The sequence below is a fragment of the Aptenodytes patagonicus genome, chromosome 12, assembly GCF_965638725.1.
Source record: "Aptenodytes patagonicus chromosome 12, bAptPat1.pri.cur, whole genome shotgun sequence".
NCBI lineage: Eukaryota > Metazoa > Chordata > Aves > Sphenisciformes > Spheniscidae > Aptenodytes > Aptenodytes patagonicus.
Window position 1 is genome coordinate 1,363,779 of NC_134960.1, and position 123,903 is coordinate 1,487,681.

General features: G+C 42.5%; 1 protein-coding gene across 2 annotated transcripts; it reads left to right on the forward strand.

The window, feature by feature from the left end:
• Window positions 1–38,760: 38,760 nt before the first annotated feature.
• NR3C1 (nuclear receptor subfamily 3 group C member 1) lies at window positions 38,761–113,843 on the forward strand. Of its 2 annotated transcripts, none has more exons than XM_076350306.1 (9): window positions 38,761–38,821; window positions 41,170–42,358; window positions 82,681–82,844; window positions 86,932–87,048; window positions 92,428–92,706; window positions 95,654–95,798; window positions 105,149–105,279; window positions 108,352–108,509; window positions 109,451–113,843. In XM_076350306.1, the coding sequence occupies exons 2-9, from the start codon at window positions 41,184–41,186 to the stop codon at window positions 109,601–109,603; spliced, it is 2,322 nt and encodes a 773-aa protein (XP_076206421.1). In that variant the 5' UTR covers window positions 38,761–38,821; window positions 41,170–41,183; the 3' UTR covers window positions 109,604–113,843. The 2 variants fall into 2 exon arrangements, with proteins under 2 accessions (XP_076206421.1, XP_076206422.1); XM_076350307.1 differs by lacking the exon at window positions 38,761–38,821 and adding an exon at window positions 39,030–39,069.
• The last annotated feature ends 10,060 nt before the right edge of the window (window positions 113,844–123,903 follow it).

The following is a 123,903-nucleotide window of genomic DNA, read 5'->3' on the forward strand; positions in this document are numbered from 1 at the left end:
GCACTGAAAAGAAATTGCAGCCTCCTGCTGAGCTGAGAACTGGAGTCTTCAACACGGGACTTTATCTCCTTATTTTAGAGAAAGGATTTGTTGCTGCCACCAGAATGGTGATACAGTAAAAGCCTTTTGTGTGTAGGAAAACCGAAGAAATACTTGCAAAGCTCTTTAGAATTTTCACATGTGGCCCAGAGCTTGCTTTGTCAAAGAATTTAAACATGTAATCTTGACATGTAAATATTTCCAGAAATATTTCCTGAATAAATAAAATTCCTTCCAAAATGACCTCACCCTTTGGCAAACGCGAGCATGTATACTGTACATCTTCCAGAAAGATTCATCTGCGCTGTGCTCAGGGCTGTGTGCTGTGGAGCCCCTGGAGATCCTGCAAGCTTTGCAGGCATGCAAAGTCTGGCAGGATCGGGCACAGGGGAGTCTGGAGTACGTCACGAATGCCAAGTTCACTACGCTCGGCTGTAAAGTCTCTTTTCCTATCTTAATCCCACTCTCCTTCAGGTCTGCACTGCCTCTAATCCAAACCATGTATAGTCAAATATGAGGAAGCAGGAACTGAGCATCACTGATTTTTGTGAACCATAAAAGCAATTAGATTTTATAACTTTAACTTATCTTGTGTTCCAGATAACTGGAATAACTTAACAGATAAGGCTGGAATCAGATTTGACCCTAGTTTCTGGAGTAGGCTGTTATCGGGGTGCTATGTGGAGTTATTCCCACTGATCTGGCCTTCCAAACCTCACGTGGGGTTTTCCCTATGTTAATTTTTTGGATTGTGCCTTCAGAGCAAGCGCCTGTCTCTGCAGTGTCTGCCAGCTCCCAGAGAGCACCTTGCTCACCTCGGCCTCCTGGGCAATGCTGGCGTACACCTACGGGGACAGGGAAAGGGAAAATATTTCCCCCTCTGTGTTTGAGGCAGATAATCACTTGCAGGAGATCTCTCCCCACACAGTAGGCAATAAATAAATGTTACTCAGTAACCTTCTCTTACTGCTTAAAAACGTATTTTCCAGTTCTGGATCTGAGAACTCTTACCCTGAGCCCTCCCTCTGGCCAGTTCACTTCCTCCCCCCATCTTAATTTTTCTTTCTTGCCACCCCAGCTCTGGGGTGTTAACAGTGTGGCTTTACTAGGTCACCTTGCTTACCAGTTGTTACACCTGGTATCTGCGACCAATTTTTAAGTTGAAACTTTGAAAGCCGTGCTGCGCAAAGCACGGACTACTTCTGTCAATTTTTTTTCCAATTACCTTCAGTTAAATTTTTGTTGCACAGAGAAAGATGGGGGAGCCTGGGTGAGGTGTTGCAAAGCCTCTGCTCCCCCCTCCCGTGAGAAGGTTAGTGAATGTGCTTTTTGGCGTGCACTTCCATCAAGGTGATCACCTTTGCCTTCATAAAAGACTAGTTTTCTCTCTGCTTGTCTAAAGTTATAAAAGTGATAAGAAAGTCAAGTAATTTCTTCAAGTTTGAGAAGAACATAAGGAGTTTCTTCAAAGGGTATCTCTTCTGAAAGGGAGATTTTAAAATCAGTTTCATTTCTTGGCCAATTTGTTACTCATCCAACCATGCTAAGTCCTAACCATGTTATCAAAATACTGTATTTCCTAGAATCAAGTAGGGCTGGCTAGAACACAAGAATGTAATTTTTCTGGAAAACTTTAAGACTTTGAAATTTGTTTTCAACGCACATTGAACATGATTGAGTGCATTTAAAAAAAAAAAAAGATGAAAAATGTGACTCATGGATGTGCCTACACATCCCAAACAACAGAGCATCACAGGTCTGTGCCACATCTCCACAGCCCAGGAATCCCGAGTTCTGCTGGACGTGAGCAGGAATGTCTGTCCTCTGGGGCAGAGCTGATTCCCCTGCCCCCCATCCTTTGGAAACATGAAGAAGAAGAAATAGCTGTGAAGCTAGGCAGGCTGACCTCATAGCTTGGCGTGGAGTCAAGCAACTGATGCTGAAGGGGGTCTTGAGCCCTGAGCTGCCCGATGTCAGGCAAGGGCTGTAAACTGGGGAATAAGGGGGGCTATGTCAGAAACCCCACTCTGCACCCACTGCGCTTCTTCACAGGACTCGTAGATACCCACGCGTGCCTCAACATCTCTGTAGGGGAAACTCTGGTTGGGGGGTGGGGGGGGTGGGTGTGTACTTTTTTTTTTTTGAAAGCTTGGTTTATTCCAACAGAAAATCGTTTCACTGTAAAATCCTCAGGCAGTTCTGCACGCTCGCACTTGCCTTTCTTCCAGTACGGAAAGGGGCAATGCTGGAAGGAAACCCCTTTTGTCAGTGACTGCATCTGCTTGTGAGTCAGTATAGCTCTTTATCTGCAGGAATACTCAGGCATTTGAAATAATGTACTATACTCTCTTTTAATTGTTTGCCAGAGCAGCTTGTGCTCTGTAAACCAGAGTAGTTACCTAATTGCCAGGAGGAATTGGCTCGCTCCCCGGAGTGATGGGTGGAGGACTTTCCCAAGCAATAGGGAAGAGCGTGCTGGGTTCCAGTCCACCCAGCTGCCCGGTGGCCTCGTCCAACGCCCCTTGTTGAAGGGCTAAAAGCTGGAGGGAAAGCCCTGCCAGCCGCGGGAGGATGGAGGCCTGCGGCAGGGCTGACGTAGGGTCGGTGAGCTGGAAGGGAGGCAGCTGTCCGGAGTCCGTACGTCTGCGATCTGGATCTAGCCCTGCACCCCTAGAAAAGAGAAACCGAGGCTCAGCCGAGGGGGTGAAGACAACCCCGACAGAGGCGATGCTGTTCCCTGCGGGTCAGGTCTGCCAAGAAAAGCTGCCTTTTGCTCTCCCGGAGGGGAGAGGAGGAGCAAAGATATTGTATTTTTAAAAATGACCTGTGTGTTTTAATACTAAAATCCAAGCTTATGGAGATCTAAGAATGACGCTAATGAGGGCTCCAGTGACCTGAACGGGTTGGTAATGGAGGCCAGTGAGGCTGCCCAGTGCCCGGTCCTACCAGCCCGGGCTGCCTGCGCACGCTCACAGGGAGAGGATTGACGTGGAGGCCACCCCAAAAATCATAGAATCGTTAAGGTTGGAAAAGACCTCTAAGATCATCGAGTCCAACTGTCAACCCACCACCACCATGCCCACTAAACCATGTCCCTGAGCACCTCATCTACACGTCTTTTAAATACCTCCAGGGATGGGGACTCCACCACTTCCCTGGGCAGCCTCTTCCAATGTTTCACCACTCTTTCAGTAAAGAAATTTTTCCTCATGTCCAATCTAAACCTCCCCTGGCGCAACTTGAGGCCGTTTCCTCTCGTCCTGTCGCTTGTTACTTGGGAGAAGAGACCGACCCCACCTCGCTACAACCTCCTTTCAGGTAGTTGTAGAGAGCGATGAGGTCTCCCCTCAGCCTCCTTTTCTCCAGGCTAAACAACCCCAAATGGCCGTGTGCTCCCCAGGCTTGTCCCGGGGCTGAGCCCATGTTTTCTGTTCTCTCTCTGGCACCTGGGATTGATTCCCTTAACCCCTCTCTTCTTAAACCTGGTAGGATCAACCACAAATGCAAAGATGTTTGGTAATCTATATATATGTGTGTGTGTGTGTGTGCGCATTTATATACACATGTATAAAACCCTAAAAGAAAGAGAAGCTGACTCATTTCACCGTTGGAAGGTAGAAGTAAGATAGTTTGAAAGGAGATGAGTCTCCTCATCTGTATGAAGTTCACTCCTACTACTCAGGTAACTACTCTGATATTTATTTATTTTTCCTGCTCTGATGACCAGATACAACAGGCAGAAGAAATGCAAGCGGCAGATTTGGTAACAGGACAGGCTGGGTGCTCTTTGCAGAGCTGGTGCCAAGGGAGGCAGGGGATCGTGCAGAAAACTCCCAGGTCTTATGAATAAGCAAAGGAGCCCCGAGAGCTGATTAGGCAGGGATTTGCAAACTGCTTGAGTTGGGCTATCGTTTTCGCAATGTGGTAAAACTGCTTTTAGAGCACCGAATGAGGAACGCTTCAGCTGTACGGCAGAAAATTCTGAAACGAGTACCAGGTACTAACCAGCTTAACCGACCCCTTGCTGGTCTCGAGGAGGCAGGACCCTCCTGCAGGCACCTGCTGCGGCGTGGGCAGGATGGCACCAGGCGCCTGAAACACAAACCCTCGCCCTGCCGGTCCCACGATCCTGGCGCCGCTCGCTTTTCCCCTGGAAGCAAATTCACATTCTTTTCTTCAGCTGCCCCAGATCGAGGAAGCTCTTGCAATCAAAGGACCGGCTAAGCTGACGTTGCTCAACGCGTCTCACTTCACTGCATTGCTAGAAACAATTGCACAATTGCACTGCTCGAGTGACTTAGCTCATTCACTCGCTCCTTGTCTGTTTGAACTGTGAAGTATTCACTTCTGCTACACGATTCAAGCCTCATTTGAGAAAAATAGGAAACGGCATGCCATATGTGAAACATTTAGGACAATAAAATGTTTATTCCCCCTTGGCCAGTTAAAAGTATTAGAAATGAGGCCAGTCGATAACTTTTTATCTATTTTTTTAATGTTTAAAAAAAAATTGTGCTTGCTTTTCTTTTTATGAGACAGCCCTTTTTGCTGTGAGTAGGTACTTCCAACGTGTTCCTCAAAAACTGAATTTCCAGTTTTGTTTGTACAAAAGCAGTAATACATTCACTAATTGAGTAGAAAAGTTCTCCTGGATTACCAACAAGGTCTACGTTGGTAGATTCTTGAGAATCTACACTCAAACACTGCAAAGCCCTCTGTGCTCAGAGACCGTGTTCTCGTCCTCCGAAACTCCATATTAAACAGCCGGCCTCCCTAATTCTAGCAAGCAGCTCCTTCAGGCACCTGACACTTGTAAGGCAACAGAAACAGTTCAATTTAGGAACAAGTAAAATCCGTGTTAAAGGATTCCTGGGAGCCTTGGCTAGAACGTGGTGAGAGACAAGGGTGCAAATGGAGACAGGTCTGAGCTTCGCTTGGCTGTTACCGATACTCGGGGGAAGGAATGGCGAGTACGTGCTGGTGCCTGGAGGAGACGTATTAGCAAAAAGCAGTCTGTGATGGCCAGGACGCCCAAACACCTCGCAGCTCCAAATACGAAGCTTTTCTGTTGGAAAGGGCTTGTGTGGTTAGATCGCTCCTATCTGCATTAACTAATTACCAATATTAGCTTAGGGAAAGTCCTCAATTACTTAAAAAAAAAAAAAAGCAGCCACACACCAAAAAAATCCAAACAAACCCCCCCTCATTATTAATTGTCATTTTTGCACCGTAATTTCACATTTTTATATGATGAATGCTTCATTGGGTGATCCATGTGCTATACCAATAGTTTCTCAAGAAGTACTTGGAGTAGTAAAGATAACACCTGCCGAGAAGAGCATCTCTGCTTCATCGGCCTCACCCTCGCATCAATAGTTTGCTGCAAGCAGCTTTGGTGCTGGACCTTTATTTTACTAAGCGGGATAGCGGGGAGCGCCGGCTGCCGGCTGCCCTGCGCTGGGTGCCCGTCCCGCCGCAGGAGCTGCAGCTGAAGCAGGAGCTCGTGCTCTCAGGCAGTATCTCGCAGATCAGATGCTGCCGTATGAGTCAGGCCTGCGTTTTGGCGGCTGCGATGACCTGTTTTTTCCTGCAGCGAGGCTCTGACAAGGAAAGTGCCTGCCAGCATTTTCCCTCATGACCAATCGTCCCTTGAGCTGTGAAGCGGATGCTAAGGATAGAGCTGAAGTTTCAGGTAGCTATTGATAATGTCTTTTGTTGTTTTCCCTTTTTGTAACTTTATTTCCAGTATATTTAGGCTTGATTTTGGACCGAATAAAACAGATTAATTTTTTCTGCTTATCTGCCTTGTCGCGGAAACTGATTGTTAAGCTGATTTTTTTTTTTAAGATGTGCTCGTGCTATGAAAAATGCCTACAGGCTGACGGGCCAGGCTGGTACCAACGCCTGCCGCGCAGGACTGGGCTGCTATTAATTTCTGTTGCAGGGAGAAGCCCCTTTTGGCAGCCGCTGCCGCTGTCTCCTGGCGGGAGGGCTGGGGGAGGTGGCACCTTCAGAGCTACGGGCTGAGCTGTGACACCGAGCAGCAGACTTGACGTTGGGAGGGAACTTCTGCAAAGCTGTTTAAGTATAGTCTATTAATCTTCGGTCACTACATAGACATACTTAATCATATTTAAGTCCATTCATATGTGAATGTTTGCTTAAATATTCCTCGATGTTCCTTAAAATACTAACTCATGCTCCTGCAGAAAAGACAAACCTTGATTTCTTTAGGCCCTTCCAACGACACGGGCTCTGGCATTCGTTTTCCAGCTATTGTCCTGCAACTTTTCCCCTCAGCTAATTATTGCAGTTCTTTTTAAGTGACGCATTTAGTATTGAATTATGTATTTTTTAAAAGTTCTTATGCTTGTCTTAGCTGGAAATATGTTCTGGCCTGACTTGTAATTCCCTCTGCAGCCTCACTGGAGTCAGGTAATATATACAAAAATATTAAGTCAATAAAATTGTACTGTAAGTCACTGCAGATTTAAAGATATTTTATTTTTTTTAATTAATAAATATCCCAGGCAGCCAGAAATAATTTCAAAAAATTCCAAGCCCTAATTGAGGAAATCATTTAAGGATATCCTGGGATTTAAACGTGTGCCAAGGGCTTTGCCTGCACGGAGCTGAAATAAGCAGGTACCTGAGTGCACCCCCGCGAGGGGTCCGGGAGCCTGACCCTCCCCTTGTCTCTTGCTGTGGGAGCAGGAGCGAGGTCAGTGGTGCAATAACTCTGGTCGATGTTAATTGAGTGAAATGGATTTTCCTGCCAGCACGAAAGCAGACGGGGAATACGTATCCCTCTGGCTGCAGGGCAGCCCTCCGCAGTAATTAGATATGACTGGGAAACATTGCATCCCTCCCATGTGCAGTCTCAGCAACGGACCGGGGCTTCCCACAGCAGCTGCATCGCTGTGCAGGTTTTTCAAACTGCAGCCAAAATAGAAAAATGGTCAAAATGGAAACAAAAAATCACCCAAGCGAGTCTAAATTAGAGCAATTCCTGATTCAGTTTGCAGTCGGGTTTCCTGTTATGATGAAAGTTTCCCATTTAAACATTTTAATGCCCTCGATCTTTTCACAAGCTACCAGTAAACTATTGCAACAAATCTGTGACCATGTAGTAACCTCCAAGTTTCACCTCAGCTGTGCAGTAAGGTACAGGGCAGCAGCCAAACTCCAAATGTTTGGTGCTAAAAGCAGAGGATGCTACAGTCGGAGCCAATGCTGCGAACTGCTGGCAACGCAGAGCTCGCTGACCTCAACTGGCAGAACGAGAATTGACGATTATAAGCAAACACCCGCATCCAGTTTTGGTTTTTAGGACTCGGATCACTTCCTGCTTGATAGAAGGATGTTGTGACAGAGAAATGCAACGACTGCAGGAGGAGGTTTCTCCAGCCCAGGGGCGGGAGGGGGGCGGCTGCCAGCCCAGGGTCAGAGCCAGGGCCAGAGCTGAAATCCAAGGGCATTTCTTCATAGATTTCCCCAAAACTACAGTGCAATCAACAGAGGCTTGAGGGCAACCAAGCCGTGCCGGGTGCAGGGAAGAGGGGCTGTCCCCGGCCGGAGCTGGGAGCGGGGTCCCACGGCGGGTCCAGCCTGAGCACAGCCCCAGCTGCCGGAGCCGGACCCTGGGAGCGGGGTGTCGGGGATAACCTCCTCCTGCAGCACTGACAGGGATTAGGATCCGCGTGCGTGGGAGGGATCCTGTTTCATTTAGCAAACAGCAGTTTTCACTCGGGTGGATCCGGTTCGGATGACCCTAGTTAAGTTACATTTATAGAACGTGCCTTCTGTCTGATTTTATTTTCGTCTGCTCAGATTTCTTCTGCTGGTCCTGTCAGCGTGATCCTCTTGGCTGTAGGTACCGAAAGCACATTCTCCGATCCAGTGGGGACTGGCTCTCTCAGTGCTAGCGAACTGGAGGCAAACACCCTGATTGCCGAGCTTGAGTCTTCCCCTATTTGCAGCTAATGTCTTTATGCTGAATGAGTAAATAAAATGTATTTCAGAATTCCGACCTTCCCGTGGGTTTTTACCTCTGAGAATTCATGGAAGGTAATTCTATGGGAGGGTCGTTTGCACTCGGATCTTAGCGTGGTTATTTATAAAGCCAAAAACCAAATACACCTCTAGACCAGCGTGTACAGCTTTTCTTTTTCTTTTTCTTTTTTTTTTTTTTTTTTGGCCTGCTTCTTGCAGCTCCAGGCAGCACGAGCTACGCCTGGTATAGTGGTTGGATCCTGAAAGGTGGCACTTTCTACAGCATTACTCTAGAGATGGGCTTATCCGAAAAACAGTGGTGGGACACTTTAGAAATAATATTTTTGTTTAAACAACTAATTCTACCTAATTCAGTGTCCCACTGACTTCAAACACAGGTAAATCCTTCTTAAGGAATGTAAGACATTGTTCGGAACATCAGTGTTTGGAAGCATCTGTTATGTTATTCTTAACCTAAAAGTATTTATTTTTGGACATAATTTGAAATAATGTATTTTGGTTCACGTCTAACCTGAAAAGAATAATTCCGGTAAATGAATCTGTGATAAATAGTTTCTCCCAGTGCCAGTGTTGTTTCTTCAGTGCTGATAATGCTGATAGAGCCAAAGCTTATTCAATCTCATAAACCAAATGCATGATTCACAGGCTCTGTCTCTACACAGAAACTCTATTTATATGATACGAGAATATTATATAAATACCATGTCTTCTTAATCATACATCTGTATTCATTTTGATGGGAAGGCAATTATTTCTCTCAGCACAGTTTCATTTAGTGACTTCCTAATGTGCCATAGATTAATTATTCCTGAAAGAAATGTTAAAATACACTTTCAATGGACAACAACATATTGCACCGCACCGTCCCCATCGACCCCCAGCAGAAACTGGACGTGTCCCTACAGCTCGGCGCTGGGGAGGTGCACCAGGGTGTGAGCACGGGTGGGCACCTCCATCCTCTGGCACTGCAGTGGTGTCATACGACGGGGATATCGCATCAAATAATCTCTTTTAGAATAGGAAAGGCTCACAGGCGGGTTTCTATAATAGACCTGGGGGAAGAGACCAACAAGTTCAGGAAAAACTTGCATCATCCTCTGCAAAGCCCTGTCATACCAAGAGGTACCCAGGGCGGGGGACCCGAGGGTGGCAGGGTGCTGTGTCCTGAGCTGGGGCACCGGGGCCCGGGCTTTCATGGGTTCTGCCATCACTGTATAAACTGCTCCTCGCCACAACAGATGCAGAGAAAAGCAGTGTCTGGTAAACGCTTAAGCCAGTAACGCATGCCTCAGAGTAAACGAGTGCTCCTATAGCTGGGCTTTTGGCTATTCGAGTTAAAGCATCTCTGTGTATTCTGGAGCCATTACACTTGTATAAACAAATATTCAGAGGCAGAGAGAGATGATCCTGACTGATGAGGAGCCCAGGCTTGGCTCGTGGCCCAAACTATGCATAGTACTAAATGGACAGGCTGAAAGAGGTGCTGGTGACATGCACAAGCTAGCGTCTGAGTTTTCTCCCACATTCTTCTATAATTGTGCCATCTGCTGAGGCACCCGGAGCCGATCCCTGGGCAATTTCGCCATTTCACAGTTCCCTGCAGGAGAACAGAGTCCCGCCCCTGTGCTCACTTGCCCCAAGTGCTGGACCCTGAACGGGACAAACAGTAACTGCAGCCCGGGTCGTATGTGGTTGTACCTACCCTGAATGCACCCACCGCCACACGCTGATGTCTCAGCAGGGGACGGCATCCGTGCCGCCGGTTGCTCCTCTGTCCAGAATGCATGCGATGCGCTAGAAGGACCAGTGCAAGAACAAACCAGCCTGTTTGCAGTTAGTTGTCTCTATTCTCAGCAACTTCAGAGAGAAGCAAAAAAAGATCAAACCCGTGTAGTTTGTATTTGTCTGTTCTGGGGCTGATGCACAAAATGTTCTCAAAGTTATTTCTACCCTAAGTAGTGGTGAGGAGAGTTATTTCTCTGTTTGAGAATCACCAGCAAATGTCAAGAGCATTGTTCTTGTGGTGCACCCACTCCGGTGAAATGCAGGAGCTCGTCCCCTTGCAGCAACGGCTCCTTGTGTGCAGCTCTGGCTGGAGGGGGAGCCCGGGGGGAGTCCTGCCCCCCCGGAGCCACGGCCTCAAGTGCTCCCTGTCTCAGCCCTTTAGTTTCTGTTATGTGCTTGCCTGCTCTCTTCTTTTTTTAAGTAGGATTGGAAAAGGGAAAATGAAACTTCGTAATTGTGTGGGCTCAGGGAACAAAGTCAGGATCAGTGAGTATGCTCTATCATTGATTTTTTTTTTAAAGCAGCTCTGAACAGAGGCGTGAGTTTGCAACATGGAGTCAGATTTCATTTTAAAATATTTTTTTTTCAATATACTAGAATTAATGTTAGTCTAAGGCTAGTGACAGATGTTATTTAAAAATACTTGGGTTTGTTTTCTGAAGACCAAATTGTAGATACTCTAGATTTAAAAGATGTTTTATCCCAGAGTCCTTGTAAAAAAAAAAACCTAAAGACATGTTCTGGGCCAGTTTCCTGGTTCCCGTAAGTGCAATTCCATAATTACAAACTAACCTGTAAGTGCAAAAGAAACAGAAATACAAAATAGATTCAGCTTTAACAGCTGAAGGAGACCAGGGGGGTGAAAGGAAACATGCAACGCTTCAAATAAATAGTAAAAAATAGACCAAGGTCTCTAAGAGCTTGCAAGAAACTCTTCACCGGTCACGTTGCCTGTCTGCAGCCACGCAGAAGGCTCCTCTTTTTTTTTGTGGTACTCGGGAGATTGGCACGCGTTTTCTCTTTATGTTTCTTGCTGTCCTGTAACTCCCGAGCCATCCTCAGTGTGCAGACAAATACCTGTCTGGCAGACCCGTGGGACGCGCCGGGCAGTGAGCGCTGGGACGGCAGCTCGCCAGCGCGGACACGGCTGCCCACCCGTCCGAGCCGCGGCGGTGTCAAACGGGAACCCAGAGGTGCCAAGAGCACCTTTCTGGGTGCTCTGGGTCACCTTCAGGTGACACCTCAAACAAAGCAGTCTGGCAGCTGTGAAAAATTTTCTCAGCTTAACCCTTATGGATGCATTTCTGATTTTTTTATTTTTTCAATGGTATATATACTTGCCAAAGCAAATGTTTATGGAGTGTGCTTTACAGCCCTCCATCAACAGAACAGTAATCCTTTGCTGTGCAAGCATTCCCCCGAGAGCTGGAGCACTGCCTCTTCAACATCATCGCCAAAGGCCATGCACTCAAGCCCACTCTCTTCCGAAGGCAAATTACTCCTGTTGATTGATCTCGCGTGTGGGTAAGGAGTTAATTTTGCTTTGTTTCAGGTTACATGTCATCTGAAACCACAAATACAGATTTAACGCCCAATTTAACATCCAAGCAAGGTTCTCGTTGAAGTTTATCAGACTAGAGTTTGGTCTGGGAAAGCCCTGTACCTCGAGCACCTGAATGCTGTGGAACGTCTCACAGTGAAAATACTGCTGTAATGATGCTCTCAGGCGTTGTCATTTCCATCCCTGAAACTTCTTCTTAAGCACTGAGACCTGTCATAATTCTGTTTACTCTTTTCATTACCCGACAATATTGTTTTCAGATCTGAAACACCCTACAGCGTGCACCTGCCTCACCTCCTCCTGAGAGCGATGCTGGCAGGCACCGTGCACTGAGTGCTCTCCCATTTTGTGCAGAGCTGTCTGCCTCTTTTCGGCAGCAGAGCATGATCACACCGACACACAGGTTCTTTTTTTTAAAGATGAAAAGAGCAGTTTCTTTAGAAGTTTCTTATTAAATGCATAATCTCATTGAGCAAAACCATCTTTCTTTTAACTTGTTTAGCCTTTCATCGCACATTTGTTCATGCTTGATCTACAAAGTGTTTTAACTTTTGCAAAATTTGGTGAGTGTCGTAGGTTGTTTTCTCTTGGTTTTTGGCTTGGGGAAGTTAGAAAGTGATTTATTGCAAAGACAAAGTAAATGACACGAAGCCAGGCTTGTTCTTCAGGCATTTGTTGCCTCAGACTTTGTCGTGTTTCCTTCTCATAGTAAATGGACCAGGGCAGTAATCAAAAACCAGGGTAAAGACCAGAAAACTCCTGTTCTAGACAGCAGGCAGTGAGGAAGATGGAGCTAGTTTCCAGCCTCCGTTTTATTGTAGACTGTAAAATCTGGGACCTAGAAAATTCAGGATGCCAAGCTGTTAGGATTGCTCCTACGGTCGCTCAGGCAGATAATTAGCTCACTCATTCATGACATTAACAGTAGTCAGAAAATTTGCATGACTTAGTAATTGCAGGTTGAATGTCTCTGTTTCTACAAGGCAGGGGTTGTCTGGAGTCTCTGAGTATCCTGGATGGAGCTCAGCACAGAGCCAGGGTGCAGCGAGGGGCTGCCCTTTGCTGCCTGTGTGTATTCTGCGGTGGCCGGGACATCGCTGCGACTTGCTGAGGTGCTGTCTGGACTCGGATGTGAGCTGGTTTTTACCTAAGGAAAACAGATTGTCAAAACAGACTGGGCACATAAGGGAAAAACAGATGGGTTGTGTAGCTGCCTAGCCGCCTTTCCCAAGCACTGCCCAGCGAGAGAAGTGTATGTAGGGAATCACAATATAGTGGCAAGCTATGATAACCAGCTAATATTCCTTCTTCCGAAGATATTGTCTTCCCGAATGGATACACAACACTCCCTAAACAGCTTGGCCACCAAGGCAATCAGTAAAACTAAGTGACAAAATTGTGTCAATAACGTGCTTGCCATTTCAGTGTTTCTATGTCCCTCTATTTAAAATATTTAACAACCCAATGGATGCTGCATTTTAGTGTATGTGGACTTAATACATACTCTTCTGGTGGCCAGACCTTCTGAGGAACAAAGCGACAGATGCTCTCAATGTGAGGAGAGTTCTCGCTGCTTAAGCCTGTGCCCCTGAAGAGAGAGGCAGCATCAAGGAAACACCCTAGTGCCATACTGCTGCCTCACCAAACGCAAAAGTGACTGAATTGCCCAGCGGAGAGGCTATTTGATTGCAAGACATTTGGCTGGGACACACCATCATTTCACAGTTCTGCCTGCTGGGCTGCAGCGAGGGAACCAAACTGTTCCCCAGAGCAGCTGCAGTAAATGTCTTTTTGTTTCTGACACAGACCTTTTCCACTTGAAAACACCGTGCCCATCTGAGCCCTGATCTGGAGAGCGCAACGCAATGCCTTTTCCTCTGTGTCGGCCAGCACTGCCATCGGTTACTGTCATTATGGGCTTGTTAACAGGCAAACTCCCTGGTGTTAATGGCAGTGGATCTGCACCCGCGGTGCCCCGAGCATGCCTCCACCCAGCGCTGCCTCTGCACCCCACAGAAAGGACATTTCACCAAAAAAAAGCTCTTCTCAGGCAGCAAAGCTCAGCAGTGCCCAGAAATGTGGTGGTTGCATGAGAGGAGTCGTGTTCTCTGTACCGGTGGTCGCGCGTGAGTAATGCGCTGCCAGTGTCAGCTCAACCTTCGTACCAGCGGGTGCAGCTTTGGCCAGGGCTGTTGGTGGTTTGGGGCAATCCTACAGCTGCTCTGCACGACCTGTCATCTCCTAACCCGCTCAGCCCTTCGTTGGACCTGTTTGTGACCCCCGCAATACCCTACCTCAGTGAGCTCCACTTCTTTAGGTTAGGTGAAAACTCATTTTGTTGTTGTCCCTCTAGCCGTCTATATTCTAGAACTATCTAATTGTATAGCAATTAAATATGCCCTGTAGAAGAGCTATTTCAGTTGCAGAGTTAAGTCTCCTCTCGCTTATCGTGTTGGGCTATTGCCCATTGACAGGCTATTACCGTGATTCATCATAACTTCATTTCCTGGAAGAGATCTTTGCAGAAGTAGGAGTTGTGCATCAAGCCAGGTTCAGGCTCCCCAGTCACGGATGATTTGCTGACAACATCCTGATCTGGCAAATATGAATTTCAATTACTGTAGCTCCTTAAAGAAAAAACAAATCTGACACCTAGATCAAATATCTAGATTCTATCAAATATTCCCACCATAAATTAAGGTTGTTAAGGTACTCATTTAAATGACCTGTTCTTTTCTTCTTTTTTTATTTTTCCCAGCAGTTATTAATATCTCTCTAAACCCTTGGAACACATACCATTTCATCAATATTTTAGCCAGGCAAGAGCCTTTACAAATATTCTCCTACTGTGTTTGGGGGAAAAAAAAAAAAAGAAGAAAAAGGAAGAATTTTGGTATATCGCTGTTGCAGCGAGAGACCATATTGCTTTTAAAATATATCAAAAAGTCCCTCTCTCAGTGAATTGTGTACATTCTGTCCCTGAAAGCTTTTAGTGCAGCAGTGACCTTAGAGGGTCTTTGGAAGAGAAGCCCTTTATATTTGAATTGGTATCCTGACATGTAACGAAGAGGTTGCCATGGCAAATATGCATTTTTTATGTAATCAGAGAAAATAAGTGAATAAACCACGTAAGTCTGATTCATAAGTCACTGCTGCTCAAGGCAGTAGTAACCCCTCTCTACCAATACACAGTCAAAGCTTTTTCGGTTTAGGGGGGGGAAAAAAAAAAAAGATGTATTAGACTGTTAAATTTAAATAAGGCCATTTGAATCCAGTTTTGCTTCCTTTGCCTTGCAGGTTTAGAAATGTTCAATTACTGTAAAAAACAACCAAACCCCAAAGAGCTTCCCGTGTAGCTTCACAGAGCATGTACAAGCATTAGCACCAACAGGTCTTTTGTATTATTCTACCTCCCTTCACAGGGGAAGAAAAAATCCACATTGTATACACAAATAGCCTGAGAGCACCTTACATTTGGCACTATTAGCTGATTATATACACATAAATCTGCTTATATAATTCAGCTTGAACAGCAGTGAATTGTTTTGCCAGCAATTTACACTCTCGTAGCTGAGCGCTTGCAGACCTACTTTAAAAACTGACTTAACTCTTTGAACCCTCAGTTGCATCCGGCTGAAAGTATCCTCATTTTTTTATCTAAAATGTTGGAGTGTTATTTCATTCAAAATGGTCCAGTCATAGAAAATGTTTCATTTTTAGTGCAAACTGTAAAGGAAACTTAATTTCCGATTCCGTCACCGTGCTTCCTTTTTTCATTGTAACATGGCTGATGTGTGACTCTCAGTTAATGAGGTCCCATGGCACAGGATCGTTGAAAGTAAAACGTTTCAGGCCTTAGTGGCAGAGTAGCCTGAGACCCGCCTCCACAAGGAGAAAAACCATGATCTGGCCTTAAGCTGGGAGGTTTTCAGTCTATAATTGGTAAAGTGAAGAAAGTTTTGATAAATAAAACGGGACAAGAAAATACCTTTTTTTTGGTGGAAATTTTAAACTTTTTCAAAACACCAACATTTCACGTGGAAACACGAATCCTTCTGACAAACGGCTTGCAAGGGATATTTTTCATCTAATTTGGGGTAGAAATAAGAAATGCCAAAAGAGGAGCCGGGGTGCCCGAGGTCCCGGGGCAGAGCTGCCACCGTGGGAGAGGCCCCAGCGCCACGGGTGGGCTGGGGGGGTCAGGTCCCCTGTGCCAGCTGGGTCACTTAGACAGGCGCATCGCCTACATCTGTTGCTAGCTGCAGTCACCTGGTGCGTATAAACGTATGGATGCGTGTGTGTGTGCGTGGCTTAGTCTGCTTTTCCAGTTGCTCCTTCCCTAAGTAGTTTGCACGTTTTCCAAAAGGTCACTTAGGCAATTAACTTAATAGTCCACGATGTCATTCAGCAACTATTTAAACTCCCATAAATGAAATGACTGGAGCCCAACCGTTCCTTCCCCTTTGTACTTTCACTTCGTTGACTCTTTTCACCACTCAGTAAACACTCTAGGTGCCGAGAAGTGTTGCACGGCCAGGAGAAGGCACCGCTGTTCACACCTTGACTGCAGACCTTGTGCAGCCCCGTGCTGCCTTTAATTCCTGCGGTCGCTTCTGTTTCGGGGGTGCTTCGTGGCTGTGCCTCGTGTGACTGTTGGGTGTCTGTTATTTCACTTTGCACGTGGATCCCGCAGCACGGAGTCTGGGCCAAGGTCACGCAGCGAGACGGGGACCGAGGAGAGAGCTCAGGTTTCTCTGGCGGCTGTTCCTGCCCTCGGTGTGTCCTCCTCTGGTCTAACAGTCTCGTAGGACTGGAAGGGGGGGGTCCTCGTTTGTCGTCTTCATTAGATGACTAAGATCCACTTTGAGAGCACTGGCCCTGTAAGGTCCTTACACCGCCGCTGAAAGGCCGGCAGACCCCCCCTGTAATGTGATTTTTCAGCCAAAGGCATCTATCGCCAGGTTATAACAACCGGGTTCTCGGCTGGCCTTGGGAGCATGGCACCGGGCATCGCATCCTACGGCTTCTGCGGAGAAATGCTGCCCGGAAAATTGTGCTGGGGGAAGAGGAGTTTCAGTTCTGCTTCCTCTGCTTGACCTAATCCTTGTTGAAAAGGGCCTGATCCTGCAAAGCTATACACTCAGGAGTATGTGTTTTCTCTAGACAGAGGAAAAAGTCTGGAATCTGAAAAATCCTGACCATGTTCCCATCTCAACCCCTGAGGCTTCTTCGTGATCTCCTTGCCTTGTCACATCTCTTCTGAGTGCTTTACACTCAGCCCAGGTAAAACCGAGACGAGGTCTCAGCTGCTCTCCACGTGCATGCGAGCGTCTTCAGATAAAGCGGTGTAATTAGTGCAGCCCTTGTCAGACACATTGCTGACTAAACTCAACTTTCTCTTAATTCATAATGTTCTGTCTAGTACGAAGTGGGTTAAATAGCAAAAGGAGAAAGGAAGGTAAGAGAAGGTAAAACACTTTATCTTTTTTTAAGGCAGGAGACTTCATCTAGAAAAGACCCAAATAATCCCACTCAATAGGGAATTTAGCACCATATTTGGTACAGAAAGTTTTCAAATAATATATAAGCTTGCTTTGAAAATATCCAGTGCCAAAGCTCCTGTTGACTTCCACAGGGCAGTAATTTATCCCGACAGTGGAAATTTACTTGTTATTATGTAATTTACATGGACCAAACTAGGCTGCAGGTGAGGAACCAATTGTTGTGGTTTGCCGGGCTGGCCAGTAAAGAGAACTATTTACAAAACCCTCTGCCCCAAGAAAAACAGTAACAAAACAAGTATTTACACGTTCAACACCTTTTGTGTTCACAAGAACAGGCTGGTTCGCAAAAATCTGCTTTGTGCTAGAGAGAGAAATGTTTTCATGCTTGGAAGGGGCCGCTGTGAGCGCAGAGATCTTCGCGCTGTCGGTGCGCACATCGCTACCGCCGGCGGTCAGTGGGAGATGACTCCGGGCGGCAGGGAAAGGGCAGCGGCACGGCGAAGCTCCGGCACTTGCTGAGCTGGCAGAGGATGGAGAGGGGTGGTGGCGGGGAGCGCAGGCGGGTGCTGCCAGCTCTGCCCTTGGCGGTGGGAGGGGAAAGCTGAGCCCAGAAGAGCCCGCGAGCGCGGGTTCGGGGTGACCAGCCCGGGGGGCTCGGGCCCCCGCAGCAGCCGGTGGCAGGGGCTCGGCGCCCGCGACGCGCAGGAGGATGGACGGGTGCCCAGCGGGGATGGAGGCCAAACGTCTGGGCAGGGACACTGGAAATGAGGGACGGTCGGGATGGCAGGGAGGCGGTGGGGCTGGTCACCTACGCCGGCTGAAGTACCCGGGCCAGCAGTCCGATGCAAACTGTTTACTAGATTGCTGCTTCTTCCAAGCTGTGTGCAGTTTTAAACCATGCCCATTAAGAATATTAATCCCTATGTAATTAGCCGCACGGTCTATAATTTCCTCATAGAAGGAGGTAATGCCTTTGCCCTTGTCTCTAACCTGTTCTGGGAGGCAGACACTTCAAAACTGAATTTGATCTTTTTAAGCCTTTTTTTCCTTTTCCGAGCGATGCCGTGAGTTTTGCTGAGGATGCCGCCCTGGGGTGAGGGCAGGGCTGCCCGCGGGGGTGCAGGCAGCGCAGGGCTCGGGCGGGCGTCTGTGATCGGGGACGGTGTCTCGGTGAAATCGGGAATGGAAACCACGAAGGTGGTGGGGCCAGACTCATAGCTTTAACCCTCTCCTGCGTGGAAGCGCAGAGTGCTGCTCACAACCAGAATGGAGATTTAAAGGATGCGGGTGATTTGGAGGGGAACTGGTTGAGGTCTGCGAGGTTAAAAGGAGGCGTTTAACCTCATTAAGTAGATTCATTATAAAGGGAAGGGCGAACGTCTCAGCTGTTACAAACATTACCCAGTTAGAAGGCAAAAGTGACAACCCAGCAGAATTATTAAAAAGACTGTTATCGTGTTAGTGGCAGATTGTTTCTGGAAACGGAGAAATGGCTGTGTAATGGGAACTGCAGGTTTTCCTGGAATTCTGGATGTTGTACAAAACCAGCTCTTTTCAGACACAGCAGACACAAGCAAAGTAAAATAGGTTTTTCGAGTGGAAAACTGCCAATTATTCCAGATTGTTGTGATAGTTTAGTGATTCACACAAGACTTTAGTAGACGGTTAGTGAGAACTTCTTTTTAAAATGCACTACGGGTTACAAAGCATATTTGTGAATAAGGCATTCACATTTTAAAATAAGTCTTCTGTGCAGTTTTTTCTGCTTCCTGAGGCCTTTCAGCGGCCGAACAGAGCCTCCTGCCTGGAGGCTGGGTATCGGCATGGCGGGCAGAGGTGGCACGGGCAGCCCCGGGGAGCACAGGACCAAGTCCCAGACAGGTGGGTTTGTGGACAGCCCACATATGCTACTAAAACACAAGGCAGGGTGGGAAGTGTTTTACCTACTGCTCTGCAGCAGCAAGATCCTTATTTAAAAAAACAAAAAAAAACAAAAAAACCCAAAAAAACCCCCCAAAACAAACAAACAAACAAACAAATCACCTCCCCAAAAAAAACCAAAAAACCCCCAAAGCAAAAAAACCCTGGACACTATTTTATAAAAGTTTGTGATCTATGTAATTTAGACAGAAAGACAATGAAGTTTCTTTTTTATTCTGCTGAAACCCTGCTCGCGCAGGCTGCAAGGCCCTGTGTTTTCCAGCTAGGTGCTTTATTTAAAGGTCTGGCTTCACACCCTCTAGGCAGAGTAAAAGAAAATTTACCCCAAGTGTTTGCAATTAGGAAGAACAAAATTATGCTTAAAAAAGAGGGAATTAGGCTGAGGTAGGTTACCATGTATCGTCATCTGATATAATATTTAATAAGGGATTCTGCTTGTTGAGCAAGTCTTTTTGAAGGCGTTTAAGACAACGCTTAGGCTGCAGGATCACCAGGTGGCAACCAAGGAAGATGCGTCCTGTCTTTGGTCCCTCTTTTTCCCCTTCTGTTGGAAGAGCTGCACTGGTCAATAAGCACTATTGTCTGTCTGAAACGCACAGCATAGTACTTTAGAGGTATATAAAAGAAAGCATCTAAAGCAAATGACTATGATAGGAACGCAGAAAATATGGCAGCACTAGTGGATAAAGATGTCCATCGACCTGGGAGTTCAGGCATGATTCATAAATGCAAAACATAAAAGAACATATTTAATTATTCTGCGATGGCATATTAATTACCTTTCTGTGGCATGTGCACCCAGGATGAATAAAAGGTCTCTAAGCAGAGTGAGTCTATTTCCTTTAAGGAAACAAAACTCAAAAAAAGACAGATATGTGCCAGAGGAAGCTGATAGGGTTTGCTCTATCTCGTTACATTTTCTCAAATACTCTTTTGCAAAAAATTACCCAGTGCATAAAAAAACTTTTTGTTTAAGTCCTTGTGAGTTAAGATCAAAGGCAGAATGGAAAATTGATCTTGTGACTTAACAGCAAGAGAAAGAACGAGAAATGTATTCACTTTCAGTTTGGAAAGACTAAAGCAGTCTGGTTCTTCAAAACTGGATTGAAAACTGGGGTTTTACATCTTCTTTTATTGGTACTCATTTTTCCCTAATGTGACTTCTTGATGTTTAAATAATCGATCTAGCTTGTACCTGGTTATCTCTATTTCCTAACAAATAGCAAGAAACAAGGCAAACTTTTTTTAACAGTACCTACCCCTGTTCTACACGTGCACTGCCGTTCTGGGAACTAATGTCTTGTTAAAGTAGCAACAGGAGAGCTGAGGGACTACAGCTAATATATTTTGCAAGGTTTGTACATTAGGATACAGCAACGTGTAGGTCACAAGTGCTTTCCAGGCCTTTCAGAGCAGGAGCAGATTTAATGCATCAACCACCACTTTAAATGCATCAAACTTATTCCAGAACTCGCACTATTCATTCCAAGTGATTAGATCTACATTATTCACAATTAAATGTGTAGCCCTTGGAGCAGTACATGGATTTACCATCAGATTATTAAATTGATGGCCTTCTGTCTTGAAACCAAAGGCGCAATGAGACCCAATGCCTACAAGTGAGAGTTAGACTAATTCTGAGACAGGCCAATACTTTTAATTTTGAAGGAAGCTTGCCACAGCAGACGCTAAAATGCCTGCGCAGAAGTCTCTGCCACTGAAAAAAAACCAACTTTAAATTAGACGTTTTTACATGTAGATATGTTGTTACTGTGTATTACACACACACACACATACACACCCCAACAAAATTAATCGCACTGCCTTTGGTCTTTCGGTGACCATTTTGGATGATCACAAGTGGCTCTATAGGCAATGAATTGCATAGCCCTAATTGTTCGCTGTGTCCTTTGTAAATTATCCCTTCAGCACATATATTATACTGTGAGCTATTTTTAGCATTCCTATAAACATTCATTCCTATTAACAGTCAGCCCTTAAACTGAACTGGTCCTTTTATTTAAGCAAGGCTCTCAGGAGTAACAGCTCCAGATTTCTTTTATCCTTGCCCTGGCTGGGAATGCGCTGCCTCTCCAGCTGTCCTAGACGCCATCCTGCTCAGGGATTTTCATGCTTGCATCTTAACCCCTCCTCGTACCTAGAAGGAGATCTGTGTTTTGTGAAACTTGCATAATAAGAAAAATACCATCTTAAAGGAACTTTGAAAATAAAGACGACTGTGTTTCTCCCTGTCTAAGGCAGAAAGTTGTCAGGGAAGCAGAGGAACTTCACCCAATTCTCAGTGACTGAAAGCTTTGTTTAAAAATCTTAATCTAAATTAATACGAATTTAAAGACGGGAAGTAAAGAGCTTCACAGTAATGTCCTCTCTTTTCTGTGTGCTTCCCCAGCACCTCTTCCAGTTTGCCTCTCTCCACAGTGCACAGCTATGAAAAGTGTTCAGTGCTGAGGGGAAAAAATTACCTCTTTTTAGAAGCAATGTATGATGTGTGTAGCTGCGTCATCTGTTCCAATTGCGCTTGTCAAACAGTGTTGGTTAAGGTAAGTGGCAGACTGCAATGCGCGCGAGGTGTTTCATCTGGAAAGCAGCGTTGCTTTAGTCAGATACGTAACAGAACATATTCTCTTTACCACTAAACACATTCCAGCTTCGTTTCTGTCCACTGCGCAGTGCCCGTGGAGGCTCTGCCAGCTCCAGCACAGCCGCCGCCGCGAGGGCACCGCAGCCTGTCCTGGCAAACATGGAAAGGGAAGGAAACGCAACCGCTGTGAGTTGCACCACAGCTGTAACGCTGCTCCGTGCAGGACGGGGTAGGAGGGACAGCAAAGGGGAAATATCTGTAGGAGAGAAGAAATCCCCCGGGACACTGAAGCCGTGGGCTAGGCAGCACCCGAGAGGGCTGGGCTCCAGCAGCCCCTTCCCAAGCTCGGGGCCTGGGAATTGCTCTTACTGCAGCATCGTTACTGTAGAATAGATTGAGAACGCGTTCGCCAAAGAGGCTGCCAATAAAACAAGTGTGTCCTGAGGCATGCTGCCTAATAACATCAGTATTGTGACTTGTATCCTCTATGCCTCCAAAATATGAATAAAGTGAGTGTAAAGGGGCCTCTTTAAAAAATCCAAATGTCCTGAATAGAGTTGTCCCTGTGGTTAAAATGAAGGTGGTAGGAAAAAAAGAAGTGCTATAGTCACTTCTTTTTTACCTTACTTAAGCTTCTCACTAATATAACATCATCAGATGCAAGTGATAGAATGTACATGTGACATCAATTTTGTTATAAACGCCAAAAAATTTCTATGCAGTTGATTGATAGAAACCATGACAGATCTTTAAAACAAATGCTTTTCTTTTTTGCCCTTTTTTTTTTTTTATGACTTTTCAGTGTTGGCAGTTTAAGGAATCTGAAAATTGAATCCATCCATCTGGCACTGGGAAAACAAACAACATATTTGTCTCTGTATTCTCTCTTCACTCTGATGCTTAAAGATCCTGAACACAACTAGGTAAATGTGAAATGGTAGGGGAAGAGAAGGTTAAAATCACTTACCCCGCAGTCTATTAGCTTGGTCATGTTCTAAAGAGATGATCTGAATTATTTACCAAAATTTCTCCTGTAGTCTTGAGCATTCAAAAAATTATAGAACATCTGAAAAATGCAGTTGGTAAAATAATAGGAAGTAGTCTGAAAATGCAGGGGTCAGTCTTGGTCTCACATGCAAGGCTGCGTTTCTTGACATGAAGTCATCGGAGCCATAGAGATCTCCAAGGCTTTTGCCTGTGCACGTATCTAAGTGTATCATGAGATGCTTTTTCAAGAGAGGATAAGAAGTAGCAGTTCTGTTCCAAGTTAATTATTTAAACCATGGTAATCTGATGATGCTCGCTAAGGACTCCTTAGATGTTCAGACACGATACTATCGTTCTCTGCATTTCACCGATCTCCTTCATCATGATTCCTCCACCATTTCATGGGTTGATGAAGATTTTTTACCATCACTTTTTTGTTCTTTTAGACTGGGGAGGAATACCAGGAAATACATGATGGTGTCTCACCGGTGAGCCCAACTTGCCCCTCTATGAGTTGTGCTTAGTAAAATGCAACAATCCACAAAGTCTCCTCTTCCACGTGCAGAATGAAGTAGTTTCAGAAATTCAATTATCTCTGGGCCTCCATTTTGAAGTGACAGTTCCAGATCCCCTCAAGGCTTCGTGCACTCTGCTGTATGTGGTTTTATATAAGATTTCTTTAATTTTTCCTTCCTGGAATAATAACAGATACTTCATCAAGAAAGCTTTGGTTGCAGAGAGCAGGTCCTGACGCCATGTGTGTGTGTGTGCGCGCGCTCCCTGAGCCTCTGAGCTGAAAACTTCATATGCTCCATGTGTGCAGCTCTATGTCAGGAAAATGCAATGATTAATGCTGTCTAAGGATCTGGCCCGTATTTTCTCCCTTTCTTTTGCCTTTTACGTGGCAGTGAGTTGCTTTACTGGCCATCTAAGAAACATGCAGGTCTTCATGTACAGTTTTGAAGATTTAGCATCCTCCCATATTGAAGGATAACCCTGGTATTGCTTCCCCCTAGAGAAGTTTTGTCCTTCAACAGAACGAAATCACATCATTCAGATACTGATTAAATTTTGAGGAGAGCAGTAGGAAATTGAGGTTGTCAATTTTTATATCTGTGTTCAGATCAATTGGGGATTGATCACTCTTCACCTTGCTAAATGAGAGAAAGCTGTAAAGTGTTAATCTTTATCAGAAAAGCTATAAGCATACTACCCAAATTATTTTCATTAAACTCCCTCCCCCAGTCTATAACCTTGGTCACATAATCAGGAATGAAAATCATTATCTATTTCATTCACATCTGTGATTAATTTTTTTGAAGCCTCCTTTAAATCTGATTAGAACTTCTCATCTAAACCAAACAAACCCTGAACTCAAGGCTAAAATGTATCAGGTTAGCTTAGTAATTCACATAATATTTTTATTTTCTCTTCCTAATTGAATTTGTACATTGATTTGTGTTACTGTTCTCCTGACCAGTTATTATCAACTGTTTATAAAATGCCAAGGGTATACAACGCACTGTGAAGACACTGACAGCAAATTGCTTTTCCAGTTAATATAGCCCATCATTTCTGTCCCTTGCCCAGGCAATTTGCCGTGCGCATACTCCAGCTCTTCCTTGCCATTCAGCTCTAATAAGGGTATTTCGTTATGACTTAATGGGAACGTTCTCTGAACTGTTAACTCTTGACGACTGTCCTGTATGAGTATCATGAATTTTGAGGGAACGTCCCACTCGGCCAGTGGCAGTACAGGTAAAAAGATAAGACAATTTAATACGTTTACTTCATCTCCTCGCGAGCATCCCCATTAGTTTCCATTGCCTCGGGGTCACCAGAGCAGTACAACAGCATCTAGAAAGAGCAGATGCATGGGAACGCGCCAGGCTCCGCTCCACAGCGCTGTGGTTTCCTGTTTTCTTTGTCAGTTATTTAGAAAGGTCTCTCAACAAAAATAGCCACCGGTCCCTGCGGGGAGATGCCTTCTCATGCAGTCCAGCATCCTAGAGAGAACCCCGCTGCCGACAGCAGCTCCCTGCACCGATGCAAGGGCTGGGGCTGTGCGTCCCCCCCATACGGAGGCACAGCAGGGTGGCTTGTCACGCTGCTGGGTTTAGAGGGAGGACAAAAATAACCCTTCAAGTCTCACTTTCATTCTGGGTGACAAGAGGGATAGACGCTTTGTAGAAATGTCTTAATAAAGCCACTAAAACTCATGTATGAGTTGATTTACCACTTTACGAAGGGCTGTCCCGGAGGAGCCAGTGGCATGGCTGCGGCGGAGGCAGCTCGGAGGCAGAAAGCCCCGAGCCTCGAGTCAGCTCTGAGTCAGGCTGATCGGAGCGATGATGGCATTTGCTGTCATCCGGCCTCTAATTTTCTTGTCTCTTTATCTCAGCTCTTTGAGGGCTACAGGCGTAACAGTGTTTTGGCAAGGAGAAAATACTGTAATGCCTTTTTTTTTTCCTTTTGCAATTGTTTCAAGTCTTGTGCCTTGTTATGCAGTAATGGAAAAAGTCAAATACTGACCTTTTGTATAAGCACAAAAGAGCCTTTTGGGGCAATATATTAACCTCTGACGATTCCTGTAGTTTCTGCAGAAGTCTGTATATAAGTTACAGTTCATAATCCACTCTTTCCTTCTTCTTTGGGGGTGACTGAAGGTCATTCTAAAATTAGTATTTATTGTTTTATTAATAAATATTTCTCTACTCTCTACCTTCTGCGGCTCACAAAGAGCTTCACAATTACAAGCTATTATAAATCTTCTATTAGTCTTGTGAAGCAATGCAGGTTTAAAGGGAGAGCTGAGGCATCAAGCCTCTCTGCCTTCAGCCTTAATCATTCAAGGTATTCCTCTCACTTTTAAATTCTGTAACAGAGATGTGACCAACACAGCAATTCCCGAGTTGTGAATCTGAAGTGAGAAGATAGGGGGTAAATTTCTCACTGTGTGCTTTCCTGGGTTGTGTTAGTTGTTCACATGTTTTTCTGTCGAGGCAGACATACTCGCTGTGGGTTACCCCGCTGGTACCTCTGGGGACCACCCTGCGGGTTCCTGGGCAGTGGTACCCTCTTTGCAGCAAGCAGAACTGCTCAGCTGCCTGCTGTTCCCACCCCGCTTCTCCGCATTTCCAAAAGGAATGCTTTGGGAGAGAAGGGATTTAATATTTCTCAGTCACATGCATTCACTTGGTAGCATCCTCTTAAACTGCTCATTTTCTCTTTCCCTTTTTCACTTCTCTGTAGCACTTTATCTTGTATGACACCAACTGCTCTCCAGTGACCTGGTCTGGAGGAGAAAGGCATCAAGCCCCGCTATAACCTGCAGCAGAATTACTGCTGCCTCAGCTACGCCTGCTGCCCAGCTGGCCCTGCGACCAACTGCACAAAATCGCTGTAAAATCCTGCGAGGCTCACGCAGCTGCAGGAAAAGCCGAGGCTCCTCCTACACACACACATATGCACAGTCTGTGTCTAATAATAGTGTGCTGTAGGGGCCAAGTATGTTTAGGTTTAAGAAAACAGTTTGATAGTTATGCCATACTTTGATCCTACTGTCCTGCAGTCCCCTGGAAGCTCTCTTTTGGAAACACGGTTGATTGTATCCATTTTGATTTTCTGTTTTTGGGGTTTTTTCTCTGTTGTTATTCGCTCTCTGGTTTGTTTTACTTTGCACTCCAGAAATTTGTCACATCCCAAATGGCCTTGATCAGAACCATAAGGCAGTTAACATCTCCCTTGGCTTTCCCAGACGAGCCAAACGCACACTGAGAGCACTCTGAACACTTTGAAGAGGCTGTGCCCATGGATGCAGGTGATGCTGTACGGCTGCTAACTAACGCACCGCAAAAAACAAGCGATGTTAACGTTTGGTTGGCATCAGACCATCTCTCATAGACAAACGATGTAGCAAGGCTTAATATCTGACCGTTCAAAGCACCTAGTGGGCTTCAGCTCCTAAGGGGTGCAGCGGCTTTCCAAAATACAGGAGGTGGAGAGCTGGAGCTGCCAGGCTCCGATGTGCATCTCCTCCGTGAGCTGGCTGGGAGCTGCGCGCACCGTGCTGAGCGCATGGGGGAAGCATCTGCAGCCTCACCAACTCTGAGAGAAATGTTTGTAATAATTCATAGTGAGTACTAAGCCCCGACTTCTCTTCGTCTGTGGTAAGCCCCATAAATCTTCACGCTTGCAGGGCTTCGACCATCACGTAACCACTTCTGTTGTGACAGCATGGGTGTGTCTGGCTGTTACACGCAAATTAATGAGTAGTTTCACACCATACCTGAAAAAACAGAGAAAACTTTTTTCGTAGGAGAAACATTTTTTTTTTAGAAAGTTTTGCATTGATCCAGGAGAGTCAAAGTCTACGGCTTTATTAGTGTTTGAACCCAGTTAACCTCACTAACGTACTCTTGCGCAGAAGTTTGCAAATTCAGGAGTTTAAATCCTGCGAGCGAATCTGTGCTCGGGCAAAACATCCGATTCGTCCTAATTAGCCAGGAGCTGAGAAGTGCTGTCACTGGTCTGCAGGGGTAAGTCAGGCTCTTGTTCATCTCAGCATGACTCTGGTGATTTCCTTGACGTTACTCCAGCTTCGTACTGACACTCCAAACAGCAGAACTGGGCCTATCGTCTGTCTTCGCTAGTTTTTTTAATAAAAGGTCAGATTTGTTCCTATACTTTCTATTTCTTGCTACTTCAATACAGCATTCATTTAAGAGCAATTGAGCTATTCGGGGAAAGTGAAAAGATTCTTTAAAGGGTCAAAAAGTGGTTAAAGTATAGAAGCAAAAGGCAGGAAGAAATAGATCATTTCACAGCAAAAGGAGATTATCAGTGGAGTCCCACAGGGATCTGTAAAGGGACCTGTGCCATTCAAAATATTCATAAATGACTTGGAAAAGGGGAGGAGGTGGCAGGAGGTGACTGCTGCAAATGAATGATTCAAAGTAATAAAAACAAAATCTAACTGTAAAGAGTTGCAGAAGTATCTCACCATACTGAGTGACCAGGTGATAAAATGCCAGGCTGAATTTACTGCCGGTAAATTATAATACACACAAGGAAAAGCAAAATGCACAAAGTATATGAAGGTGGGCAATGACAAGCTTTAAATTAGGTATTACCACCACGGAAAAAAGAGTTACTGGAGATACGTAATTCTATGGAAACATAAACTCACTGCTGGCTGTCAGAAAAATCAACTGGAATGTTAGGAATTATGAGGGAAGGAAGAGAGAACAAAACAGAGAACACCATTGTGTTACCACATCTTGTGTATTGTATGTACTTCTGGTCGCCCATCTCAGCAAGCATATGCTAGAACGAAAAAAGGTATAGAAAAGGTCAAGGAATATAATTAAAGCAAAAGAACAGCTTCTGGGAGTCTGAAAAGAAGGGAAGCCTCAGAGGAGAAAAGGGGTGGCAGTGGGAGGTCTCTAAGATAAGAGACCTCTGAGACAGATCTGTCAGGAGGACAGGGAACAATTATCTGCTCCTAATGGACAAGCAAGAGCTAGCAGCATTATCATTTGCAGCATAAGCAAACAAAAGGGTGCATTTTTTTCACCCAGTGTTTAATTAAACTGTGGAACTTGCTGCTGCAGGATGTAGTAAATATCAAAGTATAAAAAATTTTAGAAAGAGAAATTGAAGAAAGAAAAATCCGTCAGTGATTACTACCCCCAACTACACAGACTGTACCTCAAGAAGCCCTGACGCTGCCTCTCCAGGCTGCAGAGGGCTGGAAGATGCACCCCTAGAAGTGATGCTGTATGAGGGCCTTTGAGCTTTGCCAACACAAAGAAATGGCCCAGCTGCCTACTAGTTTTGTCTCCTCGTTCCCTCTCCTGACTTTCCCCTTGTGCCAGTGCAGCTGCTTGGGTGACTGCCTGGCTGAAAATAAGCGTTTAACTTGCTGGGAGGGGACAGAGCCTGGATGAGGACTGGGCCCTGTGGCACCAGTGCCAGCTCGTGCCATCAGAAGTGTCCACTGACGGACAGCCCCGCGCTCTCTCTGTGGGCATCTGCTGCTGTTGCGGGCTGCTTTCAGAGGTAGGCTCCGAGCCTCGGCAGACGCTTGGTCTGATCCAGTTTAACCACTACATTCCTGCGTGGTTCTGTGCTCCCTGGTGTTGGAAGTACGGGGGGAGGCTCCCTTCTACTGCGCATCTGCCTCACGTGAACTTTGTGACATGTCGCACGACATAACACCCACAGAGGTGAGAGCGTGCCTGCAAGGGTGCCATTGTTCCCACATCCTTCGATAAAACGTAAAATAAAAAGACAGATGCCCAGGCTGAACCAAGGCACAGCTGTGTAGCGCGTCGTAAACCACAAGCTGCACGCCAAGATGTTCTTATTACATCACCCAGCCCCGCCGCTGTCATGTGTTTGGAGGAGGAAAAGATGAGCCGATGGCGGCTGGTTTCAGGCTATTTCTGAACGAAAAGTAGGAGAGGCACTACTCTTTAAAATATGTTAAGTGAAACTGCTTCTGATAGAGTTGTCTGTTTATTATGCCGACGTGTTTAGGATCTGCTTACGAGCCTGGGTCTCGGTGCTCCTGGCAATGTAGAAACTCTCAGGTGGCAAAATAAACACCAGTTTTAAAGGGCTTTGCATTTCCATAATGTTTAGGTTGTCTTTAAAGTTACCTTACTGCTAAATATGAGACAATAGGATTTTCTTTTTATTTGTCTTTATTTTTGGCACTGCCATTCCAGCACCAATTTCTGTGACATCAGACTGATGCCAGGTATAATCTTACCAAGCAAATAACTTCTTAAGTCTTTAGGTTTTTTATTAGATCTCCCAACTAAAATCACAGAAGAAGCCTGTTTAAAACTGAAGTCCTTTAAAAGTTATATTCATGTAAATACCATAACAGGGAGTAAGTAAGATGGAACGCAAAGCATAAGGACAATTGTCTACAAGCACTTTTTCCGTAAGAACTTAAAAGATCGAGACCTTGCATCAAATTAATTTATACTGTGTTCTTTTCCTGTTTCAAGAAAAAGCATTTTAATTTTCATGTCCCATCTCCTTACTTAACTCCCTATGAATTCTTCCATTTCAGGTGTGTGATATTTAAGAAAAGATTTGAAAATCCTTTCTTCATCTGTAGCACCTACTGCAATTCAAAGAATCCTTCCCTTTGGCTCCTGGGTTTGGCTCAGACTCTAAATTAGGACCCATCTGTGGTACTAAATGTGGCAGAGTTTGAAATTACATTTTCAATTTAAAGAGGTGTCATATCTCTTGCAATAAAGACAGATGTTTTAAAAGGTATATGACATTTCATAAAACACATTTTTAGTGGTAACATTTCTCTTTTGCATATACCTTTACTTACATATTTACTCAGGAGTCTGAGCCTAAAACTTGCACAGTGTCAAATCCTGAATTCCTTTTCATTAGTGAACCCAGTTGCATATAATTCTGTTTTATTGCTGACAAGCCCTAAATTTATAGAACGTGATTTGAAATCACTAACATGGGAAAGTATGACTTGCTTTAAAACAAAATAAGTATAAGCCAACTGTGTTCTCTACTCCTGAAATATATCTGTCACGTCAGAATCACACAGTAATACACAGGTCCATTCATTCAGACTCCCAGCATGTTGGTGCTGCGGCTGCCTTGGAATTGTGTGTTAATTTGCCCCTTTACAGCACCATTACCACTGAAGCATTCCAGAGTAAACAAAGGAACATCAAATCCTATTTTTTATCATTTCCACTTGACTAGCTCTTAACACATGGCAATTCACGGACCTCTCACAAAAACTGGTAAGCAAGGTCAGGCCTTCATCCCGCGGTAAGATTGCCTGTCTAGATAATTTCTACCTGTATGAAAGTGCAGTTGAGCCAAGAAGACTCCACGGCAGCCCAGGGAGTTCCCACACTGATTTCTTTGCTGCATACAGGTGCTAGACATGCACCAACGTTGCGGAGCAAGGTACTGACTGCCCCACGCCTTCAGCAGTAGCAAGGCAATGCTCCTGGCCCTGCGCTCCCTGCTGCCAATGTCAGTATTTTTGCCATGTGGGATCATGAGCACACAGGGGGGTGCAAACCTCTATGCACAGACACTGCTCCCTGCCATAGAGAGCAGCGGTCGGGCTTCTATAACACGAGGAGCCCGTACAACCTTCCTGTCTGGTGGAGGAGATGCATTGATAATGCCACATATCCCAGACTGCATTAGAATCTGCGTGTCACTGGCTACTGATTTTTATTAGGCATTGTGTTGCAGGAAAAAATACTGGTGAAATCAAAGGTGGTTCTTTTCTTGCAGGCATCCTGTAATTAGCTAAAGTTTTCTTTTCTTCATAGAGAGGTCTTGATGCATAAAACAAAAGTTTCCTCTTCCTTGCATGTTGTTGCCAGATGTTTCTGCAAAACTTAAAAACAACGAAGTTATTTGTGTGTACTTACATATGACTTCACCCCAATGCCTGTCTCAAAGTGCTCCTCCTCCTCCTCAATTAACCCAATTAATTCTCCCCCCATTTCTGAACAGTGCATTTCCATTGTTTGTCACAGCATTTTAGAATTTCAGCCATTTGTTACAGATCTATGTCCTAGCATTCAGAAAGGCTCAATAGGACCATAACCTCCTCAGATTAATTTCCAGTTGCAGTTGTGATTTCTTTTTTACACAAAACAGCTGCAGAATAAAGCAGCCCTCAATGTTTTGTCAATATAGACCCAGAGACGGGTGGATTCAGCGCTCACAATTGTTCTTATGGCTTCAATAAACACCGAGGGCCAAACTCTCCACTGATGGAACTCGAAGGAGTTGATATCACATTATGCCAGAAAGAGATTTAACCCCATGTGGTGCTTTATCAATTGGATACAGGCCTCAGCTTTTTTCCAGTTTGTGATGAAGCTTGGAGGTGTGTTTTACTCAGGCTTTTGCCATGAGTTCTATTTCACTGTATTGTTACACAGAAAGTTTCCCTCTCCACTCTTTTCTCTTTTAAGATTTTGCTCTATTCAGGCATGAGCCTGCGAAGGGCCAACAGACTTCACTTGCCCTGTTACAGTTCTGTACTCCTCCGAATTGAGTGCTTAACACCACCATACTGCACCTGGCAATGCGCACAGAGTCTTTCAGTCTTCACTCTTCCTAATTAGCAGGTTAACATGTTTGCTAGCCTCAACCTAATCACAGCCCATGTAAGCTAATGCAAGCCTTGAGAAGCTGGCAGAGCTCAGTGCCCCAAGACGTCTCCGTTAAAGGCAGTGAAGGTGGAAGATGGCTGTGCTTTGGGGAAGGGTGTGTCAGACTCCAACTCTGGGAGAGGGAAGAAGAAGGACTCCAGAGTGGATGTATTCTGTTCTCTAAGTGCTACGCGGAGAATGAAAACTTTGGGAGAGAAGGGGAAGAAATAAAGGCGTTCAAGATGAGGCAGATCAACACACGTAAAAAGGAAGGATCCGGAGGGAGAATGGCTTGGTGGAAGAACTAAAACAGTGCTTCAAGTAGAAGTGAAGGACCTGATGGGAAATTAAGTATAAAATGTATCCGTAGAGCAGAACAGAAGAAGGACTAGCACAGGAAATACAGACAGGAAAAAACACGAAGAAAGTGGAAAAAATACAAAGAGTTATTAACCTAAAGAGGATGAAGGAGGGCATGGCACAGACCCTCTGTGCCTCAGTCTGTGACCTGCTAAAGTTAATAGCAAAAGCATACTTAGATTGAGTTTGGACCCAGGAGTCCCCTCTGACAAATAGATTTGCAGTCATGAGGATGCTGCTCATCGCATGCTCGTAAGGAAGCGTGCTCCTGTGCCTGTGGAAACAGCAGCTGGGGAACATTGTTTTTCCATTCTGGCTTAGCTGCAAAACTATTGACAGGCTGCAGTCACTGGCTGAATGACTTTGATGTATATTCAAGAATTAAACAAAATGACTTACAAGCTGATAGGAAAGAAAACTGACCTCCTTACAAGACAACCAAGATCTTAAAAGATTTGTGTTTGTGAAGAGCATTAGACACTGGGCATGTCACTGCCTTTTTGTAGCGAGACAACAGATTGCAAAGGGGGGAAGAGTCCTTCCTACAAAATTGTAGCTTTACATGCGCTGTCTTTGATGCACAGCTACAGAATTAGCATTTCATGGGAAAAGGCAATGCAAGCCTTATTTTTGGAAGTACTTCCAAGTAGGCTGAAGGGCTTTATGATTTGTTATTTGTGGACTTCATATAGTATTTATTCCAAAAGTGGAAATTCTTTGTTCTGTATAGTTCTGAACAACCATCTTCCAATTCCTGGTGTCTCTGCAAATATTTATTTAGTAAGATTTTATTTCATTGACGTGACGTTTGGTCACTGGTGCTACCATGTCCTTGGTTTGACTAAATTCTTTCCACTCCTCTTTGTCTTTGATTTGTAGCTCTTGTTCTTCAGCATCTGTTTTTTTCCTTTAGCTTATCTTTATTAATTGCTTCAGAGATCAAAGACGTCATTTGTGTCCATTTCAGTACTTTGAGTGAAACACTGGTAAATCAGTCCCTTAGCTTGCAAACTTCTCTGTCCTACCAAGGTAAAGTAGATCCAACCAATTGAACCTGATCTCCATTAATTGCTAGCACCGTTTCATACACTAATTTCTTGAAGGTTACAGAGAAAGTTGTTGCTATTCTATTTCACGAGCACATCGCTTCATCTGGAAAAACTTGAATCGTTTTTTTTCTAGCCTGCTTCTAGCACTAAAAATGATTTAGTACAGATCCACAGTGGCCTATACACGTTTGCCAACAGGGACCCATGTGTCAGTTCTATTCTTACTGGGCCTGTCAGCAGTTCGTAACCGAAGAAATTTCCCCATATTGTAAACTGCGTTGTGTATGATCATTTTACAGTTATTTGTTTCCTTGAGTCTAGAGGGGGTTATTTTTTTTTCCCAGTGTGACTCCAGACCATTTTTATACCTAGATGCTTCCTGTGGATTACGTTATGCATGCTCACTTCAAAGTCATATGTGGCGTGATCTGCTTATCTTCGGGTTCTCTGTATTGTCCACGCTAACCCCCAGACAGACGGATCTATGTCTGCGTCTGGCAGCCGCGAGGGTTCCCTACGGTGCTTCAGGTGTGTGTTTCTGACATTTGGTTTGGAATGCTGTACATAAATCTGAAGTCGGTTCTCGGTTTCCATGAATTGCCCGATCTCCTCTATGAGAGTCATAATTATATTTTAACGATTTAATAATGTTCTCCACTTAGATATATATTTTAATGTCTATGTTTAGTGTTTGTTAAGGTTGAGGCTCATTATCTTTGCGATATTACTACATTTTGGCATAGGAATGTGCAGTCATTTATATATTTTTCAAATCTATTGTATGACAATTCATACCACTGTTCTCTTCCTGTGGCTCCACAGAACTACTGGGTAAGCTGGATACTCACCAGACCTGCAGTCCTACTTGCTGAAATTCTCTTTCAAAATTCGGCACTGATCTACAGCCAAAATTTTCATTGCCAATACAATGTGGTAGCTGAAACCATATTTCAGTCCTCCTGTGAAACACTGTGTTTATAAACAGATGTTCTCATCTAAATGTCATAGAAATAAACAGAAATATCCTGTTTTTTCAGGATATTTATTAGTTCTTCCTCAAATTCAAATTTCTTAGCTTGTGGAAATAATTCTTCCCTCTATTGTCCAAATATATTTTATTCTTTACACAGAATATTAATACGTATGCCATTTGTAGACATTTTGAGATGGACAAACACTCCTGTATTTGAAGTCTTTAGTTAATTAACTATTCATCTGTAAAATAGCCGCAGTATTTTTATGATGATTGTTATAGTGCATAACTTGTGTATTTAGAAGAGAACTAGTGGAATTTCTGCAAAAACAAAACCCCAAACCTTCACCTCTAAATTTTAAGAAAGAATATACAAATTTTACCAAATTACCGTTCTGCTCAGGTTAGCAGAAAATAATTGAACAACACTGACATTTTGTGGAAGACATGGTCTCCTTAAGATTTGTATCAAACAGGAGTCAAAGCCATGAAAACTGTTACCCCAAACAAAACTTATTACCTATGTTGACACTTTCAGCAGGATGGAGAAATCCTGTGCTGGACTGACACAGGATAAGGTGAACCACATATTCTGAGGTTGCAGAAAGAATTTTCTTAATATTTTTCTTCCGGGGACTAGGGAGGTTCCTGTGGTAAGAGACAGAGCAGCTGGGCTACTGCCGGCTGTGCTCTGGGGAGGGATGAGGTACGCTTTCTGATCAGGGTCGATATCTTGATATCAGGGTTGGGAAATTTATTAACAGAGGATTTTGATGACACTGTTTGTCACAACAGTGCACTCACGTCTAAAACCCAACAACGCCTTCATTTTCATCTGACCGTAGGCATTTATGTATTTTAAATGTGAATATAAAATAAAACAGGTTGAACTCAAGAAATAGAAAACTCATACTTGGTAATTAAAATATTTTGAAGGTTGGTTATGTTCCAAAAAGAGTTATCAATGCCAGTCGTTTAAGAAATTCATAGATTTTTAGGGAACGAAATAATCAGCAGCATAACGCAAGCCACAGACTTTCAGCCAGTCAGCTTCATCACCGTCTAAACATTTAGTTGAACAGGAACAAAAATCACAAGCCTTTTAAAGCCTAACTTATTTCATACATTTTTTATAAACTAGAAAACACGGGTTTTATTTAACTCTGACCATCACCATATAACATTACATTTATTTTTACACTGTAGCAGTGCCCTAGGGAACATTTCTGTCTGAAGGAGAACGAAGGGAGATGGTATGTTCGGGTTGTTCAGTCACACAGGACAACTCGCGTGAGGCCAGAAAGATTTGTCCAAACCCAGGTGAGCAGCCCGCAGCAGAGTTACTCCTCTGTCACCGCCGTGCGCGATTCTGCGGGCTTTGCGCTCGCTCTGTTTCAGCAGCACTTGTAGCTGAAAGAAGTGAGAATCAGCAGAAGTAGAGAATCAGTAGAAGCAGAAAATATCCGAGGTTTTTCATCTGCTCAATTCAGTATGAAACATTTAAAAGGGAACAAATCTAAGAGACAGAATTCATGTCTATTGTAGCAACTTGAAGACAACGAACAAATCTAACTTCGTATTTGAACATGACCGGTGCTATACAGTTTACCGACAAATCCTGAGTTCTACCAACGATGACCTCGCAACGAATGCTGCTGCGCTTAGCAACAAGTGAAAAACATCCTTCAGGAGGGTAAGACTGTGAATCGTTCTGCCCTGGCCAGATCTCACTTGTGCACGTATTGCGCCCTGGCCTGCCTCAGTATTCCCGGCACCAAAAGCCTGTAAGATGTCCTCTGCTCGCTGTTTTGCACTGTTGTACGATGTCCCTGGCTGATGCTGGTGAATAACTTCTGTAGAGCAATCTAAAATCGGGTCCTTTGGGATAAAAGATGATCTTAAGATATGGAATTATTCATTAGAAAAGGAATGTCCTACCCATTACTGCGCAAAACCAGCTGTAATTAAGCATCTGAGTGTGTGTTTATAAACAGATGTTCTCATCTAAATGTCGTAGAAATAAACAGCTTTGTTACACAAGCTCTCTCAGACTACAGAAAGTTAAGTGAAGGTAACATTCCGTGGCGGTACAGCTCTCCTCCGCAGGCTGATGTCCTCCCATACATCCCCTATATCTGAGTTTCCCAAATTTCAAGTGGCAGGAGACATCCCCAAATGCAAGACGGTTTCTGTGGTAGAATATTCACAGAGAATAAAGTGCAGTAAATTTTCCAGGTATAGTCCCAGAAGCACATTAGGATTCCACGCTTCGAGAGACATTTTTGCCTTTATATAATACCGAGGACCTCTGCAACATTCCTGTATCTGGTAACAAAGATTTCATGGTATTTGTGAATAGTCTAACTTCTGCTATTCTATTTCCCTCGTATGGGAAGAAGTGTTTCCTGTTAGCTGTAAATTCATTGCATCATTCAAAAAGCACCAGAAGACAGTTTTGAGTGCTATTTTAAATACATCTTTCAAAAATGCGTTAGATTAAGGGAGATTGCAGAGGAATATCTAAAATTTTTAGAACCATTTTTCGTAATTTGTGAAACAAATGAATATTAAGCTAACATTGCATGCATTTATTTTGCATTTTTAAACATAAATCCGTATCTTCCAAAAGTTAGTGGCATGTAAAAAACATTACTTAAAAAAAAAATAAGGGCAGATTAATTGTACTTTAAAGTCTGTGCTTTTACTTGGCCTTTCCTTCCTTCTTTGTAGAATGCGCAAATCTGCATTTAAACAGCTGCAAAGACAAAAACATATTTTATTGATGTAACGTGTATTACATAAAGTAATTTATCGGGTGCCATAATAACCATTTCTAGATACTAACCGCTTGTCAACACAGTCCCAGTGCGAGCATTATCTGGTCATTATCGCCAAGTTCATTATCGCCAAGTTCATTTAATTGTCCCAAATCAGAACGACGGGTATCTTCATAACCGGGCAATCGCCAGTTCGCTTCCCCCCATCACCGGAATTTCTGTCAGTGCCAGGGAAAGCCAAAGCCAAGAGGATCGCTTGTTCTGCACTGGAGGGGCAACCTCTTCCCCCTCGGCTCTTTCTCCACTTCTCCAAGACAGCAGAATTTTCTACTTTGCTGGTTTACTTCATTGGTATTTTTAACTCCTGGTCTGCTTCCGTACTGACAATTTCTGGCCGTTTCTTGCCCAGAAATGTGTCCCACAGGAGCGGCTGGTGAAGCAGGGCTGTCCCAGGAGCGGGCAGACCGAGCTGCTGGGGATGTCCCGCCACCAGCGCTTCGTTCTTCGATGCCTCTGCGGTCTAAATCCAACTTCAGACCAGCGCACTACCTGGTTGCTTTTTTTATTTAAAAAATGCCAAAATCTGTTAACTTCTCAGTGAAATGCTACCATAATTTGTGGAGTTTACTCATATTTCTCAATGAAAACATCTATACTTCCAGTGCTTGCCAGGGGACTAAACGTGTCTCTCTCTCCCTGCCCCCTCGGTGCCTCTTCTCGTTCCCTCAGCTATTTTGAGGAGGGTTTTTTGGTCTCTTTTCACGGATTTGCCCCCAAGCCGTCCGTCCCAGCTTACACCCGCCTCTAGAGCTGTCCAGCAAGCTCCAAGGTGGCTTCCCTTGGAGCTTTTGCCTCTCTCCATGGCTTTTTGCCTTTCTCCAGCGCGCCCCCCCCCCCCCGCTCCCGCAACTTCGCTTCGCGGAGAGGCGCTGCCCACGGGGAAGCGGGCTGCCCCCGTGGGGCCTATTCCCTTCCCCCGTGGCGGGGACAGCCCGGGCAGACGCTGCCCAGCCATCACGGCACAGGTGGAAGGCGTGCGCTGGCCGGGACGGGCCAGGGGCGAGATCCGCGGGGCGGCCGCTGAGGCACGGTGGAAGCGGCCGGGGCGCTCCCCCCTCGGTAGGAAGTTGAGGAAGTGAAAGAGGAAAGAAGCGGGGCGGCCTCGCGGCTTCCGCGGCGCGGTCACCCCGGGCTGGCGCCCGCCGGCTCCCCGCGCCCCGCGGGCGGGCCCTCAGCCCCGCGCTGCCCCTCGGCGGCACCGCCGCGTCGGGGGGGGGGGAGCCGGGGCCGTCGGAGAGGGGGCGAGAGCCGCCTGGCAGGCGAGGCGGCGGGCGGCCCCTCCGCGGCCGAGCGCAGGCTGCAGTTGCCCGCCTCAGCCAACAGGTTGCACCGTTCCCCCTCGCTTGGGCCCGGCGGGCGCTGCCCCGCGGTGCTGAGCGAGGGGCGGCGAGCGCCGGCGGGCTGCGCTGTGCCGAGCCCAGCCGAGCCGTGCCGAGGCGAGGCGAGGCGTGTGGCCGGGCGCGGAGCGGCGGGAGCGGGCGCGCTGCTGCCGCCCCTCTCCGCGCCGGCTGTCTCCACTCCCTCTCCACGTCGGGGAGGCGGGGGGAGGGAGGGGGAAGGGGAGGAGGCGGCCGACGCCGCCGTCCTCCATTTTGTGGCGGGGGCAGAGCACTGCTGAGCGCGGCGCTGACCGGCGGAGGGACGGGACGGGGCGGGGAGGTGAAGCGCGGAGGGCGCGAGGGGAAGGCAGGACCGGGGGGACGAAGTCTGCGGAGGCAATTAGGGCTAATTAACGGAGGGGGCGCCGCAGTGGTGGCGGGCGGGGCGGGGACTAGGTCAGGGTCTCGGGCCGGCGGGAGGAGGAGGAGGAGCACCAGCAGCAGCAGCAGCAGCGGCAGCGGGGGGAGCGGTGCTGGCCGCCGCCGCCGCGGCCCCCAGAGGGGCGGCTGTTGATTTCCTCCCGCCCGCTCCCTCGCCCCTTCCAGCCGGCTGCCGCCCCCCGCCGCGATGGCAGTTGGCGGCTGAAGGAGCCCCAGCGCCCCCCCCTGGACGAGGTAAGGGAGGCGGGGGTCCCGTGGGGGGCAGAGGCCGAGCCGCGCTGCGGGCCGGCGCCGCGGGCTTCGCGCCGGGAAGTTCCCGGGAGGCGGGGAGGGGGCGGCGGCGGCGCCCCCGCAGGAATGCCCCGAGGGCGGGGGGGAGGGGGGGGGGAGCCGAGCCGCCCCCGGAAGGATCCCGGGGTGGGACGGGAAGGGGCACGGTGGTGCCGGCGGCGGAGCTCGGAGCTGCGCGGCGTCCCCCCGAGGTGGGTACCCAGGGCGGCGGGTCCGCGGAGGGCCCGGCAAGCGGGAGGCGGGGACCCCCCCCCCCCGGGCCGCGGGGTGTCCGCCGCCGGCCCGGCAGCCTGCCCGCCCCTGTCCTTCGTCCGCCCCTCGGCTGGCCGGGGTGTTTGTTGTTTGTTTGTTGTTTGGGGAAAGCGGCGCGGGGTCTGCTCGTCCGGGGGGGGGGGGGCGAGGGGCGAGGAGGGGAGCCGAGCCCGGAGTGCAGCCTTGCAGCCATGGGCTGGTCTTATTTTGCAGAAGTGGGTGTGCCAAGGAGACAGCTCAACAGGTCTCGACACATTTCTCTGAAAACTATACTTTGCAAAGGAGAATTTGTTGTAATCCGGCAGTTTTAAGTATTCGCAGCTTTTTCCTCCTTTGGGCAGACTCTTGCATCTGATTTTTGACACGTTTCCTACGCTGGATGGTTCGCTGCTTTTTTTGACGTTGGGGAAATTGTCAAATGGAATAACTACATTTTTCCTCCCCTTCGTGTTTAAAAAAAAAAAAAAAAAAAGGGCAAAACTGGGGGTAGATAGATACAATTTTTTTTCCAGTCACTGTTGCGGTGTCCACCTTAAACGGCCCAGCAATATTTCTGTGCCGTTCGCAGTCCGTGAGATTTCGGGGGGCTGCCCCGTTCCCGTTTTGTGCCGCGTGCCGTGGTCCCGGCTGGCAGGCGGCTGGCGGGCGCACGGCTCCCCAGGCGTGACCCAGGAGACCCGGCACCTCGGCAGGCACGGGTAAGGGACCCTCTGCTTGGGCACACAGAAAGGCTGTACAAAGTGGTGTTGAAGGACCAAGGGTTTTTGTGTTGAGCTTCTCCCGCTTGGGACGCTTTCACCTGCGCCAGAGCTTAAAATTTTTACTCGTGGGGACTTTTTGTGGATCGCAGTCTTAACTTTGGCATACAGAAAGCAAGCAGCGTTCGTCAGCAGTCTGGAGAAAATGGGCGGCAGAGGTGACGGGTTTATAATTAAGATGACCGTAAACTTGTTGTGAGCGCTCTTGGGTCGCTCTGCTTAATGGATAATTCCGTGGCCAGGCTTTAACTTGGGCATTGCCTCCTCTTACGGACTGGGGGGGAGTGCGAGCTGATCGCTGTTGGCTGTTTGCTGTTAGTGTTAGGCCATAGACAAACAGTATAGAAAGTTTGCCTAAGAATTTACAGTTATTCTCCAAATATTTATGCTCTGTGCTGAAAATAAATGTAGTAAATACAAACAGATGAAACTTAGGAGATTTGTTTTCAGTGTTAGATGTGTTTGGAGAATAGCTGTGAGCTGTTAAAGTGTTGGAAGCTAATAAAAATTCTACTTTATTTTTAGTTAGCTTTTATTTATAAATTTGAGATTTATTTAAAGAATTGAGTTTATTTCAAGATTCACGTGTTGTATTTTAAGCTGAACCTTTGCAAAGATAGCAAACTTTGTGTTTTGTGATGGAGAGGTGGTGTAGCTCCTGGACAATAACAAGCCACTTAGATTTTTTTTTTTTTTTTTTTTTTTTTTTTCTGGCTGGTAGGTACTGTGTTTGAGAGCTGGCTCGGGAGGTTTCGGTGCCTGTTGTGGGTGATGCAGCTGAACCTGCAGGGAGAGAGAGAACTGACTCGGGAAGGGTGGTGAATGTCCTTCTCCCCTGCCCTGCTCAAGATGTAATTAAATACCAGGGGAAGTTACCTTCCAAAATTTGTAAATTGGGTACTTTAACAATTCTTATGCTTCCTTACTTGCCAGGATGGGTAACAGAGCTAGAGAGTGTGTTCATAAATACGTCTTATGCTGTAGCCTGATTCTGAGTTGCATGCAGGCAGACTTACCGCTTCATCCTGGTTTAGCAAAGCTTTAAAAAAATACACTTCCTTGTTACCAGTCAGAAATAAAAAAAACCCAAACAAACAAAGAACCAAAAACAAAACCAGTGGGTTTGAGAAAGATGTGGCACATGTCAGTTTGTAGCTTGATTCACTGTGCTTTCATTCTCGGAGTAGCTAAACCAGGTTTGCCAGGTTAATGATTTAGACTTTTTTTTTTTAAGCTGTTATTAAAATATCCTTGCTTTGAATGTTTCTGATCTTTTTATAGGTAATGTTAAAGTAATGGAGTCCAAAGAACTGCTGAACTCGTCGGATCAAGACGAAACGAGGAAAAATGCGCTCATCAGTACCAAAGGAGGGATCGTGATGGACTTTCATCCACCCTTCAGGGGTGGAGCTACTGTACAAGCCCCTGTGTCTACATCTCCTCTCCCCGCATCTTCTCAGACAGATTCCAATCAGCAACCTGCTTTGGCTGACTTTTCAAAAGGATTAGTAAACAATGTGCCTCAGCCAGACCTTTCCAAGGCAGTATCGCTCTCGATGGGACTGTACATGGGTGAAACAGACGCAAAAGTGATGGGAAACGACCTTGGATTTTCGCAGCAGGGCCAAATCGGCATCTCTTCTGGAGAAACGGACTTCAGGCTCCTGGAAGAAAGTATTGCGAGCTTGAACAAGTCCTCAAGCCTGGCCGAGGACGCAAAGGGAGCAGTATCTTCTGAGGTGCCGCTTGAGCCAGATTTCCCAGGCATGGCTGGCCGCAACGCCCCTTTAGAGTCGGGAACTGCAGTCCAAAGCCAGGTTGGCTCGAATGGTGGCAACTTGAAGTTATTTTCTGAAGACCAAAGCACCCTGGATATTCTCCAGGATTTAGAATTGCCGCCGGTATCGCCTGGCAAAGAGCCTAATGGAAGCCCGTGGAGGCTTGACCCATTGCTAGATGACGGTGGCTTGCTGTCCCCTATATCTGCAGATGATGCATTTCTCCTGGAAGGAAATCTCGGTGAAGACTGCAAGCCTCCTATTTTATCTGACACTAAACCTAAAATTAATGACCGTGGTGACCTTTTACCCAGTTCCAAAATGCCAATGCCTCAAGTGAAAACAGAAAAGGAAGACTTCATTGAACTCTGTACTCCTGGCATAAAGCAAGAAAACATGGGCCCAATTTATTGTCAGGCAAATTTCTCTGGGTCTAGTTTGCTGGGTACTAAAGCCTCTGCCATATCTATCCATGGTGTCAGTACCTCTGGGGGACAAATGTATCACTATGATTTAAATACTGCATCGCTCTCTCAGCAGCAGGATCAGAAACCAATTTTTAATATCATTCCATCTCTTCCTGCCGGTTCAGAAAATTGGAATAGGTGCCAGGGATCAGGGGATGAGACGTTAGCTCCTTTGGGAACGCTCAACCTTTCTGGCAGACCTGCTTTCTCTAATGGCTATTCAAGGTAATTAGTTTTTGTTGCTCTTTATTAAAATACTACAAGTATGTTTAGCACAACTGCATGCATGCTGGTTTGTGGTTTGGTTTTTTTTTCCCCCTTTCAAAGTCAGTCATCCCTTTTTCATTTGTTATGTATGGCTGGCTGATCAGACATCACTGGTGTATATTATTCCATAGCACGATAGTAGCTTTAACCAAGTACTCAACTATTGGTATTAAAGGGAAGAAAAGAGGAGGGGAGCTGCTTTAAAAAAAAAAAAATAAATAAAATTCTAAGATACAGTCTAGAGGGAAAATTGAGTACATGGTAGAAGAATTCATACACAAGGCAGTATAGAAGGAAGTATGTAAGTGTATACAAAAGCGACTTCATTCTCAAGGGTTAGAGGATCAACGACTGTGTGGTTTGTGTTTTTGGCTTTTTTTCTTCCTAGTGTTACTTAAATGTTCTGCACAAAAATAACTTGGTTGCTGGGTAAATTTCTAGAATTACATTTAAGCTGGACTAGAGTTTTAGCTTTGCTTGGTATTGTATTTACCTTACATGGACAAGATGATTCCAAGTAGGAAATACTCAGCGGTTTGTTTAATAACTGCATTTAAAGAGATAAAAATATTTGCAGTAAGATTTAAGCATACCTGGAATTTAACTCTTAAATAGAACTGGAGGAGGGCTTGCTTATAGGTGTTTTTTTGAGAGCAGAGTATTTTAGGGGAGCTGGTTAGTACGTATTTCAAGTGACTTGTGTTTTCTACAAGTAATTCAATAGTGCAGATATTCAAGTAAAAGACTTTTCCTCTGCCTGTTAAGAGTAAGCGCGATGGTGGCAGCTTTCTCAATGGGTAGCTGTGTACGTCTCCTCTCGCAGCCGGGGACGGGTTCTGATTTCAGTATGAACACCTAGTTGTATGTTTTCCTCAGCTTTTCTTTAACATGTATTTGCGCAAGCACAGTGTTTGGTCTTGATGGAGGAAGAGGTTTTTGCTGTGTTTCTGTGGAGTCTTAGCTAGAAAATGGCTCTTCAAGTCTATATATGTAAAACCAGTAATTGTAGGCTTTTAATGAAGTATCTGTTTTAACTTTCCTTTTTTTTTTATTGCCCCACTGACAATTGATCCCCAGAGTGTCAGCCGCCAGTCCTGGGGCTCTCCCTACGCATTATTTGCTCCCTTTTCCCACGGTTGGAATGAGATGTGTGAGCATTTCTTCTTTGTTTCAGGAAGGCAACTTTTAACTTGCTTTCATTCTAGATTTCTGTCATAGTTTTTGATTTTTGTAGTGAAGATGTGTTTGGTTTTTTTTTTTTTCTTTGAAGTGTTTAAAGCAATTTGTAATGTAAGGAATCCAGAAAGGAAAATCAGAATTTGTGGATAAATTCCACTTTGATATATGAATATTGAATGTGCCTTATCATTTATTTTGACAGTAGAAATCCTTTGTACTAACCTTTCGCATAATCAGTCCAACTTCCATGTTGTTTTTAGTTTGTTTCATGGGGTTTTTTTGGTAGGTCTTTTTTATTTTGATCTTGCTGTATCTTTAATGGCAATCGTTACAAAATCTGTATCAAAGCAAGAATAACTATTTCTTGGATTGGGAGGTGAATTTCAGTGACTGTTTAAGTAAGCAGATTCCTCATAGATAATGAAAACACCACTTTTGAGACTACTTCTTCTAAAGTTCATGGATTGTTTCTGTTTTACAGAACTATTTAGATAGAACCACACGCATTCATAGGTGAATGGTTTACACGCAGATGTTTGTCAGGCTTTTGGGGAATTTCATAAACACCAATTTTACATACTATGTTTCTGATAATGTTGTGATGAAAAGCCCACTCAAGCTACTAATGTGTACAGAATACATCTCATCCTAGAGTAAAAAGGACAGCAGTGCTAGATGTTATCGTTGCTTTTATGAAGCAATTTTGAGGAGTGTGCTTAGTGTGTTTGTGTTGGAGCCGAGCAGGCAGCGATAGGCAGGCGTGCTGCGGAGCGCTGGCAGAAGCCCTCGGCGGAGCTCCTGTTGTAGGCGAGGGAGCATCCTCAGCATCGTAGGCAAAAGTCTGCCTCCACCACTGGATGCTATTAACAACGCTGTGCTGCAAGTGTTTACATTCTTGCTTCCTGCAAGGTTGACTTATATTTTATTGCTTTCTTTTGCCTTAAGAGAATGGATTTTTTTTTTTTCTTAATTTAAGGAATGTGTAAAAAATTTTGGGGTGGCTCCTGGTTGAGTTTTGCATAAAAATTCATTATTTCTAGCCCTTATGGAAGCTGTTCTTACTTCCCAAGGATTTTTACACACTAAAACTACCAAGTCCAATTCTAAAAACGACATTGGGTTTGCTTTATTTCTTTTTTTTCCCCATAAAATAGAGGCAACTCCATCTTCTTTTTAAAATGTTTGAGATATTAATGAACCCTGGGTTTGAAGCAGGAATTCTCTTTCTTCCTGAGCCTTGTCAGAAATTTTTGGTCTAAACTGGGTTAGTTTAAGGTGTTGTATTGTGGGTTTGTTTGTTTATCTTACAGAAGACTTAACAAAATTGGCATTTGTTTCAGAAACAAAGGAAGGACTATCTTGCCAGGTTCCTGTGGTCTTTTTTTTTTTTTTTTTTTTTTCCTTTTAGGTACTGATTATGCAAGGTGAAGGCTGGGATTTTGAGAATTCATAATTGCTAAACTTCAGTTTCCAATAGGAAATATTTCTTGGGGCTGGCAGAATTATTTGACTGTTCATAACATATTAATTATATACTAAACATAAGGGAAGAAAAGCTGCGGTTCTGTCCTGGTGTTCAGGTAGTATTTAATCTGACTGTTTTAATGGAAAGCATGTAATGTCTTTTTATAGACACGCAGTCTTGAATTGGTGTCATGCAATTTTTGTGTGATTTTGCTTCTAAGGATAGCACAGCATGCTGTCTTTAATGAGACAAGTGGTAATCAGGACTGAGAAAGCTGATCGATTTTCCTATGAACAGTAGGTGATATTCTGAAGTTAACAAGCAGAATACGAACTTCAGAAATTTGTTCGATGTGAATGAATCGGCAATAGTCAAAAAATTGCTGTTTGTATCTCAGGGTTGTAGAAGAGTCTGCCAGTGCTTGTGCTGATGTGCAAAACTTGGAGCTGCAGCTCAGTGTTTCAGCAGCTAATACTCAAAATCTTCTTAAGCAGCAGCGAAACTCCAGACGGCAGGACAGCTTCATTCTGGGGTTGCCTTGGCAAGGTCTCCCATCTGAGCGAGCGAGCTGCCAATCGATTGCAGTGGAGCAAACTGAGGAGAAGGTAGATAGAAGGGGGGGGGGGGGGGAAGTAGGCTAACTGAGACAATTTGCCTTGGATTTTCTGTAATGGAAGGAGTGAGACAGCATCTGGAAGAGGAGTAAAACAGGCTGAAAGCATTTGGTAAATGCTTCACTGAAGAATTAGAGGGTTTGATGGTGTCTGTCTCTGATGGGATAGTATTTGTGATTTATTACATAAATGCCAGTGAAAACTGTTAAATTCAAGGAAATTATTTTAGCAACACACACTCGTAGGACTCTTGCGTGGTATATACATTAAATCCATCGCTCAACTTTTTCATTCCTCTGACTTCCTGGAGATGTGGCTCATTGTGGGGGGAGTGAAGGACAATGAGAAAACAACACAGAGACGCAGGGGTTTCTGTGTGCTTTTTCTCTTAGCCTACAGCCAGGATTTACAAAGACGGGGCCCCGTTGGCAGTGTTACGGCTTCTCCTATTACATTTGAAATCATTCCTAGTACTTAAGCTTGTGGGGGATAAGGATCATTAAGGAAGTTTAAGAAAGGGCAAGAGCTGAGAGAAGCCATGAAAGAGGAGGAGAATCTGGAAGGGGGAAAAAGTCTTGCTGGTCAGTCGCAGTCCAAAGCCTTGCTTCCAGTCGAAGTTACCTTTCTGCAGTCACTCTTTAACTGGGATTCTTCTTGGTCTCGGATGCTTTACTAGAAGGAAGGGGAAAAACATGATCGTTTGCTAGAAATGGTAAAGGTCAGTTGTCCGTTTGTCTTACCGCATTGTTTCAGTTTGGCTTTTGGCCAAGGTTGGTGGCTTGGCACGGTTGGATGTACTACTTTAAATGTCATCTGACTCAGCAGTATATAATGTATGGTACATGTGGAAATATGTCTTAATCATTCTATTTTGATACAAAAAACAGACTTGTTATTTGGAGGGAGTGCTCAGGGTTTCAATAGTCTGTGTTGTGATTTGTCAGCTTAATGTAATACTGTACTTGGGTTTTGAGTCTTGGAAATACACAGCAAAAAATCTAATTGTTTTGGCAGGAAGGGATGAATCGGGAATGTTCTGCAGAATGTGCTATAAGGCGCTATGAAAAGGTAGCTAGGTAAATGATAGGTCGTGTAAGATGTAATCCACTGTTTCCAGTTTTAGCTGATCCATTCAGCTAACTGACAGCTGAGTAAATTTTTATAAGTCCAACCCAAATTGTTAATTTCTGCTAATTTATTTCTCCCTATAATGACCTCACTTTAAGCCTAGTTCTAGCTTATAAAACACAAGTTGATTTTTGTCACCCATTGCGGTTTTTTTATCCATCTTAAGTAATGGTTTAACCACATTGTAATCTTCTGCTGGCAATGAAAGCAAAACTATAGTTGAGCCAGCTCTACTCACGAATCTTCTCATAGATGTGAAATACATGCATTACACAACTCCTACGTCATACATTTATTGTGTTAAAGATGACTTTTACACAGTGAGAGCAAATTGTCTTGGAGATGCAGATGTCCCTTCTTACCTTGACTATTACTGCTCATTCTGGAAATGAACAAGTGGTAACTACTCTATGCGTATATGTAACTGTAAACTGGAATTATTTCTACATTTTAAAAGGTTACCAAGTCCTTTTCTCGTCCTAGGCCCCCTTTTATAGCCACCACCTAGCAGGTGGGCCTTTGGGGGCTTCCTCTGTTTTTTGATTTTTTTTTTTTTTTTTAAATGTTGCTTGACCTCAAGTAGTGAAAATCATAGAGGAAGAACCTGGCACTGCTGTCTTGGATGTAGTGCTTGTACCAAAGTTTGACTTTTTACATTTGTTACACTTTGCAAAATTAGATTATGTTGTTTCTCTTATTTCCATACCTGATTCAATATCTCTGTCCATGAGTACTGTTCACCAGTGGATATGCTTAACCTAGTTGAGCTTCCAAGGTAGATACTGTTGTTCTAGCAATCAAAATTCTGCAGTTAATCAGAAGTGTGATGGGAAAGGTGGTGCTCCTACTAGCATGTGTTTGGGCTTGTGTAAGGATACTTTCACAACTCTTCGCTGCCTCGTTTGTAAGATGTAGTTCAGTGGAACAGATGCTGTACTGACTACTTAGACTCCTCAGATATGTTGGCTGCAAAAATTTCAGCCGCGCTCCTTTATATTTTCTTTTTTTATTGATGTACAGTATTCAATCAAGAAAGAAAACTTTTTACTCATTATCCTCTTACCTATTGTAAGCTGGTCATAAACAGAAGCTAATAGATATTTTTTTTTTTTTTAGTAGCCTGTGGCTTCTGGGTCTCTTCAGAGTGCTGCTTCTTGGAGGAAATGAGGGATCCAGTGTTGGCACTTTAGTGAAAAATGTAATTTGGAGCCTTTTTCTTAGACATTTTGTTAAATCTCTTTTACCACTGGCCTGAGAAACATCCGTTCCCGCACCATTGGATGTTATGATCAGTGTCTTCTCCACAGGCTTTACAAGAGGAGAGCAAGTACTCAGAAATTTGCCTGGGAGAAAATGAACATGTGTTTCTTGGTAGTAACTTTTCTCCTCACAAAACCCTTGCCTGTGGAATATTGCAAGACACGATTATATCTACGTTCATTTTCTGGGGTAGATGAAGACTGCCTAAGCCCATATCCTACCACTGATGTGCTGGTATAGCATAACGTATGCATTCTGCAAACGGTTCCAATGTCATTATTCTTGAGATAAATAACATACCAATACAATCCTCTTTTCAATCCAAGTTATAAGCAATGGGAAAAGCTTTGTAAAGCTGTAGTTACACTTATTTTGGCTTTGTGTTATTAAAATAATTGAAAGTGTGTCGCCTCTGGCATACAGAAATGAACTTTAAAATGCATTCATAAAATTATCAACTTCTAACTGTTCTGAGAAACACAGAAACAAGTGTGTGTGCAATAAGGTAGTTTCTGGGAAGAATATTTAACTGTACAGCACACCGTGCAACAGACCCAGGGAGCTTGTTGAGTTAAGCTCTTTGTGGTTTTATAGTCTTTGTCTCCCAGAGTCTGGCAGTATACACAAATTTTAATCTTATTTACTGAAGTATTAGTGCATTGCATTGTTGCATGTACAGATTATTCGTGGTGTTCTCATGACAGCAGTTTTCTGACTGATTCACTATAGTATGATATCCTTTATATCATATCATTTATAATACAGCCTTTGCTTAAATGACCAAGACACTTGTAGACCAGGAGTTAATTCTGTACTCAATGCTGGTTTCTGGAAATACTAGGCAGATACTGTCAGTGGACAGCCTCATCCCCATGGGACAGAAATGAACCAATACAGCTGGAATAGATGACACAAAAAAAGAAAAAAATTATTTCAGCTCATTGTCTTGGCACTGACTTCCCATCAACTAGTTTCAAGTATCTGTAGGAAAAAAATTAAATGCAAAAATTACAGTTACTTTGTCCATATGCGAGGGTGAGAGAAATTGTGACCATGGGATCGCTGGTCACCTGCAAAGGAATCTAAGCAGAGAGTAATCTGCACAGAGCGTACTCCATCCATGTGTTGGAGCACTTGGGTATCGCAGACTTTAATTAAAAGGAAACTGAAAGACTGAGGACGTGCAACTCTTGCTGCCTTTCCGCAGGAGTACAAGAAGGTGCAGATTGTCCCCCATGCATAACAAGTCCAGCATCTTGAATTATGGTAGTTACTGGAAGGGTGAGTAATTGTGCTTCCAGAAGTAGTGTGTTGGGTTGGGAAAACAACTTAGTGCAATTACTCTCTCTCTCCTGGAAGTTTTTCTTCTTACTTCATCTTCACTACAAAGAAGGTATAATGTTGTGCACATACCTCCTACGTCCTTACCTGACTTGGCTTATGCTAACCTCTACCGTGAAGTTTTCTGCCAAAGTTCTTTTCCTGGCTGAAACGATGTCTTCCTGTGTGCGAGCTATGTGCTGTATTGCTTGAAATATAACTGTATGGACTGTGACAAAAGCACATCCTTTCTAGTTTTGTGGTCTCCACTGCTGGGTTTATCACCTGGCCGCTTCACGTGTCCCAGAGGTGTGTTTTGGCAGCACCTGTAACTGCAGCTTCACGAGCTCTTGCTCAGGGAGAGGTAATGCTGGCTAGCACATGGAGTTCAATTTTGTAATGTAGATGATGTCAGTTTTTCTTGCTGCTCTTATGTGAGACTGCAATTTAGATTCCAGGACACAGTGTTACTTATCCAGGATATCATGTAGAGTTTTATAATAATGGTTCCTTAAATCAATAATCACTACAATTGTGTGGATTTCTGGAGGAAATTATGCTCTTCAGAAGTCGTCTTGACATCTTCTGTAGAGTATATTTCTGTACCGGCCAACTGCATTCTTAGTATAGACTGCATCAGTTGGTTATAATTAAAACTCCATATTCCATCTGTACCTATGGAGCTCTCAGTCCATGTTAAGTCTTCCTAGAAAATTATACTTCTGATGCAATTTGAAAATTAATATCCAACAAGTTGCTAATATTTTGTTGTGGAGATGCAATATTATATGCAACTTCCCCTTTTTGATCGAAGATCTCAACCATCCTGAGATCGCAAAGGCAAAACTGCTGTTGGGGAAGGATTTCCAAAATAATAATAATGTCTGTCTTGACATTAGCAGTTCACTGCCACTGTAATTTAGTTAAGAAACTGAGTTCCACATTAGATTTTACAGTAATACATTCTTCATACTGTTTGTAATAGGTTTGTACAGTTACTGTGTGTCAGAAAACAGCTGGGGGTCATGATCATATTTATGCGCCACAGTCACACAAGATTTAATATGAAACTTCTGAACAGCAGGGCACAATTTACTCTTCTATTGCTTTATTCAGCTATTTCATATTTCTGGTTGCTTTCATTTGTATAACAATAAGTTTTAAGTAAGTAAATACTGCTCAGGATTCTAGTTTTCTTTTAGAAAAGAAATCAGGTCACAAATTAGTAGTTTGCCTCAAAATATTGCCTGGGAAACTTGGGAAACTTGCTGTACTGTCAGGTAAGAGCGCATAATTGAGTATTGATGAAGTATGTAGTTTATTCAAATAAGCAAATAATGGAATTGATTTTATAGCTTTGTGGCTTGGTTTTCTTTTTTGTTTTGGTTTTGTTTTGGAGGATCTGTGATCTGATGCTTTGGTTATCAGCCTCTCAAGAAAACTGGGAAAAGTTCTGTAATTGTCCTTTCCTAAAAGATCTATTCTGGTGGGCTCCTGGCTGCGTCATGGACTTTGGTCTTGTCTTGTATTAGAAACTTGGAGTGTGGGGTGGAGTGTGTTGGGGTTTTTTATGTGTGTGTTCCTGCCTCTGAATATTTGAATACCTGCTTCTCCTGGAAGTACTCATTGAGAAGAGGGCTTTGAAGGTGGATAACCTCTTTGTTCACAAGTAGGCAGTAGCTTGGCTGCATCTCTCTGGTGGGGTGAGAGGGGCATGAAAACGGGACGTCTGTAGTTGGAAATTCTGTGAAATTTTTAGAAAATTAGGTTTTGGTCTTGGATGAGAATCCTCCAGCCGCTATACGGCTCCTTTCCAACTGTGTGAATTGTGTGTGACGGGAGAGGGGTTCGTTCGCTCGCTTCTTTCCCAGCTGGACATTTAGAAAGGACGCTGCTGCTTGGGGTATGTGGGCGTCTGGCCTTGCTTTTGGCTTCAGCGCGTCTGTGAGTTCTCTAAACCTTGCATGGTGTGTCTCTAAACCATGCTTTCCCATGCTGTCATAAGCTGCTTTTGAGAGCACAAGTGTGAAGTTCTGGGGTTCTTCGTGATTTTTGTTGCCGAGCTTTGGAAGGGCTGCTCTGCTGCATGCTAGTCTCTCCTGAGCTGAGAGTCTGGTATCTGTGACAGAAAAGAGCAGCTGATGCAGTTTATTTTTGTTGTCATCGCTTGGAGAACCTGCTCGCCTGGTCTGTATGTGATCGTATGTAATAATGTGGTGATAGGGTCTGGTACGGCTTCAGTACGACTTCATGTGGAAGGGGAGCTCTGCCAGGATAGTGCTGCCAGAACACGGCAAACGCTGCAAATGACAATTGCTTCGTGGTGGAGCATCTCCATGAAAACAGGAGTCGCGCTTGGGGTGTCTGTCATGGTAAATTGAATGTGGTGTGCCACCGGACTTCAATTGTCTGTGTTGGAACTTGCTTCTATACTGCTCTCCTAAGCAGTTTTTAACTACTTTGAATTCATTCACTGACACTTTTAAGAGATGAGGACACATGGTATGGCTTTGAAGGAGGTTGACTGTCAAATCAATGCGTTGTCGGGAAAGGATTGTGTGATCTCTCATATCACTTAAAAATGAGGTTTGTATGAATACAGTTGTAATGTGCCATCGTAAATATAATGTATAGTTTTTCTGTAGCTTTTCATTTGTTCAGATGATGTAAATTGGTAACATATTTTAAATCAACACATCTACTCCATAGGCACGTTATGTATTGCTGTGTACCCGTGTATTTTTTCCTCTTGCTTATTTTTGTTTCTTTCTAAGAGTTTTCTGTTACCTTTCTGAAGCAATAACTGACTAAAGCCATCAGCTAAAGGTTTTTAATAAATCAGTGCTGAAAACATGCATGTGCTGCATGCACATGTGGATTTGTTATGCAAGAATGCGGTCCATGCATGTTAACTTAAAAAAATACTTACTTGCAGACTTCGTAGTTTCATGTCCTGATTTCAGTTTACATATTACCTAGCTGTTCTTTTATCTCTCATATTTTTTTCATGGGTTACTTTTGCTGCCAGGTAAACCACAGATGGTTTGTTTTGCCTGTTGAATTTCTGTTAATCTTGTGTTATGTATGAATTGCTCCAAAATTAATTGCATCATCCCAGTATGAGGTTGATGTACTTGTAGATATAATTAGATTTTTTTTTTTAAGAACTCTGCATCTTGGTTCTTTTAAAACATGGAGTAGACTAGAATATAAGCCAATATAAAATATTTAAGAAAAACAGTCTTATCTGAGAACAGGCATTTAAAAAAGCTTTAAAAATTAGAGACCCTGAACTTGGTATCCAGAAAAGCTTTTGGATGCTGGGGATGAGTCAAGGAGTATGGAATTTCACTTCACAGTTTAATTTTAATAAGATAATAAATGTTGATTGAAATAACAGCAGACTGCATATGAAATTATAGAATTCCTTATAAATAGGTCTTTAATCAGTGGGAAAAACTTTGCTTAAAAGGAAGTTTAAGTCAACAGGTGAGTTGGGTGAAATCAATGAGCGTGGGTTGCGGGAGAAGAGGGAGCTGGGAGCAGGCGAAGGAGCCCTCTCCTTTGGGCAGGGTGTTGGTGTCTCAGGCAAGGATCAGCAGTTTGTGGAAACCAGCTAGTGTGAACACTGAGTAAGTAAGTTAATAACTAGAGGAGGAGGAGGGGGGGAAATATATTGCCTGTTTGTAAGCAGTTGCAGTAATGCAAATGATGGGTTTGGGAGGGACCTTTGGGTCCATTCTGTGATCGTACCTTTGTAACAAATGCAACTTACAAACCCTACAGATGTGTTTTGTGTTGACAAGTGGTGGCACAGAACTTGCACCAAATTGAAATCTTCTGCCCAGTATAGGTGCCTCACTTGTCTGTAGGCTCTTAAAATTACTGCAGACTTCAGTATCGTGGCCTTACAGAGAAGCCGTGTACAGGTTGACGGGTTGCTGGTGAGACTCGTGTGAGTAGGTGTTACAGCCAACGCTCACCAGCGAGGTGCTTGCATTTAAGTACAGCTCATATCAAAATGCAAGTCTGAACCACTTGTAAATACAGAAGTTTCTGGGGTAGATATGCTGTCCTTCTGTAACACAAGTGAAAATCAAATATGGAGGGTAACTGAATTATGTAATATATGGGGCTGTACCTCATGTATTTGAAGAGAAACTAAAAGTGGGAAGAACAGACGTATGCTATTAGGACTTTCTTTTTAAAGATTTAGAGCCTCACATGCCTATATAGCCTTTTACCGATGTGGGAAGGACGAGGGTCGCAGCCCTGTGCAGTACATGATGCGCAGCCCTGCCTGGAGGGCATGGGGGTCAGGGAAACAACAGTGTTTGTGGAGAAGGGGGGCTGAGGTTAAGGGGGTGTGCTCAAAAAGCAGAAGGTAGAGGAGTTCTCAGTGGTAAGAGGTTGAGTTAGATTGTCCTGAGTGATATCTGAAAGCTGTGGGGGTCATTTAAAATAGCCTAAAGAAATTAGCTTTTTTTACCATAAGTACCATTAGAAACAGATTCACTTCTGTGTAACAATTTTCTCATGAATGCAAGAAACTGTTCTGTTATCAAATTTTAACTTTTAAAATATTTTAAGATCTTGATAAGGAAACTCCAAAGAGATATTAGTGAATTATTTTTAGTATGCTGTTTCCATTTATTTATTTCAATGATCATCTCTGATAGATTCCAGAGGAAAACAACGATGATGAGGCTGAAGGGTTGTACCACCTTTTCTTAATTCTTTGATTTCAGTAAAAGAAATTACTGTGTTTTCATTTAGCTCAGTAGGATTAGGTCTTATGAATATGCTAAATTACTGTATTATCATAGAATCATAGAAGAGTTTGGGTTGGAAGGGACCTCTAAAGGTCATCTAGCCCAACCCCCCTGCCCTGGGCAGGGGCATCTTCAACTAGATCAGGTTGCTCAGAGCCCCGTCCAACCTGACCTGGAATGTCTCCAGGGATGGGGCATCCACCACCTCTCTGGGCAACCTGTGCCAGTGCTTCACCACCCTCAGCGTAAAACATTTCTTCCTCATATCTAGTCTCAATCTACCCCCCCCTTTAGTTTAAAGCCATTCCCCCTTGTCCTGTCGCAACAGGCCCTGCTGAAAAGTCTGTCCCCATCTTTCTTATAAGCCCCCTTTAAGTACTGACAGGCTGCAATAAGGTCTTCCCAAAGCCTTCTCTTCGTATTTATATAATACATACATAATTATATATAATTATTATATATAATATAATAATTCTAAAATTATTATTGTAATAAGTATATGCTTATTATAATATTCTATATTATTTATATGTATTATATTTATAATATTCAAGTATTGAAGAGATACTTGCTGTGAAAAGAGTGGTTTAAAATGGAATAAAATATAAAGAAAGAAAAAGTGAAAGGTCATGAGTTATACCTACTTGAAAATAAATTAAGCAAGTTTGTTTTCACTACCTTACTCAGATTTCCAAACAAAAATAGATTAAAATTGAATTTGTAAAGAATGATAGTATGTCCTTTTTGCTCATTAATTTTATAAATTATGTAATCCCTTTTTGGAGGAAAGGGGAGACTTGTAATGCTCTTTGTGTTATGTGCTTTGACCAAATGATACTGATAAGCTTAAGGTTTAAAAGAAAAATGAACATTAAATTGTATGTTCGCTCTCTATTATTTGAAGTAGCACAAAGTATGGAAGCGATCCTATATCACAAATATAGTCTCCCTTGGTGCTGTCTATAGACAAAAGAGCTGCTACTTTAATACATATTTCAGAAAAAGCATTTTCTCTAACCTGTTCTACTTTGTTACAGCCCAAACCAGGCTTCTTAAAGGTCATTTGGCCACATTGATTTCAGTGGGAGGTAATCTTTTTTAAAAGCTGAGTCCTGGTCTGTTGTAAAGTCCCTTGGTTTCATTTTCACAGTTTTATGAATTCTGCCCTTCCTGAAGATGTATTTCTACTAAGCCTCACACATCTGCTGTTTTCTAAACTGACAAGGAAGCTATTCCGACACCTTCATTTTTAACAAAACCAATCTAACAAGTTTTGTAATGAATTAGCTTTCCATGGTTAGAGAAGACAAGTCTGTTCAAATGAAGTGCCAGGTAATTTGCAAGTTATGTGTATGATTTAATAAAAATGAAATTTAGTGCTAAAACTCCTCGTATAAAATATAAATGTTGTAAAGAATCTGAATGCTCAGAGTTCTTTATTTTGAGTAGCAGAGCATTTTTTTTTTTTTTTTTAAGTGAGCATTTAATATTGGGATGCCTGCAAGATTACATTCTTAGTCACAGTAGATATTTGTTAGCTACTTCCCAACCAGAGCAACTGGTTTGACAAATGAGCTTGGACATATTTTATCACTTTAAAGATTCTTCTCTAAAGATTCTTTTAACACGTTAAGGGATGGAACATCTGATTCTTTATTAAAAAACAATCAGGAGCTTGGAATATTGCTAATAGTCCACTTGTTTTTGTGACGTAGTTTGTTCCAACTTGCAGATCAAAACTATATGGTTAAGTTGCACAGCATACCATTGGGGAGGGAGGAAGTGACTTATGTTTCTATTCCTGGCTGGCCCCAGCCTATAAACCGAGGAAGGGCTTTAAAGGAAATGCAACATTTAGCTCTTTGAATCTTTCCAAGCATTCATAAGTGCTACCAACTCTGTCTTCCTGTATGCCACATTTCAAGATGTGGATGTCTTAAAATCACCGTCCTAATTTAAAAACAAAACAGAACGCATACCTAACAAGGGAAGCCCTAAAACTTCATGGAAATAGATGGCAAAACTACAATTCCAAATTTTATCAAAACCATCTAAAACATCTCTGTTACTGTTGAAAGAGAATGTTTATTTCCCAAACTGTTACTGCTGGTGTCTTGAGGGAGATGTGTATTCGTTTGGCCTGTTCCTTGTTTAGGAACAAACTTGAGTTTCCTTTTTGGATCAGGGAGTCTCTTTCTAGGTTCTAAGAAAGGGAAATAAGTTCAACAAAGTTTTTTCTTCACTTGTGTTTTTCCTACTCGAAGCTATTTGTAATGGTTCTGCTTTTGTGAAAATGGTGTAACTCCTTGTCCGTGCATTGGAAGTTGAAATACTGTCTTTGAAAACGTGGTCTGAGCATTACAGTGCGTGTCCCCACTGATAGAAGCCACTGTCGTGGGACGACGTTCTTCTGTGGGATGGGATCAGATTTTTGGATTTGGTTTGGTTGTGTATTCAGAAGATCTGCAGAGTTTTAAAAACCCTCAAAGATGCAAAAGGTGGTTGGGTGCCATGTAAGACTACTTGTGACTTTGGAGTATCCCTTCTAAACAGACGTAACTCACTAAATTATGCCTGACGGTTGGGTGCTAATTGCAAGGTCGATTTTTCCAGATTGTGTTTAAAATCTCAGTGGTGGTTTAGCAATGGTGATTCTCCACCGTATTGTAAGAAACTCCATAACTAAACACTAAGCTGTGTCAGGATATTTATGGGGTTAGGAAGTTAACAACCTTCCACAGACTATGGAAGGGTCCACAGACACGTCGGTTGCTTTGTATTTCTGGGAAGTCTCCATTTGTGGTACGGATACATCTATCTTACCCTGTTACTGTGTCACCAGCTGCATCAAACTCTCCTCGCTGGAACTGGCATGGCCTCGTTTGGTGCAGCTTGCTTGAGAGGTACTGAAAGTCCATATGTAGCGCAACAAGGAAAGCTGAGCTTCCAGATTTGGTTTCAAGTGATGCCGTGAGCTGGCTAAAGAGGGTCCTGGTGGGGGAGCTGCTTTGCCATAGCCATCACAAGACTGCGGAGTTAGGCACTGTTGATGGAGAGAGCAAGCCAAGTTTAGTGTGCAGACAACTGTAAAAGAGGGAACTACATGTAAATGAGGCAATTGGCTTAAAAAACAATACCCCCAAAAGCCAAAACCTAAAGAAGCAGCACCAACACCGAGAAACGCCTAAACAGCTCGGAGATTGACTAAAAATACTGTAGTATCACTTTGTGATACACTGATAGCTCCAAGTAGCTCAATTTAATTAAAACAAACAAACAAAAAGTCAGCATTTTAAAATGGGGAAAAGCTTGCGCAAATGTGAACAAAAATCCCATGAAAGATGTAAGGTCAAATGTAAATAGGAAATGGAGAGGGATTAAAAAAAGGAGTTTGCCAAGTGCCTTGCGAAAGGTGCTCAACCTGGCAGGCAGCTCTGCAAACCCACCCGGCGCAGGGGCCGGGGCGGGAAGCGGTGGATGGACATGGGGCTGCAGGCGTGCGAGGGATGCCTGGAGCCCGGCCGTCGCTCAGCCGGGCCGCTGGGCACGTGCTCTGCCCCTGGCTGCGCTGGGCCCCTTCGGCATGGGCATGAGGAGCTCCGTCGGGCTGAGGGACGTGCGTGTGAGGGGTTTGGCCGGGCAGATCAATGCAGTGTTAATGAACCACTGGGCCTGGGTGGCATTCGCCCAGGAGCTTGAAGGACCTGCCGGCCAGCAAAGATGGCCTCTCCGACAAACCAGCCACTGTGACGGGGCTGCCGGTGTGCCTTCTGTTAAAAATGTGGCTCCACGGGACCTGGAGCACTGTGGGTTTGTGAGTCTGACTTCTGCCCTTGGCAAGGTGGCAGATTGTAAAGCTGTAAGGTCACTGAGCACGTGAGTCTCTTGGAAAAGAGCTGTCCTTGCTCCTGGAAGGAAAACACCACCTCGTCTAATGTGCTGGGTTTCTCTGAGGTTGTCCGTGAGCCTGTGGACAGGGGAAATCCAATTGACCTGAATATATTTGATTTTTTTTTTTCTTTTAAGTCTTTGACATGTGTCCTTGCCAGAGGCCATTTAAAAAAGAAACCAGCAAAAAACCCCAAGTTGTCATGGAACTGGAAGAGTGGTTCTTTTGTGAGCTTGAGAGCTGGTTAGAGAATAGGAAGCGAAGGGTAGGATTTAGTGGTTGCTTTTCAGGATGAGAAGTCGACTGCCTGGTTCCCTGCGGGTCAGTGCTGAGACGGGGCCTGCAAAGGGAGCGTGTGGGGAGGTTTCTGGGTTAGCTGATACGAAGCTATTTTGGGTAGTCGAGTGCCAGGCTAGAAAGCTCTCTGAAAGCATAGTGAGCACACGGAGAAGCCGACGGGGGAGCCTCCAGCTAAAAAATGTAAGGTCGTGTGTCTAGGGAAAATCATGTTGCTTGTACAGTACGGAGCTCGGAGCTGGCAGCTGGGACTTGGGAAGGGGTTCTGGGTTGTCACTGGTGGTTTTGTGAAATCTTTAGCTCTGTGTGCAACAGCCCATAAGGTAAACGAGGGTTTGTGTTACCAAGAAGGATGAAGCGAATGGCCTCTGGCTTGTGCTTTGTGAGCCTTGGTGCGCTCGCATCCCCAGGTGCTGTGCTCATCTGTTTCATACTGCCTGTTCTTGAGGGGGGTCGGATAAGTGTTTAATTTACTACCAGAACACTTTTGTCGGATGTGTTTGTCTCCAGTGCTTAAGAAATTGTCCCCAAATGTCAGCAAGCTAAGCAGACAAAATGGAGGGGAAAAGTCTCAGCAAAGAGAATGCAATGTATGATAGTTTTAAACATTAGTGAAATCTGTGGTTGTAAGGGTGTCTTCCCACACATGTTTCTTTTCTCATTGTTAATATTAGTATATTCACGTATTCCCCCCACCCCATGTGTTAAATTCCATACTTCATTTTGTCTTCAAAATTGCAAATAAATCAAGGTAATTATAGGAAGCAGGCTGTTCAAACTGCTGCCTGGGGAAATTCCTACATGCTTGAAAGCTATCCTTCACTTTTTTCATACGGTAGTCATGGTTCCAAAGACATGTAAGAAATTAAAATCTTCTGTTATAAAGATAGGTTACTCTGTCTTAATCTGTTATCTTCAATAATTTTCCCCAGCTGTCCCTGTTGTCCCCCATACACACACACACTTCAGATTGCTGTAGCAGCACTGAAGAACGTTATTTTGACTCCTGTGCTGCTGCCACAGGCGCACCATCAAAAGCAGTCAGGCCCCTATTTTTGCAAAAATCGAAATTCTTTTCACTTACATCACTGCTTTCTCTTCAACCTAACTGCAATGCATTTATAGTAGTAGAATAAATATAAATTTAATAGAAGTAATACAATTTTTTACAAATTTAAATGTAATATTTAGAAGTATTTTCTACAAATACAGCATATATTGTGATTCAAGAAAAATTAGAAATTGATAATTTTTTAGCCATTCCAATAACTTACTTATATTTATTTTCTAATAGCAAAGGATAGAATTCAGTGCTCTTATAATCACCCTTTTCTAGGGAACATGATTGTTTGTTGTTCCTTTATTAGCAATGCTTCCCGGTACCTCTAAACTCCTAGTTTCAAAGATGCATTAAATCTGCAGGTTCTTGCGAGGTGAGGAAATTGGCTATTGGGAAAGAGCTTGTACTCAAATATTTCAGTTGTACAGTTGTGTGTGTTTGGAAAACGGTTTGGTTTGGGTCTGGAGGTGCAGACAGTGCTGTCAGGCAGATCAACAGCAGCCTGTTGCTGTGGGATCCCGACTGTCGTCCTTTCCCGGTGTTGATCCGAGAGGACTGGCCAGATCCCTCTTCATACGTTCTCCTTGTGTGGAGTACCTTGTGTTACTTCTGTACATTCCCCGATAATGAATCTGTAATGGTTTTCCCAGAATCGTAATTTTAGTGAGTAAAGCTGTTCTTCATGCATAAGCAGGGAATGGCGTTGGGAATCCTTCGTGTATTTCTTCCCTGAGGGTTTTTCCTAATTCTTTCTAAGCGGAAAGAGTCATCGTGCAGATACTGCAAAGTATTAATTGCTTGGACTTACCCTTACACAACGTGTGAAAAGTTAAGAGTAATACAAACAAGCTGATGACTAGACGTTGCTGTCAAAATGAGAATTATTAGCTTCTCCAGCTTGTATTTTGAAGAACTTTTCATGCTTGTAAATGAGACCGGGCTGTGAGTAGCTAATGGCACCATCTTTGCTGGATGTTGCTTCACTCCAGTGTGTATTGCTTTGCTCTCTTGCTCTTATTTCTGGAGCTCAGTCAAGTAGTGTTTTCAGATAATTTCAAAAGAAATATTTTTTTGTTTAAGTTAGTCTTTGAGCAGTCATGTCCTTACTGTAATATGTCACAGTTTGTTCACAGAAATGTAAAAACAAAGCTGCGCATTGTACAGCAGTTTCTCGAGGAAGAGCTGTTTTACCTTTCTCACTGCCCTGGCCTACCTGAGATCCTTCTTTTCACAGCCTTGTCTCTTGGTCTGTGCATTTGAATTTCTTCTGACTTCTTCAGCAGTAGGTGTTCATGTCAGTCTGTCTCCATTATTTTCCGTTTACATTGCTGAGTGAGATGATTGTGAACTGGAGAACATTATTACTTTCCTCTTTCTGCAGGTGTCTGTGTTGTCATCTGCTTTTACTAATACTTTTGTAGCATCACGCTCACCAAACTGTTGACATTTGGAGGGAGTCACTATAGTTATTACCATCCTGCATTTCAAAAATCTGAATCAAATATTTGATTATAATTTTGTAACGCTCATTAACATTGACACATTCACCTTTTATTTTGGATCTCTGAGTTAGTCAAGTCGCTACTTCCTTTTTTCTATTATTGGCAGCACAGTGAAGACAAGATCACTCTCAATGTATACACTATGTACCTTTCGCAAATGGGGGGATGCTTTATTTAGTTCAGTGCTGGTTTTTTGTTGGTTTTTTTTTAATCCTTCTGGAAGCTATTGACATAAAAATAGTTCATATGACTAAACAAAGGTACAGAAAAATGTAAACATTTGTACATATACATGCAAAAGGATATTGCTGTTCCTTACAGATGGTGATATCTTAGACCTCTTTACTGTTGATGAGTTCAGCCACATTTAAAAGCTAACTAAAGTTTTGTATTTTTCATCCTCATGGTATTGCTGAGAAAGACAAATGGAAATTGAGATTAATTGTATCTCCTTTTATGTACTCAGGAAAACTATATAAAAATATTTCTAATAAATCCTTTCTTTCACTCGCCTTCAGAAGGTCTTTGAAAACTAAGCAGTGTGTGTTTGGTACGGGGCATGTGTGTTTCTTGATCTGAATTTGCCTATTGGTAGAAGCACAGATAATGGGGGGCGGGGAAACATTGTTAGGAGGTAGGAGCCAGGTGTATATCAGCCAGTATTGTAAAATCAAGACAAAACACAATGATTTGGAGGAGCAGGAGAGCAGAAAGCTGAAATGGAGAAAGAGGGCAAGAGAAAGGGGAGAAGAAGATAAGTTGGTAACTGGGGGGAGATGGACCCAAAACATGAGTAGCGCGTGATTTCTGTTCTGCCAGGCATGCACAGGCAGGTGAATCCTCAGTGGGGTGCAGGGAATTCTCAGTGTAGACCAACCTTAAATTTTTAAAAATTATGGCGATCATTAATTCAGAAAGTTAGAGCTCTATTGAGCATTCAGACAACATAACTTTTGCATATGCAACTTCCTCTGTCTCTTATTTATGCATAAATGCAAATAATAAGTAACCAAACAGCCCTCCGCTGTATAAGCTCTTCAGTTCTGTTACTGCCCTGCGTCTCTGCATGCACTGCTGATCAATCACCCAGCCCCTGTGGGAAGACAGCCTGCTCGTGGGATCACCTCCTGGGCTTCCACACAGCCATCTGAGCACAGAGACGATGTCTTCTGCTTCCTCCTCTTCTACTGAACTTGAACTGAAACTTTTCTGCTCCCCATACTTCTGGATTTAATATCTCTTTTTCTGAGCTGGAGCATATTGAGGCATCCTGCTCGACCACTTCCCCTTGTCTTGACATCTTCTTTGTTACCTGTGCCTTTTGTCTCCTTACATGTAACCTTTGCTAGTCCAAATTTCAGCTTTCTGCAAGCAAATCGGTCTAGATTGTACTATTGCATACGATAAGCAATTTCTAGGTTTGCAATTGACAGGATAGGCATGTTGGAATTCACTTGATGAAGCATTTTGGCCGATGAAAACTAATTTTGTTCCCACCCCAGTGATACTTGTTTCCATTATATCACCAGCTGGCAATTACTGAAACCAGACACAAGTATATTTTAAAATTTTCAGAATGAAACATATTTAATTAGATTAGAAGGTACATATAGAAGGGCAATAGTTGATACTTAGTATTATTTAAAGAAGTAACATGCCAGTTTTGTCTCAGTGTAGACATGCAAATGTAAGACAAACATTTTGAGTCATGAGTTTGAAGTCCGTTGGTCAGTTCCAGCATGTGGGACACGATTAGTGACTTGTTATGAAAGATGGCTTAGAATAAAGTCTTTTTCTTCAGCAAACTACGATTTTTGTAACTGTCCATCTGAAGCAAAAGGAGAACTAAGTGGATGTCACCTGTCAGCTACTGATCACCTCTCCACCAAGACGTGGTCTCTGGCTGTAATCACAGGAGTGGGATTAGTGCATGCTGACTGACATCAAATGGAGATGCGAGTTCAACACAGCAGCACCTGCTGTTCTGTGAATGAGTAACAGAATAAGAATCAAACGTCTTCTCGCTGTCTCTTTACATCTGTGATGCCTTTTAGGCTTATTAACAGAATATCCATGTGTTATTAATATTTTTTTGAATCTGCGGTGTTTTTATACAGTAGCTTTATGTTTGGCTTCAAAATGCCGGGATGTGGTTGCTGATTTACAGCAGTCTCTGCTGTCGGTCGCCATGGACCAGCAGGCAGGCAGTCCCCAGGACGGTTCCACGGCTGCTCTTCCCAAAAGAGTCCTTCAGGCATGTTTGAGCAGCAGCCTCTACCCCAGAGCCTACAGTGTCAGTGAGTGGCTCAGACCCCGACGCTTTATCCGCTTTATACTAGTAGAAGGGAGAAGGAGCTGCTTGGAAAACCCTTGAACTGCTGCTGCCCGTTTGGGAGGGACAGAGGCGCTTCCCGTGGTTCCTGCAGTCGTCCCAAGGCTGCAGCCCTCCTCGGCAGGACAGCGCGCACCGTCCGGTGAAGCTGGTACCTGGGCAACAGGACTGCGACTCCGAAACTTCATGTTCAATAAAACTGCCGTGAAAGCATTATATCGTATGGTCAGTTTTACTTGCCTTTCAGCATTTGGAATATTTACAAGCACCCATCAGCAGGTTTTTTTCTCTTGAGTCACAAGGTTAAACTTAGTCTTAAATAACTGAGAGCTCTTAGAAGGTATTAAGAAGATACACGTCACAGACATTTCAGTTTTGCACATGCTTTGTACTTGTACTTGCTCGAGGAGCACAGAGCCCTGAAAGCTAGAGTTTTAAATGGGGGACGTGTACATAGCAGCAAGTTCCTGCTTGTATCTAAATGTTTTTGCCTTGTTCGATACATAAGGGGTTTATTTTTATATTAAAATTTTTTAATCATCTTTTTTTTTAAAAAAAAAAAGCTGTACTGATTCAGAAGTGAGGGTAGTAACCATCAGTGGTGAATATTTTTATCGTTGTCTGCTTTGTTCTTCCTTCCTCTCCGAACAGAAAACTTAGTTCTTTTTTGGATTCATGGATCCACTCTCTATAGTTATCAGTGGTTAGACAACAAGTAAACAGCTTACTGTAAATGGGCTGCGTGCCAGCTGGCCTCCAGCTATCCTGCAACTTGTGACTTGCATTCAGGCTCAGAAGAATGCCTTTTTACTTGGTCATTTCCTTTCCTTTCAAATACAAAAAACAAATCTTTTTTTCCCCTCCAATTAAATAGCTTTCCTGGCCTAAATATTAAAATTAGGGAAAGATAGTAGAGCTACTCAGATATTGGGTCTTATGCATTTTGGAAGGAAGCTTTTGACCTTTGCTTAGAAGCCTTCAAGAAACAGTATTGCAAATGGTGGGTCGAGAAGTGCCTGGTCTTGAAATTAATCTTTTTTTTTTCTTTTTTTTTTTCCCAATTGTGGAGCAGTTTTACACTGATTTTCTTTCTCTAGTTGAGACATTCATTGTTTGTGAAAGCTGTGCTTGCCCCAGAGGAAGGTATTCAGGGCACATAAAGACTCTTGGCTAGCCCTCTGTATGTAAAAGATGCTGGGGGAGCACATGGCCAAACCGGCACTCGGCCGCTTGTCCACAGCTTTGAAAATTATCTTTCACAATAGTATTTTCTGTGTATTTTGAACTACAAGATAGGGGAAAATGACTCAAAACGTTACATGAAGCACTTCAGGTACCAGGACACATATGGCCAGAATACTGTGTGGCTAGATTTCTTCCAATATTTGAGTGATCAAATTTATGTAATGTTAAGTTAAATATGTCTACACTGTAAGCTGGAGAATAATTAGACTGAATGAATGCCTGTAATTGATCTTTTTGCCTGTGTAATTATGCTAAAGATCTGCCAGGAAACTTGCTTCCTTTCCCGCGTCCCTTTCCTTCCCCCCTCAAAATATGTTCACATATTGCAAAACAAAATACTTATGCTAGGAAAGCTTCAGCATGTAGACTGAGGTTCGTGGTTGTGGCTCCCTTCTTTGCACAGGGAAGGATTTTTTCAAAGGCACCAACACAATGTGTATATTACTCATTCTAGTTCATGAATTCTTCAGTCTGGGGTAAATATACGGGCAGGTTATTTTGATGGCATCCTTTCACCTAATGTTACATATGCCAAGGAATTATGATGACTGTTTGGATGTTAAAGCAAATCTACTTTTACAGGGACTTTTACAGTAATTATTTCTTAAAAAGGAGTCTTAGATATAATCTCTCTTCTTGGCCTTTACTTTGAGGTCAAAAAGAAGTCAGAGGATGCCTTGGCAATACAATTGAAACAGCAACACAGGTATTGTGGTTAATTTACTTATTCTATAGAACCCTACTTCCAACTTAATTTTATCTCTTTCTGTGATCTGCATAGGTGTATATCTATTTAAAAAAAGACTATCTTCATCCAAGTAATGCTGATTTGTAATAGCAGTTGCACTTCTGGCAACTGCTGGGTTGGTTTTGCCTTCTTGGGGGTAACAGAGCTGACTACGAACGCAGGCAGTCGTGCTAGTTTGCGGTGATGATGGTGAGGGAGTGAAAGTCTGAGTATTAACAAATGGGTGCGTTTTCTGAGTTTCTTGCAAGGGCTTTAGAAAGTCTAAGGAAGAGACCCAACATTCTGTATCTTGGAAAATCAAAATAGCGGAGATTTTTAGAAGAGTGAAGATCGGTTATAGGAGCCGCCTTCTTTTCCAGTTACCTCAAATAAATGTGAAGTAAAATGCTTGTTTTACGTGAGAAGGGTGTGAGGAAGCTCTCCTTTAAACTTGTGTGTGAGAACTTTCTTTTCATGTTGTAATTCAGGACTGAATTTAAAGGCTGTTTTTAAAAGCAATAATACTTAGTAGAAACTGTTCTTGAGTATTTTGAATGGTTTTCTTCATTACTAATTTTCCATTTTAACACTTCAACACTTTAAAGCATATCCAGTCCATTTCCTGTCTCTGCGATCAAGTTAGGATTACTTAGTGGTTTCTCTGGTCTTTTCAAGCCCTTGGTTTGTGTAAATGACAGTCCCTGTAAACTATGGTTTTTGCTTGGTGGCTTTATTAAAAAATGTTGAACAGAAAAAGTCAGTCTGAAAAGAATGAATTCCATTATTTCTGACTTTACAGTGCTCTCAAGTGACTGTCAGCTAGGGTAAGAAAGCTACTGGTGCTGCAGTAGAAGAGCAGTAAAGATCAGTTTATTCCGTGTCTTTAGAGGTTTTAGGGGAAGAAAGCTAAAGATGAGCACGCACATTACTGGATGCAGTTAAGGCTGTAATTAGTCCTCTGCCAGGCTCTGCAATACGTAATCTCTGTAGGGCTTCAGGCATCTGAACGTATTATATTCCCATAATACACAGAGTTTGGAAAATACCTGCATGTATATCTAGGTTGCGTGCACGTGTACACAGCCACATGTACATGCCCTCAAGTCTGGTCATTAACCTCTTGCAGTCCGTTAACAAGGTACTCGGTCAGTCCGGAGCTGGAATTTCTTGCATGGTGTTAGCAGTGAGCCGTGGACTTTGTTTCCTCCTTCATCAAAGTCCTTAAAATACTTCAAGTTTTTCTTTTAAAGCTTAAAAACACTACCAGCACCATGGTTTGAGGCTCGACTTAATCATGAGATGCTGAAAAATAGTCAAGTGGATGTGCTGCTTTGCCTTTTTAACCCTTCAGTGCATATGTTTTTCAGCTCAGTACAGATTTTCTGAGAAAAGAAAGATTCTCACAATTGTAAGCCCTTAAGCGGAGCTAAAGGAAAAATGCCAGATGCTGCAAGACTTGTGATTAAAATTGCAAGAATAAGCAATACAGGGAAACACTTATCGTTCTCTCCTTGAAAAGACTGGCCTGCTTATCTCCAGTTCTTGGCCTCACTCAAGCCATCTACAACTAAGATGAAAAACTACAGACCTTTGGCTCTGTTTGTTATTTCTTTATGGATTGTTGCAGTGGAAAAATGGTTTAAGTTGTGACCGTTCCAAGCTTTTTGAAACACCACAGCTTCCAAAATACAGAGAAGTAGCATAAATAATGGAAGTTGGTGGTTTTGTTATTTTAGAGTTATCAGTTAGAGACAATTATTATATTTCTCTCATGGTGCTTGCTTTGTTTTTCTTCCGGAACTAGGGAGTCCTCAGCGTCCATAGCTTTAGAAGCCACTGGGAAGTGACAATAGGTCAACAACTTGGAGAATCAGTTCTTATGTCTTGAACAACAGAATAGGGGTTAACAGGGAAATCTATATTACAGGTAGGAAAAACTATATATAATGATTATGCATTCAGCATCAGAAATAAGAAAATACGAAACAAGAAAATAATTCCTTCATATCAATTTGAGTATAATTTATATTCAGGCCTTCGTTAATCTCATCTAAATTTAGGTGTGCTGAGGTCTCCAACTTCAAAGCATAATTATCCAAAGTTCCATTTTCTACGTGAGGCAGTAGGGGGGGAGAAACAGTCTTGAATTATTCTTTGCTGTTAAGTGTTTCTCTGTATTGACTAGGTAAGTGTTCATCGTAGCGATGCTTCTAAAATTAGTACTGCCTTTGGTTCCTGAAGTCAGGTGAAATTAATTTGGACCGTAAGTCTGACCCTAAATTTCAATTTTTTAAAATTTTATTCTTAGGATGTGTTAGTTCTTAATTATTTTTATTTTTCATTTTCTGTGGTGGTGGTTTATTTGTTGATACCATCTCAGTTATATTTTAAAAATCAACCATTTGAGACACTGAAACATTAAGACTGTGTCCATTTTGCATGAATCAGGTATTATGAATCAGACTTTTTAAATGTGGTTTGTCTCTCTCGGCTAGATCCCATTATTATATTGTCATGAGTATATTAGATTGAGGAAACTTCCCTAGGCAAGGTGAAAACTAAAAACACTGCATGTGCTGTGGGATGATTCATAACTTAACACCTCGTTGTGTAATGACAGTGGCACTGCACGTACAACCATAAACTTGTGCAAAGCTAATTCCTTTTTAAACATGGGCTTAACCACAGGCTCTTAGAAGAGCTTACTGAAACAAAGAGTTAAGTGTGCAATCAATGTTCAGTTTGTTCCTATTAGCAAACTTTCTTGTTTGTCAATTTGACCTTTGTTTAATGTTTCTCAGGTGAAACATGTAAGTGATACAACAGAAATGTTGGACTTGGTTGTTACTGCAAAGACTATAGTGTCTAACATTTTAGCACAAACTGGAAATAATGTGAGTCTTTGATCATACAGTTATTTATTTCACCTTAAAAATAGTCCTGCGATAATTACATGTTATCAGGGGCTATTGAGAATCTGAATTGAGAGCGCGCAATGCTCTGGAGGAACCAGGCTGATCCCAGCTGCCCTCTAGTTTTGGAACCCTGTTTTGTGTTGACATGTCTGGAAGCTTATGTGCAGCTTCGGTCTCAACCGCCGTTGAAAATAAGCAAAGATTAACCACTTTCCTGTTTCATAAAGATTTTTTGTTATTGAATTAATGTCTCTGAAGCTCCATGAATCTGCGAAAAGCTTTACAAGGGTAAAAAAGCTTTTGTATGAGAGAGAATTTCATACAGGATAGAAGTTTGCTGAACCATTTGACCAATGCAGTAACAGTACAAGTTATTGTTACTGCAATATGAAAAATGCTTATTTAAAATCAGAATGTTGTGTTTTAGATAAAAGAAAAGCACCATAATGTGCTTTTTATTTGAAAAATTAAGACTTTCTGAATGTCAGCATCTCTTCTCTGTTAAACTTGGTTTGTATGTTTAGGTATCAGTTACTGACTTGACTTACAAACCAAAGCCAGACTCAGACCAACTGATGCTGAGGGGCAGCAAGAGGTGCAGTATTTAAAACAATTAGAGGTTTGGACGCTACCATTGTGAAAATAATTTCCTTTTTACACAGTCTGTAAATCGTGATTTACAGATATGGACATAGTTTCTTGAGTTTCAAGTTTTTTGCTTTTGGTTTCTTTTCCATGCTAAGCTTCAGCTATTAATAAAGAAAGGGATTTGATCTTCGCTGTAGGGAGTACTCTCTCTTGATCATTGCACAAGGGTCTTGATGCATCTCTCTTCAGTGTACCTAGGAATAGGGCGTGCACTGCCTGCCGCCAGTGTCCATCGGAGCAGGAAATGTTTGTGTGTCCATTGACTTTGTCTTAGAAGGTGTGCTCAACTATCTAAAACCGTAACAGTAAATTATTTGGAGTAAAAAGCTTGTTCCTGTCTGCATGACTGTCTGCACTTCTATGGGGTCTGCGCCATGGGAATTTGAATGCTGGTTTGTTTTGTTTCTGTAGTACTCGCTACTGAAAAAGCTGATTATGAAGCTAGGACTTACGTAGATGAAAGTTGTACCACAGTGGGGTCTTCTCAATAATGTCTGGTTGACATGGATCTTCCCACCCACACCCCCCCCCCTTTGCTTTATGTAAATATTTTTAAAAGGTAGGATTGATTGATTGACTGTTCAGCTGACAGGTACCAGAAATGTTTGAAGGAATAGGCAGATAAACTTTCATTTTTTTCCTCCCTATCCTATGTCTTTGGCTTTGCAAGATTTTTGTCTCTTGTATGCTTTTTCCAGGTCTTATAGCACCTTCTGTGCTTTGAAACCCTTCCTAGCTGCAGCTCAAAAAGCAGTATTTTTGTATTTTTATATTGCTTGGTTTCATGAAAAATACGAGAAACTGATGAAATACCCGTTTTATCAGTAGCCTTTATAATTATACTTCTGTAAGGAAGTAGGGACTTAGTGGCTAATACATAGTCTTTAAAAGTTGAATTAGACACCTGTTTTCTTCAGGTGGTGAGTAGAATGATCTCTAGACTGTTCTAAAATCATCATGCAGTGAATTCTGCCTTATTTCATATTTCATTTACTGCTATTTCAGTAGTAAACAGCTTTGCATTTTTCCGTAAGGAATACTACAACTCTCTTACTGGAACAGACTTTGTAAACTAAACAGCAACGACTTAAAAACTTACTGCAGATGTGAATGCAATATATACTACATTAAGTAAATCTTGAACAATGACGATAGGTAATCACCATCAGTTAAAATTTTCTATTTGAGATGTCATGACCTATTCTACTAGCAAATCTGAGTGACCAAATTGTTAGTGAAAGATACTGAAAGATAATGATAGATAGTGATGGGTTGTAAAAGATTTGTAGTGGCCATCAGGACCTTTATAAGAGTGCATCTAGTTGTAATGAACACTGAAATCCAGGAAAGCAAAACAGAGTTTCCCACCAGGAAAGTTTTTAATACTTTTCTGAAAGAATGTTGGAGTTCCCACTGTTTCAAACTTGAAGTAACTGCCCAATGCGCAGAGCAGTCCGTAAGACACACAAGACGCTCTCGGAGAAAAGAGGTGGTGTGGAGATAGGTGTGTACAGACTCTCTTCGTGATAGTTATGTGAGAGAGGTAAACAGCCTGTTAATGAAGTTTACAGATGGAGTTTAAATTGGGAGGGGTTCCCAGTGCTGCTCAGGAAGAGAAAATATACAAAGAGGCAGAGATGAACAATGTGGCCAGGAAACTGTGTGAGGTTCAGCAAGGAAGGAATAGAGCTTCCTTCATCTGACAGGGAGGGGTAGAGGAAGAGAACAGAGGAAAGTGGATAAAATAATGTGAGAAATCCAGGAGAGAGAAAGAAGGCAAGACCTAAAAGTATCGGGGGAGGACACAAGGCATGAAGTGCTTGTAAAGTCCAGGGGTATGCAACAAGAGGGATGTGATGAAACATCTTGATAGTCTTGAGTGTGTGACATGGGTGCCAGGTGGACATAAAAGCAGATAATAACCTACTGCGTATGCATGTTATAGCAGAAATTGTATCTGTAATTGCTTAACAGTGTTGACAAAAGTAATTATAGCACTCTACTAGATAATTCAATAAAGTTGACTTAAAAGTGCCATGAAAATTACATACAATAGCTATACACATCTTACAGGTCTATGGTAGTACTTGTTGCTTGTCCTTCTGAAAAATATTACACAAGTTTAGATGGCTGATTTGGTGTCAATAAACAAACTTATTACATGCTTTTCTTCCTGTCCATGTGGGGAAGGGTGGTTTTGTATATATTTTTTTGCATTAAATGTGTCAGGGGCCAGTTGAAATGAAATGAAATTGTGTTATTAAGGGCATTAAAAGTGTTTGTAAGACTTCGGAGAATACCTTTTAGACAGGTTTGCTCGGTTTTGAGCTGTGTCGTGTACACACACGGGTCTGGATATGAAGGATGAAATGCACCAAAAACTAAACGTAAAACATGAAAGAAAACCTTTTGGTAGCATTCAGAGTGGGAGGTCTCAGCCGTTCCCTTGGGGAACTTAGCAGTGTGCCATCACGGTGTTTTGTCCTTCAGCTGCTTTCTGATTTTTTAAGTCACCAAGAATTTTGAATTTGCTCCTTATCTTTCCTGCAAGAATTACTGTTCTCTCTCTATTGTGGTAAAAAAGAATCTTTACCCTTTCAAATGAAGTTATATGCTCATGACTAAGTGTGGAATGTAATCCACACGCATCGGGGGTAGCACCTTACACATTTCTTAATACTAAGTTGGCACTGAACCTCAATTCTGGCCTTTAGCACTGAGAAGAACATCTTGCAGTCATCCTCCTCTGTAACTAAAATCTCAAAAGCATCAGAAGTATTTTTGTCTTCCAGCAAAGTACCCAAGATATGATGTTTTTATTGGTTTTTGTTTGTTTTTCGTGCTCTTGGAAGTTGTTATGAAAGCTGATTCCTTCCTTGCTAGATTATTGTAACAAAGCCCAGTCTCCCTTCGCACTGCATTTCTCTTATTAAAGATAGCTCAAGTTCTTCCTCTGCTTGTTTCTTTTGCTGCTGATCGGTTTTCTGAAAAGAAGTGGATATAACATTGAATTTCCCTCACAGGCCATCAAAACCTACTGAAAAAATACCTACTATCTGAAATTGGGATAAAATGGAGCAGGGAAAAAAATGAGTCGAGTGGACATGTTGAAAATAAGAGGAATCGGCCTTCAGTAAAAATTTCTGTTGTTAAATGCAATGCATCTGTATAACAAGTTCGTTTCTGAAACACACCTATGTTTTTAAAACATAATCCAATAGTATTTATGGGCTTCTCTTACGCCAAATAGAAGCTTACCTTCAGTACAGAAACAGTAACTTTTTGGTTTTTAAATTTTTTTTATTTTCAGTTTTAGATTTGAGTATTGGCTGAAGGAAATTAACAGCATGCACATTGACTGTCTAATATTTCAGGAATATTTTACTGTTATATCTGTTAAAAACACAGTAGTCATTTAGGGATTTATTTATTTTGGAGGGGAAAAGGTTTGCTTCTCCTTCCCACCTTTATTTTAATGGGGGGAGGAGGATATCTCGGAACTTCTTCAGTAATTTTGAACAACTATTGAGTGTTACAGATATTTGGTAATATAACAGAAATTTTTTAAATTGTGAGGTAGGTTTTGGTTTTTTAGCCATCTCTGCTAAAAGTAGGTGTCATTTAAGGAGAGTATTTTTCTTGCTTAAGAATCTTGTTTAAATTCTGCTTTGGCCCCTTTCTTTTTGGTTCACTGGTGATTTTTGAGCTTCTGGACTCCTGTTCAAAGTTTAAAGAACAATAACTAGTCAAATGTAAAATAACGTCGATTGAACCAACCTATGACTCAACAGTCAACCAAGTCATCCTGGATCTGCATCAAATGGACTGAGGCCAAAGCCTAAAATTGGCACACATCCCATCCCTCTTCTCCATATATTTCCACTGAAGCAGAGCCCAGAATGCAACACGTTGGTTAATATTCCATAATAAACTACTCCGCATGTAAATGTATTCTTTTCATTGACAAAAAAGTGTGAAAGCCTATGCCAAGGGTAAAGCCACATTGTGCAAGGCTTCATACAGACCGACAAGGAAATGGAGTTTGTGCGCTGAAGAAGTTACCGTCTTGACTTTCTTTCAGTATCAGTTCCACCTTTAAACAGAGCTTCCTTGAAGGTCTGTAGAGAGAATTAAGGAAGAAACATTCCTTTCTGCTTCTCTTGCCCTGCTTCCATCTTCCCTCCTCAGAAGAAGAAGAATTAAGGTTTTGTTTCTACTTTCTTATTTGCATTTGTTGATTTTATTTTGTTTCTTTAATTGTTATTTTTTTCGGCAAAGCAGAAAATAGTTACGCAGTGCTGATAAAAGCACAAACTGTGTTGAATAAGACTGTGCGCACACATTCATAAAAATCAGAGTCAGGATTACTGTTAGAGGATTACACTGGCAGCAGAAGAGTCTTTATTTTTTTCAAAATAGCAGAAATGAACTTTCTAATTACCAGTCTAAATTTATTTATAGCTCTATGACTCAATTTGACTATGCAAGTATTATCCTGCAGCTTTTAAAATAGCTGTTCTGTGACTACTGCAGTTTAGTTCAATCTCTTACTGCATTTCTTACAGTACCATTAATATTTTTCCATGTACGTTAAAGTCAGCTTTCCAGATGTCTCTTGCCTTCTTTCCTAGCAACATCATTTTGGCAGCCTGCAACTGCAGTCCTGTGAGTGACACAAGCATTCATGTTAAGACAACCAGAGCAATGTACATAGCTCATGCTGAGGTCATTAATGGAACATATCCTGTTTAATATTTTAAGTTCAGTTCCTCTGGTACCACATTAATAAGGGTGCTGTTATAAGGAGTAAAATACTTTTCCGATACGTGCTGACTATGTAGGATAAGCTAAAATGCTGTGACTGATCTAAGCGCATGGGTCTGTTCTAATAACGACAGAATATCTCTGTGCAAGAGTTCTGCTGTCCTGTTGAATTCAGTGTGCTAGCAAATGAAATTAGTATGTTAAGGGACCTATGTTAAGATAATAAATTTTTGGTGGGTACATTGGCTCTTAGTTAGTTTGCAAGGTTCAGAAAACTAAGAAACTGCTTCCAAGAAAGTGTCACACAGGTTAAAAACATACCTCTGTAGCCGCTGCGATCGGAAACAGCGCTTGCTGCATTCAGAGATTGAATGGACTAGGAACAATTTCATGTGTTGTGCTTAAAATGAAGAAAAAAAAAATCATCTAATTCTGTTTAGATTTTTGAGCTTTCTTCTACTGAGTGCGTATTAGTCTTGCAGCCTTCCTAATTCGGGTCTCTTTTTGCAGAGACACCTGCTTGCACCTTAGTTTGTAAACGCAGAGTGCATACGTATGCATATAAAGCTGGATCTATCTGCAAGATTGAGTTCTTGAAAGTCAAGTTTTCAGATGATCCACAACCTGTGTGTAAATATGTGTAGATCAAATGCATATTTTGTTATCCAGCAAAGCATAAAGAATTAGGATGGCCCAGGATGATTTGATTCCATATTTTTATGTAAAGTTTTTATTTAAGTATAAAGGTACTGGCTTCCGTCTTACTCTTTCTTTTGCTGCCTCTTTATTTAAGGAAGCAAGGGTGCACAATGAAATTTAAAAAAAAAAAAAAACCACCTTTGGAAAAATATGCATAAATTGATTCATATAGAAATTAAGTCCTACCCTTGAAGGTAAGACTTTTTTGGCTGCTTTACTGGAGCACTGTAATAAATGTAAAAGTTTAGAACATATAATTTAATTATCATATTCTGGTCATAAATACTTTAGGGCTGTAGTACATTTGAAATCCCAAGAGCTCTAGCTAAGGTTGCAGCTGCAACATCAATTACCATTTATCCATTCCAAGAAAGCTTTGCCTGTGCCCTTGAAACCTTTACGTTCTGGAGAGTATCCAAAAGGGGAAAAAAAAACGTCGCGTTGCTCACTTGCGTTAGTGTTTCTTTCTCACTCCTGTGCGAGCTCTAAAATGGTAGCGGACGCCATTTCGGAGCGGGGAGAAGGGGTGTCTTTGGTGCCAGTGGCTCTGGAGCTGCCGGAGGCTCCTCCGAGCCCTCCCGGTACTGGCGTGGTGATTAAAGAGAGCGCCGAGTCACCTGCGGTAGGACGCGCCTCCTCAGGTTTTGGAATAAATATCGTGCAGACTTTGAGAGAGAGATAAAAGGGCCCGATGCCCATAGGGAACCCGCGCTATTTAATGTGGTGGTTTTACTTCCCTTGCGCTATATCAGGAATCTCTGAAAATTATTATTCTGTTAACACGCTATTGGTATTTGCCTGTGCTCTCAGGGTTTTTTTTATTTAATAGAGTATAATTTATGAGAAATGAAACAACAGCGCTTCGAATGATGGTCCCTGCTGCCTCTGCCTAGCGTTAGAAAGACACAAGCTCCCTGTGAAGCCTATTCTTAACGACGCGTGTTTGTCATGTAATTCTACGTGTTTAGTAGAGCTTCATATATCCGTTTCTCCAGAGTGACAGATCGTGTCAGCCAGCGCGTGGTGTTGGGGGGTGTGTGTACTGTTCCCGTGTCGGGGTGTGCGCGTGTCCCTTCTCCAGCAGCCGCAGCCTGCTGTGATGCTCGTGCTGCCCTTGCCGGTACTCGTGTGTGCTTCCAGGAGAGCGCTTGGGTGTTGAGGCATGTGCTTGGGACAGACGAGGAGAAGGCAGGACTTTCTGCACGTTCAAAGCTTATATGTATTGGGTTTTCTGATTAAATACTATTTCTCCATATACTTATGGAGAATAGAGCTTAGGTTTGCAACTCAGGTTCTTTAAGACCTCTGGCCTGATCAAAACCTCACCAGCATCAAGGTTTGACTGGTTCTGTACAACCATACTTAAAGGAAAGGTATTAATTCCAATTTATTTTGTTTGCCAATAGTAAATGTTTTTTTATACATAAAATCTTTCATAACAGATGTATGTAAAGTCTTCGTGTGAACTGAAGTCACTTTTTTGTTCTGAACTCTGTCTTGGTACTTTGGTCAATGTCCTTGTTATGATGTACCTGAGTTGTTGGAAACATAAGCAAAAATGTTTACGGTGTTTGAGGCAACTTTATACAAAGCAATGAATCCTACAGTCTGCTTTAGTTGTATTAAAGGGGTGGTAAAATGTATGTTGTTCTGCAGATGGAGAGGTTAATTATGAGACTTTGCTGCTTTAGGTATGTCTCATATTTTAAATTTTTCTGTGAATTAGAATCCCAGTACTCCATTGTAAGTTAGCAGTAAAATTTATCCTGATGTAGAGACAATGTCAGGAGGAGGCACCATGGTACCTGCCAATCTGATTGTAAAATAACATGTTTCTCTGCCACGAGTTTCTGTATCCAGCAACAAAGCAAATCTGGCCATGGCCTTTCTGGGTGACCCATTCCTCATGTTGGTGTTATCTTGGTTGTGTTATAGGCACGTGCACAAAACTAGGCTGTTAGTTCAAAATCTGGTTTCCTGGTTTATCAAGTCATGATATGGCATTTATCTGGGTGCGTGATAAAGGAAATGGTGTTAATCATCTTGGCTTTCAAATGGGCTGTAAAACAGTAATACTGGATGCTTTTAATCGCAGGCTTTGATTAAATACTGTAATCCGTAGTAGATTTTTAATTTATTATGGTATCACTGGGGACGTGCTTGTAATCAAGAACAGTGCTTTAACCAAAGCAATTCAGTTCTCCGTTTTAAGTACAAAACGGGAGAGAAAACTTTTACACAGAACCTACCTATTCTTCAGTTATTTGGAGGACTTTTTTGTTTGTATTGTGGGTTTGTGGGTGTTTTGTATATTCAGGCAGTCAGTAGGAATGTTTGGGTCAGAACCCCAAGACACCTTTGACTTTGGGTAAATCGCCGTGTGTTCAGTGCCCGGTGACAATAGTTGAGCTGTGCGCGCCCTCGGCGGCGGGCAGACAAACCAAAGGCAGTGTGTGTATCTGCATAGAGTTTGCAGACAGCCTGGGAGGAAAATGTTGGTTCTTACCAGCTCGTACCAATTTTCAGTCTCTTTAAACTTAACTTGAGTAAGTTACAAGAGATAGAAGAGACCATTGTAACCAGTGGTTCAGGTTCTCGGCAAAATGCATTTTTGAAATTATTTTCAATTGGCAAATACACTTTTATTTTAATATTGTAATGACAAGTATAATGTCAATAGCCTTGTTGTAAAAATTTTTCCTGCTTGAACTGAAAACTACTTTCCTGCCTAGGAGGGTATAAAAAATAATTAGTAGTTTCTCTAGTTAATAAGGAAATAAGTAAGCAATTCAAAAAATGTAATCAGTTGGTGTATGCAGCCGAGTGTTTACATTGTTCTCATTGCTAGAAGATAAGAGTGAGGCCCAGATGGCAATGACATTGAAAATCGTTTCTTTACTGTTAGTTTGGTGGTACTCCTTATACAGATAAGTAACTCGCTTTTAAGAATATGTTAGTTCAATACTAAGGTGACCTGTGCTGGAGAACCAGGACTGATGGTGTGCAGTATATTGTGGTCTGGATGTATCATGAGTGAATGCAACTCATATGTGTGAAGCATTATATTAGAGGTAGGAGCAAAATGAATAGTCTATCAAAAGACTAGTCAAAATAAATATAGTCAAATTCTGTGCTGTTTCTTCCAACCCTAGACATACTGCATCCATTTCTTTCCTCAGAGTTGGCAGTTGGACATGAATAACATTTTGTTACAGGTTTTTAGGAGCCAGTTGCAAATGTTCTGGTTTTGTAATTTATAATAGCACCAAGGAATAACTTAGTTGTCTGTATGTCTGAAAAAAACTTGTATTATGCGTTTCCCCTGAACTTTTTTCTTCAGGGTAGATTTTTTTTTTAAAAGGTGAAAATTGTGAAGGTGACAGCTGCCTCTTTGCCTAGCAGCCTCACAGATTTCCCGAGTTGCTGCTTCTCCTGTTCTGTAGCTTGCAGCCGTTTTCCTTAAATGCAGTTAGTTTTTAAACTGTTAACCAAGTTCTATTCTCATTGCACGTGTGTAAGTTGCTATTGGTGCTAATTTAATTTGCATTTTAGAAAAGAATTTACCCTTCAGCAGAAGAGCACTAGGGCTGGGCATGGTCTTGGACAAAATCAATTGAGGCTGATCGTCCTAAGCTTTCATTCGCTGATAAAGAGTTGTCAGTTGTAGACTATAAATGACTAATAATTTTAGTTGCTGAAAGTATTTGTCTCTTCATTATCTTACTGGAGATTTTTTTGTTTAATGATGCAAAGTAACAGGAAGGTAGTGTATTTTTAAAATAATGTTATAATGTTAGTAAGTTCAACATGTGGGAGTGTGCGTGTTCTGTGTTGTGTCGTGGAGGTTTTATGTTCTTCACAGTAAAGAGAGAAGAAAGCAGAAAGAGGAACAAGCAAATGTTTTCTTCAGTAACGAACAACTATGCTGGAGGAAGGCTTCTTCAGAAGAGCGAATAACTATCTGCCGCATCTTTCTGCTGAAGTGTTTATAGCTGATTGCAGGGCTGTGAGTTTGGTCACCCGCATCTGATATCCCGGCTTTAATAGCCTCGCTGGAGGAGCGTGGTGCTGGTGTGGCTGACTCACCCGGCCCCCCCGTGAGCGTGTGTCCCCCTCCCCGGGCCCTGGCCACTGGCCTCCGCGGGAGGACGACGTGACCCGCAGTGGACGGGGACCCTGAGAAAGGAAAACTTCACACCACCGTAAACGTTACCACACCTGACTTTATTAAAGTTTGAACCTTGAGCCTGGTTCAAAAATCTCTGGTAAATGATTAACACAGAAATGGCTTTGTTTAAACAACTTGATTTCTACAGAGCTCGTTACTGTAGCTGCATCTTCTTTTCTTTAAGTCTTTCTATTTTACCCCCATATGTTTCCTTGACTGGAAACAATAAATGTATCTACACGAACGAATAAAATTAGTTTATATATAAATAGTTTCTGAAAGTACATGGGAATGGAGATCAGTACCCTTAAACAAGTAACAACTTGCCTCCCAAAATAAAATTTAATTAAAGTTTTTACAAATTTGGAACCCTTAAAATTTGGAATCTTTTTCCCCTCTCATCTGTGCTTCTTGACGTTTTATTTAGATAAGAAACATAGTTTATTAGGTTTTTGTTGAGTTTAAAAACATTTCTGCAAATAACTGAAAGGTAACTTTTTTATTATTATATGATCTCGGAGTGTAACTTCCCTCCCTTACCTCTTCCTTGGGAAGTGGTTGTTTGTCTTTTACTACGTATAACTTTATAGGTAAAAGATTTATATTAAACCTGCAGCCAGCTTGTTGTAGCTCTTGCAGGAGTTCTTATGCACTATAATCCCTCCTGTTCTCCATGTTCCAGGCAAGCAAAATTGTGTTTTGCACAACCAGAGGACTGTCAGTGTCTGGCAGCTCTCCACACAGTTAGTAAATATTGGCCTTATCTGATATAGCCAGGCTTGAAAAGATATGCCAGAAGCCCAGATTAGATTGCTGGCTACTGCTTTATTAATCAATGTAATAATTTATTTTTAGTTTTGTAAGTCATATCATCTGTTTTCTTTCTCATATTACATTTTCTATGGTACTGGTACAGAAAAGGAGCCCTGTTTAAAAATTAAAGGTGATTGAAAAGCTTCAGTTGAATATGTTTGGTACTACCATAGTTTCTATGACAGTTGATGAATGTTTCCTTAAAAACACTTTTGTCAGAAATCTGTAAGGTATAGAGAGTTTAATTTTTGTATCTAAATTAGCTGTCTTCAAAACTATGCATGGAAAGATGTTTCCATCTTTTTCTGGTTTTAATCATTTTAATGAAATGAAGTTCTCAAGTTATATATTCCTTATTTAAAATCATAGGCTCCCAGCCTATATTTCAATGTTTAAACTGAGATTTTTAGTATAAGAAAAGGAGCTACTGGGCCTAAAACTTTAGAGAAAATAAGGCAACTTACAGTAGCTTTTGACTGGCCAGTGATTACTGTTTTTAATAGGGGGGGTTGTTTGTTTTTGAAGTAAGTGTTGATGATTGATTTATTTTTTATTTTGCATATGACAGTACAAAGCAGCGAAACAATTTAATTCCTTTTTCCAAATGGATCAGTAAGCTGGGGGGGGGGCATGGGGGGGTGGAACCCACAGCAAACCAAACAGAAGAAAGTAATATATTTATCGCATGAAAGGAAGCAAAGCTTTGTAGTCAAAATTACTTGTCTAATTAGACAGGAAAGCCGTGAGGGAGCAAAGAACCACGTACGGGTTCTCAAGCCTGAGGTTGTCCTCTCGTCTCTGGATTCCTTCTGAAATCTTCGTGGAACAGCAGACCTGCCCCAAAGCGGAGGAGATGTGCACGCTGCAGCCCAGCACCCGGGGGCAACGTGAGGTCCCGCAGCAGGCTGTGGTGCTCAGTGAACTGCTCTGGCAGCGGCGGGGGTCTGCCCTGTACTTCCTGAGGCACCCCAAAGGGCGCGGAGACCTTACCTCTCTGAATACGGAGTAAAGCTGAGACCTGCTGGGAAAGGCAGGAGCACCCAAAATGTGCAATACGTGTATGGTCCATATTGAGCATATGCACCGGTTCCAGTTGAGTGACGGGGAAGGGTCTCTTCAACCAGAGGAGCTGGGCATCGCTCAGCTCAAAGCACAGCTCCGTTGACTTGAGGTTGTGGTGTGCCTTTCTTCAAAGTATGTGCCAGATCTCAAGCTGCGTGTTAAGAAGGCAGGATTTCTGAAAAGGCTGGTTTGCATTAACCAAATACCATCACGCACAGCTTTGTGATAAGAGGCAGAAGTAGACTGGAATCCTCAGCTTCCTTAACCATGAGGTTTCTTTTCCTGCAAACCCATAGCCATTGGCTTCTCTCAGCCGATTTCTTCATCAGAGGAGATGGGGCCATGCAAATGGCAGCTTCCATCGTTACAGTATTCATTCCTAGAGCGCCTCTGCACTGAGGAAGGCAGACATGCTTTGTAGAAATTAGGATGAGCATGTAATTAAAGATGTGTGTTTGTAAGGACATCAAATAAATGTAACTGGGTTGAATTACGTTCTGCCAGTACTTGGATGTTGAGTGCTGGATTGTGCAAAAGCTTTCTGCTCTTTAAAAGAAGACAAATTAACTAGAAAACACAGAAAAGCCATCATACGGATCGTAAACAGGATTGCAGTCTATGGGTGACTGCCACTTTAGTTGACAGACTAGCTAATGATGGTTGTCAGCCTCTTTGTAGAGTAATAGAGTAGAAGTAGTCTTGCAGCATTTCACAAATATTTTCTGAATACAAAGGAGCGATGTGATGGATTTTAGTTCTTTTCCAAGTTCTGGAAAGAAGCATTCTTTCCTGGGTGGGCTTTTTTCTTCCCTTTTTCCTCAAGGTTGATTCATTCTGCTTCATTCCTATTGAAGCCTTCGCACCACCCTTGTTCTGGTCTTGCTCTTCTCTCCTTCTTCCCACAGCTATTCCAGCATGTTTGAGCTGTTGCTGTGTTCTTGTCTGTTTTTTACTTTTCTGCTCAGCCCTCTCTGCTCTAGCTTAGATACAGGTCACCTTCTCGCCTAGCTCATATCAGACTCATTTTTTTCCCTAACACAAGTCGTTTTCACTGTTCTCTGCCCTCTGGTTCCATATTTGTCGAAGTGTGGACTTCACTGACATGTTTATTCTGGTTTGACTTTTATCCCTCTGCATTTGAGTGGTAGGATTCCCGCTCCTTGTGTCTGCTTTTATTATCTAACTCCCTCCCGGTATGAGCAAATGCAACAGCAAAAGTCCTTGGAATCACCGGACGGGCCATTTCTCAATTGCTCTCTGGGGATGGGGCGTATGGAGGCAACCTGTTCAAAAGTAAAGCCTCCCAGGTGTTGGGGTGTTTTAATTTGGGCTGGAATTTTAAGGGTTTTGTGAATGTTTGAGAACTATGGTTTTTTTTAAAATGTGTGACCAAATCTGGTCAGACTTTCTTGAGGAGAGGAAAAGGAATTTTCCATGCAAAAGCCAGCCCACATATAAATGTTAAGCCCACATTAGGGAGCGTGGATGTTCTGGAGAGTTTCCGAGTAAAGGCTTAAAAAAAGTGTTATTTTCTAGCTTCATCTGGAAAGTGGCTGGAACCCTGTTGGACAAAATTTTCTGTGAAAATAACTAAGTTAAGCATACGGTATAGAAACTCCATTTTAAAAGTTCAAAACTGTGAAATAAAACTCAACAACGTGCCTTATAACAGGAGGTGTCGAGGCAGCCTTCAACAGGTAACGCGTCAGGTTTTGGCTATGTTGTTTGCACGTGCTAAGTAAGATTAGCCTCTCAACTTTGGCACAACCACTGTTGGTTCAGCCCTGATGATTAGAAGCAGCTCGAAGGTGATTACGATACATTGTTTATTGTTCTAACAATGATTTTTTTTTTTTGTTAAAGAACTAACCCTTCATTTGTAGATGGCATGTATGTTTACATAGGAAAACCAGATCCTGAAATGAGGAATAGATATTCTTTTCCTAAAATGCTGGGGTGAAATGATCATTTATTACTGTAAATATGTATCGATATATGGCTTAATTTGCACAGCTTCTTGCATAATAGTATCCCAGGAGAAAACTCTGATGATACTGGAAAAAGAGGTTTTTGTAGGACTCAGTGCAGGCTGCAGGGAATGTGACAGTAATGAAAACAATATGGAATAAGAGCATTTTTTAAGAGTCAATTTTAAAGGCTAGGATAATTATGCAAGAAACTTGGCTTCAGAGATGTGTCAGGGAAGTAATCTTGACCTAGTCAAATAGGCCGTGAAAAATCCATACAGCTTTACTTATGTTTTACAAAATTAATTGGTTAACTGTTTCAGAGCCCAGTGAACTTGGTGTGCAGAACTGTAATGTTTGAGGATAAGGGCAGTCTGTTTCTTGCAGTTATGAATATTATGTTTGCCAGTATCCCATAGATCTTAATTAAAAGTATTTTTATGCTTTTTTTTAGCCCTGGAATGAGATCAGATGTAAGCTCCTCTCCATCCACAACCTCAGCAACTACGGGACCACCTCCCAAGCTTTGTCTTGTTTGCTCTGATGAGGCCTCTGGGTGTCATTACGGTGTTCTTACTTGTGGCAGCTGCAAAGTGTTCTTCAAAAGAGCTGTGGAAGGTAAGACATGTTTTGATGAATTTGCTGTTTAAAAATATAAAACCCATGTACATGTCATCCACACTCAAAACCAGTCTGTTTAATCTTGCTGGAATCCATGGTTTTGCTAGGAACCTAGTGGAAAATCCCATCCATTCTATCACTGATCTTTTCATAGTAAGTAACATTGATAATGGTGTGATTATCTGAAGCATAGATTCCATTTACATTTATAAAATGCTCCCATTCATTCACAGTGTAAAAGGATGTATTGTTGTCTTGGCTTTTTGTTTCTTTCGTTTTCTTTCACTGTTGTTTTTGTTTATTTGTCCTATTTATATACAGATATTTGTGTGCGTTAGATTTGTAAAGTTTGTGATTTTTATGTTTAATGTTAGCTGGTTTTGTGTACAAAACTGTACGTGAAACTTGATAAATCTCTTCTATGCAAGATTATATAGTTTTACAATTTTTCCTATAAGCAATACTGATTATATTAAATATATGTCCATGTGTGATATTTGCAGGGGTAGCTAGATAACAGGAACATGTGTGTAGTTTTGGATCATCGAGATTTCTCTCTAATCACAGGAAGAAAATCGTTCTAGAAAATAGAGATGATGGAAAACTAAATGTGAGTCTGTAGTGCGTATAGCAGAATAAGCAATCTGTGATTTTGAGGCTGCATAAGCAGCCATTATGTAATGAACTCGGTTGTACCTCAATGTCTGACTCTTCGCTTCAGTATCAGAGAGATGCAGAAAAGTTGGAGTATATTCTCAGTGTCTCTGAAAGGATAGCAATTCCTCTATTCTGAAATTACTTTGTTCTTAGTTACAGCCTTACAGGGTTTCCTGTCTCATGCAGCCATTCCTGGGTATTTTGAAGTGAGTCAGACTGTCAATTTTTGCTAACATTTTTGCAAGTTGGTTTTCACTGGGGAAGAGGGAAGGCTGTTTTGACAATGATGAGCCACCATTCAGCCTTTCAGAAGGAGCACCTTCTCCCAGTTCCCAGCTCACTGGATGCAATAGGGAGCTCCGTGGAAACGCAGAGCCTCTCGGAGTGATCGGAAAAGTCAAGTTCGTATCACAGTTTCTGCTAGTCACAAGGGGAAAGGATGTCAGTTCTGTGGGAAGCTGAACCTGTATCTGAAGTATAACAAGAGACGATATGAGCTCAAGTGCAAAGCACTGAGCTGCTTGTGCTCTCCGTGACTCCCAACTGGTCCTGTCTGGAGTTGCGCTCCCATTTAGAGCCAGGCTCTTTATTTGAAGCAAATAATCACCTGTATCTTCAATTAAAATAAGGTCACTGGATATCCCTCAGAAGTAGTATTATATGGCAGCTTAACATATGTCATAGCGATGGTTTTGCCTGTCCTCAAGCTTAAACAAATCATGAAAGTATTGATACGTGAAGAAGTCAATCCAGTAATTCCTTTTGATCAGTGATGCGACTTGCCGCATCTTATATCAACTGTATTAATGTTAAAAATGTAAGCAGGCTTATAGCTGAAAAATTGCAATAAATTTCTCAAGGCTTACCTCCACTTTCATTTTTATTGTTCCACAGATTATCCCAAGCTTAATCCTTCTGATTTAGATATTGTGGATGTTTTCAGGAGCTCTTCCAGGATCTGTTAGTTCTAGTATGCACTTTAAGGAACAAATAATTTGCTTTTGTCTCTTACAGGCATTTTTCTTATTAGGAACATATGTAAAAAGAATTTGTTTCTTTAATATCCTTTTTATTAATAGCTGCCAGGCACCTGTTAGTATACAGATCAAGCTGACTCTGCACATTGGTTATCCAGCCTTTAGCCTGAAACCCTTTTTCTATAGCTTTGTCTACACACATGTATACTGTGATGGAAATAGTCACAAAAACTGAAAGTATCAGTATGTAGAAAATCAATATAAAGTGTATTTCTTTCAGCCGAGAGTAGAACTAGAGGAGAAGAGGAAGGATGAAGGTGGAACAGCAGCTGTATATTTACACACAGTTCTTCACACAAACAGGCCTTTCTTCAGGAACCCAGGATGGCCAAAGCCATCTTGTTCTAGTTCTTTCTTTCACCATGCTTCAGAGCCCAGAGCCCTCGCGATTAATTTTCTCTGGTTCCAGAACCAACCCCGTTCACCTCCCAGCATGTTACCCCCACCCTGCTGCCAACCCAGATCTTCACCACTCCTCCCCACCTCCGCTTCCTCACCTTGCTTCAGGTCCTCACACCTCCCCTCTGTTCCAGGTTCCCCCGACACCTCTGCCTCCTGCTGTGCTCCACATTGTCCTTGTTCTTCAGCATTTTTAATTCCATCTCCCAAAATCCTTTGTCTGTAATTTCTAACCTTTTTATATGCCGGTGTGCTCAAATGAGCAAAGACTCATTCAGTCTCATAGTGCTTCAGAGCCCCAGGCGCCGACTTGTGCTATGGGCACTGCAACGTTGAAGAGTGTCTGGCCTCTCTGTAAAATGCCCCTATCTGCTGTAAATTCCCTTGGAAATATCTCCATTTGCTCACTACCAATTTTTACCAGTATTTTGTTTGTGAAGTATATTTGTCTGTTTTTTGAAATGCATTCCTTTGTGCAACTGGCATGTCCTCTGGGCAGCAGTCAGACGGCATGAAGCAGAAGGTGGAATCAACTTCCCTTCATTTTTCCACAAAATGTTCATGTGACAAGAAGGCTTTAATATAATGTAATACAAAGAAGTAGCGTAGCTTTCACCTAAAAAAGGCAAGAATAGGTAAGCAGTAAATACAAGAAATCAAACTACTTTCATGGAGATGAAGCTTTTTGTTAGGAAAAAAAATGGAACAGCTCAGGAAGATCTACACCTGAAGCATCCGTATTGACTGTGTGAAACCATGGTCTCAGTTGAACACCTTTGCAAGACATGAAATTATAGCCTCTGTTCTGCTACAGTGATGACAACTATTCATCGGTGCATATTTCATGTGTGTGCATGTATATTTGTTCTATGCATGTTAGTATGCTAATGGTAAACAGAATTGTGAATCATGGATCTATTTTTTAAGTTATCTTAAACACAAGGATGAAACAAGGGTTAGTAAGGCTTCCTCTTCTTCAAAAGAAATAGAAAGGGGGGCTCATTCAGAAAAATGTTCAGGGCTTCCTTGGAATATCAAGGAACTTGAAACACTTCACTGGAGAAGTTTGACTAAAACCATAGTAGTGGACTCTGCTTACCCATAATTTTCACAGCTGACTTGAAACAAATTCCTTAACCATGCTCTTTTTCTGTGAGAAGACTCTTAGGCTCCATTGTTAATAACTCAGTACTTGGAAAATATGTTTGTTTCTCTCACTGTTATACTATCTGGGCTTTGAAATATAGTGTAAAAGCCTAGGTAGCAGCTTTCTCCCAACTAAAGAAACATCTGGGTTTTGATACCGATCTGAGAGAAGGATATATCTTTTAGTAATAAGTTTCTCTAAAGTTATCTTGAGACAATTATTAATATCATTCAGATCATTAAGAATAGATACTACTCTTCTGTTGTTCTGCTCTTAACAGCTAAGGAAAACAGTTATTTTTTATATGTAGCTCAAGTTGCCATATTTCTAGGGTCAGTTTTGCTCTGAATCCGTAAAAATGTCAGAGAACTTAGCTTGTCCAGTTCAGACTCTAAGTTAAACCAGAGGAGGTTTCGTGACTTTCAAAATGGTGAAAGCTATGTCTATATATCTGTAGAAATGTTGACATGTATACTTTCAAAATGTGTTTATGAATGTTGTTTACATCTCTTGTGAAACTATTTAGGGAAATTGGAAACATGCTGTAGAAGATAGTTTTGAGGAATGTGAGAGAAAAATAGTTCTAAAAATGGAATTTGCCTGATGTTAACAGAGAATAGGATTTCTTCCTAAATTTATTGGCTTTGGTGTCATATTAGAAATCTGTTCGGTGTATAGATATATGAAATCATATGGATACTGATCTTATTTTTTGCAAGAAATTAAGTACAGTAAGTAAAGACATTACATAGTCCCCAGATCCTTAATGTTACTGAATGAACGACTTCATCTACTACTCTAATTGTAGAGCTTATGGTGATTTTGTTTGTCTTCGTGAATACAGGGCAGCACAACTATCTGTGTGCTGGGAGAAATGATTGCATTATTGACAAAATTCGGAGGAAAAACTGTCCAGCGTGCCGCTACCGGAAATGTCTTCAAGCTGGCATGAACCTCGAAGGTAACTTAAAATGCTCAAATCCCTTTTTTATTTTTGAGTCCTAGACAATAAAGGTCATGCTGCTTATGAAGCTAAAGCAATTATTTGAGCAGCACTTTAATATGTTAAAAATAAGTACTGCATTTTATGGCGTGTGTGAGCATTTTAATGAAAAGCAAGATTTTTTTTTACGCTAAGATTTCTCCTATACTTTCCTATCCGTACTCAATTGCTCTGTCTCTCAGTATGTTCAGCAGAAGTGAGTCATACGCACAAACCAGAGTTATACGTGCTGACAAGAATAAAAAATATCTTGTTGCTTTTTCACTGAATCTGAGACAGCAGAACTCTAGGAGAACTCTCGTAGGGAAGTGTGACGCCTGCCCGTCCTTACTTAGGAGAGTGACCTGACACTGAAACCACAGATGAGAGGGAAAGCCCAGAGGCACAGATCTAAGGTTGGAGTGGAGCTTATATCTTCAAACTGAAGAAAAGGAAATTACTTTTGTTCATGCTGTGGATTCTTCTTAAATGTCTGTCAGAATCTCTCTAGAAAAGATCGGTTAAATAAATAAATTTAAATGTACCAGTACATATTTATTCTCCGCTAAGTCCTGGATGGCTTATGAGAAACTGAAGAACATATCAACTAGAGATTTAGCAGCAGTTGTAAAATGGCATAAAACATTTTTATTAGTGTCAGCTGCGTTTTGTGCTTGATATTTTTTCCTTGAGCTGTAGAGATTAATACAGTACTTACTAGCATAGTTATCATGGTGATACTTGTATAATCAAAATTGTCAGATAAAATAAAAATGTCAAAAATGTATTTGTCAGATACAAATATGAACAGAGTTTCATTTCAGTCAGTGAAAATATCCTTTGCTAAAATCCAAGTGGTGAATTATGTTGAAGAGAGAGATGATACTCCTATTAGAGTCTATGTTAGCACGTCCTTTCTTCCTCTTCTGCTTCCAACCTCTCTCGGGAGGATGAATCACCAGTTTTTCTGCCCTGCAGGTGGCTCTACATGCCCCTTCCTTCAGAGCGAAGGGAAAAAACCCAACGGTCTGAAATGCTTCCCCTCCTATGACGTGTTTACAAGTATATCCCATGCTTTGTGGTAGAGATTTGCAGGGAGGAGGAGAGGGAGGTGGCTGGTCGGTTTGTTGAGGTGTTACTGTGATCTCTGTGCAGGATGTGAGTTGCATCTCTTAATGGCCAAAATCTACCATAGTGGGTTCTAAAATAAATCCCTGAAGTATGTGAGGTTGTCATCGCGTGTCTCCCAGGAGCTAGATTTAGCTTGTCAGACACTCCCAGTGGGCTGAACCTTGCACTTCAGAGATAATAGCAGGGCAGTCCACTTGCCTGTTCTTGGTGTCCAAGGTGGAAAGATGTAATGCCCTGCTGGGGCTGGTGTGGCCAGTAGCAAGCAGAGGTAAGAGTAAAGCCCACAGAAAGTTCAGAACAATGCAAAAACCCACAATTTTCATTTTGAAGTGGAAAAGAATACATTTTGTTTTAAGACTTGTTTCTATTTTTTTCTCTCCATAGTTGTTTTCAGTATACATATATCATGTTCATATATTTATCTATATGAATAAGCACCTTATTATGTCTATTACTCTAATAGTAAGCCTTTTCCATGCATTTCCTGCATGCAATTCCTGCATCAATTTATGTGAACTCTTTTTAAAGTAGACATCAATATAGCTGTCTCAGGCTCGAGGACATGTTATTTGAGTTGCCTTTCTGCACCAAAGAAAACTAAAATTGAATGACATCTGATACTTGCCACTTTTCTGCATGTAGTTTGGAGCCCTTCCAACTGTAGTTTGCTTGCCTGAATTTTGGCACAGAGAATCCTAGAGAATAGTGACTTTTTGGAGGATGGATATTGTTATATAAGTTGTTGGAAAAGGCAGGGGGGAAGCTTTTGTGACTGAGAAGGAAAAGAGATCTAGAAACTCAGCAACGCAAAAATAGAAGAACCCAAGGTAGTGTGAAACAGTGAAAAACGACCATGAAAACAACGATTTATCGGACAGATCTGAACAGATGGTGAATTGGTCGTACAGAAGATCTTGTAGAAAAGAAAACTGGAAGGCAGCATAAAGTGCAGAAGAGACTAAAAAAGAGTTCCTTTTATTTTGGCTATTTTAGGGTCACAGTTCAGGAATTACTGTTTAAAAGATAATTAAATTTGCATACTTCTTAGACAGTAATTTCTTTTTGAAAAGTCATCGGGTGTATCCTCAGTGCATAAATAATGGTTATAAGCAAGCCAGTTAATGAATAGCAAGAGATCAAAATATCCGAGCATGTCAGTCTGAAGGCCCCTTTCACTTAGCCTTACTTGCTGGTAGACTTCTTCCATGAACCTGTCCCGTCGCATCTTGACAGGTTCAAGTTCTTCAGGTTCTAGGTTTCTAATACCTACAGTGAATTTCACTGATAGGTAATGGGTAGCGGGCTAACTTATTTTTAAATAAATGAAGTCTACCATGCACTATTTTAGTTCTTACCTGCTCTTGTGCTGAGACAAAAGTGGTTCCTCGTACACTAGAAACATGTTGCTTGATAATTTTCTATTACAGTCTGGTTTATCATCAGTCGTACCTTTGGCCCTACTTATCACCCTTTTCTGGAACTTTCTTGTTTCTATTGTATGGGTTTTTTGGGTGTAGGGGACTAGAAAAAACGTACAACTACCAAGCTGCAGGTACCAGAGATTTATACAGTAGAATAATGATATTTTGTACTATAGCCTTTATTTCTTTGAATTCTCATTTCCGCTTTCATTGTTAATTGACCCTAGGCATTCTTTGGCACCCTTTCTCTTTCTGATGTGTTTGAAAAAAAATTTATTGTTAGGTTTTATGCCTGTAAAAAGTCATCTCATAATTTTTTTGGCCTTTCATACTGCATTTTATAATTAAACTGTTGGCAACTTATGGGTTTTTTCTGTCATCTTCATTTTGAATTTATTTCAGTTTTTTGAAGGATCTCTTCCTCTTTCTAATATTCATTGCCCTGCTCTGTAACTGCAGTGGGTTTTGTCACTATAAATCCCATTTTAGAAGTGAGGTGCATGGTCTCCATGTCTATCTGGCAGTGTTTGGCCTTCAGCACAGTGGTGGGAACGTTTCATCATCTCCCAGGACGGTGAACTGCCTGCGTGGTTCAGGTGCACAGGCCATCTGCCCAATGGGCAGGAAACCTGTGCAATAAAATAGGAAGCCTGGACAATCTCGCTGGATGCCAAACTGCAGGGGTGGATGGGTTTTTTTGGGGGGGTTGTTTGTTTTTAACAGAAAATCTTGGATGCTTTTATTTCCTTGCCAAGTTTATCTGTAGGGGATTATCTTCCATAATTTGCCCTAAGGAGCTGGTTTTAAATTTGTGGTATTTTTATATTTGAAAATAAATGGTAAAGAAATATATTAACTCAATCTTCTTTTTTTGTGAGTTACAACTGTATATCTAAGACAGGTCTAGTAACGTAGCCTAATAAAAATTCTTGCATAATACTTTGTCTTATCAGATATATTTCTTTTGTTTATAATTTTACCAGACTTTCTGGGCTGGAAATACTCCATACCAGGTGTCTGCATTAAGCTGCAGGCATGTGCATCTAAATTTAAGTCAAAGCAGTTCATTTGCTTTTCACAGAATAGAATCATAGAACCATTTAGGTTGGAAAAGACCTTTCAGATCGTCGAGTCCAACCGTTAACGTAGCACTGCCAAGCCCACCATTAAACCATGTCCCTTAGTGCCACATCTACACGGTTTTTAAATACCTCCAGGGATGGGGACTCAACCACTTCCCTGGGCAGCCTGTTCCAATGCTTGACAAGCCTTTTGGTGAAGAAATTTTTCCTAATACCCAATCTAAACCTCCCCTGGCACAACTTGAGGCCGTTTCCTCTCGTCCTATCGCTTGTTCCTTGGGAGAAGAGACCGACCCCCACCTCGCTACAACCTCCTTTCAGGTAGTTGTAGAGAGCGATGAGGTCTCCCCTCAGCCTCCTCTTCTCCAGGCTGAACAACCCCAGTTCCCTCAGCCGCTCCTCATCAGACTTGTTCTCCAGACCCCTCACCAGCCTCGTTGCCCTTCTCTGGACACGCTCCAGCACCTCGATGTCGTTCTTGTAGTGAGGGGCCCAAAACTGAACACGGTATTCGAGGTGCAGCCTTGTTCTTTTGAGAACAAGGATGATGGGGCAAAAAAAATGCCAGAATGTTGAAAGGATTTTGGAGCAGCCATTTCAAAATTTAGATGAGAATAACAAGAAGCTCTTTGGTCCAAGGAAATAACTGTTGCTATTCCCCCATGACAGTCTTGGCAAATGTGGCCAGTGTATAAGCCTTTGGGAAAATGCAATTTATACAACATCCACAGAGAATTTCTTATCTTTAGCAGTTAGTTTTTGAAGTCTCTGTCCTAGCCAGTGGGAGAAACAGGGTCAGGAGGGGGATTTTGTATGTTGTTAAGCTACAGAGTTGGTGCATTTCTGATGATTAGAGATTCTGAATAGGTCAGTAGAAACTTTGAATGTGAAACCACATTACGTGATGCTTTTATGTGCTACTGATTTATCTGGAAGTTCCAGAACAGAAACCAATTAATTAATTGAGACGCAGGAAAAGAACTGGGTTTCGTTTTGGTCTCGGTTAAATAGTGCGTTCAGTGTAGCAGCCTGCATCCAGGAGAGCTGAAAGCCAAGTAGGAGACTCAATTATTGACAATATGCTAATAAAATTGTTGCTCCAACTTTTTGTAGTTTACAGTTAACATATGTGTGTGATGTTTTATTTATTTGGCGAATGAGTTTTATGGTTTAATTACGCAGCAATGATTTAGATGCAAGAGAGTTGGCAAAAGAAAAACGTCCTCCTGCCCAGCATTTTCAAAAAAATGTTTTCCCTGGCTCGAGAGATTGAGTAACTTCTTACCCATTAAATACATTTTTTTTTTTCCTTTCTTCTGTATGGTTTCTATACTTAATATTTTAAGGAACTTACAATGTGCGCAGTCCTGCAAATATTCCCAAACAGGTGTCATGCTGTCACATGAAGTTTCACTGAAGTCTTGCGTGTAACAGAAATTGCAGGATCAGGCCTTGTATTTGTACTACCTGCAGGTGTTGTTTAACATTTTGAAACATTAACATAAATGTGACTTTCATTAAAACATAAAATAAACTTATTTTCACAGGAAGTTTAATTAGAATTGAAATGAAATTACTTACAGATTTATGAAAAAATGCTTTAAAAGTTTCAACTGTCTGATCTACAACTGCAGGAAAATGGAAGGCGCATTTCCTCTGGTAGTTTTTATTGCTGCGTGGTCACTTTCCATTATCTAACCTGTGACTTACCAAAACTTTCCTAGCTCGAAAAACAAAGAAGAAGATAAAAGGAATTCAGCAGACTAACGTAACGGGAACGCGGGATGTTTCCGAAACGCCTGGAAACAAGAGCATCGTTCCTGCCTCCCTGCCGCAGCTGACCCCGACCCTGGTTTCCCTGCTGGAAGTGATCGAGCCGGAGGTGCTGTACTCGGGCTACGACAGCACGCTGCCGGACTCCAGCTGGCGGATACTGTCAACCCTCAACATGTTGGGAGGACGGCAAGTAGTAGCCGCAGTGAAGTGGGCAAAGGCAATACCAGGTAATATGCAAACACGTTAATTACGAAGCGCAGTCTATTTATTGTACTTAAAATCTGTCTTCGTAGATAAAGTTTTAGTAATATCTGAGCTAATTCGTGTCTCAAATACATCTGGAGTGGAAAAGCAGAAAAAACACAGATGCAAAAATTTATTTACTAGGATTACAAGTTACGTCATTTTACCTGAACCCTTTGACCATTGAGTGTTAAAATTCATATTAAAATAGAGATTTGTTTATAAAAGTAACGTAGAGAACTATTTTTATTAGCTCTAGCTGCACTTCTTAGATAATTATTTCTTGAATATTTTTAGCAATGAGGTTCTCTTGAGTTTTACAGACTGGTGCTGCTGTACTGGCTTGTCTGGGTCTGCATTCATGGACGGTTCTTTTTTTACTACTCTCACCATATCTGTAGTTTTTTCTTAACTGGAAATAGGCGTTTGAGCGTGCAGTCCCATAGTGGAAGTCATGATGTTCATTGTCTCTCAAGCACTGTAGCTACACGATTAAACTGACTGTCACCTGGGGAATGTAGAAGGTTTGTTGCTATTTTGGCTCCCACGTGAAGACACAGTTAGTAATTGCCTTGCAGAAGAAGTGATGTCAAATCTCAGCCTTGAACATAACGCATAGCATCCCGTAGTATGTCTTTACTTTCGGCCCCGGCTTCTCCCAAAGCCGAAGAACTGTTTATTCCTGACAGACCAAAGACTAGTGTTTTTCTCCCTTTCACTTCTACTCAGTACGGTTAGTTACCTGTTTTCAAAAGCCCTAGCAAACACACCTCCATAATGCATATGTTGCCCAAGAATAACATCACATAACAGGTCTGGGGAAAGTCTGATAATGAAATTTATGAGTCATAATGGTGTCTCTTTTGAGGCAGGGGAAATAGATTAACAGTAGGAAAGAAAGGCTAGTAAACTCAAATATATATGTCCAGGGAGATTTGTACGTCTGTCAGGGCTTTTCTGCAACGGGGAATTACGCTGAGTGAGCCAAGGTCTGCATTAGGAAAAGTTCACCTGCGCACACTTTCTTCTGGGACAAGTCTTTAGGAGACCATCCTGGTATTCACAAATACAAATTTAGATACCATTTTTATAAAACAGTTCTGTGTTCATAATCTCTTCTGAACAGTTTCCCTAATTAGACAAACCCTTCAGGTTAGAACATATGCTCTTAATGAAAATGCCAATCTTCCCTCTAATAATTATATTAATAGGAACTATTCTTCTCTTTTCTTTTTTATTCCCTTTTTTTTGGTTGCTAAGGTGGTTCTTCATGAGTATTTAACTTGTATACACTGCTACTGGTTGTACACCATCAGACATGCTAGCAGTAAGCCAGCATTGGTTGCTAAACCCTTTAGTTGGGATTTCAAAATAGCCTTTTCCTGAGGAGGGTTTGAGCAAAGATTTCAAGATTTGACCCAGTAAGTTTGAAATAACTTTGAAACACTTGGCTTGTATTTTAGAAGTAGTAAATGGCAGTTACCGCTGTCTCCAAAGCCAGAAGCTTTTCTTGAAGTTGTTAGACATACCCAGTTTTGTTACCTATTAACCTACTCAATGCTATCTAGTTAAACATCTTCAGGAAGCAGCACCGTTATGAGCTCTTTACATGTCAGATGATTAATAAAATTAAATAAAATCAACTTGATTTCAGACTTTAATAATGATTCAATGTGGCACGGTATTTTCTTACTAAATGTAGGCAGGATCTGACAGGAACTAGTGTTGCAAATTAAAAGCTGCCTACATTTTAAGACTGTTTAAGGGACCAATTTTCAGATTTTACACATTTCCTTATTGTTTAATTGTCTCTGTTCATGCTACATATTCTTACAAGATTAGACACAGTTAGTGATGGTAACTAATGCAATACGTATTTTGTAAGTTCAGTGTATGATTGTTGTTGAATAAGAACAAAATTTGACACTAGAGCCCTTATTGTCTAGTGGACTGCTCTCTCAAAAAGTAAAAAATACTGTCATTTTTGGAAGATAGCCAAATGAATTATAGTGTATTTTAAATATAATTGTTGTCTTTTATAATCTATCTAACTGACCATCAGTTCCAGATAAGCGCACACATATATTCTGATTTTTTTAATATTACCTCCCCTTTTAATACCTGTAGTACCTGTGGAGAATTATGCATCTGGTACTCTGTCCATCCACAAAGTAACTGACATCATGGTCGTCAGAGCCCGGTGCTTTCAGTGTGCGTGCGCTTTTGTAGACAGGGTGCTGAGAATTTATTTTGAAAATGTGTATATATATAAATGTGAATATAATGTATGATGCAAAGTTCAAGAGTTACTCTTTCTGTTGCTCTCTTTTGCCTGTTTTTCTGTGTTATATATGTTTTGTGTGGTCGAGTGTTACACATTCAAACCAGCTCAAGGCCGAGTTGTACTGAAGCCTTCTATTCAAACCGCTCAAGACTCGTATGTAGTCATATTGTCCAGAAGATGTAATTTGAGTCCTATGGTTAGGAACACTTAATTTCTACGTATGCAAAATTTTGAATGGACAAAGGATTCCTTAATGGTATGCTAAGTATTTGAATATAACCTTACTAGCTGGAAAATGGCGTTGAAATTTTGCACCCCTTTTAAAGTGCTTTTTTTTTATTCAACAAGAACTTTCTCATAAGAAACATCTTACTGTTCTAATTCCTTTTTTTCCTTCCACCAAAAATCTAACCTAAAATACAGAGATACTTGACTGAATCAGATGATTGTAATATGGCAAGAAATTTTGTTGTTATTTCAGGTACAGCCATCACAGTTACAGAAATTGTTACCAAATACACTTTTAAAAGTGGTAATCTACGTTGGCAATACAGAAGTTGTACTGATGATAAGATGGTCCTTTTCACAGTTACCTTTTTTCATTTTTTGCAACGAATACTGTCACACCTCAATCTTTATTTTTCCAGGTTTCCGAAATTTACATCTGGATGACCAAATGACCCTTCTCCAGTACTCATGGATGTTCCTAATGGCTTTTGCTTTAGGATGGAGGTCATATAAACAATCAAATGGAAATCTCCTGTGCTTTGCACCAGATCTGATTATTAACGAGTAAGTAAGACGTGAGTGATTTTCCAGGTTTCTCAGGGTGATACTAGACTCCACGCAGTATTCCTGGGTTTTGCACTTGAGAGGTGAATCACTGGGTAGCAAATTCCTGCAGAGATCACAAATCAGTCTGTCATTTGCAACTTGCTTTTCTTTTAGCAGATTGCTTAGAGTTTTTAAATAAGTCAAATGGAAGAAAGGTATTTTAGATATTAAGTGTATTTATATCAAGAAGTTTTTGTGGGAGGTGTTTGTACTAAAACGTTCCATATTGTGACTGTTCCTGCACCGTTCATTATAATCATTCATTTTATCAGAGCCAACACAGTTGAAGCTAAAAATATATCTAGGATGGAGAGAAAAGTTTGGCAAATTGCATAATGTTCTGTAATGTTTATTGTACAGAAGCGATAGTATGGTCCTACCAGTTTCACAGAGTTCTTGATCCATTAAACGTTTATATCTGAGTCTGATTAAACTCTGGCTAAAAAGAAAGACGAGTTTTTCCATTTGTAATCTGACATTTTTTTTGTTGAACTTTGTTACCAATTTTCAAGAAAAGTTGAATTTGCACCCTGCATCATTCTCCTTGTATTCTTCAAATTCATGTTGCGCAGTAATTCTGTGTTGTAGAGGACTGAAAGAGGGAATTCAGGATTGTTGAGGTGATGGGCGGAAGGCTCAATTTGAGATTCAGTTGGTATAAACATTTTGCGCAGACATATGCGTAGTTATATTACTTTCCGTATACTATTTCAGAGGTGTAGTAGCAGATCAGGTTAGGTTATGCCTTTCTGCCCCTAGTCTGGAGAGCAAACACTCTGTCTGAACCCTTTCCTGTAGGGATGTAGTCAGGAATCAGTCCCGATGGATTCACACACTCTCCTGCCTTTTACTTTGAAGCCATTTCAGCGATTGTGTCCTTCAGCTCGTATTTTAAAAAGCAGCTTCTTCAAGCAGGTTGGAAGAGTGTCTGCGTGGTCTGTAACAGAGCTTTCAAGTGATCTTTCAGTCTTGCAATTCCAGTGTTGCTAGCAGTATTTATAAAGCCTGTCGAGGCATTTTGTCTGTATTCTGAATTAGTTGCTGAAAATAGTCTGCAGATGTAAATCTTTGAGATTGCTGGCCAGAGCCAGTCAAAATCTAGTTTGCCAATCTGCAGATTCCAATTAATTTGATGCTATCACTATGGATTTGCCATTTCTTTTTTCATGAAATGGCATAGTCCATTTGTGGGGACTAAAACTAATAAATATAATTACACAGTGCCTTTGACACGTACAATCACAGAACTTTTTTAGCATCACAATTTCACTGACAGTAATTTGAAGAGTGATGCAAGTGACAAGGTATTATTCATGTCTCTGTTTTCCTGTCTTTAAAATTGAGGCAATACTAATCCCTTTAGCACATTTTGAGACAGTGGTCTTAATATTTTTGTTCCTATTGCACTTCAGTATCGAATCTCCCAAATCTTTTCTCAGTTTAAAAAAAAAAAAAAAAAAATAATTGTTACATTTTCTCTGAGATTAGCCATTTACGTTTCAGACTACTTCTTTTTCACGATTATTTATTTACTTTATTTTTCAATGTAAATATTTTTCCAGGCTTTTATAAACTGTAATGGTTTCTTTATAATAAATATTTTTTAAAAACAGGTGAGGAGCAGATGCCAGGTGAGGGTCCATCTGCGTACTTATGTTTATTAAAGTTCTTAGAATATGTCTCTGGAGTAAAATAGTCTCCGTGTGGTGGAATTGAAATAATTGATATTGTCACTAATAAGCGTAATAACATCTAATTTGCTTTAAGTCAGAGGTCTCCTGCAGTTTTATCAATGGGTCAAAACCACAGAGCTTTACAGCTAAGTATGTGTCGGTACTCCTAAAAAAAACCTGCAAGGGTAATCCCATTATACTAAATATTAATTTTCAAATTCATTCTAGTTACAGTTTTGGTACATAAATTGTTTATCAAAATGACATTTGTTTTCAATGAAGTATGTAGACTGAGAGAACTGCAATTCCTTCTCCAGTGTGCTACAGGTTCCCCATAAAACTCCCTCTGGTCGTAACTTTTTATGTACCATTCATGAATAAAATACAGCCACCTCTGAGTTAAACATCACAAGTACTGAATAACACATAAAACCACTGCATGAGTTATAAGAAGCTTATGAAGCGCAGTACCGCAGGGAAAGCCAGAGGGGCAGTGCCACTGGGGAAGCATTGCTGATGCTAAAATGTTGGGTAGGACAAGAGAGACACGGACATCAAGAAAAAAAATGCACTTGGATTTTAATGATCGGACGTGTCCACTCTCTGCTTGATACATCATTCAAAAGATAGTACTGGGGTACATAATATCCCCTAAAAACCATTCTGGGGTTTATTCAGTGCTACTTTCTGATAGGCATCTTAGTGATCTTTCACCCAAACAACTCCTTCCCACCCCTCACCCCCCCACCACCCCTAAAGCTCTTGCTTAATGTTTTAGGTATGCTAGAAACAGGTCCAAGGTAGAGTAATAAGTTAACTTTATTTGATGTAAGAATCAGATACTTATTAAAACCCGTTAACCATTATAAAATAAATAAAGGTAAAGTAGCATCCTCTGAAAGTCAGAACAACTCCATTACTTGATAATTCTAAAAACAGTCGTAATATTTAATAACGTTACGGTGAATTCTCTGGAATAATAGGGAAAAAATGAGTTTTCCTCAGAAATTTTAAAACTTGATTCCACTAAATACAGTTACACATAGGTGTTGTGTGTGTAACAGAATCAGAACCTTCATTTTGATTGTCTGAAATCTAGAATCATGGTCATTTTTGCAGTTAACTGAAGCTGTTTGCATCAGATTTTTGGCTTCCTGTTCAGTCGTTTCAGATTTCTGCATGCAGATAAAGAGGTACGAGTTGTTCAGACTTGTAATTTTTGAGACCTGCAAATGACATTTCTACAGATCTGTTCTTTATATGAATGTTTTTCATTTGTAACTAAGAATTTGTTCTGGCTTCATATCTATTAACTGTAGTTTCAAAGCATTATTTCAGTGGAGGACTAGAACAAAACTATATGTCTTTACCCATACTGTGTTAGAATACGATAATTCCAGGAGGTCTTCCGTCTCTTCAAGCCACAGCCTTTAGATTGATGATGTACTTGTTTTTCTTAAATGGAAGTATAAACAAGTTGAGGAGTTGGCAAAAACTTCCAAGCCTCACGTGAGCCCCTCAGGCAGACTTGTATCATTTCGACCTTACAAAATAGTGGCAAATATTCACGTGGTTGGGTTTTCATTTCTGTTGCGTAATTTGAGTTTACACATCAAACAAAATCGTATGTATCACATTATGCTATAAGTGATAAACATCTTGCTGTGTATATGGAATTACACCTATGCAAATCTCAATTAGTATGATTTTTTTAAATATATTTAGCCTGCTTTTCACCCAAAAAATTCCTTTAATTTTGCTTATAAACTATTGACCCTCAGAAGGGTCATAATAAAAGTATAGGTGTTATTACGTACAATGTAAATCAAGAAATGGAACAGACAAGCATCTTATCACATTATTTCTTCATATTCCTTTAGTTTATTGCTGTAATGAAGACACAGAGTTGGTCTCAGAGCACTTCCTTTGTGCCACCATTACCTGTAGCTTGCAGCAGCATAACACAGGTGAAGTATTCAGGAATGTGAATGCAGGATAAGTTATTGAGTAGTGGTTGCAGAGGAGTCACTAATACTTTATATCTGCTGCTGAGAGCTAAGGTTGCATAGCTGATGTTAATGGGGGCAGGGGGAATAATACATAACAACGGAGCATACAGTGCCTTCCGCTGTGTCAGTTGTATGGTTACAGATAAGTGCAATTACTTCTATTTTAATTTTCTTTGGGTTTTATATGGGTTTCTAGAAACCATTTATTTTACTCAGTTTCCGAGCTTTAAAGACTTGTCCTCATATTTGGTACAATTCAGTGTCTTTAGCTTCAGGAAGAGAAACTCTATCTTTGAAGGGTTCTCCAAGCCTTGGTGATTTAAATGGACAAACTGCAAAATATTTAAGATTGAATTCTTTATGGGGATAATAAGACTTTCTTTAGTTTCATGTAACTGCTAAGCATCTGAGCAACATCAGTCTTTCATGCATTTATCCTTGCAGCAACCCTGTCCAGTATTATTCCTGTGTAGTTACCACTTACTTAGATACGGAGCAGCAAGATCCACTAGCTCATGTCGACACTTTTCAGGCAACTGTGTGTAACTGAGCTGTATGTAAAGAACCTGTCTAACCTGTTAAGAGGTTTGTCATGCTACATTTTCAGCTAACAGATCCTTAGCATTTATAAATATCTTACCATGAATGCACAAAAAGCTTCCCAGAAATCAGTGGATTTGTTTTGCTTAGTGCTCAGGTAGCTTTAGCTGTGGTAGTGCTGAATGCCACTGTTCATTAGTGCCATTGTAGATTCCTCCATAATTGAATTTAATTGAATTTTCTGAGTATCATCGATGCAGTCTGTGGTGGGAAAGAGAATTAAACTCTGTTCTTCTTAAGTCTTAAGCTGGCAGCCTAGTCATTTGACCAGTCTTCTCCTAAAAATTTAGTATTTATTGAATATTCCATTTTTATGTCTGTACTCCTATCATTTATTGGGGGGGGGGACACACAAAAAATCATCGAAAATATTCGAATAATGTTTTATCACATACTGGATATCCTGAGTTAATACGTCTGATAGGGTTGTGTAGGGTGGATTATAAAGTTGCTGTGATACGAAAATAAATTATTTCCCATAGCATTTGTTGAGTGCAAAAAGGCTCACCGTACGTATACATAGCATTGTTTTCACTTCATACACTTATTCTGCATCTGTACAGCTTTTAATTTGTTTGTCTACAAAACCAAAAAGGGGGAAAGACGAGTTTCTGAAGATCCAGCTATCATTTCTGCAAGAATGCAGGTCACTTCATCATTCTTCCTGCTTCCATTTTTTTCTGAACTCCTGGCTAGTGCAGTTGATCCAGGTCTCGAAATGAAAGCCTCCTTCTCTCTCTCTCTCTCCCTCTCACAAGCTGGAGGTAGGGTGGTAGCTGGAGGTGGGTGATCCAAGCAGCGTGCTGCAGATGCTCACCCGACGAGGCAGCGGAGTTCACAGTGGTCCCTCGGCCAGTTCCTGCCTTAGCCTTCAGGGAGGGAACGGCATCGAGGGCTCCAGACCTGAAGAGCCGGCGCTGGTAAACCTGGGCAGGAAAATGGAAAGCATTTGGTGCTCCCTTACGGTCGATAATCTGTTGGATGGCAATTACTGCCCGATCCCATTTCCACTTCAGTCAGTAGAAAAGCTGCCACTGAACTGCGTAGGCACACCTTAGTCCTCTAGTGTGTAAAACTGCTATTTTCTTCCCTAGCTAATTCTCTGCACAGGGAAAAAACTACAGAGCAGCCATTGACAGGTTTTAATCTCCAAACAGGTTGGGGGGAGAGGGGGGTCTTATTCAGCTCTTCATCAAGGGACAGGCAAAAATGTATTTTAAGTTATTGTAAGGCTTTGGAAAATACTTTAGATTTACATTTCTGTATTTCATTTCTGGGTAGAAATAATATACTTTAATGGATTAGTGTGTGACTATTCAGTAAGCTCATCATTTTACGTTTCAAAACAAGAAAAATGGTTGGGTTTTTTATGGAGGTATGTCTATACCAGCTGTCAATTTTATATATAATATATGTATTTTTATATATATACACACGCACACAAAACTCAATTCAAGTTCCTGAAAAGTTTGGCAGCTTAATAAATCTCAGGCTTTAGACCATCATTTAGTATTTGGAGATTGTATAAACCTGTGATTTTGTAGTATTGTATAACTGTTTCCACGATTTGTGATTCAAAACATGCTTTTGTTGGAGTTGGCACTATCACTGTATCAGCTTTAGGCCTGTATTTGTGTCACAGTGTGCACAGTGAGCAACAGTAACTATTGCACAGTTGCGTTCATCAAGTAGCAAATGCCATTTAATTGCTGCCTAGCTTTAGAAAGAAGTTCTTGGAAGTCCTGTGTCTTAGGATTTTGACTCTGTCTGCATGCTCATCATCTTAGCTCTTTGCTCTTCTTAGGTTTGAGGTCAACTCCTTGGTCTCATTTGTCCTTACAATATTCTATACCATGCTGAATATCTGTATTGGTGTTATTTGAATAGAAAGAAAATAACAAGTGATTACAGTTTTATAAGCAATGTTTTATTGGTTCTCAGAATTTTTTCCAGACATTCTTTTGTAACTAATTCTGTGGAGTCAGTATCATCTGTTTTTTCAGAATGCCAGCATCTTGTTTACTGATTTTTATTCTTTTATAGACTTAGCTGAACTGAATGACTCACAGCAGTGTTGAAAATCATCACATGCTTTTATCGTCAACATGCATCCCACACAGAATGCATATGTACATCCCGTGTACATGGGCTTTCATTGAGCTAAAACTTCCAGCTAATGCCCGACTTGCATGTTCTTTTCTGAGGTAGCTGGTTACAAAAGCAGAGGAATATTAGATACAGAATAAGAAGGTGATTCAAATCGGACTAGATTTACAACCACTAAAGCAGGATCACTTCAAAAGTGATAAAATGCTGTTAGTCAGCTGTTTAAGTCTCAATTTATATGAATGGCAATAATTGGAAAAGCATTGAACTGCTGCGATCCGCCCGGTGTCACCGGGGGGAGTGCCCTGGTGCTCCCCCGGGCCCCAGCACTGGCTCTGCCTCCTACGTCAGCGGCTCCTGAGCTTTTGTGGAGTACAGGCAACTGCCAGACCTTCCAGCTTCCCCTGGATTACCAGCCCTGGTTATCACCAGGGCTTTACTTGAAGACTCCACAAAGTCAGTATGGTTCTGTAGATAGTTTCTGCTGAGAAGAAATCATGTGTGATGTCATCACTAAGTATAATATCTATTTTAATTAGCTAAGTATAATACCTATTTTAAGTATTATATCTGGTTTATGTGTGGGTAAATTAATTCATAAAATTGCTAAATGCCCTCTATAGGGAGGGGTACCAGTGAAACGGAGCAGGGAGTAAGAAGAGAGCCCCGACATCCCTCCTCTTCGCTGGGTCTTTGGTCCGTGGCTTGACCCGGATCCTCGGACAGCCTCCCTCCGTGCACAGCTCTGTGGCAGCTGAGATCATCTGATGCACTCTGGCCAGGAGATCTGCGAGGGGAATGTCTGGGACCTCTTCCCAGACCCTTCGCCAGCATTAAGGACTGTCCAGTGAATCAGCGTCCCTCTTGTTCTGACACAGCCTGGATCCGCTGCCCTCCAGGGCATAGTGCAGAGCTCATCTGTGCACTCAGGCTTCTCTGAAGGGGAGGAGAACTGTGTTTTACTCTCATTTTTTGAGGACTGCAATTTGCATAGCCTTGGCTTTACCAAAAATCTGCATGTCTTCATATAGATTCTCAGACTTGCGGTGATGATTGCATTTACAGCAGATAGAAATAAATGACAGGCTGACCCATTTCGTAATGTTTATTTTAACCTTCTGCCCAGAAATGGTAATAGTTTTACATGAGGAAAACTGCTGAGCCCTGTCATAGAATGTGTTTAAATTACTCAATTTGAAATATGTAAGATGCCCTTTGATACAGCCCGGAGGGGTTAGGAGAGAATTTGCCAAACGGCCAAATGGTGGCTTTGTTTCAAGTGCCCTGAGAAACATCCTACAACTGAACATCATCTTCTTATTCCTGCCTTGTGCAACTTACCTTGTGTGTACCTAGTATTCTCGTCATTACTCCTTGATTATTGAAGTCTAACGTAACGTCAGTGTTTATAGGTTCATGTACGTGCATGTATGCATATAGCTGTAGATACTGTTTGTGTATAAGACAGTGCCACGCATAGTCCTGTTCCACTCAGAAGGAATTGACCAACAACATGCAGTTGGAAATGATGGGGCTTTAGACCTGTACTGGATTTGGTTTTAATAGTTTCGATAGCTTGTCTGTCTGTCTTTCAAAACCCATCTGAATTCCTATTATTCTTGGGTTTTTGCACCTTGAGAAAGGTGCCTGTTTCTTCTTGTTTTCACTTAGGGTTTCTTACGATGCTTGTGAGGGTACATTATATAATTCTCTTGCAGGGCTAAGAAAGGGAGAACTGAAAAATGATAGCAGCTTTGGAGGAATTGGTGCCGTTTCATAACCAAATTTTACTGTTAACTTACACTGGGATTTAATTTTGCCTGTGTCTTTGTTTAGATTATAATACTGAATAGATGATGTCTTAGAAAAGGTGACACATTAATGAAAAATAAATTGCTAGCATCACTGTAGAGAGATTGTGTGGTCATTGCGTTTGAAATGTACTATTTTGCCTATCTTTTTCTCTACAAAAGTTTACATGGAAAAGCATAAATCTCTCTTACACTCTTCAGAATTAATCTGTTCTTGTTCATTTCCCACCCAAAACTGTAATTCTGCAGTATTCACAGTAACCAGCTATAAAAGCACATGTAAAGAGGATTGTTGCTTCAGCTGAAGTACTAAATAAAAGGAGTTCCTGTCTTGATGCAGGGTTTCATTAAAATAGAAAAACTAGTAGGAAGAGAATATATAAATACATAATGTTTGTCATTCTGATTTCAAGTAAGTGCTTTCCGAGATTTTTCTTTGGTTGTCGACATGTCTTTCCATTTATGGTTAGAAACCTTATTATTACACTACAAAGGTAATGAAATTTAATTGCAATACTAGGCATCACTTTAAGAACATAAAAGAGTACGAGAAGTATGAAGTCACTTTGAAAATTGAGAAGTTATGGAAAGTTGATGCTATCACTAGCGAGCAAATACATATTAAATTTAGGTGGACTTCTCAAAAGTATTGAAAGAACTAGAGAGATCTCATCTCTAGTATACCATCATGTTTCTTTATACAGACTAAATACTTTGGGACTGCAGACTTCGAGAACTTTGTCACACAGTGACTGAACTTGATTTTTGTGTCAAGTTTGTGCTGAACTGTTGTGTTGGGTGTTGATAACAGAGCTTACTGATCGGTCCTTGGTAAAGACAGGCTTCCTTTATAACACTGGGATTTCATACGTCATGCTCCCCTCGTGCTGCAGTTATAGGCCAGTGTTTGTATGTGGTGACCAAGGCAATTGCCCTGAATGGGTTCACTGGAGAAAACCAAAGATTGTTCTGCTGTGAGATAGATCAAGTACTAGCTTGTCATCTGCCTCTACAAACCCTGCCGCTCTTGAATGAAGCGTGGAAAAACTTAGATTTAGAATTTTTGGATAGCTAGACATTTAACTAATTTTTATACTCTTATTTCTCAGGCAGAGAATGAATCTACCCTGTATGTATGAACAATGCAAACATATGCTTATGGTTGCCCGAGAGCTATCGCGGCTTCAAGTCTCATATGAAGAGTATCTCTGCATGAAAACGTTGCTTCTCCTTTCTACAAGTAGGTGAATAGTTAAAATACCTATGTGAAGAATGTAAGTTCAACTTGCCAGTATTATGAGTGTGCATGTGTAGTTTAAAATGGTGTTAGGTATCTGATACAGGATTTCCTGTAAGATCCCCTTTTTTGCAATAAAAGTCAACATGTTCTGCTTGGCACCTGACTATATAGGGTTAGTGAAGGAAGTTCTGCTTTTTAGCAGATACAAGACATTCATGCTAAGATCTTATGGATTGTGTTCAAAACTTTGCAGCTCCAACAGAGGTGCCTAACTCAGAATTGCCACTTAAAATTCTTCAAAAATACATCACAAACTGGCTGAGTGGTTCAGGACCCAAAGAAATGGGCAAAGCTATGACTTCATGTCCATGAAATACTTAAAACAACAACCCTGACAACCACCTGTGAGGAAGTTCTGATCCAGTGAAGCAGTTTCCCCCAAAAAAAGTTATCAAACTCCCCCAGAAGTTATTTAAAATTGTTAAATACAGCTACAGCTTTTTGCATTTGCATCTAAAAAGTATATGGTGGATTTACGATAGATGTCGTAAGATAGATTTGTATAATAGACTACATGATGTTTTTATGTCTTTCGATAGGATATGCGGTAGTTAAAACAAGTCACAGCTTAGTGAAATTCTGTTGTCTGTACTGCATGAAAGGTCAAAGTACAGTGTCAAAATAGTCCTTTTAGAATATACAGAAATACACTGAGACATTACGCAAATAACTTTTACAATGTTATTTGTACCCTGTGTTCATACTCACTGGTACCTAGTGACTTTTTCCTCCTCGTGCGCAGCAGGGCTATAGCCACCTGCGGAAGCTCGGCTGTAACCCTGGCTCCGTTTCAGTCCAGGGACTCTCAGTAGTAAAGAGCCCGTGTGTGTGTGCTGCGAGTAGGCGTGAGTTGGGCACCTCGCCTTGCACCGCTCAGTCTGTCTGAGCAGTTAAAGCCTGTGCCTGTCTGTCCTGGGGAAATCCTGTCCCACGGCCGTCACGCCGATACCCGCGCTCCCACAGGACTGAGAAAGCCGTGTCTGAGGCGGTGACTGCAGATTTCCTGGAGCCTTTGCTGCTTCTGCTTGACAGAAGATTATTTTTGTTTTAGTGTAGTGACAGGTATGCCAGTATGCTTTAAAAGTATCCGTAAGAGCAGCAATGCAAGTATCTACATGATGAAAAGTAAATATTTTTAAAAGTTTTAAACAGTTCATTACACCGAGGGCTCAAACATTCCTTATCTTTAATATTTCCAGTGAATAGTAGCATTAATTCTTACAAACAAATTAACTTGGTAGCTTTGGGCTTTTCCCAAATGAAGGCAGGAGGATGTCGTAACCCAGCGCTGTACGTGCTGCGAAGCCCTGGGTGACGAGCGTGGGCAGGAGAGGTGTCGGGTGCAGTACGCTGCCATGACCAGCTCCTCCCTGCTCTGCCAGGCCCGTCACCTCGGCGGCCTGGCAGGGACGGCGCAGCCTCGCCTGCCAAGCCCAGAACTGGGACAAGGGCTCTTTTCAGAGGAAGTTTCGGCTCCGCGCTGCCGTGGGCTTTGTAGGAACTTGAAACTTCCCCGAAACTGCAGATTTAAAGCAGTTTCTGAAATCTCTCCCGAAAATTCCTCAAGTGTTTTGGATGTGGTGTAGGCCAACTTTCCTTTACAGGAATTGGAAATTTCCTTAAAGGAATTTCCGTGGCAGAAATGGTGAAGAGGCAACACTCACAGAATGAAGCCCATTCACGAGTGAAGTACGGCAAGCGCTGGCGTTAACCAGCAGAAGGCCTCTTTGTTACATTCACAGTGAAAGACAATATATTTTCACATTTCTTTTCCAGTACATACATTGTGTAAGTGGTACATTGTGGAACTTCTGAAAATTGAATAGCTGAAATTTGTATAGCTTTTTAATCCATGACTTCACAATTTTAATTTATGTTTATTGTGTTTCTGTGTAAGTTTTCCAAGAGAAAAGGAAGAGGAGGAGGAGTAAAACAGGAATCCCACGCGGGTCTAGGCACGTAGCTCACACATAGACGTAGCTCACAGACCTTTTCCATTTAAATTACTGAAGCAACAGTTGACATGTTGTCATCTGCTGTGTAGACAAGGCAGACGATAACTTCACTCCAGCTCCTCACGGATGAATGGTTGAATTTTTTAAGGGAGGGAGTGTGCTTTAGTGGCCTCTTGCCTCCTCTCTTGCTTTCAGTCGGCTTTGTCTCGGCTCTCTCTCTTCTCTGTCTTCAGCTCTTTCCATTCACTTCACCAAGGTAATCAAAGGCTTCAAATCAAGCATCTTAAGGACCACTGGAGTCCATATGCTTGATTTGTCCTGATTTGTTTACTAGTCCTTGGCCTTTAGAAGGACCATCCTAGTAGGAGAATGTGGGCACAGGGATTTAACATGAATTTGAGTCTGAATACGGGCCTCGGTCCCCACGCCTTGGGTTTCTAACCCAAAGCTTCTCGTCCGGCCAGCGCTATCTCAGTGTCCCATCCCTATTCCAAGAAGCTCTGTCCAAGACCTGAGTCCTCCCTGGCTTGGGCAGTCAGTTTGCTGTCCAGTCTCTCTGTTACTGCCTTGCCTGGACACGTTATTTGGTGCATGTCAGGAGGGTTGGAACTACATGATCTTTCAAGGTCCCTTCCAAGCCAAGCCATCCTGTGATCCTACCCTCGCTCTTCCCTCGGCACACAGAATTTTTATGCAATCTTTCCAATGTCATGTTTCCCCAGACACTGAGAACACGGGAGCTCCAGCCCTGGTGGTTCTTCATCAGGGCGCTTCCAGGGCTTAGTGTTGTTGCCTCCATGGTCCAGTTCCCTTCCCTCTATTTCTTGTTGGGTTGCCTTTGGGGTTTTTTATTTTTCTTTTGCCAGCAGTCCTATGCTATTTGCTCCATGAGTCATCCGTCTCAGTTTCCTCTCTTCTCCTTGTCTCTCAGCTGACATTTCATTAAGTCCAAGTCCTTTTTCTTTTGGTCTTTTTTGTGTAACTAATGTAAGAGAACTTAAATAATGACACAATTCATAGATTTATAATGTCTTAAAGGTTCGTATCAATGTTACAGTTCCTAAGGAAGGCCTGAAGAGTCAATCTTTGTTTGAAGAAATCCGTATGACATACATTAAAGAGCTGGGAAAGGCCATAGTGAAAAGAGAAGGGAACTCAAGCCAGAACTGGCAGCGATTTTATCAACTGACTAAACTGTTGGACTCTATGCATGATGTAAGTTCTTAAACGAATGCTGTAGACATTCCAGATAAATAAGTTTGGGGATATGACAGTAATGTCCTCTATCCTTTTTTTTTATTTAAAGGGATAAATATGTGGGGGGAAGCGGGGTGGAGGAGGTGGTCATGCTCCCCTACCGTCTAACTAAAGGCTAATTGAAAGAGGTGAACGTGGTGCTTTCAGACTACTTTTGCAGTGGACTCCACAGCAATTAATTTTATAATTAATATAATTCTCAGTCTCTTTAGTTTTTTAAAATGATGGTGCTTTAAAACGGAGGAACTTGGAAATTGTAAATGATTTTGCAGTAGTAGCAGAGATGTGAAGTTTAAAAACAGTAGAGACAAACTATTCAATAATCTATGGAATTGTTTGAAATTGCATTAAAATAATGCATTGATGCTATTTTTAGTATTAGTAGCGGTCTGATTTTGCAAGGAATTTCAGAATTCAGGCTGTCTCTTTTTGCGGTCTGTACTCTAAATTGTGCGTATAGTACAAAGTAGTCCAAGTGGTGTTTAAGCTGGATAAGGCAAGGGAAACTTTGAGACCTCAAAATTGTTTTTCTTTTCTTGTTAGTGTACCAAGCACCTGGAAAGATCTTAAGCTTATCCATATGTATGTTATTTATATGCTAGAATGGGAATTGATACAAACTCTCTTCAGTATTTGTAAAGACCATGCATGATCTGTTCGCTAGTTTTATATTGGAACGCCATTTACAAGACATACTAATTAAAATGAGGATAACTGTGCATGTCTGCCCTGCGTTGCAAGTGTTATCTGAGCAGGGTGTGAGGCGTACTTAGGGTGGCTGGCAAACCAGACACCGCGCTGGCCTGCGCTGCGAGAAGTTATGGCGAAGGAAGGATGTAGGTTAATAGTTCTTCTGTATGTATTCGTGTGAAAGTAATTCTTTGCTTTATCACTTGTAGGTGGTTGAAAATCTTCTGAGCTTTTGCTTCCAGACATTTTTGGATAAATCCATGAGTATTGAGTTCCCAGAAATGTTGGCAGAAATCATCAGCAATCAGATACCAAAATATTCAAATGGAAATATCAAGAAGCTCTTATTTCATCAAAAGTGACTGCCTTAATACAAAAGGGTTGCCTTAAGAAAACGTCAAATGATAGCTTTTTTTTTGTAAAGAAAAAAACTTACAGAACTTGTTAATTTTGTCCTTGCAGCGGTGTTTCTTTTGTAATTATGCACTACATGTGGTTTACAGAGGGCCAAGATTTAGGCTACAGAAGCAGTGGATTTCTCACATTTGGTAAAAAAATTGGGGAGAAAGGAAAGGAAAATGAATGTTATTTGTCAGAAATTATGTATCTCCCCTCTTGCAACATCCATGGATGCATCAAAACCACCGGTGACAAGATCTGAGGCTGTGTTACGAACATTCTGCTAATTCATTTCTGCAGTTGGCTGGAGACAATTTTCTAGGCTTTTTTTTTTTTTAAAGTGTTTTGGATTTTTTTTTTTTTAAAGTTAAGGTAGCATTTTGGTTTATGCATGTAACCTGAAGAAAGTTTACAAGTGTATATCAGAAAAGGGAAGTTGTGCCTTTTATAGCTATTACTGTCTGGTTTTAGCAATTTCCTTTAACTTTATATACTGTGAACTAGGCTTGTTCATTTTTTTCTTACATAGTTTTTTTGTAATACTTCAAGATGCCTATTGTACAGCTGGTTTTTTAAGGTGGGGCAGCTCGTAGCTTTCCTAAATGACCTCTAGACATTAATCCTTGAGTATATTCATGTGAAAATGGGTTGGGCTTTTCTAACCTAATAGCTTTCAACTGTCAAAGTGACCATGAAAATTTGGCATTTTTTAAGGGCCAGGGTGGGTGGGAGAACACTCTCAAATCTAATTTAAATAGATGCGAATGAAACAAATACTTTTGGTATATGTGCAAAAGTAATTGGATATGTAGATTCATAGAAAATTACATCCAGTTAGGACTGGGTTAAATGAGCGGGTTATTTTATATATTGAAAAAAAAAAAAAAGCCTGATTTTTGCATATAATGCAACAGCCATAACTATAAGAGTCATGGGCTGCATTGATGCCAAGAAGATCAGTCCTGACTGCCCATCAGGAAATTTTCAGGAAAATATGCATAGCTTAAGAAAAGTTTACTTCTGTGTGGAGAAACTCACATTTTCTATACACTTAAATCTATCATCATACAAGTATATATGGAAAAATACCATTGACTTAAGAGGCAGACATGTAATTATGCCCAGTGGTTTGGTTTTGTTCTGTTTTCTTGTATCGATTCTAGAAATCTTTTCTTCGGTGAGATGTTTACCGTCATGCAGGCAGTAAAGCAGAGCAGCTGCGCTGGCTGACTGTACCTCTGGATATACAGGCTCCAAACTCATGTGGTTAGAGACCCATTTTCACATCTCCACCTGTCGCTGACTGGTTCATCCTCTCTCCTGGAGAGCAGGAAAGCTCCGCTACTGATTTCGTGGTCTTAGAGTCGTATGTCAAACCTCCTGTCTTTGTAAGGCTGCATCCCTTCATACCGAACTACTAGCGTGCCATAAAATTACCATAGGTCTTGTGAATTTCTCCTTGTTGCCATTGATAACTATATTTTAAAACGTTTAGAAGCTGTAGTAGCCTTTTCTACGTGCACCTTAACAATTTTCTGTATCTCAAAATTTAAATATTTACTAAGCCACTCTAAAATTTGATTTTTACTCAAAGTGGCCAGATTATTTGTGTAATAGAAATGAGAAAGATCATCTGATAAAATACAAAACCTAATATATTTTTGTATTTAGTTATAGTTTCAAATATGTATAATCGGTATATTCGCTGATCTGAGAAAAGAAGGGAAGGGCTACTGCAGCTTTAAAAGCAATTTATTAAATGATTGTAAAATAGCTTGTATAGTGTATAATAAGGATGATTTTTAGATGACAGATTGCTTTATCATGATACATGTAATTATATTTTTTGTAGGGGTCACAAACACGGAATGGTAACCCGTACAAGGTGTGGTTTGCCCGGAGGTAGTACTGAAGGCATCGGTGTCTAGTATCCAAAGTACTACTCTGTTCAGAAAGGAAAACCTGTGTTCAGTGAATGTTTTTAGGGTTGATTTTATGTTTATCGAATCACTGTGTAAAAATTCCAGTTGGAGCTTGGATGGAATACTCCTATCTGTATGGTTGGTTACCATTCATGATTCACTGCTAAATCAGACCTCCGCTGCAAAAAATGTAAGCCGGAAAGACGCGTGTGTGCACATGCATACATACACCTCTGAACATACGGGGTTAATTTCATATACAGCCTCACATACCACAGCAAAAACAGCTTGAAAAATTTGGCAATAATACACATACAGGTACCAGCAATATGTAAATATAGAGCATAGGTTGTTCACAATACACTAGTACATTTCTATTGTTCAGCAAAAGTTTGTTTCCAAGTGAAATAGGAAACTAAATTTTCATCCTTTCTTAAATCTCTTTTTGAATGTTATATCTATTAAAAAAAGATACTATATTCAGTACTTTGGAGTAAAACATCATCTTTAATAAAAAAAAAGTAATCATTCTCTTCTCTTTGAATGATCTGTAAAGAATATGTACATTTTGTAGCAGTTAAGGTAAAGTTCCGTATTTTAATTATAACTTTCAACCCAACTCACTGAAAATACTCACGCAACCCCTTCGAGATACAGATAGGAGTTTCATACTGTTTGGTTTCAGGTGGGCTCTTGAGTTAAAAGGAAAACTGTTCTTACTTTAGAGAATGTTTTTAAAAATTGCATCCCCAGATACCTCAATTTGAGCTTGTGTGAAAGAGTGAGTGTGTGCGTGGGTGCGCGTGCGTGCACGTCTGCAAACCTTTGTGCATTTGTATGCACAAAGATACAAAACTTTTTTTTTTTTTTTTTTTTTTGCCAGCAGAAAAGTAACTGCAGTGAACACAAACAAATTATCACCTTGAGAGAACTGGTAACATAGGAGAAGAGAGGCTCTCTACCCCCCTTTTGTCTATATGCCTGTATATTCATTTTCAGTTTATGGATTTAAGGAAAAAAAAAAAAAGGAAACTGTGATGTTAGAAGAAAGCAATCGTCCTGTACGTGCTGTTAAGTTTTAAACTTCCCATTAAAAATACGTAGTGCTTTAGTAAGCAGTGAGAAGTCCATGTTCTGTGTATCCGTAGTCCTTGTAGCAGTGGGTAGTATCTGCACTCTGGATAAAGCAGGGAGAATTCTGACTTCGTCTCTTCAGTGCCTTATCACAAAGTGCATGCATCCGACCGAGGGACGGCCGCCGCCGGCAGCTCAGGACACACGCGTGCTGCGTGGCGGAACTTGCACACGACAAACGCCCAGGAATGGCCTTACATAGGAGAAGCCAGGGAGCGGGGATGGAGAGGGAGCTGCTGTCGGCCTCGCACAGCCTGGGTATCGCCCCAAGCAGCGGCGGCAGAAACGGAGGGGTGGTTAGGAGCTCTGCAGCTGGAAGGGAGGGGAGAGGGAGGGAGGGGGCTGGGAATAGGTGCCAATTGAAGCCGAAAAATGACCTCGCCGTTTTCACAGAAAAAGGTAGAAAACAGGAGGGAAGTGCCTGGATGAACATCAGCTAAATCCTGTTTCCCGCAGTCGAACTTCAGCGAGTGAGGACTTCAGGGTCATACCTTAGAGTGAGGTTTTTAAAAGATTGTACTATCACATACTAGTTAAGCTCTATCCTTAGTCCAGTCTGCAACCAGGTGTTGCTGAGCCATCGATGTTACATAGGAACCAAATTTTCAGGAAAGGATTAGGGCCTCTTTAAAACAGCAAGAGGCACTCTTTTTCTGATGAAAGGCTGTGTGTATGAAAATATCCCCCACCTCCAAACTAACGTGCATAACAGCATAGAGTCAGCGATGTGTCATTATTCTATTTTGTATATTAAACAAAAGATATATACTGGGGACAAATCCTATATCGTACCGGTGTATGGCATTATTAAAAAATCATTATTTTTATCACAGTAATTTTAAACAGCATAAAAAAATTAAACCAGTGACTCCTGTTTAAAAAATAAAAGTTGTAGTTTTTTATTCATGCTGAATAATTCTGTAGTAACAAGTCTGTAGTTTTCACCTACTCAGTGAAATGTTGGACTGTAAAAGCTTGTGTGGAATTGTTGAACATTTATTTTTTCATTTAAATTTGCTGTTCTGGTAATACAAAGCCACACATCTGTACAGAAGTTGCAGTAAATGTGAGCCATTTACAGCAATGTCGAATAATGGACAGAAACCATATAATAAAATTCTGCTTTTTTCATTAAATGGCTCCAAAATGCTTTTGTAGAGTTTTTGCTGTGTACCTGGAAAGGATTGGTTCTGACAACTGAGTCAGTTCATTTATGTTGTTTTCATTATTCACCTCATATGCAAAAATTATTTAGACTAAAGCTAATTGCTGCCGTAGTTAAGTTCTAGGGTGGGAGAATTTCTGATAATTAAGTTCAGATTAGCAATTTAATTGAAAACCATTACTTGCATTTCCCAAACCTTGCCAGATTCGCCATTGCATTCATAACATCCATTTTCTGGAGGGGAATCTGTACCACAGTTTTCTAATCAAATCAAAAGCAGGTCTGTGCATCTGAGCAAATTGACTTGTGCGCACGTCAAATGGATAGGCGTAAAGCTGTCAGGACAATTAAACTGAGGAAAACAGCACAAAGCGTATTTAGAAAAAAAAATTAGCATTGATTTAAAATTTACTTTCTTACTGCAGTGTTTCTTAACCGTTTGATACTTGCCAGAATGTTGATAAAGGCTCCTTACCAAGGCAGGTACTGGACGCCAAAAAGTTAGTGATAGAAGGAAAATAAAATATAATACAAAGCATTGAATGTTCACATTGTAAATCTTCACGTTTGCCATGCGTGCCTGCCTTCATACCTGTTCAGGCGTAATTTCAACTCGTGGAGCGGCCTAAACTTGCATCGGGGTAGTAAAAGGACGGCAGCGCCGTGGGCTCGGCGGTGGCTCTCCTGCCCGCGGGGAGGGCGGCCGGTCCCCGTTCCCAGCTGGAGTCACCGAGCGGATTTAGATCCCTCCCCGAGGGGCTGTGGTTGCTCGGGTGGTCTCGGGGCTGTCTGCCCGTGCTGGGCTGTCCCTCAGTTGCCTTTAAACCCTCCCTTTTGGGTTTTGGGGGATTTTTTTGTGTGGTTGCATGATGCGGAGGCGTCTGCACGGGCGCTTTTCTGACCCGGGGAGAGCAGGGCTGTGCGGGTAAGCAGAGCCCCCCGACAGCCTTTTGGAGCAGCGAGGGGCAGAGGAGCCAGAAAGTGGGTCTCAGGGGACGGGGTTGGGGCACTGATCCCGGGAACGGGCACCGGGCTGCGGGAATTCAGTCTAAGGGGTTAAACTGCCCTTGGGCGGTGGGGCGGGACCCTGCGTAACAAGGTCGTAACTTTCCAAAAGCAGAATTTAACCAAACTTGTGAAAAAGTATTTCCTAAATTAGCAGCGCTGAAAAATACCTCTGTTTGGCTGTGGATGGGTGGTAGAGACGCCACGCTTGGTGTTCAGAAAGTCTCACAGCCCCGGAACAAAAAACACTGCCATAAAATTCCTTTCCTGCCATGTGACCATTTGAGTTTTTAAAAAGCCACATATCTCCAAACCATCAGTAAATAAAACTGCTGAATTTTTTTCTTTAACATAGCTCACGCCTTTACCCCCATTGAGTAGCAGTGTGAGATTCATGCTATAATAAAATCTCATTTAATAGCAACATAAAATGCCAATTTCCCAGCAGGGAATCATTTCTTTGAATTGTTTGCAATTAAAACAAAGGCTTACATCAATTTCACTTTGGTACTTTCCAAGCTAGGTGGCTGTAGATTGGGGTCAGAGGCAATGCAAGAACAGGATTTATGGTAACTACATTAATTCATGTAACAATTATGAAAAGATGCTTTAAGGAGATACATCAGGTATTAAGATAAAGTAACTGCTTTATGGCTGCAGTACCAACTCACGGTCTCCAATACACTTCATGGCAGAATACATCAGTTACTAGACGTCCTCCCATTCCACCCAAAATCCGATTTGTCCTATTGCATTTACAAAATTATTTACATCAAAAGCATCTGTGAAACAAGTGGCACAAAACTGGAGCCCATTTCATTGCAGGGTTTCTGCATCTCTCCTGAGCACCCTCCCGTGTACCCTTCCCATGATGTCGGCCGTTGCTTGGAGCGTGTCCGAAGGGGACGCGGTGCTCTCCTGCCCTGTCAGGGTGGGTTCGGTGTGTGTGGTGCTGAGCTGCAGGGAGACGGGCAGCCCCCCTCTCACGTGCCATGTTATTTTGCAATGCTTTCTTGGGCTCCATCTTCATCTTCCAGGAAATTTGGATGAAATCCGTCATGAGATTGAAATTTGTGATTTTTGTTTTGTTCACACTATCTCCATAAAATTACGGAATTTCAGACTGGTTTGGAAAAGATGCCATTAAATGCCATTTTTACTGTTTTGCCATTTAAGATTTCCCAGCTCGAGCACTCTTGACTTTGTGTTTGCCTTTGGGACAGCCCACAATGTGCTGGCTTATCCTTAGCCATGCCCCCGCTTCAGTGTGAGTTTGCATTGTGCTCCGGGCACACGGACAGTTTTGCTATGTAAGGCGCAAGTACTGGGATTTTTCCAGAAAAAAAGACTCCTTGACTGTACAGTTGCCAGTTATCCCATAGCGGGCTCCAAGACGTTCCTAGTCCTGGTGCTCTTGCCAAGCTCCCGTTGGAGGACTGGCCTTGGAGGGTACCCAGGACTCCTCAAGCTCAGGTTCTGCAATGCTGCCGTAGGGATCCCAACCGCTTCAAGTCCATAAACCCAAGATTTAGTCACTGCTGGCTCCTTCAGATTCGGCTGCCCCTCATTCTGGAGGTGCCTGTTTCTGCCGGTACCTGTGCCCCATCCCCTGGAACCAGGGAGCAGCTCGATGCTGGTCCTCGGGCTCCCACCGCTCACCCTGTCCTCCCCTTAGACCCAGCCCCAAGGGAGCCACACGCTAAGACCAGCCCAGGACAAGGTCCCTGGGGCTCCTGAGTTGCCCTGGTGCCTCTGAACCTGCTGATCCCATTGGCAGTGATGCACTGGCCCATCAGACCATCCCCCATGCTGTAGGTGCGCGCTCCCCAAAGCCCAGGCTGGCTCCATCCAGTGTCCCTCTGGTCTGACCTGCTGCCCTGACCCCAGCTCTCCCCTGTATCTCTCCCAGCAGCGGGAGGCGACAACTGAAGCTTGAATGTCTTAACTGGCTGCAGGACGGTGACTCCTTGCCAGGAGAAGTGGCTCGCTGTGTTCAACTGCGTTCGGGGGGTCTCTCCCGATGCCCCTCAGCACTGCCCGGGCAGAGGAGCTGTGGGGCTGAGCTCCCGGGGACCAGCCTCCCTGCCTGCTCGTCCCCTGCCTGCCTCCTGCCCCTGGCCGTGCTGAGCCCCAGTGCCGCGGGAGAAGGTGGCCTCATCCAGGCACCATGTGCAAGTGCAGCAGAGATATTTCACAAGTGCCGTCGGGGGCCTTCGCCAGGGCAGTTGCCAGGCGAAGCCGTGGAGCCGCAGCAGACCCAGACAGCCGGTCTCTCCCTACGGGCCGTGCCCCGTGCGGGCACCCATCCGTCATAACCCACCGGGTACCCGGTGTTGGGCCACACACCCCGTGAGGGCACTGGCCGGCTTCGCTTCCGCAGGGTCACACGTCAACAAGTTCGATTCGTTTCCTCATCAAGATTACTGATAATTCCATTTATTGGTGGACCTGAAAATATTATATATAGTGCATGTGCATTTTAAAATAAAAAAGTGTAAATATTCAACTTGTCGAAGTGTGACTGGAGGAGCGGTAACTAGAGAAACCTTCTAAAGGGGATTAATAGTTTATTGATCTAAAATGCCCATGCAATAGCTGATAAAAACTTACTCTGAAGCAAAACTGGAGAAGTGGTGATGGTGGTAAATATTCTTATTCAATACATCATAGGCTTGGCACAGCCCCAAAGCATAATTAAGGATATTCCCTGAGGTCACAACAGGGAACTTAAAGTTTAAAAAATAACAAGTAAGTGGAATCCTTCTAATTATAGGCTCTGTTGATTCAAGATCAAACCACATGACAAGATTGAGGGGAAACTGCTGATGCATCATCTAATATGGCCACTAATTACATTGCTAATGCGATAGGACAGGGGTTATACTTTCTGCTTGATGTGATACATGCTGAAAAAGTGACCCATTGTGCCCAATTAAGGGAAGTGGGCATGGCTGGGAGCCGGCTTTCGGTGGCCCGAGCTGCAGCTGCAGGAGGAGCTGAGCAAGGGGGACTTGGATCCCCTCCCAGCCTGCTGCCCAATGCAGCTTCTGCTCCCTCCGGCAGCTCAGAAAATCCATGCTTGGTTTTTGGGGTTTTTTTTCCCTTTCCTAACACTTGCTGGGAGGTTTTTGGTTTTGGATTGAGCGGGATGTTTCTTTGTTTTAAGACAAATGAGTGTGAACAGGCTTGGCATCGGGCTGCTTGTGGGACTGCTGCTGCTACTGCAGTAGCTGCTCTGCTCCCCGGCCGGGAGGCTCTGCCCAGCTCTGGGAGAAGCGTTTGGGTCCGACGAGCTGCAGTGGGAAGGGTTCATGCTCGCAGGGACGGCAAACTCCTGCTCGGTAGGACCTCCTGTGAAAGCCACACAGTGCGTGGGACGCTGGGGAGCAGGGCCAGCTCAGCTACCCCAGTGCCCCATGCAAGGGGCAGGGATGACCCAGCAGGGCCAGGGCATCATTTCTAAACTCTTTTCAAGACATTTTTTTCTTTTCCTTTCTTTTCTTTTTTCCTCCTTCCTTTCTTTTTCCTCCCTTTTTTCTCTCCATCTTCTCTTTGCATTCCATTTTCTCTTCATTTTAACGAAGCAGCCCAAGTTGCACCCAAGGCACAGCACTTCCCAGCCCTCCCGTGTGCACGCAGCCGCCCGTTTCCTTTTCCTTTAGTCAGGACAACTTACAAATAATTGTGACAAGACCCCTTTGCTCACAGAGCAAGTGTCTGGGGGAGGACAAGGAGGGCAAGGACAGAGTCAGGCTTGAGTGCTTTGCGGTCACAAGGCATTCACACACAAACATATGCCTGTGCATACATACATCTATCTCTCTTGTCATAGCTATATGTGTATTTATCCCATGACCGTCCGGCGGCTGCTCCCCTCTCCCGGGTGGCGGGGCCGTGCGTGGGGGCCGGAGGGTCCATGCACACCCACCACGCTGCACGCCGGTGCCGTACGTCGCCCTGCAGCAGCGAGCGGTGCCGGAGCCCCAGCTGCACACACGTGTGCCTGTACCTCAGTGCTGATAATATTTACAAGGTGGGGGATAGAACAAACGCTGGCCTGAGGCACCATGAATTGAATCCCAGTAGTTACAAATAATGCAGTAAAATCCAGCAAAGCATTAACCATGCCGAACGAACAACGGCGAGGAGCCCCTCTGCTCTCTGCAGAGAGGGTGTTTTATGGGAGGCATCGCGCTGCTCCTGCTGCAGGAAAGCGTCCCTGGTCACTGCCTGGGGCAGGATGGGACACTGAGGGGGGGGGACATGCAGGCAAAGGGCAGGTACCAGCCACATCTCTTGTGCTGTGGTTGCATTCCATCCTCTTGCTGGTCACACTATATAGCACACGCTCCTGCTTGCTCAGTGTGTGTGTATATGTAAACTACTTATTACTAAAGAATGATATTAATAGTTTAAAGTTTTATGCAGCATATATACAGATTACATTATATACATCTCATCAGAAGAACTCTCTAGGTGTTTAGAGTTTGGTAGCTGGTCCGTGTATGTCCCTGGTCCCCTCCCGCTCCGCGCGCCCTGGCCCTGCTGCAGCCCCGCACCCAGGGGACCCGAGGCAGAGGCCCCAGCACTGCCCAGCCGCCGTGTCTCCCAGGTAGAGACTCTCTTTCCAGGGACCCGAGGCGGAGGCCCCAGCACTGCCCAGCCGCCGTGTCTCCCAGGTAGAGACTCTCTTTCCAGCGGGAACAGCCATTGCCTCACTGTGAGACAGGCCGGTGAGCCCATGTAGTTTGTGTGTATGCCTTTCTATGTATGATGTAGTTTGCTATGCATGCCTTTCTAATTAATTACCTTCATAGAAACGTGCCATGTTAGTTTGAAGATTACCGTGAACAGGCACTAAAAGCAACGCAGCCCCGCTCAGGTACAAACACTGACAATAAAGCGGCTCGAAGCGGGGGGTGCAGGGGGTTCAGCGTGCAGCGGCGTGAGTGAGTGAGTGAGTGAGTGAGTGCCTCCAAGAGGGGAAATAACGCTTGGCTTTGTGCAGCATAACTGAAGAGCCCCTTCTCCGAGGTATGGCAACTCATGGATGGGTGATTAGTCAAACACCTCCAAACGAGCTTCACTTCAGGAGAGGAGCAAAAAGAAAGGGAAAAGCCAGCCCGAAGAGAAGTCTAACTTGCCAGCAGCTTTGCTGTCACACGACAGCCCCGTGGAGCTGCCCACTGACGGGCTGCCCCAGGGAAATGCCACTGAACAGGCTCGGGTCTTGCCATGCTCTCCTGCTGTCGGAGACATCCCATGGGAGCGGGTGTTAATCAGCCTCACAGCTAATGAGACCGTACACAAGGCGCCAAGTCCTTCAAACCCCTGTGCCTCGGCTGCTGCTGTGGGGAGCTGCCCGCTCCCTCCCAGCTCCGGCTGGGGACTGGGGGAGCTGCATAGGATGCCCTGGATGGTTGCACCCACTGAGAGGGAGGACAGGGCTCGTCCTGGCTCCATCCCATCCCCTGAGCCCCGGCCGGGCTGGGGACCGATGGCTGCACCGCACTGCTGATGTGCAGGAAGCCACAGGTGTCCCCAGGGAGGCACCAGGAGCACAGAGCAAATGCTAGGCAAGTGCTCTACCCGCAGGACTCGTGGCTGCCGGCGCTGTGAGGCCGTAGGCGTGGAAGGGCTTCCCGGTCCCCCAGAAGCAACACAGCTGAGCAGCCGTGATCGCCCCGGCTGCACGAGGCTGGGGACATGGGCTGTCCCAGCGAGATGAACTGGGATGAAGTCACTGATACAGTAATGCACTTGGAAAAACAGAGGCTGCGAAGGGAATCAGGAGGTCTGAAACCATAAAATCTGTACAATAAGCTATTAAGTAATATTATCTGCCTAAAAAACATTCACAAATAGTTTGACAACTATTTTTCCCTTGCCAGAAGTACAGTGCTTTTGCTGTTTCTCCTTATAGATGGCCTTATTAATGCTGCTCTACAAACGGTTGACTCGTGTTTTTCAAATTACTGAACCATCGGTCACTTTTTTAATAGCAGCCGCGTCCGAACCACTGCCAACCACCACGGAGCAGGAGGGGTGCAGGCAGAGACATGTCTCTGCCACCAGATCATGGAGGGCTGAGCCGGCTGTCCTTGTCCCCCCCGTGGATGCCTGCCTTGGCCACCGGCCCCACCGCATCTGCAGTTATGCTCCTGCAAGAAGCAATCCTAAATTAAAAACCAACATTTTTTAATTCCTCATTTCTTTCACACTCTTTTCTTTTTTTTCCTTTTTGGGCTTGCAGGTGGTACTTCTGTAGCTGAGCTGCAGAAGAACTGCACATGTTCCTACCACAAACAAAAAAAGTACCTTTCCACAAGGCTCAAACCAGAGCGATTACCAAAAACAAAAAAATCCAACCAACCCAATCCAACACTTGGCAAACCAAAAGAAACCTGATGGACGTTGCTTTCACACCCTCCCCCTTTTGTGGAGATGCTTCTTCCCAGGTGTGGGTCAGGCCCCTCGCCCGCCCGCATCCCCCTGCCCCGGGGCCAAACCCTGCCCCGCTCCGGGGCAAGGGGCTGCCAGCGCCGCAGGCTCTCCCCAGCCACTGGGGCAGGGGCGTGGGGATCCCCCCCCTGGGGGGTCAGGGGGGCTCATGGCACCGGCGCCCCTTGGTTTCTGCCCCCATGGCCAGCGCTCCCTCCCATCACGGCCGCCCGCGGCTGCTGGGATTTGCTGAGCATAATGGGTCTGAAAAAGCTCAAAGCTGTTGGTCTAAATATATCATTGTTGCTGGGGAAATAAATAATAAACAGAGGAGTGATTATGATCTTGTGGTTTAATTGGTTCTCCTTATTGTGGCTGGAGGGCCATCCCCGGGTGTTTCAGAGGAGCAGGCATTTCAGGTACCAGGCCAACACAAAGAAACATTTATTTAACAATAAAACCAACCAAAACCAAATTAAAAAAAAAAAACAAACCACAAATAAAATAAAGGCAGGCACAGGCCAGAAAAAGCGCATGCATTTCCCAGTCCCAGAAATATTTATTATAGATTATGACTGCAGCAAAATTAATAAGCTCTAAAAAGCTCTAAAAAGGCACATGCAAAACAGGCACGGTTCAAGCAGGCATCAAGCAGGCGTGCTTTCTTCCATCCCTCTCCTGTGCGTGCAGTTCCATGAAGGAGAGCTCTGGCAGCCAGGGCCAAGGGGAGGAGGCAGCACAGCCCCGCTGCCGCAGCCGCCCCGGGACACCTCCCCAGCCCGTCTCCGGTGAGCCAGACCCCGGGCAGAGGTGCCACCATCCCGGGCTCCGGACGGGGTTGCCGGGCTGGTGGGGCAAGGAGGGCACGACGTGACACTCTCTGCTGCACCGGCCCAGCCCTGGCTGCCGGCCAGGATGCTAGTTCTCCCTCCGGAGTAAGTTATAGGTAAATAACATTAGAATAAGCTTGTTTGCACAAGAGCTGCTCTAACAGCGGCTGGAAATACGAGTTAAAACCAAAACCCACAACCACTTGCTGCAGCAGCAGCGGCAGGTCCCGGCCGGCCAGGCTGCGGGGCCATGGGAGGTCACTGGCCACACCGGCCCCAACGGCCCCGCCGCAGCCCCAACCCCTCCGGGCTGGCCCCGGGCACCTCCTGCCGTGGCAGAGCGAGCGGTGGGGGCATTTCTCAATGCAGGCTTGAGAAAACCTCTTTGCTGGCTGCCTCAAAATCAAAAACCAGCCGGGGAGGTTGACGGTGCTGTCCCGTCGACTAGAAATAAGAACTTACGTTTATGTAAGGCTCCAGCAGTTTTCTTTCAAACCCCACTTCTCCCAACAAGTTTTGCATGATGCTAATTTTTTTGCTTTGGTTGACAGGAGCTCTTGCTTCTAATTCTATTTCAATACTCTCTGAGCCTGCTGCAGCTGTAGGAAGACACCCCAGTGTGTCGTGAGTGCACCGGGATGGTGGATACGAAAGGGCACGATGTGAAGCCCTGTCGGGGTCTGAAGGCTTTCACAGAGGCGACCGTGCCGCCCGCCGCAGCCGGACACGCCAGCACCGGGGCGGCCGTGCCACCTCTCTCTGCCCGGGCAGAGCCTCCCCGCGCCCCTGAGCGGGATGTCATCAGAAATGAAGGCTGGGATTAAAACCGAGCAGAGCAAAGGGGGCAGGCTGGGCACTGAACCCCCATGCCACAGGGACGCTCACAACGGGGTGGTCTGCCTTCGCTCTGATTCACATTTCAGCCGTTCTGGTGCTCATTCGCGGTGCCTTTTTCATTGCCCATTACTTCTTCTCTATTCTTAACTCACAGGTGGTTGTTAATGAAAGCTCTGATCAATTTGCAGATATTTAATTATCTAATTGTCAAGGGTAACCAGCTCGACCTTGGTGTAGAGCGGAGAAGGGGGAGCAGCAGGCGGGACGCGATGCTCTTGCAGAGACGGGGAGCCACGGGGGGCTCCTGGAGAGATGGGCCACATGTTGGCAGGGACACAGAAATCTCGATATGGAAATGGGTTTATATAAACTCCGCCAGCGCTCCCACGTCCAGACCATCTTCCCTGCCTTCCCTGTATAATTTGAGCCCCGCGGCAGATTTCCAGGGTGCCCAGTTGCTGGGGCTTTTTTTCCCCTTCCTGAGTGCGTCACTGAGTTTTAGAGCACAGGTGCGATTTTCTGGACCCCTTTGTCTGAGGTTTAGAGGCAAGAATAAGCTTCATTAATAGAAGGGAGGATTTATAATAAGTAATAGCTAGGTGCTACCTCGTGAGCTGTCAAACAGTTGTGCTAAATTACAAGCTACTTTGCTGTGCTTGTCTTCAAATAATCAGCTCCTCACCCAGAGAATAGAACTTTAAACGGCTATTTCTTAAAAAAAACTTGCTTTTAATCTTTATTTCCCAAAAGCTAAAAATTTGAATTAGCCCAAATGTACAAACTATAATTGCTTTGAGGTTTCTGGTTCGTTAGAATAATTAAAACACCATGCACTTGCGAAGCAGAGTATGTCCCTTCAGCACGGGGCTTTCTTTTTTTGCGTAGGTAACTTTCCTCAGCCACAGATGGATCTGACTTCAATCAATGCT

Bases quoted from the DNA above. Each gene is read 5' to 3' on its own strand.
- NR3C1 (XM_076350306.1), top strand. From the start codon at position 41,184: ATGGAGTCCAAAGAACTGCTGAACTCGTCGGATCAAGACGAAACGAGG. The intron at 87,049-92,427 runs GTAACTTAAAAT...AAACTTTCCTAG, and splicing joins AGCTGGCATGAACCTCGAAG to CTCGAAAAACAAAGAAGAAG. The intron at 95,799-105,148 runs GTAAGTAAGACG...CTTATTTCTCAG, and splicing joins CCAGATCTGATTATTAACGA to GCAGAGAATGAATCTACCCT.